This window comes from Salvelinus fontinalis, chromosome 38 (genome assembly GCF_029448725.1).
Source record: "Salvelinus fontinalis isolate EN_2023a chromosome 38, ASM2944872v1, whole genome shotgun sequence".
Classification (NCBI taxonomy): domain Eukaryota; kingdom Metazoa; phylum Chordata; class Actinopteri; order Salmoniformes; family Salmonidae; genus Salvelinus; species Salvelinus fontinalis.
The window spans coordinates 28,896,737-29,010,001 of record NC_074702.1 but is presented as its reverse complement, the minus strand read 5'-3'; the positions used below and the strand labels follow the sequence as shown (position 1 = coordinate 29,010,001).

Sequence of the window (113,265 nt, the reverse complement as noted above, 5' to 3'; positions counted from 1 at the left end):
ATGCAGAGAGACCACCGCACACCACACCACTGCTTATCACGGCGCTAGCTTTGAGCCCCCACCCCCTTCATCTCTCTCTGTCCTGAGTGCGTATTTAGTGGCCATCGACCCCACACAGCCTAATAAAATACAACGCAAATGGTCAGAGGCAACTGCAAACCCAGCAGACAACATTACACCCGAACATGGTCCATATATGGGAGATGTTGAATTTGAAATGTATAAATCAAATGTGTGCGTAATTTATGTTTAATAAATATCCCTTAAATAATAGAGGATATAATAGGCTATTGAAAACAACTCCATGTTATAACTAGGTCTACTTTTATTTCGAAATTGGGTGACGAGATTAAGTGTAACGTGATTGGGTTAATGTTAAATACTCGATGTGTTCCATCGCAATCAGTCATTTTGCTGCTGTCGCAATGTTGCTGACGGATGCAAAAAGTTGGTTTGGAGAGGTAAGTAAACCAGTTGTGGTTCATTTGAGGTGACGCGTGGGAGGGGGATGGGACTGGATGGCCACTTTGGCCACGAAGAGGTTTGGATCGGTCATCATCAAACCACTGCATTTTGATGTAGCCAGTGGATTTTGACTCAATTAATAGCCAAATCTTCAGCAGGAAGTCCGAAGAATAGCCTAAAGAAATAAAACCGCAACGACTCAAACGAAACAATTGTCTTTAGCGTACACCTCTTCTGGAATTGTGGCACGAAAAGACAGGCCTATCTGGTCAAACGAATTCCCAGATCGATGATGACTGATCACATAATGTTAAGTTGTTGTTGACTGTTATCCTTGTAGAATGATTAATGAAGCAAAAATAAAACAAATAACTTCTCCTATTTAATGCTCTCATTGACCTTTCTCTGAGGTGGTATAAGCCTAGTAGTTATATAATAATACATTTGATGGTTAAAATATAGTAAAACAAATATAATAATACAATATAATTATTTGTATTATTATTGTATTTATTATATATCTGCACAGTATTTAATTAATATACCAATGATATTAACGAACATGTCATAAGACTTTATTATAATGACTAAGTTATGCTGTTAAGATAAGCCCTGCAGTGTTAATTAGCTAACTTTTTTACAATCCTGTCAAACATAATAATGACAGGGAAACGTGTTTCAGGAAGAGATAAACCATTTAGCTTCCACATTTGGTTGTGTTAGATATCCTTATCACCACGACACTCTGTGGGTATTTGAAACAACGTGTTCGAAAAGATAACCAAGACAAGTGATTTAAACGAAGGAGAGAGGTTGAGGTTGACAGAATTCAATAAACTTTGTAATTATATTCTTGATTACTGGACCTAAGAGAGTTTTTTCTTATGTAGGCCAATGGTTTGTGTATTCCCTTACCGAAAGACTGGAATTAGGAACCAAAACCAATGCGTGGATGACACAGACAGGGGCGCCATACTAATAAAACTAACGGTTTCTTTTTCTTTTCTTGTTTTTGGCAAAAAGTAAATATCCAGAGAGCCTCTTAGAGATGGATGGGAGTCTCTCCTGTCTGAGGCAACACTGATTGCTATGCAAATGAGGGTTGCACCTCAATTTAGCAAGGAAGACAGCCGCTAGAGGAAAAGGAAGAGATTCCACGATGAGACCTCTCAAGAGGAGACAGCTCAGGACAGTGCAGCTACGGTGTTTCGAAACACCGTGTTTTTTACTGCTATGGACAACATCCTATTGCAGTGGTGTGGACACTAAGTTCCACACCACTGCAAAAATTGTAGGATCATTTTCTGCTGTTTTGAAAGTTGGGCAGATTAGTGAGGATAAAGTCCCTTCTGTGTGCCAACCACCGATCATGAACTATTCCAGAGATCTTACACCTGAGTTTCAAAATGAAGTAAGACACCTGAACACTGTATATGCTGCTACTTCCCCCCTAACTTGTCCCATCTTGGTCTCCTGAATGCAATTTGTAAGATGCAGCTGCAAAGCATTTTTGGAGAATTGTGCATTGCTTTACGTATATTTTACACACTGTCTGTGACTGTTGCTGGTGGTGAGAGAGCTTTCAGTAAGCTAAAACTTATTAAAAAATATTTGAGGTCGACTATGTCCCATGGCAGGCTTTGCAGTCTTGCCATTGAAAGTCAGTTAGCTAGAAAGCTGGACTTCAAAGACTTGATCAGTGACTTTGCTAGCAAGAAGGTTCGGCGCTGGGCTCTTGGTGAGTAAGGCTGAGCAAGGGCCAGTGATAACTGTTAAATAACATGGCTATGGATATTGGATCACTACACACATGATGCCCACAGACTGAGAACAAGATATATCTCAAAGTAATGGCTGGATTAAAATAAAATGTGTTGTGCACAATCAAGACCCCAAGTGGAAGAAACCTATTGATTTGGTGACCTCTTGACCTTTCCTCTAGCGCCACCATCAGGCCTTATCATTTCCATTTTGTTTTCCATTTTCAATTTCCACTTTTACAGCTGCTTATTTTCTAGTTGGTTTGTATACTTGATTGAAAAATCTGCTGCTGATTTTATTATTTTGTTTGTTATATAATTATATAGATGATAATGTTACTTTATTTTAATTCAAGAAGTTAATGTATATTTAAGTTATATTTATTTTAAGTTATTCATTAATGTTAAGAGAATTTTCGATTAAAATTACCTTTAGAATGTAAAAGATGGCCTTTAGCACATTTCTTATAGAGGGTATCAGTCTTGCATCAAATAGTGAATACCACTGTATGCAGAATGCTGCATGCATGTCTGCACAGTGTTATATTTTCACAGCTCACTGTCAGTTAATATCGTACAGTAAATATTGGGCTACAAGAGAGTTGCAAGCCTGCAAAGGTAGAGTTATTTAAAGCTTTGAATGGGTCGATTGGGTTCTGGAGGTGTGTGGTTACAGAAACCGCGCAGGGTTGGTGTGGCCTGTGGTGGTGGGGCCCAATGTGATATCTTTTCATGGGGCCCAAAATCTCTGGCGGCGCCCCCGGATACAGAGAACGCCATCAATCGGTTATCTTCATTGGTTAATAGCCCATGAGCCATATATGGATGCTTCTGTTCATAACTTTAATTCTAGTTGGCAGTAGGTCCTATGTCATCCATATAAACTGAGTTGTCTTGTTTATTGTACAACCTGCTGTTTCTTGTTCGAAATAATTGTATAGCTTGATTAGGTTGCGTCATACACTTACGAATTGATTAATAAAATGTAGTTGAAGAGAACAATGGCAATTGCTTCCAGTGGGAGTAAGGGGACACCGTCATTTCTGCAAAGTTTTAATTCTAAAAACAAAACACGAAAAAAATGCATTTTAAGCTATAGGCTACAAAGTGCTTATGTTAAATCTCTACTGTAAACAAACGGCTGTATAAGGTTCCACACATCAGTAAGCGTTCATAAATAGCACAGTTGCACATAAGCTCCACACATTGAACTGGTTCACAACCTGTTGCTCAACTAAAGCTGCGTTTACACAGGCAGACCAATTCTGATCTTTTGCCTAATCATTTGCAAAAAATCTGATCTGATAGGCCAAAATACTATTAGTTGAAAAAGGTCAGAATTGGGCTGCCTGTGTAATGCAGCCTAAAACTACTAGGGGAATGCAGACAACTGCCAATGGTGTTGTCAATTACAGTGGAAACCTCAACGCCATCTGCAAAAATAATGATTTACTATTTCGAACCAAGGATAAGACATTCCGTCATTTACCAATATGGTCAAACATAATATGCACCGCCCCCCAAAAAATGATGACCATCATTTATAGGCATATACGACAGTGTTTCATCAAATGCTTTTGCTATCCCTTATGGATAAAAAAAAATACACATGGACAAAAGCATGTGGACAGTCAAGTCAGGGGTCAGGGCTCTGTGCAGGCCAGTCAAGTTCTTCCACACCGATCTTGACAAACCATTTCTGTGTGGACCTCGCTTTGTGCACGGGACATTGTCATGCTGAAACAGGAAAGGCCCTTCCCCAAACTGTTGCCGCAAAGTTAGAAGCACAGAATCGTCTAGAATGTCATTGTATGTTGTAGCGTTAAGATTTCCCTTCACTGGAACTAAGGGGCCCGAACCATGAAAAACATAACATTATTCATCCTCCACCAATCTTTACAGTTGGCACGATGCAGTGGGGCAGGTAGCGTTCTCCTGGCATCTGCCAAACCCAGATTTGGCAGTTGGACTGCCAGATGGTGAAGTGTGATTCATCACTCCAGAGTCCAATGGTAGTGAACTTTACAACACTCCAGCCAATGCTTGGCATTGCACATGGTGATCTTAGGCTTGTGTGTGGCTGCTCGGCCATGGAAAACCGTTGTGAAGGTCCTGACAAACAGTTGCTTTACAGAGGCAGTTTGGAACTCGATAGCCACACCTGTCAGCAACAAGTGTGGCTGAAATATCAGAATCCACTATTTAAAAGGGTCTCCACATACTTTTGGCCATGTAGTGTATATATAAATATACATGTAGCGTATATATAAATAGGACACAAAGGCATTATTCCTACATCTACATCAAGAGTAAGAAGACATAGTTGCATTATTGTGTATTTTATATATCAACTGAAGTTGAAAAGGTACTATCCTGATTTCAGTCTTAACCATGCCCTTCCCACCAAATACACATATACAGGTTTCTAGCACATTCACATAGATTGATGAGAAAACCTGAACAAATAGGCTACAACGATATGCAGAACCATCAAGGAACACCCTGGTGTAGGCTACTGACAAAGCCAAACTTTTATTTGTTTATTTATTTATCCAGGTAGGCCAGTTGAGAACAAGTTCTCATTTACAACTGCGACCTGGCCAAGATAAAGCAAAGCAGTGCGACACAAACAACAACACAGAGTTACACATGGGATAAACAAACGTACAGTCAATAACACAATAGAACAATCTATATACAGTGTGTGCAAATGTAGTAAGATTAGGGAGGTAAGGCAATAAATAGGCCATACTGGCGAAATAATTACAATATAGCATTAACAGTGGAGTGATAGATGTGCAGATGATGATGTGCAAGTAGAGATACTGGGGTGCAAAAGAGCAAAAATAGATAACAATATAGGGATGAGGTAGTTGGGTGGACTATTTACAGATGGGCTGTGTACAGGTGCAGTGATCGGTAAACTGCTCTGACAGCTGATGCTTAAAGTTAGTGAGGGAGATAAAAGTCTCCAGCTTTAGTGATTTTTGCAATTCATACAGTCATTGGCAGCAGAGAACTCGAAGGAAAGGCGGCCAAATAAGGAGTTGGCTTTGGGGATGACCAAGGAAATATACCTGCTAGAGCGCGTGCTACGGGTGGGTGTTGCTATGGTGACCAGTGAGCTGAGATAAGGCGGGGCTTTACCTAGCAAAGACTTATAGATGACCTGGGGCCAGTGGTTTCTGCACGAAATATGAAGCGAGGGCCAGCCAACGAGAGCATATGGGTTGCAGTTCATGGTAGTAATATGGGGCTTTGGTGACAAAACGGATGGCACTGTGATAGACTACATCCAATTTGCTGAGTAGAGTGTTGGAGGTTATTTTGTAAATGACATCGCCGAAGTCAAGGATCGGTAGGATAGTCCGTTTTCCGATGTTTATCAGCATGAGTGAAGGAGACGTTGTTACGAAATAGGAAGCCAACTCTAGATTTAATTTTGGATTGGAGATGCTTAATATGAGTCTGGAAGGAGAGTTTACAGTTGAACCAGATGCCTAGGTATTTGTAGTTGTGAACGTACACATACACAGGCCTACCAAGACATAGTTAAAAAGAGGAAAAGATCCATTCACAATTCTCCCATTAAAATGCCCCGGTATAAAGGAGAGTGAAGATTTCGTCCTTGAGTTGTTTTAGAATTTTTAGAGTTGAGCATACCATGCTGGATGTTCATGCTAATGACGCACAGTGAGCCAAATAGAATCTACCACTAGAGGCCAGTGTAGTTCTTCCACAATACAGATAAGGTTTGCCATGTGGAATTGTTGAGATAATATGCTAATGACCACACAATACACGTTGGTTATACAGTAGGCCGCCCCCTACCATTAAAACGAAAACAGTGTGCAGGTTTGACTTTCCAAAATGATCAGATGCACTTTGAAGGAATACCCTACTATGATGCTTGATGAGATTCATTCGGGGAGGATGGAGACTGAAAGAATGCCATGCACTCAGTAATCAGAGTCATACCCCTTTGCATTTCAAATGTGGTTAGGGCCATTTGTGTCCTTCCTCAATATTCACCACCCAGATTACTCAAAACCATCCTGGCATCAACAGGTTGGTCTCTTTGGAACGACAAGACTCACATAATTATTTAAACTAGTTGCATCTATGTAATGTCTATCTATGGAATCTCACTACATGTGACAGAATACCTGTTTCTCAAAACCAAATCAAAACAAACGTTATTGGTTGCATACACATATTTAGCAGATGTTATTGCGGGTGTAGCGAAATGATTGTGTTCTAATCTTGGTTACCCAGAAGTAAAATTCTCCCACAAGAGATTACACTCTAGGAGAAAAAGGTGTTATATAAAACCTCAATGTTCTTCGGGCACCCCCCTTTGAAGAACCCTTTTTGAACCCCCGTAGCTTACTTAATAAACACAATAGTCTTATAAAAATGTTCTACGGCTGGCTTTATGCAGTATAATACAGTAGTCCTAAATCTGCTTTTTTACAATATCCACACACAAATAGTTCAGGAAAGTCAAGTTGTGTACGGCCCAGTACTTCACTGGGGCAAAGCTACCTGCAACCCAGGACCTCTATACCAGGCGGTGTCAGAGGAAGGCCCTAAACATTGTCAAAGACTCCTGCCACCCTAGTCATAGACTGTTCTCTCTGCTACCGCACGGCAAGCGGTACCGGAGCACCAAGTCTAGGTCCAAGAGGCTTCTAAACAGCTTCTATCCCCAAACAATAATACTGAACATCTAATCAAATGGCTACCCAGACTTTTTGCATTGCCCCCCCTGCTACTCTCTGTTGTTATCATCTATGCATACCCCCGTACATTGACTCTGTACCGGTACCCCCTGTATATTGCCTCGCTATTGTTATTTTACTGCTGCTCTTTAATTATTTTGTTACTTTTTTCTTTTTTTTTCTTAAAACTGCATTTTTGGTTAAGGGATTGTAAGCATTTCCCTGTATGGTCTACCTACACCTGTTGTATTTGGCGCATGTGACAAAAACTATTTGATTTGATTATTGATTTGATTTGATGATGCTTTTGAAGTTTTGCAAACCAATGAACAAAAGCAAACAAACACGCATCAGTCCCTATGAGTTATCAACAGCCCTTGTTTCCTATGCCTACTCTTATGTGCCCTTATTTGACACCCGATGTACTGACGCTGCGCTGCGGTTCATCCGTTGTACTCATGTAGGTAGACGTACGGCTGCTGATGAGGATGTTGAAACGATGTGACAGACACCCTGGAGCTAGTTCCCCTTTCACGAAGGTTAGAAATATGCCAATGAGCTAATGAGTTCATACTGTCTGTGTGTGAGTGTGTGAGTGAGTGAGAGTCGATGTCCGCGCCCCTGTGGAAATTGAATTAGCATAATAAAAATATCCCCATAAAAATATGTCATTTTAAGGTAGAGATGTATATATTTTTTGCATTGGATGCGCCTCAATCCACCACATCTGCTGATGTCGCAATTCTGCATCTGTGGTGAAAGGTGGCAGAGCTAGTGCTATGTTTGTCAGACCATGAGACGTCCCCAAAAAATTGGTCTTCTCACAAAATCACCTGTACAGTCCGAACGGTTTGGCCTACAAACTATGCCCACAGGCCTCACAAGACTAATCTGAAGGTTCCCGGTACCAGTTAAAAAAATGTGTGGAAGTATATATGGAGTCTGTTTAGTGGCAAAAAAATAAGTGGTTAAATACATGTAAAAAATATATACACTACACACTAAAAGTTTAGGGCCACTTAGAAATGTCCTTGTTCTTGAAAGGATTCGCCTCTTCACTGTTGACGTTGAGACTGGTGTTTTGAGGGTACTATTTAATGAATCTGCTCCAGATACTCAAGTAGTCTTAAGAAGGCCAGTTTTATTGCTTCTTTATTCAGCACAACAGTTTTCAGCTGTGCTAACATAATGGCAAAAGGGTTTTGTAATTATCAATTAACCTTTTAAAATGATAAACTAGGATTAGCTGACACAACGTGCCATTGGAACACAGGAGTGATGGTTGCTGATAATGGGCCTCTGTACACCTATATAGATATTCCATTACAAATCAGCCGTTTCCAGCTACTATAGTCATTTGCAACATTAACAATGTTTACACTGTAGTTCTGATCAATTTGATGTTATTTTTAACGGACAAAAAAAGTGCTTTTCTTTCAAAAACAAGGACATTTCTAAGTGACCCCAAACCTTTGAACAGTAGTGTGTGTATATATATATATACGTTTCCTGATCTTTCTTATATATTTCTCCGATATAGGACAGACACTTCAGAACGAACTTCCTCTAGATGTTTTTTTGGGACTCGCTGTTGTCCCGTGTAGTGAATATGTTATGCAATGCGTTTATATGGTCTAATAGAAGTTAGGCCAAAAATACTTTTGCATCAAATAATTTTTAAAATATATTTTTGTTATACTTCAAGGGGTCTTAAAATTCAAAATCAAATAGCAAAATTGTCCTTGGTATGACCTTAAAATTTTTCAAATTAGCTTAGTAGACCCCTGGCTTAGACAGGGCTTTGACTGTTATGGGTTAAGGCAATACCACTTTCACCGATGACCACCTCATTGGAAAGGAAGAAGGCATTAAGTATAAGTTATGAGTTAAAGACTGGAGTCTATATGGCTTCATTGTTCATTTGACAGCATCTTCATCCTGTAGGTTCATCCTGTAGGCTACACTGCAACTTTGCAACTCTGGCCTTATTGTGTATGTAACTTACAGTCGATTATCATCATCAATAAGGCTCCAATATCCTACTTTGTATAGGTACATGCATAGCCTATAGTTGCCATCCATCAGTCCCCTTGCGCCAAACATAACGTAAAACAAATCTCAGTATAACACCAGCCCGGCCAAAGCTCCGCCTCCATGTAGCAAAACATGGACGGTAAAAAGCAGCCATCGCTGATGGCGTATTGCTACCATGGACAGCGACCACGGAGTGTGCACGTCCAGGATCTTGTTGCATTGCATTTAGAACGTTTTCGTTGCTGTCACTACGTGGGTTTACTTCCGAGCCTAATGTAAAGCATTAGGTAGGCGATACATCGAGCCAGCAGCGAAATAGCGTAGCAGCGAAAAGCGAAATAGTGTAACAGAGTGACGACAATTCAGCCATCAGGAGCCAACGTCTGACTGTAGCCTATAGACGATAGAAAGATATCAGAGAGATTTGACCACTTGACATGGAGGCTATTCTTAACTCGAAATGTGCACATTTTCTCCAAAAGCGCATATAATCAGATGGTGGTATAGCCTTCACCATTGCAATTGGGGAAAACTAATCAAAATGTGCCATGTATCCTTATTTCACATTCTCCACTACAACAAGGTAAAGTGGGCTCCTTAAGACAACGATGTTCTGTTAACTGGTTGAATTGAACAAGTTGACGCCGCTTGAGAACCTGATAAAGGGACAAATAATTTCACATCACTGAGATCTAAATGCAATGCCAGATTCCACTGCGTCATGCAACGCGACCACTAGGCTTCGTCCGCAATCATGTAGGCTAATAGTTATTAGGCTATTCGTCATAAAGTTATACATTTTCTGCGTTCCGACAGCGACTGCATTTATGAATAGTCTATATGAAGGCCTGCATTGTATACTTTTCCAGAGTGTAGTGGGTGAACTTGTAAGATAGGCTAACTGTTATAGTATACTGCCTATTGGCTATACGACGTTTGGAGAAAAGCAAGTCTTATCCACATCGCTGACTTCAGCCGACCACGAACCCCCGGTTCACTCCAGCAGGAATCACATCTGAGAGACAATCTATCCGCAATGGCCAGGCTGCGTAAGAAAGCGTGCATAGCTCTGTTTTTATTTACACTCTTCATTTTTGGAACCATGATGGGTTTGAGAACTCTGAAGCCCAGCGATGGGTTCTCAGACCTGGCCCCGGGGTTGGGCCTCCTGCCGATGATTGGTGGAAGGATGGACCGGCGCTCGGTGTCCCAAGACGTCGTCTCTTCCCCGGGGCAGGTGCGCGCCAAAGTCGTTTTATCAAATTCGGGACCTGAAGGAACCATATTTTACGACGTCCACATATTCTACAGCGTGTGGTACGGGAACCCGTCGATGGATGGGAAATACATGCACTGGGACCATGTCCTCGTGCCACATTGGGACCCCAAAATCGCCGCCAGTTACCCGAAAGGGAGGCATATGCCGCCGGAGGACATCGGCTCCAGTTTCTACCCTGATCTCGGTCCGTACAGCTCGAGAGATCCGGATGTATTGGAGTCCCACATGGAGCAGATTGGAGCGGCTGCTGCAGGTAGAGTGCAAAGGTGCAGTGGTTATTCTATACTGAAACATACAAACAAGTTTTGACATTCGTATTAGTTGTGTTGCTGCACTGTCTGTCCAGTTAACTTTAAAGTTTTAACATTTGGTTCAACTTTGAGCACAGCTACAATAGGATATATATGGGCCAAAGATTTGAATGACTAACTTTGATGCATATAGGCTATATATTCTGCCAGATGTATACTGTTATGGCTCATTTGAATCCATTGCTTGCGTTGCATATTGCTCGTGCTGTCTGTCTCCCTTATTCCAACAGACAACCATTCTACTAAATCCTTAGACAGAATAAGTGATGCCTTATGTCTGAGTGATGAAATATGCCTTCTTACATGCAGTGACTCTTTAGACCCCTTTTTTTAATCGTAATGGTGCGTATCTTTCAGGACACGCATGAAGTGACAGTTCATAAATGTATATGTTGCAGCCAGAGAAATTATTGTCCACACCCTGATAGAGGTGAATATCAAAAACGGTTTCTGTCAAGCAGCCAGCACAGCAGGCCACTGGCACAGACATACAGTATGCATGCAGCTAATTGATCAAGCCATGTCCGTCACAAGCTGTGTGGAATATTTGATTACAATATCTAAAAAGCCATGGTCGCATGTATTAAAAAGTTATGGCCACACAATTCATTTTATTCACTTCTCTTGCGCTCTGCCAGTTTATTTCAGCACTCCTGTAGTGGACAGCTCCGCACGCTCACCTAAGCCCACCAGCAGCCTTGTAAGGGGTGCGTAACCGGTGGCAGGGAAGTCAGACGCAGGAGAGCAGAACTTGGTAATAGCTGGAGCAGTTTAATAGCAAAACCAACGGCATAAAAATAACAAGATATTGGGTACAAAAACCCATCGTGCACCAATAAACACGTGCACAAGCACTTACAATAAACAATCCCACACAAAGACATGGGGGGAACAGAGGGTTAAATACACAACAAGTGATTCAGGGAATTGAAACCAGGTGTGAGGAAAAACAAGACAAAACACATGGAAAATGAAAAGTGGATCGATGATGGCTAGAAGACCGGCGACGCCGACCGCCGAGCGCTGCCCGAACAAGGAGAGGACCCGACTTCGGCGGAAGTCGTGACAGTACCCCCCCCCCCCCCCCCCTTGACGACGCCGGCCTCGGGGACGACCCGGAGGGCGATGCGCAGGGCGATCCGGACAGAGATAGTGAAACTCCCGCAGCATTGAAGGGTCCAACACGTCCTCCACCGGAACCCAGCATCTCTCCTCCGGACCGTACCCCTCCCACTCCACGAGGTACTGAAGGCCCCTCGCCCGACGCCTCGAATCCAGGATAGAGCGAACGGAGTATGTCGGGACCCCCTCGGTGTCCAGAGGGGGCGGAGGAACCTCCCGCACCTCAGACTCCTGGAGCGGGCCATCCACCACCGGTCTGAGGAGAGACACAAGGAACGAGGGGTTAATACAGTAATCAGGGGGAAGCTGTAACCTATAACAAACCTTGTTCACTCTCCTCAGGACTTTAAATGGCCCCACAAACCGCGGACCCAGCTTCCGGCAGGGCAGGCGGAGGAGCAGGTTCCGGGTCGAGAGCCAGACCCGGCCTCACTGTGGTGACGGTCTGCGCTGCCTTTCTGGCGCAGCACGGCCCGCTGGAGGTGAACATGGGTGGCGCCCCATGTCTCCTCCGTGCGCCTGAACCAGTTGTCCACCGCAGGAGCCTCGGCCTGATTCCGATGCAAAGGCGCCAGAACCGGCTGGTATCCTAGTACGCACTGGAAGGGGGAGAGGTTAGTGGAGGAGTGGCAGAGCGAGTTCTGAGCCATCTCGGCCCAGAGCACGAACGCTGCCCACTCCCCCGGCCGATCCTGGCAATACGACCGCAGAAACCTGCTGGTTCCTCCTCCTGGTTCACTCTCTCCACCTGCCCATTACTCTCAGGATGAAACCCTGAGGTAAGGCTGATCGAGACCCCCAGACGTTCCATGAACGCCTTCCAGACCCTCGAAGTGAACTGGGGACCGCGATCAGACACTATATCCTCAGGCACCCCGTAGTGCCGGATGACGTGCGTCAACAAGGCCTCCGCAGTCTGTAGGGCCGTAGGGAGACCGGGCAGAGAGAGGAGACGGCAGGACTAAGAGAACCGATCCACAACGACCATGATCGTGGTGTTTCCCTGTGAGGGGGGGAGGTCGGTAAGAAAATCCACCGACAGGTGCGACCAAGGCCGCTGTGGAACGGATAAGGGGTGTAGCTTCCCTCTGGGCAGGTGCCTAGGAGCCTTACACTGGGCGCACACCGAGCAGGAGGAAACATAAACCCTCACGTCCTTGGCCAAGGTAGGCCACCAGTACTTCCCAACCAAACAGCGCACCGTCCGACCGATCCCAGGATGACCAGAGGAGGGTGACGTGTGGGCCCAACAGATCAACCGGTCACGGACATCAGATGGAACGTACAGACGCCCAGCGGGACACTGGAGGGGAGCGGGCTCTGCACGTAACGCCTGCTCAATGTCCGCGTCCAGCTCCCACACTACCGGCGCCACCAGGCAGGATTCCGGAAGTATGGGAGTGGGATCCATGGGCCGCTCCTCTGTGTCATACAGTCGGGACAGTGCGTCTGCTTTCACGTTTTGGGAACCTGGTCTGTAGGAAAGGGAAAAAAACGAAACAGGTGAAAAACATGGCCCACCTTGCCTGGCGAGGGTTCAGTCTCCTCGCTGCCCGGATGTACTCCAGATAGCGGTGGTCAGACCAGATGAGAAAAGGGTGTTTAGCCCCCTCAAGCCAATGTCTCCACGCCTTCAGAGCCTTGACGACAGCCAACAGCTCCTGGTCCCCCACATCATAGTTTCGCTCTGCCGGGCTGAGCTTCTTCGAGAAGAAGGCACAGGGGCGGAGCTTCGGTGGCATACCCGAGCGCTGAGAGAGCACGGCTCCTATCCCAGCCTCGGACGCGTCCACCTCCACTATGATCGCCAAAGAGGGATCCGGATGGGCCAGCACGGGAGCCGAGGTAAACAGAGCCCTCAGGTGACCAAAAGCCCTGTCCGCCTCAGCCGACCACTGCAAACGTACCGGGCCCTCCCTTCAGCAGTGAGGTAATGGGAGCCTCTACCTGACCAAAACCCCAGATAAACCTCCGGTAGTAATTGGAAAACCCTAGGAACCGCTGCACTTCCTTTACCGTGGTGGGAGTTGACCAATTACGCATGGCTGAAATGCAGTCACTCTCCATCTCCACCCCCGAGGTGGAAATGCGGTACCCTAGGAAGGAGACGGACTGCTGGAAGAACAGGCACTTCTCAGCCTTGACGTACAGGTCATGCTCCAACAGTCGACCAAGCACCCTGCGCACCAGGGACACATGCTCGGCGCATGTAGCGGAGTATATTAGAATGTCATCAATATACACCACTACACCCTGCCCGTGCAGGTCCCTGAAAATCTCGTCTACAAAGGCTTGGAAGACTGAGGGAGCATTCATCAACCCGTACGGCATGACGAGGTAGTCATAATGCCCTGAGGTCGTAATGAACGCCGTTTTCCGCTCGTCTCCCTCCCGGATACGCACCAGGTTGTAAGCACTCCTGAGATCTAGTTTGGTGAAGAAGCGAGGACCGTGCATTGACTCAATTGCCCTGGCGATAAGTGGAGCGGGTAACTGTGCCTCACCGTGATCTGATTTAGGCCTCGGTTGTCAATACACGGGCGCAGACCTCCCTCCTTCTTCTTCACAAAAAAGAAACTCGAGGAGGCGGATGAAGTGGAGGACCGAATGTACCCCTGACGCAGGGATTCGGAGACAAGTGTTTCCATAGCTGCCGTCGATGGGGATTTATCGCACAATCGCCCCATCGATGGGGTGGTAATTGAGTCACCTTCTTTTTGGAGAAGGCGAGAGCCAAATCAGCATATTCAGGGGGAATGCGCACGGTGGAGACCTGGTCTGGACTTTCCACCGTAGTAGCATCAACGGAAACCCCTAAATACCTCCCCGAGCACTCTCGCGACCAACTCGTGAGAGCCCTCTGTTGCCAAGAAACAGTGGGGTCACGACAAGCTAACCAGGGTAGGCCTAGCACCACGGGAAACGCAGGAGAGTCAATGAGGAAGAGACTAAATCTCTCCTTGTGACCACTCTGCGTCACCATACCCAGAGGAGAGGTGGCCTCCCTAATCAACCCTGACCCTAATGGTCGACTGTCTAAGGCGTGAACGGGGAAGGGCACAGCCACGGGAACAATGGGGATCCCTAAACTAAGGGCGAACGATCTGTCTATAAAATTCCCAGTCGCGCCTGAATCGACAAGCGCCTTATGCTGGGAATGCGGGGAAAACTCAGGGAAAGAAACATACAAAACCATGTGTGCAACAGAGGGCTCTGGGTGAGAAGGGTGCCGGCTCACCTGGGATGACGCCAGAGTGCCCTGCCTGCTGCCTCGACCCCCAGTGGAACCAACCCGGCACCGACCGGCAGTGTGACCTCTGCGGCCACAGACGGTGCACGAGCCGGAACCTCCTCCAGTCTCCCTGCGCACAGCGGGGAGTGGTCCAGCGCCGCATCTCCTTCTCTCCACACGGCGTTGGCCCACTCCAAGGCTTTCCCAGAGAGGCGCGAGACGAGGGCGGACACCTCACGACCTGAAGGAGCCGGGTGGACGTTGCCAGGTAAAGGTAAAGGTCGAGCTGTAACAGGAAACCCTGGCAGCGTGCAGCCGTCCCGTCATACTCCCTTGGGAAGTAGCGAGACGAATCCCACTGGAACTGGGTGAAGGGGGGACGAGTAGTGGAGACCCTGGTTGTGCTGGTGGAGGCGCTGGAGGAACTCCCTGTCTCTCCCAGCGGTCCATAGCTTGGACAACGTGGTCCATGGTGGCGCCGAGATGGTGGAGCATCGCCGAGATGGTGGAGCATTGCCACATGCTCCCGGACGCGCTCCTCCACACCTATTCCAGGGGCACCTGCTCCTGCTGACTCCATATAGGTGGTGTGGGATTCTGTAAGGGGTGCGTAACCGGTGGCAGGGAAGTCAGACGCAGGAGAGCCGAAATTGGTAATAGCCGGAGCAGTTTAATAGCAAAACCAACAGCATAAAAATAACAAGATATTGGGTACAAAAACCCGTCGCGCACCAATAAACACGTGCACAAGCACTTACAATAAACAAAGACATGGAGGGAACAGAGGGTTAAATACACAACAAGTGACTGAGGGAATTGAAACCAGGTGTGAGGAAAAACAAGACAAAACACATGGAAAATGAAAAGTGGATCGATGATGGCTAGAAGACCGGCGACTCCGAGCGCCGCCCGAACAAGGAGAGGACCCGACTTCGGCTGAAGTCGTGACAAACCTTTTCTCACAGTAGTTTTAGAAAGGTGTTAATCTTGACATCTACTTCCAAGCAATCTTGAATGTGAACAATTGAACACTTGAGTAATATGTGTTTACTGCTTATCTGTATTTCACTGAGATCGAACATACAAACAGATGAACGTCAGGCCGTGCGAATAGGAAGTCCCCTTTTTACTCTAAAAAGTTATTGAAAATCCATCAGTCAGTAAAAGGAGCCCTTAAGTCTTATCAGGAAGTGGCCATGACTGTCCACTGCAAAGGTCAGGACTGAAAACATTACCGGAAGTGGCATGTACATTGTCTGAAATAAGTAGCCTATGTTTTCAACGAAAAATGTAAGCTACTTGTATTGACCAAAATGGGAGTGATGATGCCTTGGAGTTGAGTGTGAAAACGACTGATGGGGCAGCCAATCGAGCCATGCTAATGTTGTCTGCCTTCGGCTGAACTGGTTATTGTACACCATCCGGAAAATAATCGTCCCTTCCCATTTCTTTCCCTTCCCTTCCCCTTAAACCGAACACTGTGACAGATGGAACACAGAAAGGCCAACTGAATATGCTTAGTTAAAAGGAGTCAATTTAATTAAAGCCACTGGCACAAAGACCATAAAAAATTCCAAATAATATCCTGCTTGCAGCCTTGACTGATTCCACTCCGCGAGGAGCCCATAATAAAATGAATAGTGCGGACATAACTTCTTAATACATGTGACCATGGCTTTTTAGAAATTGCAATCAAATATTCCACACAGCTTGTGACCAAAGTGGACATGCCTGCCTTGCTGGCTGCTTGACAGAAACAGTTTTTGATATTCCCCTCTATGAGTGTGTGGGAAACAATTCCTCTGGCTGCAACATAGACATTTATGAGCTGTCACTTCATGTGTGTACTGAAAGATACTCACACTTACGATTAAACCAGAGTGCAAAAAGATTAACTGCATGTAGGAAGGCATATTTCATCACTCAGATATGAGGCATCACTTATGCTGGATAAAGATACAGTAGAATGGTTGCCTGTTGGAATAAAGGAGACAGAGAGCACAAGCAATGTGCAACGCAAGCAATGTATGCCAAATGAGCCATAACAGTATACAGTTGAAGTCGGAAGTTTACATACACTTAGGTTGGAGTCATTAAAACTCATTTTTCAACCACTCCACACATTTCTTGTTATCAAATTATAGTTTTGGCAAGTCGGTTAGGACATTACTTTGTGCATGACACAAGTAATTTTTCCAACAATTGTTTACAGATTATTTCACTCATAATTCACTGTATCACAATTCCAGTGGGTCAGAAGTACATACACTAAGTTGACTGTGCCTTTAAACAGCTTGGAAAATTCCAGAAAATGATGTCATGGCTTTAGAAGCTTCTAATAGGCTAATTGACTTAATTTGAGTCAATTGGAGGTGTACCTGTGGATGTATTTCAAGGCCTACCTTCAAACTCAGTGCCTCTTCGCTTGACATTATGGGAAAATCAAAAGAAATCTGCCAAAATCAGCTAAGACCTCCACAAGTCTGGTTCATCCTTGGGAGCTATTTTTGAACGCCTGAAGGTACCACGTTCATCTGTACAAACAATAGTACGCAAGTATAAACACCATGGGACCACGCAGCCTTCCTCAGGAAGGAGACGCTTTCTGTCTCCTAGAGATGAACACACTTTGGTGTGAAAAGTGCAAATCAATCCCAGAACAACAGCAAAGGACCTTGTGAAGATGCTGGAGGAAACAGGTACAAAAGTATCTATATCCACAGTAAAACGAGTCCTATATCAACATAACCTGAAAGGTCGCTCAGCAAGGAAGAAGCCACTGCTCAAAAACCACAATAAAAAAGTCAGACTACGATTTACAACTGCACATGGGGACAAAGATCGTACTTTTTGGAGAAATGTCCTCTGTTCTGATGAAACAAAAATGGGACCTTTTGGGTATAATGACCATCGTCATGTTTGGAGGAAAAAGGGGAACGCTTGCAAGCCGAAGAACACCATCACAACCGTGAAGCACAGGGGTGGCAGCATCATGTTGTGGGGGTGCTTTGCTGCAGGAGGGACTGGTGCACTTCACAAAATAGATGGCATCATGAGGATGGAAAATTATGTGGATATATTGAAGCAACATCTCAAGACATCAGTCAGGGAAGTTAAAGCTTGGTCGCAAATAGGTCTTCCAAATGGACAATGACCCCAAGCATACTTCCAAAGTTGTGGAAAAATGGCTTAAGGACAACAAAGTCAAGGTATTGGAGTGGCCATCACAAAGCCCTGACCTCAGTCCTATAGAAAATTTGTAGGCAGAACTGAAAAAGCGTGTGCGAGCAAGGAAGCCTACAAACCTGACTCAGTTACACCAGCTCTTTCAGGAGGAATGGGCCAAAATTCACCCAACTTATTGTGGGAATCTTGGAAAAGACTACTCGAAACATTTGACCCAAGTTAAACAATTTAAAGGCAATGCTACCAAATACTAATTGAGTGTATGTAAACTTCTGACTTCAACTGTACATCTGGCAGAATATGTAGACTATATGCATCAAAGTTAGTCATTGACGTTAGTGGAACTCCTGAGGGATGTTGGCCCATAGAGATCCTATTGTAGGACTACAACTGGCAGCGATCACATCAATAAGTCCTTCAAGCCAATCCAGAACCCTTAGGGGATGTAGGCAGCTATCACATATATCAATGTCAACCTCACACTGACCAATACGACTTAAAATGGTGTAACAGGGACATCATGAGGTTCAGGATTGGGTATCAGAGATGTGTGGTCATTGAAATAGAATGACTAGAATGGACAATCCCATTGAAGTCAATGTTCTGTGATACATGGACCAGCAGCCATATTCGGTGTATTGTAAAATTGCCATGCTATGAGGGTCTTTTCCCTTTCTAGTAATTGTATTTCCCCATTCTAGTTAATTATATTTCTGTGTGGGGTATAGCCAACCTGAAAGGTCCTGTGTGGAGACTTAGAGAGACTTGTCCTGTGTGGTCTAGGGGTGCTGGTGCTGTCCTGGTATCCTCCGGGCCTGGCCGATGACAACGGGGAGCCCACAGAGGACCTGGTGCCGGCCGTCCTGGACGCTGCTCACAGACACAACCTCAAGGTAAGGAACAGATAGACAGAGAGACAGACAGAGAGACAGACAGACGCTTTGCTTTGGAATCAGTTTTTGGGATTCATGAGCTCTGGATAAGAATGTGGGAAGGAATGGTAAGGAATCTTCCAAAGAACAAAGAACAAAATTACACAACCAACTGGTAAACATATCCTAATACTGTACAATAGTATTATAATACACAATAGTGTACCATTACTTCAAAAAAGTTGAGAGCCAAGTGTGACATGACTTTGAGTAGGCAGCCGAGCAGGAGGATGAGGACATCTCTAACTAAGAGCAGAGGGGACATAATAAAGCTGCCGGCGGGAACTGTTGTTTATGGGACTGGATGAGCAGGGAAACACATCAGGGAACTACATGACCTATTGCCAATTAGGTTGGAAGATGCTATCCCAGAGATAACGACTGCATCAACGTCGAGTCCCCTCTGCCTGCTGTCACGGACGGCATTGAAGCTCATGAAACTTTTAGAGGGCCCGTTCTTCGTAATTCAATACGTGTAACATCAGATGGTAGATGCACATTAGATGCAGCAGAGACGTAGTAGCTATTCAAGATGTTGAAAGGGAAAAAGATACTCCAAGTGAGCTGTACTGGCTTGATCCGGCAGCATCTTGGATGACATAACCGATATATAAAAACAGCCACACAGCCATTTGAGTGGTGTGTATCCATTCACCCTGAGCGGTTGGAAGTGTGTGAGAATGTGTCTAAGACCCTTTAAGGCAGTTTAAGTGGTGTACATTACGCATGCTGTATTTTGGTATATAGCACTTTGGGTGGTATATCCAGGGGTGAATTTTTCAAACACCTGAAACAGCATTTTCCTGCAATCTAGAGCAATAATTATTATGCCTAATTCTATGTAAAAACAATGTATATTTTTCTCCATGGGTTATCTAAGCATACCTCTTTATGTGTGTGGCCCCTCCGCAAAATACCGCTGAGAGATCTTTTTTTATAAATAATAATGATAAAGCGTGGGCTTAAAAATGAAGTTGAGTATTTCATTTAACACCTGAAAAATAAAAAACAGGACAAATCTGAGGGGGCACTATGGGCAGAAAACTTCTGGGTATCTGTGTGTAAGTAGACAGCTGTGCGGCAGGATGACTTGCATTTGTGTGTGTTTGTTTGAAAGATCCACTGCAGCTGTTTTTATCTCAATAAAATCACCGTACTGTGACAGTTTTCAATTAAAATGGTCAAAAAGAAACAAAAATAGCTTCTTAGCAAAGAGCAATTTCCCAAGCAAGAATATTGCTAGGACTGTGGTAGGGAGGGGAAAACCATAAACTACCTGTTATTGGCAGAGGTTTGGAATTGGTTCTTATTGGTTTATTAACTAATTTACCACCTGGTGATTTATTTTTATTTTTAAATTGAATCTTTATTTAACTAGGCAAGTCAGTTAAGAACAAATTCTTATTTACAATGACAGCCTACCCCGGCCAAACCCTAACCCGGACGACACTGGGCCAATAGTGCGCCGCCCTATGGAACTTCCAATCACGGCTGGTTGTGATACAGCCTGGAATCGAACCAGGGTCTGTAGTGACACCTCTAGCACTGAGATGCAGTGCCTTAGACCGCTGCACCACTCGGGAGGCCAATACTCCATCCTACCGCAACAGACTGAAATTTCAGGCAGTCTTTTCAAATAGGTCTTACACTAAAATGGCATTATCATGATTTTCACAATTTCACAATATTATTCCAACCATATAGTATTGAAATATATATCAAAACACAGGAAAACACATTTTTGACTGCATTGGGCCTTTAAAGACTGATCAGGGACATTGCGAGCCTCGTGCCTGTGTGAATGAATGCGGACTGAGTGCAGTGTGACAAGAGAGACAGGCTAGAGCCCCTTTCTCCAGCTGCGTTGCATCGATAATACACACGCTGTGTTTGCTCAACACACGGTCGCATTTAAAGAAAATTGAGAGCGGATTTGTTTTTGTGTTTGCATGAGAATCTCTGCTACATAGAAAATCATGCAAATAATGCAGGCCGATATTCAAAATGAATATTTATAAGAGCACAAGTACAGAAAATAAATGTCTGTCGTACATGTAATGTTGTGAACGTTATTCCGCAATCCAGTCCGTGTATTTGTACAGAAAGATTCCAGTTCCATGTTTTACACGCAACCGATAGTTGTGCTAGGAAGCCTTGTGAATAACCATGTAATGCCAGCGTAAAGTAAAGCTCAACTAAACTATATATCAAACTCCCTGACCTCAGTTCTTATAAGCATAAGTATTCAAACTAAAAGTACAGAGGTTATAGTTCATTCTGAAGGATTCAGAATTTGCTATATTTTTTTTATGCAAAAATATTGCAGCTTTACTGATACAAGAGAGCAGTAAAGAAATAAAGGCAAAAAAAGATACCTTTAACAAACAACAACAAAGTTGTCCCCGCCACTTTTTTTGTAAACAGCTAAGGGATGGGGCCTATATACACTGTATATGGACACCCCTTCAAATTTGTGGATTTGGCCATTTCAGCCACACCATTTGCTGACAGATGGATAACATCGAGCACACAGCCATGCATTCTCCATAGACAAACATTGGCAGTAGAAGAGCTCAGTGACTAGGGTGCCACCTGTCCAATAAGTCAGTTCGTCAAATTTCTACCCTCCTAGAGCTGCCCAATTCAACTGTAAGTGCTGTTATTGTGAAGTGATAGGCCACACAAGCTCACAGAATGGGACCGCATAGTGCTGAAGCACGTAGCGTGTAAAAAATCATCTGTCCTCGGTTGCAACACTCACTATCGAGTTCCAAACTGACTCAGGAAGCAACATCAGCACAATAACTGTTTGTCTGGAGCTTCATGTAATGGATGCCAGGAGAACGCTACCTGCCCAACACTACCTAATCGCCCAACATCAGTGCCCGACCTCACTACTGCTCTTGTGGCTGAATGGCAGCAAGACCCCGCAGCAAAGTTCCATCATCTAGTTGAAAGCCTTCCCAGAAGAGTGGAAGCTGTTATAAATCAAATCAAATCAAATTTTATTAGTCACATACACATGGTTAGCAGATGTTAATGCGAGTGTAGCGAAATGCTTGTGCTTCTAGTTCCGACAATGCAGTAATAACAACAAGTAATCTATCCTAACAATTCCACAACTACTACCTTATACACGCAAGTGTAAAGGGATAAAGAATATGTACATAAAGATATATGAATGAGTGATGGTACAGAACGGCATAGGCAAGATGCAGTACATGGTATAGAGTACGGTATATACCTATGAGATGAGTACTGTAGGGTATGTAAACATAAAGTGGCATAGTATAAAGTGGCTAGTGGTCCATGTATTGCATAAGATGGCAAGATGCAGTAGATGATATAGAGTACAGTATATACATATACATAAGAGATGTGTAATTGTAGGGTATGTAAACATTATATTAGGTGGCATTGTTTAAAGTGGCTGGTGGTACGTTTTTACATAATTTCCATCAATTCCCATTTTTAAAGTGGCTGGAGTTGAGTCAGTATGTTGGCAGCGGCCGCTAAATGTTAGTGGTGGCTGTTTAACAGTCTGATGGCCTTGAGATAGAAGCTGTTTTTCAGTCTCTCGGTCCCTGCATTGATGCACCTGTACTGACCTCGCCTTCTGGATGATAGCGGGGTGAACAGGCAGTGGCTTGGGTGGTTGTTGTCCTTGATGATCTTTATGGCCTTCCTGTGACATCGGGTGGTGTAGGTGTCCTGGAGGGCAGGTAGTTTGCCCCGGGTGATGCGTTCTGCAGACCTCACTACCCTCTGGAGAGCCTTACGGTTGTGGGCGGAGCAGTTGCCGTACCAGGCGGTGATACAGCCCGACAGGATGCTCTCGATTGTGCATCTGTAGAAGTTTGTGAGTGCTTTTGGTGACAAGCCGAATTTCTTCAGCCTCCTGAGGTTGAAGAGGCGCTGCTGCGCCTTCTTCACAACGCTGTCTGTGTGGGTGGACCAATTCAGTTTGTCCGTGATGTGTACACCGAGGAACTTAAAACTTTCCACCTTCTCCACTACTGACCCGTCGATGTGGATAGGGGGGTGCTCCCTCTGCTGTTTCCTGAAGTCCACAATCATCTCCTTTGTTTTGTTGACGTTGAGTGTGAGGTTATTTTCCTGACACCACACTCCGAGGGCCCTCACCTCCTCCCTGTAGGCCGTCTCGTCGTTGTTGGTAATCAAGCCTACCACTGTAGTGTCGTCCGCAAACTTGATGATTGAGTTGGAGGCGTGCATGGCCACGCAGTCGTGGGTGAACAGGGAGTACAGGAGAGGGCTCAGAACGCACCCTTGTGGGGCCCCAGTGTTGAGGATCAGCGGGGTGGAGATGTTGTTACCTACCCTCACCACCTGGGGGCGGCCCGTCAGGAAGTCCAGGACCCAGTTGCACAGGGTGGGGTCGAGACCCAGGGTCTCGAGCTTGATGACGAGTTTGGAGGGAACTATGGTGTTAAATGCTCAGCTGTAGTCGATGAACAGCATTCTCACATAGGTATTCCTCTTGTCCAGATGGGTTAGGGCAGTGTGCAGTGTGGTTGCGATTGCGTCATCTGTGGACCTATTGGGTCGGTAAGCAAATTGGAGTGGGTCTAGGGTGTCCGGTAGGGTGGAGGTGATATGGTCCTTGACTAGTCTCTCAAAGCACTTCATGATGACGGAAGTGAGTGCTACGGGGCGGTAGTCGTTTAGCTCAGTTACCTTAGCTTTCTTGGGAACAGGAACAATGGTGGCCCTCTTGAAGCATGTGGGAACAGCAGACTGGGATAAGGATTGATTGAATATGTCCGTAAACACACCAGCCAGCTGGTCTGCGCATGCTCTGAGGACGCGGCTGGGAATGCCGTCTGGGCCTGCAGCCTTGCGAGGGTTAACACGTTTAAATGTTTTACTCACCTCGGCTGCAGTGAAGGAGAGCCCGCAGGTTTTGGTAGCGGGCCGTGTCAGTGGCACTGTATTGTCCTCAAAGCGGGCAAAAAAGATATTTAGCCTGTCTGGGAGCAGGACATCCTGGTCCGCAGGATAGCAGCAAAAGGGGGACCAACTCCATATTAATGCCCATGATTTTGGAATGAGATGTTCGACGAGCATACTTTTGGTCAAATACTTATTTTAAAAGTCCAAAAATGGATGTACCAATCCGAGATTGACCCTTTAATAACCTTGTTATAGAACATTTAGAGTGGTGCTCTGCAGCAGTATCCTGTTCAAGTGCCCACTTTCTCCTGACCACATTCTCCCTCTCCCACTGCACATAAGGACATCTATTGTTGGAGTGCCTTTAGTGCAAAATCTTCACAAATTGCTGATCGTAGAAAAATAAGTCTTGGGTCTCTAATAATTTTGAGCTACGATGCAAAAAAATAAATATATATATTATGTAAAAGAGGCCCTCTTGCATTACAATATTCCTGGAATTTTCTGCAAAGACAAGGCAGATTAAAAGGTATAATTGTGCCTCCTCTTTCACACCAATATGTAAGACGGGGTATTAGCAGTAGAATGCATTATCGCTCTGGGTTGAACCCTAACATAAGATCCATGGGCATAACTTGTCCCATTGTTATCGATGCATGACTTATGCAAAAACATGTAAGCATATGGATTTCAAGTTAGGATTCGGCCCATTATACTCAGTGGCAGCATCCCACCATGCATTTCACTTCATCATGGGGCTCTTTGACTTGCATATACACTCTAATGTACTCCTTCTGAGGGATCCTTAGGGGCAAAAGTGAGCAATAATTTGAGGTCCCAATGTGTGTAGCCTCTTCAAAGGAAATGTGAATGTTGTAAATGAAAGATAAATTATGTTATATTTCATGGACACAAACAATGTTGTCAAAGAAAGAGACTAGAAGAGAAAGTCTTTAGGGGGCACCAGCGTGATGTGTTTGTCACTGTTGCAGGTGAACGTCTGACATGGTACCTGCTCAGTCAGTCCATCGCTCTGTTTATCAGTCTTGTCATCCCTCTCCTGTCAGATCTGTCGTGACGGAACTTCTCTTTACAGTCTGACCTGAGGTGATCACAACGAGCGGAGGCTACAGCGCCTTCATAACTTGCTGCTTGACAGAGCAATCTAAGGGAGCTCTGTGTGTGACGTGGTCTGAATAACAGCAGACAGTCCCGAGACGGACATGCTGAATCTTCACAGTCTGAAAAAGCCTTAGAAACACAGGCCAGAACAGGTCTAGACTAGTCTACCAGGGATGTGGGGTCATCAGCGATTGGATCGTCTCAAACCAATCAGAGTATCAAACCCACGTGTGTTCTGGCTCTGGCCCAACCCATCAGTTTCTGGACCAATCAGACGGCCCGAGTGTTCACATTCGGTGAAGGGTTGAGGAGGTACTCCGATCCAGACTCATTGCGGAAAAGGAACTAACCTCTGTGGCGGGTGTGGCGTAGCATTTGGACGGAGCGAGGAGTCTGGGTAGCAAGGCAATACTACTACGGCACTGATTTAGACTCCTAAATCTTGGACCTTACACTAGATGACTCTGCAGAAAACAGACTGTTTGTTTATATAAGAATAGCATTGGAAAAAGCCCCTAAATCAAGTTTGGGCACCCACACAGCTTTTGTATTATGTATGTACGGTTGGAGTTTAAGAGCAGATCCTCTTGCGTTTGAAGGCTCCAGAGCTCCACTGAGTTGAACAATTGTGGTCACACTGCTTGCTTGGAGAGTAGCTCAGGCTGAAACTCCCATTTGGCCCTTGAGGGGCTGTGTGTGTGCTCGGGGGGGGGGGGGGGGGGGGGGGGGGGGATATGCGGGTGTGATGGTCCCATGACTCAGTTTTCCTCCCTGAACAATCCAGGTCCCAAGGGGCAGGAAAGTAGGACATGTTGCAGAGCAGCAGCAGTGCAGAGATGCCCATGTGTGGGCAGGCCATGCTGTCAGGCACACTTCCCCATCTCCAGATGCCCAGCACAGCATGCAGCTTCCATCTTCCATCTCACAAGACTTTGTTTGCATCCCAAATGGCACCCTATTCCATTCATAGTGCACCAATTATGATGGGCCCTGGTCAAAAGTAGTGCACTACATAGGGACTAGGGTGCCATTTGGGGTGCATGGTTAGTGTGCCTGCTAAACTTTGATGTTGATGAGAAGTTGACAACCATAGTGTGTAGAACCCTACTGAAATCAAACTAATATAACCGAAAATGTTCTTGGAGGTACGAAGCGGCAACATCTCATGATACGTTCAATACTGTATGGCGTTGACTGTTTTGAAATGCTGTCTGGGTAGTTTAACGGATGGTTGAAATCCCCTCCTAAGGGCCCGTTACAGTGCATTACGTTGTATTCTACTCGATTCAGCCAATTCTATGCTCTGGTGATGGTGATAGGGCTGGGTCTGTCTGTGAGAAATGCTCTTGGTTTGCTTGGGTCTCTCATTTCCATCTAAATTGTTGCTGTGTAATGACCTTATGTGTCTCGGGTGGGAAATGAGCGGGCTATTCCAGAGGCGGCAGTCATCTGCGGTGAGCGGGAGTTGAGATGGTGACAGCTCTTTTTCTTAGGGAGAAATAATTAGACAGTCAGAGAAACGGCAGGCTTTAAAAACTATAATGACTTTTTTTCGTCCGAGTCACTCAGCTTTCAATCTAAGTTATTAGCACAGAAAGAGTTGTAACTTTCCCTCTAATGATACCTTGCCTCGAGACATTAATCAGATTACGGAGAGTTGTTCCTACACTTATCGCCTTCGACACTGATTTCAGACGAGTGGCCTACACAACCATACTGAGCTACCCTGACACGGGGGCTCGAAATTAAAATATATTTTCATCCGACACTGAAGCACTTAGCTGCCACCATTAGCGACAACAACGATTTTCTCCCCATGACCACATTTAACCATACAGGACAACAGTTTAAAACCGCCTTGCCTCCCATCCCTGGCCAGCACCACTTCAATCCATTAGCACACTTCTGTCCCAATGTCATGGTGACACTTTGAGCCCTTGGTGTCACCAAGTTACATCACCACGGCAACTGGTTAGGAAGCCCCAGTAGCCACTCACTTTCATTTCAATACTGCCATACCCCCTACTCCAACCTATCCCAATCTAATGCACTATACTTGGCTACAGTCCCTCTCCATAATAAGACAAAGACAATTCCCAGTCATGAAAAATGCACAACATGCATAGCGTAACAACATGTAAAATGTTTAGAAGTTTATGCTCCATAGTGAATGGTATCCTAACCGCATCATGACAAGTCTTTTTTATAGCATAAAAGACCATTCCCAGTCATGGAAAAATGCTAAACCTACAACATGTTCAGCACTTTAATCTCCTCAGCCCATGGTAAACACTAGCTAACCCCATAATGACAACAAAGTATTTTAGAGGGGAGTTCTACCGTGTCTTGGCAGACAGAACCAGGGAGTGACAAGGCAGAGCTCAGACAGGAATTTAATCAAGCGTCAGGTGGGAATGGTGGATCTACAACAAAAGCAGCAGACTTATGTTAGCAAACTGGCGAGGTGTTGCTGCTTCCATTCTGCTTATGGCTCTATCCATCCAGTTTCCTTCATGCTGGGTCCCTGGGGAACCAGTTGTGGGAGAAGAAAAGTGGTCCACTTCGATCATATATAATTCAAAGTAGTGAAATTCTCCACGCTTACTCTTAAAAATTCAAGTTAAGCATTTTTGTATTTGTTTCGTAGCTGATCCATCGTGTGTTCAGCCACTCTGTTCCTCATTGAGGAATAGTCAGCTGGAATAGAACTATGATTCACTGGGCTTTAGTGGATGACAAATGAATTTGGGATAGATGTGTCAGGCTATTTGTCATGGCTGTCACGTTCCTGACCTTGTTTTCCTTTTGTATAGCTTTGTTTTGTTGGTCAGGACGTGAGTTGGGTGGGCATTCTCTGTGTTTGTTCCTTGTTAAGTGTCAGGGTTAATTGACCTTGTATGGCTCTCAATCAGAGGCAGGTGTTTTCGTTTTCCTCTGATTGAGAGACATGCATAGGGAGGTTGTTTCACATTGTTTGTTGTGGGTGGTTGTTTCCTGTGTCCGTATATGTTACCACACGGGACTGTATCGTTTGTTTGTAGTCGTGTACCTGTTCGTGCGTTCTTCGTTATATGTAAGTTCACATGTTTTAGGTCAGTCTACGTTCGTTTGTTGTTTTGTAATTATCAAGTGTTCTTCGTGTGTTTAGTTTCGTCTTGTAAATAAAATTCATTATGTCATCATACCTCGCTGCAAATTGGTCTTCCGATCCCTCTCTCCTCTCCTCGTCCGAGGAGGAGGAAGAACACGACAATCGTTACAGAACCACCCACCAAATTAACAGGATCAAGCAGCGGGGAAAAGGGCAGCGACAGCAACCGCAGAGATCCCAGGATTCATGGACATGGGAGGAGATCCTGAACGGCAAAGGACCCTGGGCTCAGCCAGGGGAATATCGCCGTCCCAAGGCGGAGCTGGAGGCAGCGAAGGCAGAGAGGCGCTGGTATGAGGAGGCAGCGCGGCGACGCGGTTGGGAGCCCTAGAGTCAGACCCAAAAATTTCTTGGAGGGGGGGGGGGGGGGGGGCACACGAGGAGTGTGGCAAAGCCGGGTAGGATACCTGAGCCAACTCCCCGTGCTTACCGTGGAGTGAGAGGGCGTCGTACTGGTCAGACACCGTGTTATGCGGTAAAGCGCACGGTGTCCCCAGTACGCGTGCTTAGCCCAGTGCGGGCTATTCCACCTCGCCGCACTGGTAGGGCTAAGTTGGGCATCGAGCCGGATGTCATGAAGCCGGCCCAACGCATCTGGCCTCCAGTGCGTCTCCTCGGGCCGGCATACATGGCACCAGCCTTACGAATGGTGTCCCCGGTTCGCCAGCATAGCCCAGTGCGGGCTATTCCACCTCGCCGCACGGGCAGGGCTACGGGCACCATTCAACCTGGTAAGGTTGGGCAGGCTCGGTGCTCAAGAGCACGTGTCCTCCTTCACGGTCCGGTATCCCCGGTGCCACCTCCATGTACCAGTCCTCCGGTGGCAGCCCCCCGTACCAGGCTGTCTCTCCGGGTTCTCTCTCCAGTTGCTCCCACCTGTCCAGCGCTGTCAGAGCTTTCCTCCTCTCCAGCGCAGCCAGTGCCCATACCACGCACCAGGCTGTCTCTCCGTCTCCTCCCTACAGGTGTGCCCGTCTGCCAAGAGCCGTCCAGCCAGGAACAGCCAGAGCCGTCCAGCCAGGACCTGCCAGAGCCGTCCAGCCAGGACCAGCCAGAGCCGTCCAGCCAGGACCAGCCAGAGCCGTCCAGCCAGGACCAGCCAGAGCCGTCCAGCCAGGACCAGCCAGAGCCGTCCAGCCATGACCAGCCAGAGCCGTCCAGCCATGACCAGCCAGAGCCGTCCAGCCAGGACCTGCCAGAGCCGTCCAGCCAAGACCTGCCAGAGCCGTCCAGCCAGGACCTGCCAGAGTCCCTCAGCCCGGACCTGCCAGAGTCCCTCAGCCCGGACCTGCCAGAGTCCCTCAGCTCGGACCTGCCAGAGTCCCTCAGCCCGGACCTGCCAGAGTCCCTCAGCCCGGACCTGCCAGAGTCCCTCAGTACGGTGCTGCCCCTTATCCCGGTGCTGCTGTTACACCCCTGAAAAAGGGTAGAAAGAATCACGAGAGCGTGATACGGAATGTTTACTCATGGAACGTTTAGTGCAATGAGAAAAAAGACCGCGAATTCTCCGTGAACTTGAGTGGAGACCAGAGCAATCGATCTCAGGCTCATAGATTAAGAGCATTTAGTAGATCACAGATTAACACTTTTATCCACGACAACATAAAGTAATCAACATAACGTTTACACATTCCTCTCACAATTCGTACCCTTTGTATGCTTGACGGATTTTAACAGAATTATATAAATGTTATCAATCTATCAACTAATACTGAATGCATGATCTTCTTAACCTTAGATGTTTTAAGATCCTCACATACTATGAATTTACTAATACTTTTTAATGTATAACAGGCTATTAGTATTTCCTTTAACCTGTCACACTGCCCCTTATCCCGGTGCTGCCCCTTCATTTAGGTGGGTTTAGTTGGAGGGTGGTCATTGGGAGGGGGATACGGAAGCAGGGAGTGACTATGGTGGTGTGGGGACAGCGTCCAGAGCCGGAGCCGCCACCGTGGACAGATGCCCACCCAAACCCTCCCCTTGAGGTTGAGTTTTGCGGCCGGAGTCCGCATCTTGGGGGGGGGGGGGGTAATGTCACGTTCCTGACCTTGTTTTCCTTTTGTATAGCTTTGTTTTGTTGGTCAGGACGTGAGCTGGGTGGGCATTCTCTGTGTTTGTTCCTTGTTAAGTGTCAGGGTTAATTGACCTTGTATGGCTCTCAATCAGAGGCAGGTGTTTTCGTTTTCCTCTGATTGAGAGACATGCATAGGGAGGTTGTTTCACACTGTTTGTTGTGGGTGGTTGTCTCCTGTGTCCGTATATGTTACCACACGGGACTGTATCGTTTGTTTGTAGTCGTGTACCTGTTCGTGCGTTCTTCGTTATATGTAAGTTCACATGTTTTAGGTCAGTCTACGTTCGCTTGTTGTTTTGTAATTATCAAGTGTTCTTCGTGTGTTTAGTTTCGTCTTGTAATTAAAATTCATTATGTCATCATACCTCGCTGCAAATTGGTCTTCCGATCCCTCTCTCCTCTCCTCGTCCGAGGAGGAGGAAGAACTAGAGGTTCGTTACAATGGCACAACACCAGTGCTGAAACAGTCATTGTCTGAGACAATCCTATAACACAGTCTGTAAAGGTTGTACAACATATTAACACCACCACTGTGTGCTTTTATTGTCTCTTATGAGGACATTTCTGTGCACCCACTTCGTCCACTTCTGTTGGCCGAGAAATTTGACTGTTGCCAAAGCCGCAGCTACTCTTACTGGGGTCAACACAGAACATGAAACATGACATAATACAGAACATTAATAGACAATAACAGCTCAAGGACAGAACTACATACATTTAAAAATGTCACATAGCCTACATACAGTATCAATACATACACACAAAATATCTAGCGCCAATAGGGGAGAGACGTTGTGCTGTGGGGTGATGCTTTATCTGTTTTTTGAAACCAGGTTTGCTGTTCATTTTAGCAATATGAGATGAAGGGAGTGCCATGCAATTAGGGCTCTATATAATACTGTACACTTTCATGAATTTGTTCAAAAAATCTGGTGGCATGTCTGGTGGGGTAAGTGTGTGTGTCAGAGCTGTGCGTGAGTTGACTATGCAAACAATTTGGAATTTTCAACACATTAATGTTTCTTATAAAAACAAGAAGTGATGCAGTCAGTCTCTCCTCAACTCTTAGCCAAGAGAGACTGGCATGCATAGTATTTATATTTGCTCTCTGATTACAATAAAGAGCAAGATGTGTCGCTCTGTTCTGGACCAGCTGCAGCTTAACTAGGTCTTTCTTAGCAGCACTTGACCACATGGCTGGACAATAATCAAGATAAGACTAAACTAGAGCCTGCAGGACTTGCTTTGTGGAGTGTGGTGTCAAAAAAGCAGAACATCTCTTTATCACAGACAGACCTCTCCCCATCTTTACAACCATTGAACCTATATGTTTTGACCACGACAGTTTGTAATCTTAGGTAACACCAAGTAATTTAGTCTCCTCAACGTGTCAAACAGCCACAGCATTCCTTACCAGATTCAGCTTAGGTCTAGAGCTTAGGGAATGATTTGTACTAAATACAATGCTCTTAGTTTTAGAGATGATCAGGACACATTTATTACTGGCAACCCATTCCAAAACCGACTGCAACTCCTTGTTAAGGGTTTCAGTGACTTCATTAGCTGTGGTTGCTGACATGTATATGGTTGAATCATCAGCATACATGGACACACAGGCTTTGTTTAATGTCAGTGGCATGTCATTGGTAAAAATATAAACAAGTAGGGGGCCAAGGGAACTGCCCTGCGGTACACCACACCTTACATTAGAGAAGCTAAAGAAGCTTCTATTTAAGAAAACCCTCTGAGTTTCATTAGATAGATGGCTCTGAATTCACAATATGGCAGAGGTTGAAAAGCCATAAAACATAAGTTCTCTCAACAACAGGTTATGGTCAATAATATCAAAGGCTTCACTGAAATCTAACAGTACAGCTCCCACAATTTTCTTATTATCCATTTCGTTCAACCAATCATCAGTCATTTACATCAGTGCAGTACATGTTGAGTGCCTATCTCTATAAGCATACTGAACGTCTGTTGTCAATTTGTCTACAAAGAAATGGAAATATTATTTGGTCCAACGCAATTTTTAGAACCAGTAAAGGCTGCTTTACCACCCTTGGATAGTGGAATGACTTTCTCTTCCCTCCAAGCCTGAGGACAAACACTTTCCTCTAGACTCAGATTAAAGATATGACAGATAGGAGTGGCCATAGAGTCAGCTATCATCTTCAGTAGCCTTCAAATCTAAATTGTCAATGCCAAGACGTTTGTCATTATTCAGCGCTAAAAATGTTTCCACACACGAACTATACACAATTAAAAATGCCAATGCTTTTCTTTCATTATTAGTTTTTTAATGCATGAACATGATGGCTCACTGTTCGTTGTTGACATATCCTGCTTAAGTTTGGCCACTTTGCCAATTAATCATGAAAATAATTGGCAACGTCAAATGGTTTTGTGATGAATAAGCCATCTGCTTCAATGAAAGATGGAGTTGAATTTGTCTTTCTGCCAATAATTTAATTTAAAGTACGCCAAAGTTTTTTTCCCATCATTCTTTATATCATCGATCTTGCCTTCATAATACAGTTTCTTATTCTTTTTGTAAAGTTTAGTCCCATCATTTTTCAAATTGCAGTAAGTCAGCCAGTCAGATGTGTGCTGCCAGACTTATTAGCCACTCTTTTTGCCTCATTTCTTTCAACCATACAGTTTCTCATTTCCTCATCAATCCATTGCGACTTAACAGCTCTAACAGTCAGTTTCTTAACAGGTGCATGTTTATCAATAATTGGAAGAAGCAGTTTCATAAATTCATCAAGTGCAGCATCTGGATGCTCCTTATTAATCAGTTCAGACAAACAAATATTTTTACATCATCCACATAAGAGTTACAGCAAAAACTTTTGTATGATCTCTTATACACTATTTTAGGCCCAGCTTTTGGAACCTTGGTTCTCCTAGATATAGCCACTATATTGTGATCACTGCATCCAATGGGTACGGATACAGCTTTAGTGAAGAGTTCTACAGTATTAGTAAACATTTGATCAATACATGTGAATGATCTTGTTCCTGTAGTGCTTGTAAACACCCTGGTAAATTGATTAATAACCTGAACCAGATTACAGGCACTGGTTACAGCGAGAAGCTTCCTCTCGAGTGGACAGCTTGATGAAAACCAGTCAATATTCAAGTTCCAAAGAAAGTAGACCTCTCTGTTTACATCAAATACACTATCAAGCATTTCACACATATTATTTAGAAACTGACTGTTAGCACTTGGTGGCTTATAGCAACAAATCAAAATAATAGGCTTTAGATATTGACTACTTCAATAACACTTGACATGAGATCTTCTCTAAGCATTACTGGAATATGGCTCTGAATATACAGTACCAGTCAAAAGTTTGGAAACACCTACTCACTCCAGGGTTTTATTTATTTTTTACTATTTTATACATTGTAGAATAATAGTGAAGACATCAAAACTATGAAATAACACATATGGAATCATGTAGTATGTCACGCCCTGACCTTAGAGATCCTTTTTATGTCTCTATTTTGGTTGGTCAGGGCGTGAGTTGGGGTGGGCATTCTATGTTTTGTGTTCTATGTTTTCTATTTCTGTGTGTTTGGCCGGGTGTGGTTCTCAATCAGAGGCAGCTGTCTATCGTTGTCTCTGATTGAGAACCATACTTAGGTAGCATTTTCCCACCTGTGTTTTGTGGGTAGTTGTTTTCTGTCTTTGTACCAGACAGGACTGTTTCGTTTCATTCTCTTTGTTATTTTGTTTAGTGTTCTGTTTTAATAAATCAACATGAACACTTACCACGTTGCGCTTTGTTCCGATGATTCCTCATCTTCAGACGACGAACGTTACATAGTAACCAAAAAAGTGTAAAACAAATCCAAATATATTTTATATTTCAGATTCTTCAAAGTAGCCACCGTTTGCCTTGGTGACAGCTTTGCATACTCTTGGCATTCTCTCAACCAGCTTCATGAGGTAGTCACCTGGAATGCATTTCAATTAACGGGTGTGCCTTGTTAAAAGATAATTTATGGAATTTTCCTTCTTCATGCGTTTGAGCCAATCAGTTGTGTTGTGACAAGGTAGGGGTGGTATACAGAATAAAATCAAATTTTATTAGCCACATGCGCCGAATACAACAGGTGTAGACCTTACAGTGAAATGCTTACTTACGAGCCCCTAACCAACAATGCAGTACAAATAAGAATAAGAAATAAAATTAACAAGTAATTAAAGAGCAGCAGTAAAATAACAATACTATATATAGGGGTGTACCGGTACAGGGTCAATGTGCGGGGGCACCGGTTAGTCGAGGTAATTGAGGTAATAAAGTGACTATGCATAGATGATAACAACAGAGAGTGGCAGTTGGGGGGAGGGATGCAATGCAAATAGTCTGGGTAGCCATTTGATTTGATTTTCAGGAGTCTTATGGCTTGGGGGTAGAAGCTGTTGAGAAGCCTCTTGGACCTAGACTTGGTGCTCTGGTACCGCTTGCCGTGCGGTAGCAGAGAGAACAGTCTATGACTAGTGTGGCTGGAGTCTTTGACACTTTTTAGGGCCTTCCTCTGACACCGCCTGGTATAGAGGTCCTGGATGGCAGGAAGCTTTGCCCCAGTGATGTACTGGGCCATACGCACTACCCTCTGTAGTGCCTTGCGGTCGGAGGCTGAAGCAATTGCCATACCCGGCAGTGGTGCAACCAGTCAGGATGCTCTCAATGGTGAAGCTGAGGAACCTTTTGAGGCCATGAGGACCCATGCCAAATATTTTCAGTCTCCTAAGTTTTGTCATGCCCTCTTCACGACTCTTGGTGTGCTTGGACCATGTTAGTTTGTTGGTGATGTGGACAACAAGGAACTTGAAGCTCTCAACCTTCTCCGCTACAGCCCCGTCGATGAGAATGGGGGCGTGCTCGGTCCTCCTTTTCCTGTAGTTCACAATCATCTCCTTTGTCTTGAAGATAGCCCTCTTTGGTAAAAACCCACGTCCATATTATGGCAAGAACAGCTCAAATAAGCAAAGATAAACAACAGTCTATCATTACTTTAAGACACGAAGGTCAGTCAATCTGGAAAACTTCAAGAATTTTGAATGTTTCTTCAAGTGCAGTCGCAAAAACCATCAAGCGCTATGATGAAACTGGCTCTCATGAGGACCGCCACAGGAAAGGAAGACCCAGAGTTTCCTCTGCTGCAGTGGATAAGTTCATTAGAGTTACCAGCCTCAGAAATCGGCAATTAATTGCACCTTAGATTGCAGCCAAAATAAATGTTTCACAGAGTTCAAGTAAACAGACACACCTCAATATCAACTGTTCAGAGGAGGCTGTGTGAATCAGGCCTTCATGGTCGGATTGCTGCAAAGAAACCACTACTAAAGGACACCAATAATAAGAAGAGATTGCTTGGGCCAAGAAACACGAGCAATGGACATTAGACCGGTGGAAATCTGTCCTTTGGTCTGAGGAGTCCAAATTTGAGATTTTTGGTTCCAACCGCCGTGTCTTTGTGAGACACAGAGTAGGTGAACGGATGATCTCCGCATGTGTGGTTCCCACCGTGAAGCATGGAGGAGGAGGTGCGATGGTGTGGGGGTGCTTTGCTGGTGTCACTGTCAGTGATTTATTTTGATTTCAAGGCACACTTTTTTTTTTAATTTTTTTATCCCATTTTCTCCCCAATTTCCGTGGTATCCAATCGCTAGTAATTACTACCTTGTCTCATCGCTACAACTCCCGTACGGGCTCGGGAGAGACGAAGGTCGAAAGCCATGCGTCCTCCGAAGCACAACCCAACCAGCCGTACTGCTTCTTAACACAGCGCGCCTCCAACCCGGAAGCCAGCCGCACCAATGTGTCGGAGGAAACACCGTGTACCTGGCCCCCTTGGCTGGCGCGCACTGCGCCCGGCCCGCCACAGGAGTCGCTGGAGCGCGACGAGACAAGGATATCCCTACCGGCCAAACCCTCCCTACCCCGGACGACGCTATGCCAATTGTGCGTCGCCCCACGGACCTCCCGGTCGCGGCCGGCTGCGACAGAGCCTGGGCGCGAACCCAGATTTCAAGGCACACTTAACCAGCATGGCTACCACAGCATTCTGCACCGATACGACATCCCATCTGGTTTGCACTTAGTGGAACTATCAGGCGGTGTAAGAGCTAATTGACCAAGAAGGATGGAAGGCTGCATCAGATGACCTGGCCTCCACAATCACCCGCAGAGTGAAGGAAAAGCAGCCAACAAGTGCTAAGCATATGTGGGAACTCATTCCAGACTGTTGGAAAAGCTTTCCAGGTGACTACCTCATGAAGCTGGTTGTGAGAATGCCAAGAGTGTGCAAAGCTGTCATCAAGGCAAAGAGTGGCTACTTTGAAGAATCAAAAATATATTTGATTTGTTTAACACTTTTTTGGTTACTTCATGATGCCACATGTTATTTCATAGTTTTGATGTCTTCACTATTATTCTACAATATAGAGAATAATAAAAATAAAGAAAAACCCTGTGTCCAAACTTATGATTGGTACTATATATAGCAACACCTCCCCCATAAGCATTCCTGTCTTTTCTATAGATGTTATATCCTTGTACTGCGGCTGTTGTACTGCGGCTACTGCTGTATCATCAAAGCAATTTTCTAAGTGATTCTCAGAATTGGCTAATATATGAACGTTATCTGATGTTAGCAAGTTATTGATTTCATGAACCATATTTCTGAGGCTACATATATCAATATGGGCTATTTTCAGTCCTTTCCTGGGTAGCTTCTCAGAGATAGACACAATATGGAAAAGAACAGACAAAGAGAAAAACAACAACATACACTTAGCATTAATCAGTTGGTGTGTGTAAGTGTGTTTGTGTGTAAGTGTGCTGTGGGGTTGAAGCTACAAATCTATAGCCTTGGCTCTCTCATCCCTTTCAGGCTTTTGGGAGGGAGGGTGAACAATGAACAACGACCTCAGAAAATTGACGACTATCGGCCTGTGCCTGTCACCTGGGCTGGAGGTGGGTTTTCCAGTCCCGTTGGCGTGCTCCAACTCAACCTTCCTGTGGTCCATCTTCCGTTTCTCCGAGATCATTTCACTCACTTTGTCCTCAGACTCCGTCGAGGTCATGTGGAGATTCTGCACTTCCATCTACAACAATGTTGTTCCGCCTTCGAGATAATCTGATTTCTCCGTCATTGTTATCACGGATTCACATACAGAACTAATGTCCTCTCTCAAATGCTTACAGATTGATGTCATCTTGCCCTTTTTCATGTTTAGACTCACTGAGCAGACCCTGGGAGAACTGAAAACGGGTCAGATTATGTTATTAGTTGACTCCACCAGTATTTGGACACAACAATTGAAGCTATTTCCTTGTTGTTGTAACAACTGCTTATTATAATGGCGGCATAATAATGGCTGTCATGCTCCCCCTGCATCCTTAGGCTTTGAATAGCTCTCAATTTAGACCCAAGGGGCAGCTGAACACAGCCCAGCTCCTGTCACCTTTCCAAATGTGAATATTCTCTCGAGTTTGAGTCAATACAAACTCGTCACCTTAGATGATTGGGTTGGCTGCATAGACACACTTACAAATATGTGACAACAATGTAATGAATGGAAGGCCGTGGACTAAGATGTTTTTCATTTTCTTCCCAGGTTGCATTTCACCTCCAGCCTTACAGAGGGCGGAGCGACCACAGTGTCCATGACAACATCAAGTATATCGTCGACAGGTAGGTGTTGTCTTTGTTTAGAATAACTTTAAACTGAAGTGGACACAAAGTAAAACCTTGTTGAACTTTCTTGTTGAAACAGTAGTTTTCAGACAACATAGACCTTTTTAAAGGACTGAGACACAGTTCACTTCAAATCAAATTCTATTGGTTGTATACACACGTTTAGCAGATGTTATCGCGGGTGTAGCAAAATGCTTGTGTTCCTAGCTCCAACAGTGCAGTAATATCTAACAATACACACAAATCTAAAAGTAAAGGATGGAATTAAGAAATATAGAAATATTAGGATGAGCAATGTCGGAGTGTGTGTGTAATATATATATATGCACACACACACACACACACACACACACACACACACACACACACACACACACACACACACACACACACACACACACACACACACACACACACACACACACCCTAAGTGTATGTAAACTTCCGACTTCCACTGTACGCAAACACACACACACACACACACACACACACACACACACACACACACACACACACACACACACACACACACACACACACACACACACACACACACACACACACACACACACACACTCAGCAAGAAAAGAAACGTCCTCTCACTGTCAACTGCGTTTATTTTCAGCAAACTTAACATGTGTAAATATTTGTATGAACATGCCAGTTCTTGCTGTGAGATGTTACCCTACTCTTCCACCAAGGCACCTGCAAGTTCCCGGACATTTCTGGGGGGGAATGGCCCTAGCCCTCACCCTCCGATCCAACAGGTGCCAGACGTGCTCAATGGGATTGAGATCCGGGCTCTATGCTGGCCATGGCAGAACACTGGCATTCCAGTCTTGCAGGAAATCACGTACAGAATGAGCAGTATGGCTGGTGGCATTGTCATGCTGGAGGGTCATGTCAGGATGAGCCTGCAGGAAGGGTACCACATGAGGGAGGAGGATGTCTTCCCTGTAACGCACAGCGTTGAGATTGCCAGCAATGACAACAAGCTCAGTCCGATGATGCTGTGACACACCGCCCCAGACCATGATGGACCCTCCACCTCGATCCCGCTCCAGAGTACAGGCCTCGGTGTAACGCTCATTCCTTCAACGATAACTGCGAATCCGACCATCACCCCTGGTGAGACAAAACCGCGACTCATCAGTGAAGAGCACTTTTTGCCAGTCCTGTCTGGTCCAGCGACGGTGGGTTTGTGCCCATAGGCGACGTTGTTGCAGGTGATGTCTGGTGAGGACCTGTCTTACAACAGGCCTACAAGCCCTCAGTCCTGCCTCTCTTAGCCTATTGCGGACAGTCTGAGCACTGATGGAAGGATTGTGCGTTCCTGGTGTAACTCGGGCAGTTGTTGTTGCCATCCTGTACCTGTCCCGCAGGTGTGATGTTCGGATGTACCGATCCTGTGCAAGTGTTCTTACACGTGGTGTGCCACTGCGAGGACGATCAGCTGTCCGTCCTGTCTCCCTGTAGCTCTGTCTTAGGCGTCTCACAGTACGGACATTGCAATTTATTGCCCTGGCCACATCTGCAGTCCTCAAGCCTCCTTGCAGCATGCCTAAGGGACGTTCACGCAGATGAGTAGGGACCCTGGGCATCTTTCTTTTGGTGTTTTTCAGAGTCAGTAGGAAGGCCTCTTTAGTGTCCTAAGTTTTCATAACTGTGACCTTAATTGCCTACCGTCTGTAAGCTGTTTTTATTTATTTTACCGTTATTTTACCAGGTAAGTTGACTGAGAACACGTTCTCATTTGCAGCAACGACCTGGGGAATAGTTACAGGGGAGAGGAGGGGGATGAATGAGCCAATTGTAAACTGGGGATTATTAGGTGACCATGATGATTTGAGGGCCAGATTGGGAATTTAGCCAGGACACCGGGGTTAACACCCCTACTCTTACGATAAGTGCCACGGGATCTTTAATGACCTCAGAGAGCCAGGACACCCGTTTAACGTCCCATCCGAAAGATGGCACCCTACACAGGGCAGCGTCCCCAATCACTGCCCTGGGGCATTGGGATATTTTTTAGACCAGGGGAAAGAGTGCCTCCTACTGGCCCTCCAACACCACTTCCAGCAGCATCTGGTCTCCCATCCAGGGACTGACCAGGACCAACCCTGCTTAACTTCAGAAGCAAGCCAGCAGTGGTATGCAGGGTGGTATGTGTCTTAACGACCGTTCCACAGGTGCATGTTCATGAATTGTTTATGGTTCATTGAACAAGCATGGGAAACAGTGTTTAAACCGTTTACAATGAAGATCTGTGACGTTATTTGGATTTTTACAAATTATCTTTGAAAGACAGGGTCCTGAAAAAGGGACATTTCCTTTTTTGCTGTGTTATACTGTATATACACAGAGTTGAAGTCAGAAGTTTACATACACCGTAGCCAAATAAACTGAGTTTAAACGTTTCACAATTCCTGACATTTAATCCTAGTACAAATTCCCTGTCTTAGGTCAGTTAGGATCACCGCTTTAAGAATGTGAAATGTCCGAAATGGATGATGTTGGAAGATAGATGGGAAAGGTTGAGTGGAGCTGAAGGGTGGGACTAATAACAAGATAAACAATGTAGGGCATACGGGATCTGTGAAATGTGTATAGGTGCGGAGCTATTGTGAAATAGCACAGTTACAAGTGGAAATCAAACTGGATGGACAACAGAAATAGAGGAAGGACTAAGAACAAACAAGAGAGAACTATTATAAAGTAGACTGTGTCTGTAAAATGTGTATAAGATGTATAAATTGAAGGTAAAAACAGAAATGTTTATCAGTTTACTCCAATTGGGGGATCGGTGGTAGGGTTTGCGGGGAATAATAATAAAGGTATACTCTTTAAAAAAAGTATGTATGTCTATGTAGGTATGTGTATGTATATATGTGTATATGTATGCATACGTGAATGGATATATATATTTACCCCCAAAAATATGGGGGATTGGAAATGATGCAGACAATTACATTGGAAGCAACATTCTTTCCGCAATATTAAGCTGATCCACCCCCCAAAAAATAAAAAAAATAATAAAAATAAAAAGAATGTGAAATGTCAGAATAATAGTAGAGAGAAGGATTTATTTCAGCTTTTATTTATTTTAATACATTCCCAGTGGGTCAGAAGTTTACATACACTCAATTAGTATTTGGTAGCATTGCCTTCAAATTGTTTAACCTGGGTCAAACGTTTTGGGTAGCCTTCCACAAGCTTCCCACAATAAGTTGGGTGAATTTTGGCCCATTCCTCTTGACAGAGCTGGTGTAACTGAGTCAGGTTTGTAGGCCTCCTTGCTCGCACACGCTTTTTCAGTTCTGCCCACAAAAGTTCTATAGGACTGAGGTCAGGGCTTTGTGATGGCTACTCCAATACCTTGACTTTGTGGTCCTTAAGCCATTTTGCCACAACTTTGGAAGCATGCTTGGGGTCATTGTCTAGTTGGAAAACCCATTTGCGACCAAGCTTTAACTTCCTGACTGATGTCTTGAAATGTTGCTTTAATTTTCCTTTCTCATGGTGCCATCTATTTTGTGAAGTGCACCAGTCCCTCCTACAGCAAAGCACCCCCACAACATGATGCTGCCACCCCCGAGCTTCACCCCCTTTTTCCTCCAAACATAATGATCGTCATTATGGCCAAACAGTTCTATTTTTGTTTAATCAGAACAGAGGACATTTCTCCAAAAAGTACGATCTTTGTCCCCATGTGCAGTTGTAAACTGTAGTTTTTTTTTTTTTCATGCCGGTTTTGGAGCAGTGGCTTCTTCCTTGCTGAGCGACCTTTCAGGTTATGTCGATATAGGACTCGTTTTACTGTGGGTATAGATACTTTTGTAACTGTTTCTTGCAGCATCTTCACAAGGTCCTTTGCTGTTGTTTTGGGATTGATTTGCACTTTTCGCACCAAAGTACGTTCATCTCTAGGAGACAGAACACATCACCTTCCTGAGCGGTATGACAGCTGCGTTGTCCCATGGTGTTTATACTTCGGTACTATTGTTTGTACAGATGAACATGGGACCTTCAGCTATTTGGAAATTACTCCCAAGGATGAACCAGACTTGTGGAGGTCTACAATTTATTTTCTGAGGTCTTGGCTGATTTCTTTTGATTTTCCAATGATGTCAAGCAAAGCGCTACTGAGTTTGAAGGTAGGCCTTGAAATACATCCACAGGTACACCTCCAATTTACTCAAATTATGTCAATTAGCCTATCAGAATCTTCTAAAGCCATGACATAATTTTCTGGAATTTTCCAAGACGTTTAAAAAGGCACAGTCAACTTAGTGTATGTAAACTTCTGACCCACTGGAATTGTGATACAGTGAATTATAAGTGAAATAATCTGTCTGTAAAAAATTGTTGGAAAAATTACTTGTCATGCACAAAGTAGATGTCCTAACCGACTTGCCAAAACTATAGTTTGTTAACAAGAAATTTGTGCAGTGGTTGAAAAACGAGTTTTAATGACTCCAACCTAAGTGTATGTAAACATCCGACTTCCACTGTACACACACGCCTATAAATCCCATTTTTTCATGAGCATGGCCTTATTTCTATTACAGCATATTGGATGACTCTCATTCATATTCCATTCACCCAGTTCAATGTAACAGTGATAGGTTTAGGCTACTACATGACACTCAGATATTCCCTATACGGATCATGAGGTTGCTACAACCTAGCCTTTGAATGAAAGTTTACAACGTAGGTGCACACAGGTTGAGACAAATTTGTAATCAAAGTGACCGCCTTGCACACTCTTGCCTGCATCCAGCTGATATAGTTTGTAATCATTAGTCTAACAGTTGCAAACGAGAGTTTCCATTGGACAAATTCAGGCATGTTTATCCCCATTTTTGTTCCGTTTGCTAGTGACAGTGATAAGTTCAGGGCAGGGTACTGGGCGGAGTCTAGCTAGTGATGGCTATTTAACAGTCTGATGGCCTTGAGATAGAAGTTGTTATTCAGTCTCTCGGTCCTAGCTTTGACGCACCTGTACTGACCTCGCCTTCTAGATGGTAGCAGGGTGAACAGGCCGTGGCTCGGTGGCTGAGGTCCTTGATGATCTTCTTGGCCTTCCTGTGACACCGGGTGCTGTAGATGTCCTGAAGAGCAGGCAGTGTGGTTCCGGTGATGCGTTGGGCTGCGGACGGTGCAGTTGTCATACCAGGCGGTGATACAGCCTGACAGGATGCTCTCAATTGTGCATCTGTAAAAGTTTGTGAGGGTCTTTGGGGCGAAGTCAAATGTATTCAGCCTCCTGAGGTTGAAGAGACAGCGTTGCACCTTCACCACACAGTGATGTATATGCCGAGGAACTTGAAGCTTTTAACATTCTCTAATGCGGCCCCATCGATGTGGATGGGGGCGTGCTCCATCTGCCGTCTCCTGAATGCTAGATAACATGTATATAAATCTAGTATGTGCTTCCTATCTTATTAGGTTACTTCTAGGTAATTTTTTCCATGCAAATATTCAAATCTGTACCAATAATCTCCTGTCCATTTATTTGTGTTTGAAGGTACGGGGACCACGGAGCCTTCTACAAGTTCACCTCTAGCACGGGGAATATTCTGCCTCTGTTCTACATTTATGACTCGTATCTGACGCCGCCCGAGAACTGGTCCGACCTGCTCCACCCCACGGGCTCCCACAGCCTGCGAGGCACGGCGTACGACAGTGTCTTCATCGCCCTCATCGTGGAGGAGCGCCACAAGCACGACATCCTTGCCGGTGGTTTCGATGGCATGTACACGTACTTCGCCTCCAACGGGTTTTCTTTTGGTTCGTCCCACCAGAACTGGATCGCGGTCAAGGCATTCTGCGACGGTAACAACCTGTTATTTATACCTAGCGCCGGGCCGGGCTACATCGACACCGCGGTCAGACCATGGAACAACCACAACACGCGCAACCGCGTCAACGGCCGCTACTACGAGACGGCCTTGCAGGCAGCGCTGAACGTGCGGCCCGAGATCGTCACTATAACGTCGTTCAACGAGTGGCACGAGGGCACACAGATCGAGAGGGCTGTGCCAAAAAAGACGGTGACCAGGTTGTATTTAGATTACCAGCCGCACCAACCTGAACACTACCTGGAGCTCACCAGGAGGTGGGCAGAGCAGTTCAACAAGGAGAAAGAGACATGGCTCATGTGAACTGGCACTGTGTGTGTGAAAGAGAGAGAAAAAGCATGAGTGACTGTAGAGGTTTATGAATGTGTGAAAGACAAGTGAGTGGGAATTGGACTGGTGGAAAAAAAAGAGAACAGGGAGAAATCCTCTTGATTTAACTTTTTTGTTGGCGAAAAATTGCATTATGTGGTAGATTTGGCATATTCTACAGTTGACACTTATGTGCAACAATAAGCTCCCCATCCTGCTTGCCATATCTCTGCCCTGGATTTTGTCTACTGATAACCTCCAGACAAACCCCATCCCTGCTACAAGCATGGATTGACACGTCAATAGTCCAATATACAGTACACTCTGTCCTACTTTGACAAACCACTGCCCAATGTAACCATCTGTTTGAAACAATGCACTCTGGCATGACTTTCCTGTCTGCACAATCCTGAAGTTTTAAAATGATAATTCCAATAAAATAGACCGGGTGACATTTCTAGGATTTGACTTTCATCCCCAAGCCATCTCTTCGTTGGAAAGTATGAGAGAATAAAGAACAGGAGAGAGAAAGGGCTTGTGGAGCTGGACGATTATTTTTTCCTCTTCATTAAGTATAGTCTATTCTCTTCACTCAAAGCAAGTGTGCTCGGTGCCAAGTAAAGGGGTATTTCCTGTGTGGCTTAACAAGGATGTGGAGCTCAAAGATGTCGGGTGAAGCTGTCCCCTAGAAGGTGATCTTGGGTCAGTTTTACATTTGCCCCACTAATGGCTAAGGTTTAGATTGGGGGAGCTGATCCTAGATCGGTACCGAAGGAAACTTAGTTACCGATATAAACCAAAGTGTAAGGGAAAACGGCATGGTTGACCACCAAATGGTTTAATGTCAGTGCACTAGGGAGAGTAAGTGGTTTCACAGAGATGTTGGGGTATCGGAGCATGTGATTGCAGCCAAACCAACTCAGCCAAGAGGAAACGCCATGTCCACAGCAGTTTCCGTTTATCTGAAGACAGAAAACAACCAACACCACCAGAGAGAAACTACATTCAACGAATTTCATATTTTAAGTCGAGCACAATTACCAGTTTTAATAAATGCAATCTGTTCAAAACAAGTTTTTCAGATTCATTCAACATTACAGTTGGGACATTGTCCGTTAAAATAATTTGACATTTTATAGAAATAAACTGTCACTCTCGTGTGCAGGCAATGTAAATGTATAGTCAGGCCAGGCTGGGTACTGGAATATGAATGATAAATTCAGTGTGTATGACCTATTTGTACCTAGGCTTACTGAAATCTTGCTGTCCATTACTAAAATGTAAACCGACAATTTAGGAATAAAAGGATGTGCCCTCTGACTTATCTTTAAAACAAAGACTATCCATTCTGTGAGGGGAAAAAAACAACTTACAGCTGCAGTGTTGTGAGCCATTGCGAGTTAACTCAAGTCACCTGATCCAGCTTGGCAGTCCACGCAGCCACTGTTAATCATTCTCTAACAAACTAGCAGGGGAAGGGAAAAGGGAACACCTACTAAGTTGCACAACAAAATGCATTCAACCAAATTTCATCTTCCACATTTAACCCAACCCCTCTGAATCAGAGGTGTACCGGGGAGCAGTAGATTTTGGGGATCAACTGTCTTGCTCAAGGGCAGAACAGCAGATTTTTCCACCTTGCCGGCTCAGGGTTTTCAAAACAGCGACCTCTCGGGTTACTGTCCCAACGCTCTTAACCACTTGGCTACCTCCTTAATGTATATGCATTGCTGAATACTGACCATCTACATTCCCAACATGTGAGAAGACACCAAAAAAAGCAATTGAGAGTTCTGTTGACGGGAGCTTCTGCAGTAGTTTATCCACCACACTGACATTAACCCAGTGCTACAGGCGAGGAGAGAAAACCAACACAAGCGATCATGATCAGCATAATGCATGCCATTTATTCTCAACAACATACTCTCATTGGTCCATTATACAAACCAGTAATCAGGTATTCATAACCATCAAGCAATAATACACTAGATCACAGCTAACAGGCTGCGTTTACACAGGCAGCCCAATTCTAATATTTTCCCCCCACCCATTGGTCTGACCAATCACATGAGATCTTTTCACAGCTGATCAGATAGGTCAAAAGACCAATTTGTTAAAAAAATATATAAAAATTGGGCTGCCTGTGTAAATGCAGCCTTAGTCTGAAATTGGTTCCAAACCATGTTAAATAAATTCTCCATGAAAATAAAATGCATTTAAACAAATGTTCACATCCCTGAAACTCCAGAATCAGTTCATAAAACACACAGGCTTGATTTAGAAATGCATGAAAAAAAAAACACTTGAAATAACTCAATTAAATAGTAGCTTTGCTTAACCTAGCCATAGCTCAAAATGACAGTAACAGGGGTAGAACTCCAACCGTTACTCTGTACCAAGTCTGCCATTTTAACCCACTAGAGAGGAGGCAAGAGTGGGGTCTTCTGTTGGGTGTAAGCATGCTTGAATAAAACAACCTAGTTTCCACACTATAAAGTCAATTTGTAAAGCAAAGACTGAGTTAAGTGCCCTGGGTTTTCCCATAGAAACAAGAATGCCTGGACAACTAATAACCCAGAAAGACAAAACAAATCCCTTAAGTGAAACCCAGAGCTTTCCACAATAGCCTGCAATCTGCAAAAGGACCGTCCTTCCTTCAGAAAGATGAGCGATTTCGATTTCGTCACTCGCCTCAGCGTTGCAGGCATTGCCATCATTCAGAGTTGCATTTGGCCACGGTAAGCACATGTTCTTGCTGGTTGTACGTTTCAGCGTGTGGTATGAATTTGGAGGGGGCAAACCTCACTGATCCCCTGTGTCTTCTGACAGTCCATATTTGTGCTCCAGCACATCAACTGTGGAAGAGAAGGCACTGAAAGAAAAGAGCAGGGGGTTATCACTTCCACTATACTGTATGTTTAAACTACTACTCACAAAATGTGCTCATGTACTTTTAACTTGGATAAATTAACTCAACGGAATTACCTGAACATAACTCGATTGAAATGTATTAGTCAGTGGCCTGTGATCTGCTGAGCAGGCCAGTATCACTACTCACCAGCCAGGTCTGATGATGCGGTATTTGCCGAGCACCGATAGGTCGACCACTGTTGACCCCAACCGACTCTTGTCTCCTATTGGTCCGCCATCCACCACCACTGCTAACCGGGGCCACAGATCCTGGAACTCCTGTGGAGAAAATCCCTGTATAACTATTTTGCCAAAGCCCTTCTAAGCATCAGTGAAAAATGATGCCCTGACAAACCTTGGTTGGTTGTAGATGATGCAGTCCCACCTCCCCTCCAGTTCATGTTATAAAAACAGTTCTCACACACACACACGGTGGGTTCTCACACACACACACGGTGGGTTCTCACACACACGGTGGGTTCTCACACACACACGGTGGGTTCTCACACACACACACACACGGTGGGTTCTCACACACACACACACACGGTGGGTTCTCACACACACACACACACGGTGGGTTCTCACACACACACACACACGGTGGGTTCTCACACACACACACACACGGTGGGTTCTCACACACACACACACACACGGTGGGTTCTCACACACACACACACACGGTGGGTTCTCACACACACACGGTGGGTTCTCACACACACACACACACACGGTGGGTTCTCACACACGGTGGGTTCTCACACACGGTGGGTTCTCACACACGGTGGGTTCTCACACACACACACGGTGGGTTCTCACACACACACACGGTGGGTTCTCACACACACACACGGTGGGTTCTCACACACACACACACGGTGGGTTCTCACACACACACACGGTGGGTTCTTACACACACACATGGTGGGTTCTCACACACACACACACGGTGGGTTCTCACACACACACACACACGGTGGGTTCTCACACACACACACACAGGGTGGGTTCTCACACACACACACACGGTGGGTTCTCACACACACACACACGGTGGGTTCTCACACACACACACACGGTGGGTTGTCTCTACATACATGTATAGCCACAGTGCTGGAGTGAGAGCTGATGTTGGCGCTGGTGAGGGCAAGAGGTTCCCCACACATCTGGCAGAGGCGTCTCATGAAGGCATGGTCCGGGATGCGCACTCCTACTAACTGGAAGGAACAGGTAAACGCATCATCAACAGCCCAATACATGCAATAAATAACTTACGAAGTGCCAGACCAAAATCGAGCATGCAGAAAAGCAACACACATTTTTAAATTGAGTGGTTTATGAATTATGGTATAATTTGTCATCTTTTAGGGGCAGTGAATTGTCCGTGTCTGTGTAATGGTCCGTGTCTATGGAAGTCTTACCGGAGTGAAGGGATTGAGGTCAGTGTTGAGTACTTCAGCTCGTTCCAGAACTAGAGTGACAGGGCCAGGCAACAGTTCCCCTATGAGCTCTTCCTTGACTGACACCTTACAGTACCTGCCACCATAAGTAAAAGGTCAAAATAGAACATTTAGGCTAGGTTGCAATATTGCCTTTTTCACATTATAGGGCCGACCCAAACCTTACTGTGCTGGCACCGATATTTTCATTTTCACTTGGTCCTTTCCAGCAAGGTAGATTTGATCAACTACGGTGGATGCGTAACAAGGCCAGTCCAGCTCAGCTTGGCTCTATAGTGTGAGTCAGGCATGTTGCAAGACATTGAGACATAAGAACAATTATATGAACACCATGAATGCATGCTTACTTGTAAATGTCTTTGATTTCTCCAACACAAATGGCCAGTGGTTTCTGACCCTTACGTCCTTTGATGTCATACACCTTTTTGATGGCATTGGAATTCTGAGCCAAGCAAGCCAGCCCATATATTGTGTCCGTCGGCACAGCCACAACTTGCCCATCCTTCAGTGCCTTCACTGTTGAATTCAGGATTTCAGCACCATCTACACTTCAAAAGCAAACCATTAGGAATGAAAGGTCTTATGCAAACAGCTTACATTGATTGGTGTATGATCTCATGTCATCACGAGTAGACATTCAACAACCTCCCCCACAACAGAACGTGGCTAATGCAAAGCATTTGACAAAAAGTCTAAGATTGATTTATTGCAGAATACATTAAAAAAAATGTTTAAATGTAACCTTTATTTAACCAGGCAAGTCAGTTAAGAACAAATTCTTATTTACAATGACGGCCTACCCCAGCCAACGCTGGGCCAATTGTGCGCCACCCTATGGGACTCTCAATCAAGGCCGGATGTGATTCAGCCTGGATTCGAACCAAGGACTGTAGTGATGACTCTTGCACTGAGATGCAGTGACTTAGTCCGCTGCGCCACTCGGGAGCCCTAACATGCTCATCAACACCGCTCGCGTGTTGCAAAATAAATTTAAACATACATGTTATTCAATTACTCAAAATTAGAAGAGAGCCTTGCCTTGCCCCCTTCTAATTTCCTTAATTTTGATGACGAACTTTGGCAAAGAGATGCATTTAGACTAATACACTTGAAACAAATATCCAAACCTAAAACTGAAAACATTACTAGTGCCTCCCGAGATAAAAAATAAAATGAAACGCAGCCTAACGTGATCAGAAATCTCAACAAGCAAGCAAGTCGCAGCAATGAAGAATGGAGTGCGTGCGCGTTCAAGCAAGTCGCAGCAAAGAATTGAGTGCGTGCGCGTTCACGCGGGGGGACACAACACCGGTTTGGGTACGGTGTAACACGTGCACTTAGATGAAACCATGAGAATAAGATAGTTAGCTTCTCATATGTACAATCATGACCTCTATTCAACTTACAATATTTTCATTGTAGAACTTTGGCGTTTGAATGGTGACATATTGAACCTACCTTGCAGTCTTTCCTCACACTGGGCAGATGGTCCATTCACGACGGACTGCGGTGACAAGCGAAGCATTTTAGTCATCAGTTCTTTGCACCTAGCTCTTTCGTCTCGGGTCGCTAAGGCTGACTTATAAACCCGTCTTAATATCATGAAGTAAGAACTAAACTTAAAGGTATTCATAGAAAGTGTTGGTGCTACATGCTGTGTCGGCTGATGACATAACATTGACCGTTTTCCGGGTAACGCCCTCAAAACAATGACACGCATTTCCTTAAAGTGAAAGCACACAGCGTTGCTAAACGTTTATAAAATTAGTTAAATTAGTATAAACAAGGTCAAAATGTGCTTTGTAATTTGTATAACAAGTGGCTGATATTCATCCAAACTAATAACAAAATAGTACGGTACATGCCCATTACATCAAATGAACAAGGATGACTTCAGTTATTCAACTTGTACAATGCCTCCAATCAATTACTAATTAGTACAACTATATCACGTGTAACCGACAAGTGTACAGGCCAGGGGTTTTCAAGAGAAACAAAAAATACGTCTGTTCCAGGTAACAGTTTACTACACAAATACCCATATATCTGTTTAGTTGTTTAATTGTAATGTAATTTACATTGTAGATAATATGGTGAGGGCTCAAACTCCCCAAAATGATGAATACAGACTCTTTAAACACACAGGTTGGCAATGGGACTTTAATTTATTCTTCAAAAAGTACCTCTAATTGGAGGTAGTAAACTGAAGGTATCCAGACACTTCATCTAAATAAAATTCATAACCTTATTTATGGTCAACTACATTTATGTGCTTTACTGAATTATGAGGTTTTACATTCTATTGGTCTCTGGTTAGTAGGGTGACTTAACTTCATTTTATTACCAAAAAGTCAACTCCTTGTTTTGGTCAGCACAGTTACTTGAAGACCTCCAAGACCAGTTGGTCTCCCTGAAGGAACAGATGGATCTCTGCAACACTGTTCTGAAGGACTTGGTGGACCTGCGGGGTATTTTAAGGGTATGTTTCTCCATGCTTCAAACTCTGAAAAATGTGTCAACCACAGAACCGAAGTATCTCTCTGAACCCCACAGGAGAAGAACCTTAGTGATGGATCATTCCCTGCTCCGAAGTGACTTTTACTCATGGTGGAAATGTGTATCATTTTGTATGTCAATAAAAACTATCATGGATCATCTAACTTATTTACTTGGGCAAAAATGGGAGACACGTCCGATAAGATTTCATTAGTATTATATTGCTCTCAATTCAAAAAGTAATTGCTTTATTATAAAATACTACTTCATACAAAACAAGCGTAAGCAAACCAATTTCACATGATACGTTCTTTTAAAAATAGAAATCCGTCACTTCTCACTCTTTGGGTGTTGAAGACATTCCTCTGGAAGCTTTAAGTTTCCCCCTCATTTTACACATGCTCAAATAATCATGTGTACTTAACTATGAACAGAATTCCAAAATACAAACTGTGCTTTTTCCAAACTGCCGCCAGTGTTTTGCACCTATGAACTCACCATTCTAAGCATCTGACCATTGGCTACAAACAAATCCCCATTTCAGCTGTTATTTGCCTGACAATTTAACCTAAAGGTTAAGTAAAATGTATTCCATAAAGGCTGAACATGAGACTCAACCCTTGTTTAAACAGCTCTACTGGGGTCAGAACCATGGTTACGTTTACATTTTAGTAATGTAGTAAATGCTCTTATCCAGAGCATTTAGGGTTAAGTGCCTTGCTCATTGGCACAGACAGATTTTTCACCTGGTTGGCTTGGGGATTCGATTCAGCGACCTTCCGGTTATTGGCCCAACACTCTTAACCGCTAGGCTACCTGCTGCTCTGGCCACTGTGGAGCTGGTGCGAGATAAGTGTCTGAAAACGTACCTCTGGGATATTCTACTGTACTCAATTTTACCTTTACACAGATCCATAGAGAAGATTGAAATACTGCTAGTTTTCCCTGAAAACTATAATTTTTGTGCTCCTGCTAGCTAGCAGTATTCACCGTAGCCATTTTGGAATGGCAGTGTCAGCCAATCAGCTAGCTTCTTTGTTCAATGTGACTTGCTCTTGGTCATCACTAGCTGCTACAGACATAGACCCTGCCATTTCTCTTCTCAAAATGTGGTTTTAAACCTAATCACACTGTCAACCTTAAATAAATTAACATTTTTGTTTTCATGAATTCAGTCATAAACCCCACCTATTTATTCCATTTCTCTCCCCAAAATGTAATTTTAAACCTAACCTTAACCGCACTGCTAATCTTATGCCTAACCCTTTCCTTAAATTAAGAAAGCTTGTTTTCATGACGTTTTACAATATAGCCAATTTTGACTTTGTGGTTGTGGTAACTAGTGGATATCTGTGCTATTCCATAATGGCTGCTGTGGCTACTGCTAGCTAGCATGAGGATGAAAAGGGCAATTTTTTTTGGAGTACAGTGGCATATCCCATCCCTGCATTGAGGTACGTTTTCCCACCCATATCTCGTGCTGGCTCCAGTGTCTTAATGTAACCAAGATTGCATTTTGAGCCTAGTGCAGCTCGGTGTAAACAAGCATAACAGTAGGGTCAGTATCTTCTAGCAAAGGTAGAACCAGCACTTTCAATTCTAACAATTGGTCTAAACTGTTAAATTGGGTTAACAAATCGGGTCCAAATTTGTATCACCCTTACAGATTAACGTAAAGTTAATTGAGATGACTTGAGCAAAAATAGCACATACAGTATGAGAACACAAGAAAAGATGCTTGTTTTTCACCCAAAACTTTTAAAAAGATGCAGCGTACAACATGACACAAATAATTCTTACAACAGAATCATATTGTAGTAATTTTTCCAGAAGCAAATCCAGTTAGTGTTTAACCAGGTAACTCACATGGGAGGCAAAACAAGTACATGTAAAAATGACACGATTCAATATTCAATGGAAAGCAATGGGGGTAAAATAAAAATAAAAATTTCAATGCCCAGGCTCACAGCCCCACCTCAAACATGATACATCACACATAATAAATTGGACCTTCACATAAAATGGATGATCATGGTGATCAAAATAGGATGCCAAGTTGGTCATACCGCTAAGTTGAATACTGAAAGATTGGTGAGCAAAATTGGTTACGTACATGGAGCTTCGCAAATGAGAAAGTTGAGCCTTCAAAGTTGACATTAGCAAACCTGAATATTGATTTAACAGAATTACTTGGACCAAGACATTGACGTAAAAGGTTGGTCATGACTTTTGTTGCATTTTGTACTTTAAGGAATACTGCAGTCAAATCATTGCATAGATATTTTCTTTAAAAAAGGTATGCATCGAATTGGATGTGAACATCTTGAGGGCAGTAAGAGAGTGGGTCAGGGTTCATATTTACAATACATCAAGTTATTGACCAGCATTGTGAGGGGGAATACCTATACCGAACAAAAATATTAATGCAACATGTAAAGTGTTGGTCCCTTGTTTCATGAAAATAAATAAAAGATCCAAAAAATGTTCCATACACCCAAAATGATTCTCTCTAATTTCATGCATAATTTTTTTTTACATCCCTGTTAGTGAGCATTTCTCCTTTGCCAAGAGAATCCATACACCTGACAGGTGTGGCATATCAAGAAGCCAACTAAAAAGCATGATCATTATGCTGGGCACATGATGTCAAGTTGAGGGAGCGTGCAATTGGCATGCTGACTGCAGAAATGTCCACCAGAGCTGTTGCCAGAGAATTGAATGTTAATTTCTCTACCATAAGCCACATCCATCGTTTTAGAGAATTTGGCAATACGCCCAACTGCAGGCCACGTGTTACCACACCAGCCCAGGACCTCCACATCCAACTCCTTCACCTGTGGGATTGTCGGAGACCAGCCACCGAGACAGCTGATGAAACTGATGATTATTTAGGTCTGTAATAAAGCCCTTTTGTTGGGAAAAACTCATTCTGATTGGCTGGGCCTGGCTCCCCAGTGGGTGGGCCTATGCCCTCCCAGGCCCACCCATGTGAAATCCATAGATTAGGGCCTAATGAATTTATTTAAAATGTACTGATTTCCTTTTCTGAACTAACTCCGTAAAATCTTTCAAAAATGGTTGCGTTAATATTTTTTATTTAGTATAATAAAATAAAATAATTATTTAACATTTGATAATTCACATTCTAGTGGACCCAATTTTAAGTGCTAACTACATGAATCAATATTCCAGGTCATCAAGTTTTGGTATCGGTTAAATCTCAAAACAGGAAAAGGGCAAAGCCCATGTTAGTTTACACATTTCTCCTACTCAGGTATGCCAGACAAAGATTTCCTGCGTACTCGGTTATCCTATGATACATGATGACGCCTAGGTTGGGTCTCAGTCACTCTTTACATGCTAAATAATAGAACATGATAGCTGCTGTCAATCAATGCCTGTGAAGTAGCAATTAAAATGTTGATGTAATTACAATTTCCAACTACAACATTGATGTAGTGATCTGTAAAATAAAGTATTAAGTTGTCTACAATACAGTACTACAAAAAAAATTCAGTCTACAGTATATTTCTGCAGTAACATCTTCACATAAAAAATGACAACAGAAAAATAATAATTGGGGGATCATTTGATTTGTTGGCACATTTATCTGTTAAATCTTCCAACAAAAAATGAAGCATTTCTTTTCAATGTAATTTTGTCCACTTGTAGACAGCTGCTAAAAGGCATTGAACAAGACTAGATGAACAGGAGGAAAGTCAGGCAGCGTGTCCAAATCAAGCCATAGGCAAAGATTGACAAGACAAGGAGCCAGCTCAGTAAGCCACAGCAAGTGAGATATCCTGTAGTAAGGCAAGTTTGCTCTACACATGATATTTGGGCATAATGCCTTCTCTCCAATTATTTTTGTTGTTGTTTTATAAATCATTGCATTATGTCCCATGTGAAACAATATCGTCATATACTCTAAGAAAGTTACTTACAGTTGCATTTGAAAATAAATACTATGTTGACTGCACAGAAGCCAATGGCCCTAAAACTAACCATTATAAGGCTTCATTTTATACTCTTCTGCATAAGATGTGTGAGCATCTGCATGGGGGCAGAATGCAAAGACAAAGGGCAGCGCAGGGGGTATTGTCTTTAGTTTCCAAGGTTCAAGTCTACATATTCAAAATGTATATACAAAACAAATACATTCTAAAACAAGCTGAAGGAATGTGTTCATATATTTAAATGTAATGTATTTACACCATCAACACCCTTCAGAAACCCCTTCTGACAGCAGTGGTATTTAAATATTGTCATAGTAATAACGCAGATAACTAGTCATTTAAGACAGTGCACAAAGAGGGGAGAGTGCAGCCGAAAAAGGGGGCTACTACAATCGATGGGCATCCGGGCAGTTGACTGCTAAAATGTCTAAATGGACAATCTCTTATTAAATAAAGGAAAATCTCAAGCTGTATAAATTAGATATGCCACGATGCATCCCTGAGTGGGTCCAAATTCATAGAGAAACAGTGTTGTGAGCAATTATTTTCATAATTGTTTCATGATTTCATTGTGAAGACATTTTGCTGACCAAAACTCAATTTAGGACCTTTGACAACCTTAATATACAATTAATTGCGTTGTGTTGAAACAGCTTTCTGAAACAGATTGAGAGAAGCTTCATAAAACAAAAATCAGTAACAGGGGGGACTAAAAAAGAAACCTTGGGCGAAAAGTGGAATAAATTAACAATGATTACAATGATGATGAATAAGCTGTGACTTGATGACAGTCTAAGGTCAGAGATTTTGATATTTTTTCTCCAATAAATAAAAATTATTGACAAATTAAATATTAAGTTATAGGCTTATTACTATTGTATTTACTTCTAAATTATATTTAAAAAGGCAAGCAAATTGTGTCACAGGCAATTTCTTTTTCAATTAGTAAATATACCTGTAAAGAAAGACAAAAACGAACAAAGCAAGACAAAAGACAAAACAATGATCTAGACTACACTAGCTAATTTAGGTAAAACACTGGAAATGACTCTTCACATTATGGCATTAGCAAGACATTGCTTTTAAGGGAATGGCAACACTGCCACACTAATTCCTTGTAGGAAATATAGTTGATGAAATTCCAATTCACTTCACATGCAGTGCATTCTGGTCAATCACTTACCAACTAATCATAATAGTTACAGTTAAGAACTATTGTACAGTACATGGATATAGACAATGTTTTGTTGCTCTCAGGAATCAGCTTAACGCCATAATAGAAGCACACAATAGTTCCTCGGGCCTTTCAAATGATCAGTGCTTAGGACCTTGTTTGATGGAGAGCCAGCCAATTAAGAACACTTTTCTAGACTGGCATGCATTTTGCGGCCTTTTCAAAATAAGCCCCCTCATTAAGTTCCACTTACAATACTTGAAAAGCAGATGCGTAGTGGGTGAATCGGCAAGTACGGCTGCATATGTGCATATGCACACTCCCTTTAATTTAACAATGGTAGAAACTCCCTCTGCCCAACGCTTACACAAAAATGCTTTTAAATCCATGACTGGGAGTATGCAAGAGAAGAGTGGAGAATAGGGACCACTAGGGGCTGGTGGTGGTGCTAGTGCCAGCGGTGGCCATAGTGAAGTTATCATTGCTGGTCACCAGTAGCAAAGCTTCGATGTTGGCCGTGCTCTCGGGGCTCTGCAGAGACAGGAAGTCCGACACGGATGGTTTGGCCACCATGGACGTGATGGTGGGGGGGTTGGTGGTCGCCGTGGCCACCCCTGGGGGGAACGTCTGTACAGAGGTTGAGGGGGAGGGGCTACCCGGTCCTAGTACCGCTCCTGTTTGGGGAAGAGGAGGGGACTCGTTCACTTCCGAGGTGAGCGGTGGGAGGCAGCACAAGGGGGAAGAGGGTGCCGGGGGGGGTACGGGGGGAAAGGGCAGTGTCACGGGAGCGGGGGGCGGTAGAGGAGCGGGGAGCACTGCGGGCTGTTGTTGTCGTGCTGTCGAGGCGTTGCTGCTCTTGTTGGAGAGCTTGTCTTTAGCAGAGTCCCTGCAGGCACACTGGCACTGGCAGGACTCCTCCTGTTTGATGATGATGATGGGCAGGCTGAGGCCGATCTGCTGGACAGAGTTGCCTGTAACACATTACAAAACAAGGGTTGTATATTTCATTAGGCACGAAACGGAAGGAAACGGTTCAAAACCCAGTGAACACTCCAATAAGAAACGCCTGTTTTTGTTTTCTTTTGCACAACACTTTGAAATACAATGTACCCTAATCAACACAAACAGGAGCTATAGCATAACTACAGACCAAGCCTGCTCTCCAATAACATCCAATCCTATGTAATTCAAATTTCATTAAAATGCTACTAGGGGACATCAAATTAATTTGTGCCATGTAAATACATTCAACATGGATGACTTTTCTAAATGACGGACTAGTTTGCTTTTTAAATATCCTGATTCATTAAACATTGGTAGGCTACCCCACATGAAAAAAATACTACAGTACTTACTATATAATTCTGTAGTATACTTAAGCAATAAAGCCAGAGGAGGTGTGGTATATGGCCAATATACCACGGCTAAGGGCTGTTATTCGCATGATGCAACGTGGAGTGCCTGGACACAGCCCTTAGCCGTGGTATATTGGCCATATACCACAAACCTCCGAGGTGCCTTATTGCTATTATAAACTGGTTACCAACATAATTGTGGCAGGGTCTACAGTCTATCACGGATTACAAAAAGAAAACCAGCCCCGTCGCGGACCAGGATGTCTTGCTCCCAGACAGGCTAAATATCTTTTTTGCCCGCTTTGAGGACAATACAGTGCCACTGACACGGCCCGCTACCAAAACCTGCGGGCTCTCCTTCACTGCAGCCGAGGTGAGTAAAACATTTAAACGTGTTAACCCTCGCAAGGCTGCAGGCCCAGACGGCATTCCCAGCCGCGTCCTCAGAGCATGCGCAGACCAGCTGGCTGGTGTGTTTACGGACATATTCAATCAATCCTTATCCCAGTCTGCTGTTCCCACATGCTTCAAGAGGGCCACCATTGTTCCTGTTCCCAAGAAAGCTAAGGTAACTGAGCTAAACGACTACCGCCCCGTAGCACTCACTTCCGCCATCATGAAGTGCTTTGAGAGACTAGTCAAGGACCATATCACCTCCACCCTACCGGACACCCTAGACCCACTCCAATTTGCTTACCGACCCAATAGGTCCACAGACGACGCAATCGCAACCACACTGCACACTGCCCTAACCCATCTGGACAAGAGGAATACCTATGTGAGAATGCTGTTCATCGACTACAGCTCAGCATTTAACACCATAGTACCCTCCAAACTCGTCATCAAGCTCGAGACCCTGGGTCTCGACCCCGCCCTGTGCAACTGGGTCCTGGACTTCCTGACGGGCCGCCCCCAGGTGGTGAGGGTAGGTAACAACATCTCCACCCCGCTGATCCTCAACACTGGGGCCCCACAAGGGTGCGTTCTGAGCCCTCTCCTGTACTCCCTGTTCACCCACGACTGCGTGGCCATGCACGCCTCCAACTCAATCATCAAGTTTGCGGACGACACTACAGTGGTAGGCTTGATTACCAACAACGACGAGACGGCCTACAGGGAGGAGGTGAGGGCCCTCGGAGTGTGGTGTCAGGAAAATAACCTCACACTCAACGTCAACAAAACAAAGGAGATGATTGTGGACTTCAGGAAACAGCAGAGGGAGCACCCCCCTATCCACATCGACGGGTCAGTAGTGGAGAAGGTGGAAAGTTTTAAGTTCCTCGGTGTACACATCACGGACAAACTGAATTGGTCCACCCACACAGACAGCGTTGTGAAGAAGGCGCAGCAGCGCCTCTTCAACCTCAGGAGGCTGAAGAAATTCGGCTTGTCACCAAAAGCACTCACAAACTTCTACAGATGCACAATCGAGAGCATCCTGTCGGGCTGTATCACCGCCTGGTACGGCAACTGCTCCGCCCACAACCGTAAGGCTCTCCAGAGGGTAGTGAGGTCTGCAGAACGCATCACCCGGGGCAAACTACCTGCCCTCCAGGACACCTACTCCACCCGATGTCACAGGAAGGCCATAAAGATCATCAAGGACAACAACCACCCAAGCCACTGCCTGTTCACCCCGCTATCATCCAGAAGGCGAGGTCAGTACAGGTGCATCAATGCAGGGACCGAGAGACTGAAAAACAGCTTCTATCTCAAGGCCATCAGACTGTTAAACAGCCACCACTAACATTTAGCGGCCGCTGCCAACATACTGACTCAACTCCAGCCACTTTAAAAATGGGAATTGATGGAAATTATGTAAAAACGTACCACCAGCCACTTTAAACAATGCCACCTAATATAATGTTTACATACCCTACATTACACATCTCTTATGTATATGTATATACTGTACTCTATATCATCTACTGCATCTTGCCATCTTATGTAATACATGGACCACTAGCCACTTTATACTATGCCACTTTATGTTTACATACCCTACATTACTCATCTCATATGTATATACCGTACTCTATACCATGTACTGCATCTTGCCTATGCCGTTCTGTACCATCACTCATTCATATATCCTTATGTACATATTCTTTATCCCTTTACACTTGCGTGTATAAGGTAGTAGTTGTGGAATTGTTAGGTTAGATTACTTGTTGTTATTACTGCATTGTCGGAACTAGAAGCACAAGCATTTCGCTACACTCGCATAAACATCTGCTAACCATGTGTATGTGACTAATAAAATTTGATTTGATTTGATTTGAATTAGAGCAGTAAAAATAAATGTTTTGTCATACCCATGGTATACGGTCTGAAATACCACGTCTTTCAGCCAATCAGCATTCAGGGCTCGGACCACCCAGTTTAAAATTAAGCAATAAGCCCCGAGGGGGTGTGGTATATGGCCACTATACCACGTCTAAGTGCTGTTCTTAAGCAGGACACAACGTGGAGTGCCTGTACACAGCCCTTAGCCGTGGTATATTGGCCATATATCAGAAAACCCAGAGGTGCCTTATTGCTATTATAAACTGGTTACCAACATAATTAGAACAGTAAAAATAAATGTGTTGTCATACCCATGGTATACGGTCTGAAATACCACAGCTTTCAGACAATCAGCATTCAGGGCTCGAACCACCCAGTTTATAATATGGTATACATACTATAGTACTTACTGTAATGTTTTCGCTGAATTTATTGTAGTGTAGTGTTTTTTTTGTGTGGACATGATTAGTATACCGTAGTATTTACATAAAGTGGGGGCTTTCTCCTTGAGGAAACCTACTGGACAAATACTAAAACAGCACATTTTCCATAACCTGTAGGTAGGTAGGACCGTGGTCTGAACAAATAGTTCAGAGCTTCAGCTCTTTTCTAAAACCTGAAGGGAACACAATCTTTGTAGGTTTCTCCCTTATGGGTGGCACAAATTGGGATATGGGGAAGGGGAATGGGCAGACTATATGCAAATTAAATACATTAGTATTGCTATAGTTAAAAACTAGTGTTTTTGCAAACTGTACCGTTTTTGCAGACATTACTGTAGTATTTACTATAGTGTTTTACCATATACTACAAAATGATATAGTGAGTACTGTACATGATCAAGGGATACTACAGTGTGTAGTATATTATTCTACAGTATACTATAGTATTTTTTTATGTGGGTCAGGGCAGCATTATTGCTGTTAATAATCACACTGGTAAAAGTAGGGGACAAATCTCACCTGAATTTCCTCCCACTGGTATGGCTGTGGTAAAGAAGACCTTCTCCACTTTTGGACCTCCATGTGGCTGGAAACAAACAACATTGATGTCCACACAAATGCATCAGCACCCAACCAAACTATCAATTCAATGTTAACCGGCATGTCAAACCGGCACTCTTACCGCTTGCTCTGGGTTCTGTTGGCTGTTGGCAGCGGTGTTAAGGATCCACTGCAGGTTCTGGTCGGACATGACGATGCTGGGCTGCAGCAGGCTCTGGGTGTGGCTGTGGCTTGGGGCGATGGTGGGGGCAGAGGCTGGGGGCGCCAGGGCAGGGTTGGTGTTGCTGGCCAAAGGCACGGTGTGTGTGTGAGCCAGGGCGGGCAGCGGCACAGTCTCTGTGGGGGTGGCAGCGACTACAGGGCCCAGAGCCGCGTTGGCGAGGGTTGGGCCTGGCACCACTACTGGCGCAGCAGAGGGCACTATTGGAGCGGTTTGGGCAGGCAGCGCCACGTAGGGGGCAGGCACATCTGGTGTCTGCAGGGCAGTGGGTAAGGGTACGAAGGTGGCAAGGGGCTGGGTGGAGCTGATTGTGGTAACATTACTAATGGTTGCAGGAGATGCTGGCGGTTGGGAAGAGGGGGTTTGGCTAACAGGGAGCTGGGAGGAAGCCTCCAGGACAGTGGTGGAGGTGGTGTCGGAGTGAGGGTGAGAGCGTGGGTGGGAACAGGAGGATGAGGAGGAAGGGACGAGGGAGAATGAGAAGGAGATGGGGGTGGATCCATCGCCCATGGTGGACTGACCAGTCTCCTGGCCAAAGGCTTCGACAAGTCTCTCTGAAAAATATCAACAAATTCAAAAAGAGCAAAAGTTAGCCTGAAAATGCACTGAAATCAACCCGAGTTAGTTTATAGATTGTGATGGGTACTTGCCGTGAGGATGTGCATCGTCTTGACTGACACTGTTCTCCGGACTCTGGAACATGAGCTCGAAGATCCTCACAGGGGTAACACTGCTCAAGTCCAAGTTCTGAGAATGTAACACAGATGTATCAAAGCATTACGCGATAATACATGTCTGTCTTACAATACATCTTTATTGGTCCTTTATACAGAAACAAAATAAATATGTTTGTTTTTGCTGTCATAGTAACCCACCACAAAATAAAGTGTTCATACATGGACAAAAGCAGAAGGACCTATAAAGTCAAATAAGGGCTGATGAAATAATGCACGCACACTCACATTGTGGATGTTTTCTCTGAGCTCCGAGTCAGTCGAGATGAGGCTCAAGTCACTGAGGCACAGTGAATGATTTGCATCCTGTAATTAGAGAGGAATAGGCCCAAATTAAATGTTCCACTGCCTAGAAACATTAACAGAACGAGACATTGGAGAAGCCAAGAAGCCTTCCTTTATTGAGCAAAAGCCGTCTAAAGTCATAAAGATGCATAAGGATAGAAGGTAGATCATAAAAACATAGAATGTAGATCATAAAAACAATCAAAACAGACTGTACTGACAGCAGGCACAATGTTGTAGGTACAAATAAATGAGTTTACCCATAAAAACCCCCCGGATATCTTAAAATGACTTCGCAGGCTAATCCATGTTAAAAAATACTAACAACACACTCTATTCAGTCACTTTTATCAAAGAGTGAGTGCATACTTTAAAAAAAATAATTGGTGGCCGTAGAGGGAATCGAACCCACGGCTATGACGTTGCTAGCGCCATGCTCTTACCAAAAATGAGCCACACATGATCTGTCTGAAATAGATGCTTTGATTTATGTATGGCTCACCTCGGACAGGGGGTGTGTGAGGGTGACACTGAAGGGCTGGCCCTTGTCCCCATGGCCCCTGACGTGACTCTTCAAACTGTACTGGCTGCTGAATGCTTTCTCACAGCCGTTGCTGGGACAATTGAAAGGCTTCTCCCCTGAGAAGGAAGGATGGTGGGGGAAGGGCGTAGGGAGCGAGACGAGAGAGAAGGGAGGAAGGAAGAGGGTCACCTTCACTGTATGCCAAGGGAAATGACTTTCAAAAAGTAATGTTAAAAAAGTAATGTTACATCAAACGCTATCATTTCCTAATATAAAATATTGGAAAATGTTACGAGATATTAAGCGCTACTCTCTGTCTCGGAGGTGTGGAATGTGGATTAATGATTGGTTGATTGTCATTCTGAGATTTGACTGAGAATTTATTTTCTAAACAGAAGTAGTAGTAAAGCGTACCTGTGTGTGTCCGCACGTGCGTCTTTAGGTGATGGCTGGCAGCAAACGCCTTGCCGCAACCATCATGGTCACACCTAGAGGGAAGATCACACAAATAATCGGTCAATGTAAGCCAAACAGCAATAGAGAAAAACCTGTGGAGATTAAGCTGACGAAGAATAACTTAAAAATGCGGAAATTAGAAAAGCTGGTGCATAATATATATATACACTGTTCAAAAAAATAAAGGGAACACTTAAACAACACAATGTAACTCCAAGTCAATCACACTTCTGTGAAATCAAACTGTCCACTTAGGAAGCAACACTGATTGACAATAAATTTCACATGCTGCTGTGCAAATGGAATAGACAACAGGTGGAAATTATAGGCAATTAGCAAGACACCCCCAATAAAGGAGTGGTTCTGCAGATGGTGCCCACAGAGCACTTCTCGTTCCTATGCTTCCTGGCTGATGTTTTGGTCACTTTTGAATGCTGGCGGTGCTTTCACTCTAGTGGTAGCATGAGACGGAGTCTACAACCCACACAAGTGGCTCAGGTAGTGCAGCTCATCCAGGATGGCACATCAATGCGAGCTGTGGCAAGAAGGTTTGCTGTGTCTGTCAGCGTAGTGTCCAGAGCATGGAGGCGCTACCAGGAGACAGGCCAGTACATCAGGAGACGTGGAGGAGGCCATAGGAGGGCAACAACCCAGCAGCAGGACCGCTACCTCCGCCTTTGTGCAAGGAGGATCAGGAGGAGCACTGCCAGAGCCCTGCAAAATGACCTCCAGCAGGCCACAAATGTGCATGTGTCTGCTCAAACGGTCAGAAACAGACTCCATGAGGGTGGTATGAGGGCCCGACGTCCACAGGTGGGGGTTGTGCTTACAGCCCAACACCGTGCAGGACGTTTGGCATTTGCCAGAGAACACCAAGATTGGCAAATTCGCCACTGGCGCCCTGTGCTCTTCACAGATGAAAGCAGGTTCACACTGAGCACATGTGACAGACGTGACAGATTCTGGAGACGCCGTCGAGAACGCTCTGCTGCCTGCAACATCCTCCAGCATGACCGGTTTGGCGGTGGGTAAGTCATGGTGTGGGGTGGCATTTCTTTGGGGGGCCGCACAGCCCTCCATGTGCTCGCCAGAGGTAGCCTGACTGCCATTAGGTACTGAGATGAGATCCTCAGACCCCTTGTGAGACCATATGCTGGTGCGGTTGGCCCTGGGTTCCTCCTAATGCACGACAATGCTAGACCTCATGTGGCTGGAGTGTGTCAGCAGTTCCTGCAAGAGGAAGGCATTGATGCTATGGACTGGCCCGCCCGTTCCCCAGACCTGAATTCAGATGAGCACATCTGGGACATCATGTCTCGCTCCATCCACCAACGCCACGTTGCACCACAGACTGTCCAGGAGTTGGCGGATGCTTTAGTCCAGGTCTGGGAGGAGATCCCTCAGGAGACCATCTGCCACCTCATCAGGAGCATGCCCAGGCGTTGTAGGGAGGTCATACAGGCACATGGAGGCCACACACACTACTGAGCCTCATTTTGACTTGTTTTAAGGACATTACATCAAAGTTGGATCAGCCTGTAGTGTGGTGTTTCACTTTAATTTTGAATGTGACTCCAAATCCAGACCTCCATGGGTTGATAAATTTGATTTCCATTGATCATTTTTGTGTGATTGTGTTGTCAGCATATTCAGCTATGTAAAGAAAAAAGTATTTAATAAGAATATTTCATTCATTCAGATCTAGGATGTGTTATTTTAGTGTTCCCTTTATTTTTTTGAGCAGTGTATATATTTTGGTGCGCCACAAAGCAGTGTCATGCCCCTCTTCCAATACAAAACCATATATCTAACTATTCAGAACAGATGAAAGATATAATCCCCTCAAGGTGCATTTTTCCCACTCCATTAGGCTACATTTGTTTATATGCATAGAAGACCTCATATCAAGAAAAAGGCATCCTCATTCAAACATGACCAGATAATGTCCTTGCTTTATATTCAAGGCAGCGGTCTTCCTCCCCTTGTAAAACATAAACAACAGTGCGTGCGTGGAGTCGGAGAACTCACCGGAATGGTTTCTCCCCTGTATGAGTGCGAATGTGCTTCCTCAGGTCACTGAGTGTGGTAAAGTACTTTGTGCATCCCTCCGATTCACAGTTGAACGTCTTCCCCGTGTGCAGTCTCTGGTGCGCTTTCAGTCTGCCGAGAGGAGATAATTACAATCAACCACGGGGAAGATTTAAAAAGGAGCTACGTGTAACGTTTGGGGGATAAATTCAATTTCCTTGTCGTTTTTGAAGAACACGTCTTAGAGATAGCTTATTACTGCTTTCTAACCGTGTCATAATTGTATTCCTTTACTACAAATATAATAACTGACATTTAAATGGTAGGCCTACTTCCAAGTGGAAATGTAGCTCTGTTAATAAGAGCAAAAATATTGAGCTCCTGAAAATGCTCTCACCGTCTTGAATTAAATAAACATTCCAAAAACATTAGAACACAGCAGACTGTTAATGTGCAAACACTTGGGCCTGGAAGATTAGGTAGCACTCCAGAGAAAGAGACCAAATTGGAAAATAACAACCTAATCTTGCTTTAAAAACTTTAAGGACACAATCCAGGGTCATGTTGATTAGGGGAAGCAATGGAAAACCAAAATTAGCAATTCTTATTGGACAAGTCTAGGTAGTCCTTCCCTGTTTCAGTCGGTTTTCATCTGTTTAGTGCCTAATGAAAAAGGACCCGTAGCCTAGTAGAAATGTAGTGCCACCGTTTCTCTTATAGGAGAGGACAGGGCAACATGGTTCTGACAAGAGAAAAGTCATGTGATTAGGGGGAAACAACACATTGGCTTGGCTGTGCTGATAAATGGACCCTGACAGGGGAGTCGATGGTGGCACGCTTCCACCACCGCCTGTCTCAGTGGCCTTCGGTTCAATGTCACAACACTGGAGCCACTGGCTGACTAGCCTACTACTGGCCTAGCTGAGGGCCTCCATTTATTACGCCTTCATTGAGTGCTAAACCGAAGAAGCTAAATGTAGCAGACACTACAAAACCAAGAACTCAGTCAAATTAGAAAACTAAATTGGGAGATAAAACAAAGTCCAAATCACTGTAAGGTCTACTGCTGTGGGGTCTACCTGTTGTATTCGGCGCATGTGACTAATAACATTTTATTTTGATATTAGGCTAGAACACCCAACAATGCACAAAAGCACTGTTCAGTACTTAGACTGACAAAATGCTTGGGCCGACAGACAAACTGTGCTGTAGATAAGAAAAGCAAGCACATCCTCTTCTTTTGATACATCCTTCTTTATGCTATGTCAGACTGAATGAAGAAACTAGGCCTAGGGCTGGCACGATTACCATATAACTGCGTAACTGACGGTTATGGATGAAGGCCGTCATAAAAATAGCCAGGTTTTTTTGTGGAACTAACGGCTGACTGAAGATGGGAAAAGTTTTGCTATTAGAACAGTTATTACCGTGACATCGATAAATTAGTTGACCAATAACAGTCAACCAAAACACCATGAGTGTCACAGCCCTAAACCTACACATTGTTTGCTAATCTACTATGGAAGAATACCTCTGAATGGGTGTAGGCAGGGCAGAAAATGTACACCTGCCACATGCAGGTAGATTTAGGTATTGGCGGGTAAGAATGTCTATTTTACCAACAACTTGCACGGCTCTACAGTGAGAGCGTTACATTCGTAAATAAAAATAGTCAAAAGTTAAGTATGAGCATCTGCGGGTTAGAAAGATGCTGCAATAGCATTTCCAAATGATTTGTGCTGTTTTGTTTCAAAACTACTAAATCGCACAAATAATTACAAATCCTATATCCCACCTCGCGTAGCAACACTGCCTGGCAGGGGAGCTGTGCGCACTGAGTGAAGCGCTGATAGATTCATTTTTAGTGGCGCTGCAAACACACCGCCAGCCCACTCATTAGGCAGGATTAGGCGTCCGTTTACGGCGGCAGATTGACGAGGGCGGCATTTTCCGAGCCAAACTGGCCAAGATGCACCTCCAACAACAACAAATAAAAACTAACTTAATTCTGCCCAAAAAGAATGACAATTTCTCTCAACCAGTGGCATATTGGCTTTTTAGGTGAGTGCTGATGCCGCCTTTTGATAAGCAGTGGCCACTTTTTGAAGGCAGGGCGCAAAATATTTTGACTGTCCATTCCCAACACTATGGTTCAGAATTTGTACGGTCTAAACCAGCCTTGATTTGGGCCCAAACATAGACATCTATAAATTACTTATTTTCAACTTTCAATCAAAACGAAAAAAAATTGCCTGATTTCAACATCCGGAAAATACATTTTCAACATCAGGAAAATAAGTATATTTTCACCTTTCATTCAGAACCTAAATTTGAACGTCTCTTCAATGTCTGAAAAATAGTTGTTTTTTTAAACGCCATTTCACTTACTGGGACGGGGTAAAAATGAAAAATGTGTCTAAATTAGTCTTTGTCCTTGTGTTTATTGGCTATTTACATTGTTTTGTTCACAAGCTCGGTTGTTTTTCAACATTAGTTGAGTCTGCTGCTTCAACTGATACCGACGAGACACCCTAGTCTGATCCCAAATCACAGACACACGTGTGACACGACTCAAGTGGCCCCATTACCATGGTAAACCTTCCAACCTTAAAGAGGCTGCTGAACATTTTGGATGAAATAATGAAATTGAGTAATATACCACATTACTTCTAATACATTTCTTGTTTAAGAAAATTAACAAGCATGGTCATCTGTTGTTTTGTGTTTTTTTTTTAATGGTAAAGAATCTGAGTGGCTGTGGATGGTGGACCAAAAAATACATTTTAGGCCACAAGTGTAGACTAGATATGTCACTTTACATATTTATATATTGTATCTATTATCTTAGCTATTATCTATTTTACATGTAATTTATTACCTGTTACCTTTGATCTATTATCTATCCATCTTTAGTATAGGACTACATATACAGGTAACTGCCAAAATAAAGGAAACACTTGAGTAAATGAGGGATACAAAGTATACTGAAAGCAAGTGCTTCCACACAGGTGTGGTTCCTGAGTTAATTAAGAAATTAACATCCCATCATGCTTAAGGTCATGTATAAAAATAAAAATGCCCAGTTGCCTATTATTTTGGCTACCATGACTACAATAAGAGATCTCAGTAACTTTGAAAGAGGGGTCTCAAAAGAGCTTAAAGAGTGTGTGTGTGTCTCAGTCGCCAGCTCTCAACCCAATTGAACACATATGGTAGATTCTGGAGCGGCGCCTGAGACAGTTTTCAACCACCATCAACAAAACCCCAAATGGTGGAATTTCTGGTGGAAGAATGGTGTCGCATCCCTCCAATAGAGTTCCAGACACTTGTAGAATCTATGCCAAGGTGCACTGACGCTGTTATGGCGGCTCGTGGTTGCCCAACACCCTATTAAGACACTTTATGTTGACGTTTCCTTTATTTTGGCAGTTACCTGTAGATAGATAGTCATCCGATTAGTCAGCATGTCTGGGAATATTTCGACATGCAGCTGGTAAACATTGTGTTAGTCGAGCCTCACCTATACAGAGTGTTGAAGGCCTTCTCGCAGCCCTGCACGTCACACTCAAAGGGCTTCTCCTTGGTGTGAACGCGCACGTGGATCTTCAGGCTGTAGGAGGTGAGGAAGGCCTTGCCGCAACCCAACTGGTTGCACACAAACGTGTACTCGCCCCGGTGGGTCTTCTGGTGCGTGCGCAGGTTGCCCGCCGTGCTGTAGGTCCGTGTGCAGCCCTCAAACATGCACTGGTACCGCTTCACCTGAGTGACAAACAAGAAGACATTTACTTTTTCTTAATTAATCTTTCCTCGATTCTTTGCGACATCTCTCCTCGCCTCTCAAAAGACTTTGGATAATAAGGTCCGAGGGGAGGGACCTTGGACCTTCTCCTACTCCAATATGGTTGAGAAGGAGGCGATAGGATGAGAGCCAGAATGAGAAACAAACGGGGTATGTTTACACAGGCCACAATGACACGGCGCATGAGCGGGTAAGCGCACATGACATCAGTGACTTGACCCCCCCCCATCCATTTCCACCGGACTGATTTTGTTGTGCACCGTGTTTCAACTCAGCAGTCTCTGCATTCAGCGGCCGTGGCAGTCAGTCTGTCTTATGGCTCTGTTCTGCTCTCACACAAAAGGCCCCGGGGAGAGAATAAAGCCGGCTCCTTTCCCCTCCTTCGTATACCCATAGAACACACTAGCCTACATTGTCATAACACAAAGCCTTCCCATCCAGCTTTACCCCCCCCCCCCCCCCACACAAAAAAATCTATTTTCAGAGCTTGCATTATACCCCATAACTTAATTCCTTGATCCTGTTGTAGAAAAAAAAAATACACTTTGTTACGCAAATTTCTAAAGAAAGTCAACCAGCCCTGACCTCGTAAAAACAACACTCTTTTCCCTTAATAAATAGTCAACAACGGCTTACATCCCCTTATGTAACTCCTGGATAGCCACATTGCACACAGAGAGGCCCTACTAGACACAATAGTGAGGCAGCCTGTCCAATTCCAGTTCTTTTTTTAGAGCTAGCGGTCCTCTATTATTTCTCCAAAAGCGTGGATTCCAGCCATGACAACTGGTCCACTAGCAGTCTCCGCATGACACTACAAATCACTGGAGCCTAACAGAAACGCAGCGGGAGTAGCCTAAGACAACTGTTGGCCTATGTTTAAGGAGGAGATGGAAGGAGAAACCCACAGCCGGAGGCCATATTCATCAGGGACCAAACGGAATAAAACTGACTGAAATACGGAAGGATTACCTGAACTTGTCCGTTGCAAAACGTTTTGCTACATTGTGCACTAATGAATACGACCCAGCATTACCTGTCCCTTGGTGATACTAGGCCTAATGACTGACTGGTTGTGCTATTCATTCAAGTTTCAATGTCATGTGCAAAAGTACAGTGAAATGCTTTCTTGCTAGCTCTAAACCCAACAATGCAGTAATCAATATCAATGTTGTAAAAATAACATAAGGTAGAGCGAAAACACACAAGAAATAGAAATAAAAACATGAGAAAGTAAGAAGCTATATACAGGATCAGTCCAATACCATATTTACAATATGCAGGGAGTGTACTGGAGTGATATGTATAGGGGTAAGGTGACTAGGCATCAGGACATATGATAAACAGAGTAGTAGCAGAGTATATACTGAATGTGTGCGTGCGTGTAATCAGAATAAATGTGTGCATGTTATGTGTGTGTGAGCAAATGAAGTGAGTATGTGCGTGTGTGTGTTGGAGTGTCAGTGTGCGTGAGTGTGTAAGGTCCTGTGAATGTGCATAAAGAGTGCAATTATATATATATATTTTTTTTTTCTTTTCTAACACAAGTGCGAAGGAAGGGAAGTAAGAAGTATGAACATGCACCCCACACAGTGAGGAGCCTGGCTGCTGTGCTGCTACAGCGTATCAGCTGTACTGTATTGTTATTCAACCCCCACAGCTTCACGACTGACTCCCCCACTTCTGCAGCATCACTTCAAATTACACAGGTTCACTAGATTGGCATGCCATCGCCTCCCACATGCACAGCGGGGAAAGAGCTCTCTAGTAGTAGGCTACACAGAGAGTGTCTAATGCAACTAGATGCCGCAAGGCCTACTGAAATGGTATGTAAGAATGCTGCAAAGCCTACTGAAATGGTTTGTAAGAATGCTGCAAGGCCTACTGAAATGGTATGTAAGAATTCTGCAAGGCCTACTGAAATGGTATGCAAGAATTCTGCAAGGCCTACTGAAATGGTATGCAAGAATTCTGCAAGGCCTACTGAAATGGTATGTAAGAATGCTGCAAGGCCTACTGAAATGGAATGTAAGAATGCTGCAAGGCCTACTGAAATGGTATGTAAGAATGCTGCAAGGCCTACTGAAATGGTATGTAAGAATGCTGCAAAGCCTACTGAAATGGTTTGTAAGAATGCTGCAAGGCCTACTGAAATGGTATGTAAGAATTCTGCAAGGCCTACTGAAATGGTATGTAAGAATGCTGCAAAGCCTACTGAAATGGTTTGTAAGAATGCTGCAAGGCCTACTGAAATGGTATGTAAGAATTCTGCAAGGCCTACTGAAATGGTATGTAAGAATGCTGCAAAGCCTACTGAAATGGTTTGTAAGAATGCTGCAAGGTCTACTGAAATGGTATGTAAGAATTCTGCAAGGCCTACTGAAATGGTATGCAAGAATTCTGCAAGGCCTACTGAAATGGAATGTAAGAATTCTGCAAGGCCTACTGAAATGGTATGTAAGAATTCTGCAAGGCCTACTGAAATGGTATGTAAGAATTCTGCAAGATCTACTGAAATGGTATGTAAGAATTCTGCAAGGCCTACTGAAATGGTATGTAAGAATTCTGCAAGGCATACTGAAATGGTATGCTAAGGACTGCTTTGGGTTGCATTGAGACATTTAGAACACCTATGCTCGAGAAACATTGAAAATAACATCTGCAATGTTTGGCATCCACATCTGCAATTATGACAAAAGTCAAAAGGAAATGAGGAGGACACACATTTTGGAGAAGCAACACGAACGGATGACAAATCATGAGTTGGGAGAGGAACAATCGTTTGGGGTGATTGCATATTTGGCTCAGAGTCTGTAGATGAGATTTCATAAATCCAATTGTAAGTAAGCAAAATGCATTCTCTCTCCCTCAATGACATCATGCAAGTAGCTAGGATAGGAGGGGGAGGAGTGGTCTGGCTCCAGCAGAGCACTTCAACACAAAGACAGCACAAGGACCCTAATGGCACTGGCCAACATGGTGACAAAGGGGGACCCTGGTAACAAACAGGAACTTTGTTGCATTGAGGGTGCAATATTTGGCCGGGCCTCATGATAGGTTAGGAGTAATGTTGAACTGATCACTGCTGTAACCCTGAGCTAGCCTGTTGTTACGGTGCTGCTTTGCATTCTAGGAAGAAATAACCTGGAGGTGCAACCCTCCAACAAGCTCCATTGTACTCTTTTGCATACCAGCGTGCCTTACACAATGATTAAGAGCTAGCCGTAAAGTCTGAAGCCACTAGACCTGCCATCATAAAGTACAACACAAATAATGACACTGCACAAGCTTCAGATGAGTCATTTACTATGTGTGCTGTACACAGCAGAGGGGTTAAACATTTATCATATAAAAGATACAGTGGTGGAAAAAGTACCAATTGTCATAACCAAGTAAAAGTCACCCAGTAAAATCCTACTTGAGTAAAAGTAAAAAAGTATTTGGTTTTAAATATACTTAAGTATCAAAAGTAAATGTAATTGTTAAAATATACTTAAGTATCAAAAGTAAAAATTACTTCAAATTCCTTATATTAAATCATGATTTTCTTGTTTCATAAATTTACGGATAGCCAGAGGCACACTCCAACACTCAGACATAATTTACAAACAAAGCATTTGTGTTTAGTGAGTCTGCCAGATCAGATACAGTAGAGATGACCAGGGATTTTCTCTTTAAGTGTGTGATTTAGACCGTTTTCCTGTCCTCCTAAGCATTCAAAAATGTAACGAGTACTTTTGGGTTTCAGGGAAAATGTATGGAGTAAAAAGTACATTATTTCCTTCAGGTATGTAGTGAAGTAAAAGTTGTCAAAAATATAAATAGTAAAGTAATGTACAGATACCCCAAAAAACGACGTAAGTAGTACTTCAAATATTTTTTACTTAAGGACTTTACACCACTGAAACCATGTGGAAGCAGAAAGGTCTTGAGAAGAACGTAGCTCACTAAGTAAATCAAAGCATTTCGTTCACCCAGTGGATTTACTCTCCCTGCTCACGCCTCACGTTGCTCCCTTTCAACATGGGGTCTCTATTATTTTTACTTAACACAACACACTAGGCTAATTGTGTGTTGAGATCAAGTACATTTAAAATCAGGCAGTGCAAAATCCCTGATCTATAAACCACCTAGCATTCCGAATGACTACTCATTATGTGATCAAGATTAGTGATTCTGGGCCTCCCGGGTGGTGCAGTGGTCTAGGGCACTGCATCGCAGCGCTAGCTGCGCCACCAGAGACTCTGGGTTCGCGCCCAGGCTCTGTCGCAGCCGGCCGCGACCGGGAGATCCGTGTGGCGACGCACAATTGGCCTTTGTCTCTCCCGAGCGCGTACGGGAGTTGTAGCGATGAGACAAGATAGTAATTACTAGCAATTGGATACCACGAAAAGGGGGTAAAATGTATTTAAAAAAAATAAAAAGGTTAGTGATTCTGTGCCTTGCCGAAACTGATCCCCTCAAACACGCTGTATGACCTCCACACAGCGTCACATAACGCATTTCAGCAGCGAGGGGGCACGTAAGCCAACATACCTCTCTTTGCTTGGTCTCCGGACACTCTGAGTGCAGGGTGAGGGTGGCCCCCTCGATGTTGCGCGGCATGGCCATGGACCCCGGGTTGATGATGAACTGGATCTGGTCGGGCGAGATGGTGTGATGCACGTATCCCTGCGACATGCCGTCCTGGTCGCCCATGAAGGTCATAGAGCCTTCCTCCTCTTCCTCCTCCTCCTCCTCATCGACCAGGAAAGTGCCCCCGTCGTGGTGGTCCCCCCCGACGCAGTGTCCATGGTCCTCCTCTCCCTCCTCGTCCAGCCGGATGGGGTCCTGCTCAATGAGCACCGTAGTGCGGTCGTAGACGCGGGAGCCCGAGGGTGCCGACATCAGGTCGTCGTCATCTTTGTCGTCGTCGTAGTGTGCCATCTTGTCTTCATCGTTGTCCTCTTTGTCATCGTGCTCGAGGCGGTCCACCCCCACCTGCAAAAATATGGAGGCCTCCGTGCGAGGGCCACGCTCGCTCATGGTCCCGGCTGGGCTGGCCGCCTCTGGTGGGTGAGTGTGCACAGAGGAAGGCGTGCTCACTTGTTCCTGCACAGAGGAGGATAGACAGGAACGTGTGAGGGTGGTGGCTATTAGGAGTTGTGCTGTGCCCCTTCAAAATCAAAGTGTTCATTTTAAATGCAGGGCTGTGAGTGCTGACCTACCTCTTTCTGAATTTCAAAACAATTCTGTTAACAAAAACAATCTCTCTGCTTGCTAGAGCCATTGAAGTAAAGAATATAACAAATTATGATTCCTTGCAATGAAAGTAGCTAGAGCCTAGCTTCAGTCAGTGACCTGGGCTAACGCAGTAGCTATTTGGCCAAAAGGGGAAGGACCACATGACTCCAAATAAAATACAGTCAACAGGAAATTTGAGAGGAAAAACAAAAAACAAAAAGGCTTCAACACTTGAGGCTAATTCTTCCACCTTCCAAGAGCAGAATATAGATACTTGGAAAGTTATTTGGTTGAGTATTACAAAAGGTAGGTAAAGTGGGACAACGCAGAGCAGCTATTTTTTTATGCCAAAGACAAGCATGGGTACACTTGCTCTAGAAGCAAACACCTAACTGTTGAGAATGCAGCTATAGAAGATACATGAACAGTTCTCTGGCAGTACCAGTTTAAAAACCACCAAATCTATAGCCTAAAGTTTGGTTACTAAAGTAGTATAGTGTAGGCTACTCGTCATCTTCAAACATGTCATGCATAGCGCCATAAACACTTGTCTAAAAGGTGGACAGTTATACATATTCCCTAATGCTGGAGTGAAATGATAAAACTCATCTATTCACTACGATGCATTGGAATAAGGTCTAGATGTAGCTATAAATGAAATTTGTTGTATGAATTAGCCTGAGTATGACTGTTATATGGGTAGATTTGAACCCTTTCCAATAAGGAGCCAGCTCAACTGCAGAAGGCTACTAATTCGATGTAGAAAATGTGTCAGAGTGGCTAACAAATAGTAAATAAATCCAATAACACCCAAATGGACCTCTATACCAGGCGATGTCAGAGGAAGGCCCTAAAAATTGTCAAAGACTCAAGCCATCCAAGTCAGAGACTGCTCTCTCTGCTACCGCACAAGAAGCTGGACCGATGAACAAAGTCTGGAACCAACAAGACCCTGAACAGCTTCTACCCCCAATCTATAAGACCACTAAATACTGTAGTTAAATATTTAATCAAATAGCTACCCAGAGTATTTGTATTGACCGTTTTTACACTATTTTGACTAATCCCATACACTGCTGATAGTTCATGATCTATCCTGTTGCCTAGTCACTTTATTCCTACCTAGACACACACACTTTTTCTTTTATTTCTACCTATATTTTCAGTTAAGAACAAATTCTTATTTACAATGATGGCCCATCCCAGCCAAAGCCGGGGCAATTGTGCACCGCTCTATGGGACTCCCAATCACAGCCAGAAGTGATGCAGCCTGGATTCGAACCAGGGACTACAGTGATGCTTCTTACACTGAGATACAGTGCCTTAGACTGCTCTGGAGCCCATATATACATAGGGAGCCTAAATGTACATAGACCTATTACCTCGCACACAGACTCAGTACTGGTACTCTTGTGTATATAGCCAAGTTACTCATTGTGTATTTACTCCTAGTGTTATTTTTCATTTTTGTCTTCTCTGCATTGTTGGGAAGGGTCGTAAGTAAGCATTTCACAGTTAGTCTGCCTGTTGTTTACGAAACATGTGACAAATAAATGATTTGGTTTCATACAGACCATCACAATGGTCTGTATGTTCCTAGGCACTAACCATCTCGCCACCCATGGAGGTCTAGAACTTCCTGATTTCGTTTGACAGCACAGTGGTGTCAGCCAAAGTTGATTTATCATGGACAGTGAGCATTACACCAAATATATTTACAAACACTTTCAGGAGACAAGTTAAAGATGGCATGTCACACTCATCTGTGATTTCGCCTTTTGACTAAAGGCTCCATACAGCGCGACGGCATCACTAGTAGCTAGCTAGTGCGTTTGTTAATAGTTGTAATTATTTGGCTAGGTAGCTAACGTTCGTTGGGCAGCTAACTTTAACGTTGCAAGGACAACCAACTTCCATCCTGATAACGTTCGTAATAACTAGATAACCTTAGGTAAATAAATATATCAATAGTTAGTTGACTTCGATCGACATGACAGTTCAATTAACTTAACTAGTTTGCTAACGTTAATATGTAAATGTCTCGCTAGTTAAACACTTTTACATAGCATGTTAACTCAAATGAAAACATGACAGATATTTTTTACAACGCTATTTTGCTAACGTTTGGCTAACGTAACGTTGGCTTGAACGATAGTGTTTGTTGAAAATGTCAATCTAGCTAACGTTAATCAACAACGTTTCAGACTAGCTATAATACCAATGAACAAGAGCATGTTAAGCAGCTACCAAGCATGCAGCGTAAAACAACAAGCACGGTGTGTTATGCTTAGATATCAAACATTACTAGCTAACTAGTTAGGCAACGTTATCGTTAGCTAAAAATCTGTGAACTAACGTAGTGCTAGCTAGCCAGCTAACGTTAGTTTGACTGGCTGTCTGTCGATAAATCTCCCGTCGAAGCAGATAACTTTTACTTTGCCAATTTTCAGGGCTCCACTAGAAACATATATACAACACAGAACACATTTACCGGTGCAGCGCAAATGCCGACTTGGTTTATGTTTCGGGTAGCTTAGCACTTTCTTCCCATCTCCTCCCTAGTGGTACCATGATTAAATATAAACGTCATATTTCAGCCTCCCCTCGTGTTGTATTCTGGGAAATATACCCCTCCCATGTACACTAGTCCCCCTATAATGAAATCGAAACTACTGAAATTAAATATTAGATTTAAAATAATGCAAAGCTAATAAAGCAATCCCCAATCAGTACTAACAGCCAAAGGACCACATTGGATAGGCCAAGGGCAAATGTGACAGTGGGTTTATTAAATTCCAAACGAACTTTTTTCAATTTGCTTGATAAATGGGGAGAAAAAAAAGTCAAACCACAACTGTTTGAAGTACTTTCATATATAAAATAACGATCCGCTGTTTTCCCTTCACAAAAACAGCACAACATAGTTTTTTCTTTAAATAAACTGGTAAATATACATACATTAAAAATGGTCAGTTCACTACAGCTGCTCAGTGATAGAATAAAAGCTGTACATCAACAGCTTACAGGTTAAACATAGTTTGTCAAAACATAGTTGATTTCAAATCAAAGGAGCGTAAGCCTAATCAATTTGACTGACTGTGTACCTATACAAAGAGCCATCTATATGAATAGGAACTTATTACATGTATTACAAATACTGAGCTGTACATTAAACTACAATAGTATCTAAAAGAGTTTGTAGCATGTAAGACATGGCAGGAAAACACTTCCATTCAAGAGAGGTCCTGGACTAGGAAATGCTGAAAAAACTCTTGGGTCTTCTTCTTCTCTGCAAGGTCCTGCTTCGTAGGTGACCTCAGTAGCAAGGAAGCAAAAATGGTGGCTGTGAGGGATGACACAGGGCACAATGTCAATAACGTAATAATTACTAACTGGCACTTGAAGTAAGATTAAATAGTTGCTTTTTTATTTTGTATCATAAATTATTAAATAAAAGGAGAACAATGAAAAAGAAACCAGATCCAGAATCTGACCCAACATTATTACAGCTAATATCATAGCTACAGTTGAAGTCGTAAGTTTACATACACCTTAGCCAAATACATTTAAACTCAGCTTTTCAAAATTCCTGACATTTAATCCAAGTAAAAATTCCCTGTATTAGGTCAGTTAGGATCACCACTTTATTTTAAGAATGTGAAATGTCAGAATAAGAGAGAGAATGATTTATTTCAGCTTTTATTTCTTTCATCACATTCTCAGTGGGTCAGATGTTTACATACACTCAATTAGTATTTGGTAGCATTGCCTTTAAATTGGGTCATCGTTTTGGGTAGCCCACAATAAGTTGGGTGAATTTTGGCCAATTCCTCTTGACAGAGCTGGTGTAACTGAGTCAGGTTTGTAGGCCTTGCTCGCACATGCTTTTTCAGTTCTGCCCACAAATGTTCTATGGGATTGAGGTCAGGGCTTTGTGATAACCACTCCAATACCTTGACTTCGTTGTCCTTAAACCTTTTTGACACAACATTGGAAGTATGCTTGGGGTCATTTGTCCATTTGGAAAACCCATTTGCGACCAGGCTTTAACTTCCGGATTGATGTCTTGAGATGTTGCTTCAATATATCCACATAAATTTTCCATCCTCATGATGCCATCTATTTTGTAAAGTGCAACAAACCCTCCTGCAGCAAAGCACCTCCACAACATGATGCTGCCACCCCCGTGCTTCACGGTTGGGATGGTGTTCTTCGGCTTGCAAGCCTCCCCGCTTTTCCTCCAAATATAACGATGGTCATTATGGCTAAACAGTTCTATTTTTGTTTCATCTGACCAGAGGACATTTCTCCAAAAAGTACAATCTTTGTCCCCATGTGGAGTTGCAAGCCGTAGTCTGGCTTTTTTATGGCGGTTTTGGAGCAGTGGCTTCTTCCTTGCAGAGTGGCCTTTCAGGTTATGTCGATATAGGACTCGTTATACTGTGTATATAGATACTTTTGTACCTGTTTCCTCCAGCATCTTCACAAGGTCCTTTGCTGTTGATCTGGGATTGATTTGCACTTTTCGCACCAAAGTACGTTCATCTCTAGGAGACAGAACATGTCTCCTTCCTGAGCGGTATGACAGCTGCGTGGTCCCATGATGTTTATACTTGCACACTATTGTTTGTACAGATGAACATGGTACCTTCAAGGCGTTTGGAAATTGCTCCCAAGGATGAACCAGACTTGTGGAGGTCTACAATTATTTTTATGAGGTCTTGGCTGATTTCTTATGATTTTCCCATGATGTCAAGCAAAGAGGCACTGAGTTTGAAGGTAGGCCTTGAAATACATCCACAGGTACACCTCCAATTGACTCAAATTATGTCAAGTAGCCTATCAGAAGCTTCTAAAGACATTACATAATTTTCTGGAATTTTCCAAGCTGTTTAAAAAGGCACAGTCAACTTAGTGTATGTAAACTTCTGACCCACTGGAATTGTGATACAGTGAATTATAAGTGAAATAATCTGTATGTAAACAATTGTTGGAAAAATTACTTGTGTCATGCACAAAGTAGATGTCCTAACCGACTTGCGAAAACTTTAGTTTGTTAACAGGAAATTTGTGGAGTGGTTGAAAAACGAGTCTTAATGACTCCAACCTAAGTGTGTGTAAACTTCCGAATTCAACTGTATAGCTAGTATTGCATTACTAGGCTATATTTTTAACTAAGTAAATAAATTATAACGGATTGCCCTAAGGTGAAAAAGGAAAAAAAGCATATGCACAGTATCACAGTACAGAAACACTACTATGGCCTTTCTGGTTATTTGGAATATAAAACCCAAACAAGCTTGCATAACCATTTGCATGCAGTGGAATAAATTAGGCATTTTATCACAACAGTCCCTGGTGCTATTGTTTTATTGCGACACATGGAAATTGTTACGGCTTCTGATCTTAAAACTTGCACTGCTCAACTTTGTAAACATTGAACCTCTTTGGTACTGGTCAAGAAGACCATGAAGTTTCATTTAACCCTTTCAAAACACATGTCAGGCAATTGTGTGTTTGAAAAGAATGCAAAATGTGTTACACAATTTTCCATTCCAGCTTACCTAAAATGTTGACATCCAGGCTATTGTGTGTAGAATGCTTCAACAACTCACGGAGAAAAGCCGCTATGTAGTTAAACACGTTTTTATGGCACTGAGGTAACAAGGATACAACCTGAGGATGAAGAAAAACATCACTCAATAGCAATCAACACCATAGACAAGCTAAAACACCACAACATGAGAGCAAATCACAGACTAATTCCCCACAACTGGGTTGGGTTCATTAGGGCACGCAACAGAAAACGTAAAAAAGAAAAAACATGTTAGACTCTCCCTATTTCAGAACGTTTGAAGCCTAATGAACAAGACCTAGTACAGCAGACAATCATTACATACAGAGTATCCTACTATAGGGGCACTGAGAAAAGTAACGTCTACTTTTAAGAGTGAGTTGAATTGGTACTGACCTTTTTACACTGACTGGTGTTGGAGCAGCACTCCAGGCACTGCTGGTACAGGGAGAAGGGGACCACAGGCTCAGGGAGGGCATCGAGGAAGATGAGCAGTGCTTCTGCCACAGAGTGGTTACTGCCAGCTAGGGGTCAACACGGGTCAAGGGGCATCAACCACTTAAAAAAATACATTGTAGACACTAAGACTTAATGGACACAACCCTGGATAAATTAAGGCACAAAATGGAAAACTTTTGCAAAATAAAAATAAATGAGCATTTCTTATTGGACATGTCCAGGTAGTCCTTCCCTGTTTCAGGCCATTTTCTTCCATTTAATGCCTAATGAACACAACCCAGGTGTATATCAGTTGTTAAGGATACGGAGCGAGTCTGGCATGCCAGTGTCAAGGCAATCCCTTATCTCCACAAATTCACTGCGGAGCCCAGGTTGTTGAAATAGTTCCCCCTTGAAATAGAGGCAAAAAGTTAGTTGTACTGTAAACACATAACTTCAAAGCACACAAAAGGTAGCCGGCAAAAGGAGCAGCATTTCAACTGATCGGGGAGTAATAGAACTGTGTTCATGTCAATATTGTAGAGTATTATGCATTTGACTTTAATTAATCAACTAATAAATCTTTTTTTTTTTTACCCTTAACATTCAAAGCCAGGTTTTACAAAAAAGCAAACTGGGCATCACAGAGACAAAACCGTTCTGTTGAGTCATTCCAGCCTGTTGGTGGATGCCAGAGACAAATAGAATGTTTCCAAACGTTCCTATTTTCACTCCGCTGGTTTGCTGTGGTGAAAAAGTCTGTCCTTGTAAAAATACAAATAAAAGCACACAGCTGGGAGGACGCCAAAAGTTGCCCAACTCACTTTAAATTCTTTGAGGCTGTGCAACTAACTGGGAAAGGGGAGTTAAGTAGGCAAAAGGTACTAGCCAATGTCCGTGAAAACTAGTGTATTGTCAAGAACCGAATGCCTGATTCTGACCCGAGCTGTACTGGTTCTGATTTTTTCTTTTCACATCGTCCCTTCCAGGCAACAACAACAACTATTGTGGAGGCATAGTACAGCTCAGGGCCCGTTTTACCAATATTTTTTATTTACTTATTTAACTATGCAAGCCAGTTAAGAACAAATTCTTATTTACAATGACGGCCTACATGTAAAGCCTACCAGAGTGTAGCCTACAAATAGAACACAATTGACTGTACATGAAATTGATTTCAATATGTTTGAAATATAAAAGGCCTATAGGTCTACTGTAGGCCTATTTATTATTTAATGCAATCTCAGTTTCCATTTGAAGCATCTTTTGCTTGTTCAATTGTAAAGACATTGGCAACTTTGTATTTGTAGTCAACTTCGTTCCGTTAGAGGTCACAGAGAGACAGATAAACAGCTTGATTCTATGTTTAGAGGAGATTTTCTGTGTATAAAGTGAGGGGCAAAAAAAGCATCCGATGACGCACCTAGCTGTTCTAGGTTTGGTTCAGTAGTGCGTAAATGGTAAAAGATTTCTGTGAGTCCTGACCTGTTTAGGAGCATTACGGTATAGGTGGTCCACCATCTGCCATATCTCTTTAGGGATATCCAGGGGCTTATCGATGATTACGGTTCTGGTCTCATCGCCTGATGACGTCTTTAGAAAGAAGACAAGAAAAATGGACAGTTGAGTGAAATGGGTTTAAATTCTGGACCTAACCTTTCTTTAACAACATATCCTGAGAGGACAATGTGTTGTAGCTATTTATGCTGCCTGTATTAATTACTAGCGAGCCATAGATAATAAAATTAAAATATCAAAAAGGGTGAGACATCTTTGGGCTTCTTTATTCTCAGAATCTATCATCTTTTCATCTGGTCAGTTTTAGCATAACACTGACTGATGATCAAACACAAAAGCTTCTGGAGAGGGTTGCTCTAGTGTACATGACAGCCATGCTGTTTTGCAACACTAATGACCCTGTGGATACGCAAACACTAATGACCCTGTGGATATTCTCCCCTGGCAACAGTGTGTTCTGGACCAATGGGTGATTTGATTCCCTGTTTGGAAACCCACTTCAGACACAACATCTCCTATTTGGTTCACACAGTGCAAAAAAACATTACAAACAGTTTCTGTTTTTACACAAGAAGTAGGCTTAGTAAGACAAAAGGGAAATGGGGGGCTATAACGAAAAGCTTACAAACAGAATTTCCTTTTAGCTTCTGTCTTTAGTGCAAATGTGTCTACCGGTAGTCTCTTGTTTCAATGAATTTGGGGAATATAGACTGCAGCTAGTTCAACATTCACAATTCCTGGTCATTTTTAGATGACTGTGCATTTACATAGAAAACAAAGTCATACAAAAATTATCAGCAGGACAGAATCCCCCCAGAGCACTTTCACTTTTAATTGTTTTTACTCTGGGCAAGGCCTTTCATATAAAATGGCCCTGAAGAGGGGGACATTTCCAGGCCACAGTCAGGTGTTGTGATTCCTGATTCTCCACCCTTTTCCCAACATGTGCACTTGCATACTCCATATTTCACAATGGTGGAAACTCCCTTCAGCCAATGCTTAGGTTACACCAATCTAATACTTTTAAATCCACGATGGGGAATATACCAGACCACTGCACACTTTTGGAGAAGTGTGAAGAATGGGAAAGCAGCCTTCTGAGTCAGACTGCACCTGGGTCGTATTCACTCAGAACCATGAATGTGTCCAATAAGAAATGCACATTTTTGCTTTCCATTGCAAAATATATACAATAATGAACACACTCCTTGCTGGCTATAATGACCACTCACCAGCTCCCGGATGGTCTCCAGGGGCATTTCCTGGATGGGGTCCCTCAGCTGACACAGGGTCTGGATGGATGAGCCAAAGCAGCTGGGCAAGTAGTTGCCTGACACAGAGAGGAAGTAGTCCTTGCCCCGCTCCAGGTGGAGCACCAGGATGTCCTCGATTTGCTGGCGGCCTGCGTTGAGCTCCGTGGCGGTGGAGCGGTTCACAAACACTTCCAGGTCAATGTCCATGTTGCCGCCTTGGTGAACAGCACGTTGACGGGATCAGGTATATTTCAATGATTTATCAAACGGAGGAACATTTCAGAAAGGCACCAATTCCTGATTATCAATTCCCTGAGACACAGATGAACAGCGCTGTGTTCTTTAGCGATCAAATGAATGAAAACTCTACTGACAAACTGAAGGAGGGACTACTTGGACATGTCCAATAACCCAAAAGATTCCGTTTCAAAATGTTTGAAAATGTTTTTTGTTGCATGACCTAATGAACATGACCCTGCTCTATGTAAATGTGCTTTGTGGAAACCTGTTGACGAGTGGTGTTGACCTACCATAAGCTAAGGTTGTACTGTACACAAAGCATTACTAACTGCACGTGAATGTGTGAAGGAAACCCTATTAATTTAGAGCTGCATCACTACATTGACAACTCCAGAACTAAATGAGACAAACTGTTAAAACACAGACTATCAGCAAGACCCAGAGAGGCAACGAGCACTGAGGCACATCCACCACTCCTTCCACCCTAAGCCTTGAGATCTCCATTATTTACAAGTCTCTCGTGTTAGACAGATCTGAAATTGCTTCCCAACCATCAAACACTGAGTTGAGAAAATGCCTCTATCAATTGCAGTCACCGGGAAAACTCAAATCTAATCATTCACTCAGAACACAGAGCTATGATGTGGTCTCTCGCTTCATATGTCATAGAGCTCATGACATTACGTCAAACATAGCGGGGAGGCCAGGTGCTTATATAGATTGATATCCATTCCTGAATGTAAGTCTTAGGCCCTGTTCCAATACTTCAGAAATGCCTTCCGACCTTCCTTGAAGTACTCACTGATCTGAATGAGTTAGGTTGAAGAAAGTAAATGGAGTGGCAACCTTGCTGTCATCAGGCCAAACTCTAGATCTGGGGCTGTATGTATCAGATGTTTTAGAGTAGGAGTGATAATGTAGGATCAGTTTTACATTTGAGATCACAATGAATTGGATTACATGAACGGAGGGGGGCCTGATCCTAGATGAGCACTCCTACTCTGACACACTTGATAAATGTGCTTACCTCAAGAAAACACGGAAGAAAGAATAGGGCCACGGTCCTGCTGTACTCACCCTGAGCGATGAAGCCCTTGGCCGGGTTGGCGGTGAGCCAGGGCTTGCAGTAGGTGGGCTCATCCAGCTTCTGGATGAACTCAAACTGGCACGGGACCTGTCCGTCGTTGTGGAGGGTCAGAGTCTCTGCCTGGTGCTGCCTGAACTTCACGTCTTTGAAGTGGAACTGGGGAGGGAGAGTGATTTGGATTAGGTTTCACAGGTAGGGAGTAGGGGGTGTGAAAATCACAGCGCTGATTACAGAAATCATTGCAGTTGATATGCAGCCATTGTCAATGGTAGAGGATGTCACCTTCAATACCCTAATGGTATATCTAGAACCAGACTACAAGATGACATGTCGAAAAACCGTGACGGCCCTGATGGAGAAATTGCGCAATAATTGCAAGTACAAAGCACGAGCTCTCAAACACCATACGTGGCATTAACAACAGATTGTTGGATGTCTATGAAAACACGGTAATACATCACTGCAACGAGCAGTGGGACATGATCTACGTACTGACAACATGGTGGAGAGGCACACAACAGAGAACCTAAAATGACATTAATATCATTGTGAGCGGGGGCGAGCGCCGCCGGGTAGGGTTTCCTCTAGTTACCACAGTCAAAATTGTCAATATCGAAGAAATTCATGAAAACTTAATGTAAGGTTAGGCTTAGACTAAGGTTAGCAGTGTGGTTAGGTTTAAAAATCACATTTTAAGAAGATAAATTGTAAAAATAGACAGGCTTTATGACTTTGTGGCTGTGGTAACTAGTGACAACAAGTATGTAGGAATTCCAGGACCGCGGTAGATTGAACTGCATTGACCCCTAGCGGTCATACACAGAACCACATCTGAATTGTGAATTCAAGTCATTTGAATTATTTTTCATTGAACGTTTAAACAATAAAAAAAGTGCAGTTTAAATGTGAAGAGAAAATGTACATTTGTACATGTAGCACAGACGTTTTCCCTCAATTTTACTCCTGTTCGTAAAGAGCAGAGCTCATATGATAAGCGTTGTTCACAAGGTTCTGCTGCTGTCAATGTCCACTGATAATGTTGTATTGTGTATTATGAAAGACCAGAGCAATATTAACATATTCTTCATCTATAACAATTCAAGTAGAATCACTGAACTCTTGACCACTCACCTCTCGCGTGGACAGAGTTACGGACGGAATGCACTCGTTCTCCATCTTGTCCAGCGAGCGCACAATTTCCTCAAATGTCTTTTTGTAAGACTCTTCGTTCACCAGCTTGATCTGAAGAAACAGCAGAGAAGGGAGGTTAAAACACAGATGAATGGGGGAAACTAGAAGCATAACATTATTTTAACATTAAAAAAAAAAATGCCATGCAACAGAATATCTAGAATTACAATCCAAATACTTGTCATGAATGGATAAATGAAATGCTAAAATGCACAATGCTAAAAGTTGTCTGATCCCTAAATATATGGCTCTGGGGGAAACTCAGACTGGTCACAAAAATTAAAAATAAAACTCACTTCTAATAGGGAATTCCCATACTTGGTAAAGACAGGACGTCTAGCAGCAGGGCATTGGGAGAGGATGGAGCAAGATGAAACTCTGCCCACCTCCTTGCTTGCTCTGCCCACCTCCTTGCTTGCTCTGCCCACCTCCTTGCTTGCTCTGCCCTATAGTGTGACTAAGATTATAAAAGGCCTACCTGAACAATCTTGGATTAGCTATAAGATTCTTTGGTTATGACCCCCAGTGTAAACCAACCAAAACCTCATGGTCTCTAAGAGGTCAAAGGACAAATGGCAGAAACTAATTCTCACCCCTATCTCCAGCAGGGAGCTGACTGGCTTGTGGTCACTGGTCTTCAGGTCCATGTGACTCTGGTAGTGCAGCTGCCGCACATTCTTGCCTCGCCACAAGATCCGGTCGCACCACGCCGGCACACGACACTTTTCACTGAGGGTGTGAAACATGAAACTAAGACATTTCAGAGACGAATTCCACGCAATAAGATATTTAAGAGTTTTGTAACATTTTATTCTGCAGCTATAATGCTTTAAAACGTATTATAAGAATGTATGCGCCTTTGTAATGCATTATAATAAGGCTTATAATATATAATGTCTCCCTATGTATCAATATTCCAACTCAAAACGCCCTAGGCTCATAATGCGACAACCATAAGACATAAGGGGTTCATACATGTTCTTACGATGCATTATAAAACGTCATTATAATGCAATATATCTGCAGGCTTTTAGTAAAGTGTTATTGTTTTCTCCATTGCCTTTATAGATAATACTAGACATTTAGAGAGGAGAAGTTACCTTGTGTCCCATTGGTCGGAGCCAGTGTCGTATTTGTAAGTGGGCAGGAAGCCGATTTCTCCCTCCACAAAGCCCACGAAAACAGCCTTCTCATCAATCTGTCTCTTCAGCTGAGGACCACAACAAGACAGCGTGACAATTATCACACTCATCAGGGTGTAATGTGACTGGCACTGAACACAGAGATTAGCAGTCTTATTCATTAGGGCATAATGTAGCAAAACGTTTTGCAACGAAAAATTTGTGTTTCTGATTGGACAATTTCAGGTAGTACCTCCCTGTTTCAGATCAGTTTTCTTCCGTTTGGTGCCTTATGAATATGACCCTGGGAATAATGTTGTGGAACTTTCAGATATTACGTAGAACAAACCTCCCTGTCTGACAAGTAGAGTAAGGAATCATGTCAGCTCTATTCATGACATTATCTGCAACATTCTTCAACATTTGCCTACTGAACACACCCCAGAAGTAGACATTTAAATGGCTTGAAGTTAAGCGGCTTGAGATTACCTACCTGGTCATAACTGTGCAGCGTTTCAAAATCCTTCTTGGCGATTAAGTCCTTCACATTGTCGACATCAAGGTCACTTAGCCTGTAGTTGAGATCACCCAGCCATAGGACCACACTGTAAGCAATGAAAATATGATGCATTGAGAATATGGAAAATCATAGAAATATAACTACTCTTCTATATTATATACTTTAATATTGAAAACGGTAGCGGTGGCTTTGCATGTGGTTCTAGAACTCATCCCATTCTACGACTGCATCAAAACACTGCATTCATTTCATTCATCTGTGAAATTGGCAAGGTGCACTGGTCTTGTGATCAAAAGGTTTCCATAATACATTCGCTATTTTGTTCCCTTGAGAAAATGGCACCATGCTGGAATAAATACAAAGCATGGTGTACCAGCACAACTACCAAATCCAGGGTCCTGTTCATTAGGCACAAAATAACAAACAAAAGACTGAAAAAAGGCAGGGATTATCTGGACTCGTCCAATAAGAAACACTCTTGTTTTCCTTTGCTAAATATTATCGATGTGTGCACTAATGAACACAACCCAAAACATATCCACTAAGAAACGCTCATTTAAATGTTTTGGTTCCAAAACATGTTTAAAAATGCCCTAATGAACACAACCCGGAAAAGTGGAAATACTGCTTTGTACTAAAGACTTGTTCATACTCATGCTTCATGATGGCGAGTGGGGCCAGGGCGGGGTCGTGCTGGCGGAAAAGCAGCCTGCTGCAGATGTCCTTGTAGTCCTGGTTGCGCCTCTCGTACTCCTCGATGTGGGCGGCCAGGTGGGAGTTGACCACACAGATGTCCGAGTTGTGGAAGCGGAAGCGGATGGCCACAGCACCTTTGTTTCCCTGAGAGAGGTGTTTGTAAAACATTTTACATTATGTGCCTTTATAGAACAAACCATATCCCTGCTGCGTCATGAAAAGTAGCACACGCAGTTTCAGAAAAAGCTTTGTTTATCCAGCAGTGGATACGATCACATGCAAATTCAAATTCCGCAAGTGCAAGTTATTAACAAACACGGAATCAGATGGTCATTGTCAACAACATTGCAGATGTCAGAGAATTGGATAGCTAGCAAGCCTGTGAGGCAAGGTAAACTATCACAAATAGAGCTAGATAAAGCCAGTAGAATAATCAACTTGTTGAACATGGCTATAGCCATCAGTCTTGTGTGTTTTCATGGTCATCACTCACTGTTGAGTTTGTCAAGGTCCGACTTTAGCGTTAGCTACCCTGCTACAGAGCTTGTTGGTACCAGGATGTGAGCGCGTCACTCGAACGCGACGTCTGTATACAAATAAATAGCTCAATGAACAATAGGGAATCTAATGTGCTTTCCTAACATACCTTGGTTCCAAGTCTGGTGTATTTGGGGCTACAAATGTGAGAAAAACTGGTTTTCTAAACCCTGGTTAAAACTGAGTTTGTAGGTAGAAGGGGTTGTAGTGCAATATAACTCCTTATCCAACTGTAAAATGGAAGCTAAATGAAACTAGTGGACGCCATCCAACCTCCTGCTCTAAACTTCCAAGACTGCTAAGCAATTGATTACAGCCCGCTTAGCGGCCAAGGATAAGTACTCCTACTACACCCTCACTGGACACACACACAACCTACCATTCTACCCATGATGCCGGTGCCCACGGTCTCTGCCTCCATCTCAGAGATGTGCTTGGCGTGCTCATTCCTCACATAGAACAGCAGCATGATGCCCACCAGACGAACCAGTTTCACCTGTAGGGATACACAGGGGTCATAGGTCACAAACAGGACAATACACTGGTCAAGCATTAGCGATTAGCCTGATCCTAGATGTGTTTGTGCTGTTTATGAAACACCTATGGTTGTTGACGTAGCGTTAGCGGAAGGGGTAAACAATAAAGATCTGGTCAGGAGGACCGCAGTGAAGTGGCATACAGGACGATGCAATATTGTTCATGTCAACACTGCAGGAGAAAAAGTGAGAAATTGCTAACAGTATGATTGTTGCACATTCAATCCTGTCAAGGATATACACCTAGGATATAACACAACATTATCATATTAATGTGAAACCAGCCATTTCACAGACTCTTGCCCTATGCTATGTCAATTACGAAGCGACCAAGTGTGCTAAATTCACACCAGTGACAGAGGACTGACAAATTACATGTCATCATACTGGGTGGTTGAGTGAGAAAATCTTTACGAGCCTTCAAAGAGGAAGAAGCAGTTTGGCTTGAGTCTGCAATTTATAAAAAGGGGAAATAGGCCTAGATAAAAAGAAGATTGGAAGAGAGAAAGGCTCATGTACAAGCTCTCACCAGGTTAACAAAACCACACTTTACAGTATAAAGGGAAGCAAATAAGTCATTACAACATCACAACACTTTGCTTTGGAAACATCTGTAGTACAGCGACACTCAATTGTACCAACTGTGACCACATGCATCCTTCCTCACTGACTTGAGATAATCACTGACATGCATGTGCTCAGACAAGTAAAAGGAATATTAGCACCCCACTTCTTTTACCAATCCAACCCTCTCACGTCGTGATTATTTTATTTTAAGGAAGGAAGGATGTGTTTTTGGCGTATTCAAACAGTGCCTCAGTTATAAAGAACAAACATGCATGTAACCTTCCCCACAGTCCCATTAGGGTGATTTCTCCCCTTCTCTGCTGTCTGTTTCAGCCAATCAGTGTGCTCGAATGGACATTTGGACTCTGGCCCCTCCTACTCTAGCTCAGAGTGGTTATCATCTTCAGCTGATGAGGACGCAAAGTTTGGCCGGGGACCAAGTTTTCAGTGTGTTTTCGAGATGTGTTTGTGCGTGCATCCACAATGTAAACTGGGGCCTTCTACTGTTGTGGATGTTTAATGCATGCTACTGAAACCTTGCTAGTGTTGGTTATCTTGATACATATGTACATTTGTTCTGTCGCAGGCTGGTAGCATTGTTTACCTCATGCATGTCGTCTAATTACAGAACTGCCAGCCACTGTAACTATTGCACGTCTGCAGCTATTATCACAAGAATTAAGTGCATGTTTCAACTACTGCAAGAGAGTGTGTTATATTTAAGCTAAAGTAAGTTGTGGAAGATTCTAGAAAGCCTGGTGCACTCGAGCATGTGCACTTGATTTACAGCCTTGGCCCAGTAATTATTATTTTTTATTTTACTAGGCAAGTCAGTTAAGAACAAATTATATTTACAATGACGGCCTATACCAGACTATGCTGGGCCAATTGTGCACCACCCTATGGGACTCCCAATCATGGCCGGATGTGATACAGCCTGGATTTGAACCAGGGTGTCTGTAGTGATGCCTCAAGCACTGAGATGCAGTGCCTTAGACCGCTGCACCACTCTGGAGCCCCAAATTAAGCAAAGGTGCCTCCTAAAAATCAGATAAGATCTCTAGCTGGTTGGAGAGACTTCGCCATAAATCCTGACTGTCAGCTAGCCTCATCAGTGATTAGCTCCTCTCTCCGCTGATATGCATCTGTAGTAAGGCCTACTGTGTTAGCATAGCATTACACACACATTAGCTATACTATGTACAGACCTGACTATATAGCCGCATTACCAGTTGTTCATTTTCTTTCTTTCATAGAACCACAAGATAATTTATGTGTGAAGAATACAACTTTGGATATGGACACGTGCCTGGTTCTTCCTGGAACGCCTGTAGTGGGTCAGACTAAAGTGGAGTCAGCAATAAGTCACTAGCGGATGAGGGCATCTACAGCTAGACATTTTTACATTGGTATTAGGATACACAACCTTGTGGCAGTAGCAAGACTGGGCATGACAAGTGGCCAGTGGTTAACTGAAGGAGAGGGAGGTTCTTACTAAGGCGTACTTGGCGTCTGGATGCAGCCCCTCAGACACAGCCCTCATCCACTCGGTCTCCTTGGGAGTGTCGTTGAAGAAAAAGGCCTCCTTGCTCAGGTCCAGCTCCTGGAACCTGCAACACAAGGTCATGTTCAGTAGGAACGGAACAAAACGGGGGTAATATCAAAAGGTAACCAATTAATCATTATTTTGTTTTTCCGTTGCTAGGCGTTTTGCGACAGCGTGCCCTGATAAACATGATCAAGGAAAACGTGAGTCCACTCTTCTCAACTGACTGGCTCTTCTACGGTTGAAAACCTTGTGTTAAAATTCCTAATTCGCAGATTAAGTAAATGTTTTTTTTATCATCTGCAACACCACAAGACTAGTCGTGCACACTGGGATGGAGACACGATTCATAGAGGTTTGGCTGAATTGGCTCTGTTGCTGCTGTAGCAGCTACGACTGTCTTCCCACTCAACACAATCTGACTTAACTCACCCTCTTGTAGTGGGGTCTCAGACAGTACAGTCAGTGTCTATGTGGGCTATGGATTTAGAGTGGAATTGATTTATAATGCCTGGGTGGATGAGACTTACCCCACGCAGTACATGTCAGGGGGAGTGGATGTGGAGCCCAGCCAGGGACGGAGGCCTTCTTTGGGGGTTTGGCCGTTCACATTGTACGTGCCTAGGAAGAAACTGAGAGATAGAGAGGAGTGGTAAGTACAAAGTCAGAGAGTGGGAGCAAAGCCTAACATTGCCTAATATAGGCGTAACTGGTGAACTGTGAGGGTGTCTGGCAGACATGACCTTAGCAAGCCCCTTCAGATGGTGCAATGGGCAGCAAGAACCTTAACACTTCAGAGAGCTATGTGTGTGTCCACCACCAGAGGGCATTGTAGTATAAATCACTTGTCATCATGACACTGTCCATGATCTGTACTTGTTATCGTGGCATCTGTACAAACCTCCTGCATCCTAATAATCTTTTCTTCCTCCTGAAGTGTGTACTTTCCCACTACTGCCCACAAATGTAAAAGCATTGGATTGGTGTAGACATGGGCTAGACGAAGTTTCCATAAACCAGTCACTTACTTTCTAGTTCGTAAAGGGAATTGTACAAGTGGGTGGAGAGATTGGGACAGAACCAAACGCTTGTTATCACCAAGACATTTGTAAAACCCTTTTGCTTAAAACCTGCATTAGAAATGAATTACTATGAGTTTGGATACTAGTAATTCGAGAGCAACCATTTCCGTCAACATTACATGGAAATGGACAATTCTTTAATTCGTCAGTTATAGCTATGAGATGTTCTCCCACAACTCTACACTGACATCCTGTTCACCGCAAAATGTGTCAACCCTGTAGCTTGCGTTTTGAATGTCGTTCCTGATAATTGTGATGAGTCATCGATGTTGGTTTGCATAGAAGTTGGATAACGACAAATACAAAAACTGGGTGGTTCGAGCCTTGAATGCTGATTGGCTGACAGTCGTGATATCAGACCATATACCACAGGTATGACAAAATATTTATTTTTACTGATCTAATTACATGGGCAATCAGTTTTTAATAGCAATAAGGCACCTCAGTGGATTGTGATATATGGCCAATATACCACAGCGTTGCGGGTTGCATCGTGACTAAGAACAGCCATTAGCCGTGGTATATTGGACATATACCACACCCCCTCCAGCCGTATTGCTTAAACATACCTTTTTTACACTATTGTGCCAACCCGGAGCAAATTGTGGTAGGTGGGATATTTAATTTAACAAGGTCCTTTCCAGCAACTGGATGTGTTACCAGGCCAGCGCAGTACCAGTCGGCTTGGCTTGTGAATAAAGTAATAGAGTAGCGGGCTAGTCAATGGTCCAGCAATGGCGGACACCTAACCGGCCCAGCAACATGAAAAAGATATAAGAATACATGTTACAGTGACTTTGATAGGGACAGAGGCAGGGGGGTTACCTGAAATTCTCCAGGTAGGTGTAGATGTCCTCGTTCTTGAGCAGCTCACAGCGGACGAGGTTGTCGCGCAGGCCAAACTGCGGCATGGCTAGCATTGTAGCTTTGTTGGATGCTGTGTGGCTGGACTGGCGTACCAGGTCATCCCTGCCCTTGCGCTTCAGCTCATCCCAGCCCTCACGCTTCACTTTCCCTTGGCTGCGGGGCCACAAGATGGGACGATTTTACTTGCAAAGATTGTGCTACGTGGAGGTTTCAGCTACCTTAGTAGAATGCACTGATGGTAGGTTGCTCTAGATAAGAACGTCTGCTAAATGACAAAATGTGAATATAAAGATGGTCTGGGTGGGGGGACAGGAGTGTCAGAAATGTAGTTGTACTCCTTTACTACTGTATAACATCTACTACACATCTCCTTTCAGACTAAACCAACTAAAGGTATCACAAGAGTGTGTTTGCACTTGGCACCAAGTTCTTTCCTATGCAGAGCTACAATTAGGCTATCATTATTACATGTCTAGGATGGTTTGCGTTGTGGGTGTTTTTTTTCTCTTAAGTCATGATGTTCATTAGCCTGGACGGAAGCTAATGTTGTGAGAGATATTATATAGTGACTTTGTAATAGGGTCAAGGGGGGCCTAATGTAGGCTACACATGCAGTATACCTTCCAGCCGGGGTAATGAACAACATGGCTAATGAATAACCGCAACACAAACATTTCAATGTCCTCAATACAGGACAGGGGTTAGAGGACGAGAGGAGAAATGCAATATGGCACACTAGTCCTTATATCCTTCTTCAAGCGCCAACCATTTGCATACCACTGTCAGAGAGGAGAGTGGCGTTCAGTACTTACCTCACTGGGCCGGACTCCACTCTGGGGTGCTCCACTCCACTGTTCACCCTCTTGTTTCCTTCTACTGGGGATCTGCTTACTGCGTTCAATGAGTTCCCTGTTGAGTGAGTGAGAGAAAGACAAAGCAAGAAAGAGAGCGTGGGAGGGAGTTGAAAGAGCAGGAAATAAAAAAAGAGAAAAGACAACAAAAGAGAGTGAGCGAGCGAGCGAGCAAGAGAAAGGAAGAGAGACACAGGAGTTGTAAACCAAGTCATTCTAATCAGGAAAATACATTGCCATGTGCCAACACTAATCCTATAAAGGCCCCTGGAGCTAGCAATGCAAATGCTTCGCCGGTGAAGAATCAATCAGCTCATGCCTGAAATAGACCCCACACAGGTCAATAGTGGAGTTGATTTGGTCCTTGCCTACTCGGATGTATGGAAAATGGACTGAGGCTGTCTTCAAAAGCATTGCATTACATATAGCATTTTATTATATTCTATAGTGAAAAATATACAAAATATAAAAACGCAACATGTAAAGTGTTTATCCCATGTTTCATGAGCTGAAATAAAAGATCCCAGAAATGTTCCATACGCACAAAAAGCTTATTTTCTCGCAAATGTTGTGTACAAACTTGTTTACATCCCTGTTAGTGAGGATTTCTCCTTTGCCAAGATAATCCATCCACCTGACAGGTTTGACACATCAAAAAGCTGATTAAACAGCATGATCATTACACAGGTGCACCTAATGCTGGGGACATTAAAAGACCACTTTAAAATGTACAGTTGTCACAACACCATGCCACAGATGTCTCAAGTTGAAGGAACGTGCAATTGGCATGCTCACTGCAGGAATGTCCACCAGAGCATTGAATGTTAATTTCTCTACCATAAGCCGCCTCCAAATGTTGTTTACGAGTATTTAGAAGTACATCCAACCGGCCTTACAACCACGTGTAACCACACCAGCTCAGGACCTCCACATCCGGCTTCTTCACCTGCGGGATCTTCTGAGACCAGCCACCCAGACAGCTGATGAAACTGTAGGTTTGCACAACAAAATGATTTCTGCACAAACTGTCAGAAACCGTCTCAGTGGAGCTCATCTGCATGCTCGTCATCCTCACCGGGCTCTTGACCTGACTGCAGTTTGAGGTCGTAGCCGACTTCAGTGGGCAAATGCTCAGCTTCGATGGCCACTGGTACGCTGGAGAAGTGTGCACTATAAGGATGAATCGCGGTTTCAACTGTACAGGGCAGATGGTATGGTGTTGTGTGGGTGAGCGGTTTGCTGATGTCAACGTTGTGAACAGAGTGAGTTGGTATGGTGTTGTGTGGGTGAGCGGTTTGCTGATGTCAACGTTGTGAACAGAGTGCCCCATGGTGGCGGTGGGGTTATGGTATGGGCAGGCATAAGCTACGAAAAACAAACTGCGTTTTGTCAGTGGCAATTTAAATGCACAGCAATACCATGACGAGATTCTGAGGCCCATTGTCGAGCCATTCATCCGCCACCATCACCTCATGTTTCAGCATGATAATGCACGGGCCCCATGTCGCAAGGATCTGTACACAATTCCTGGAAGCTGAAAATGTCCCAACTCTTCCATGGCCTGTATACTCAGACATGTCACCCATTGAGCATGTGGAACACTCTGTACCGACAGTGTGTTCCAGTTCCCGCCAACTTCGCACAGCCATTGAAGAGGAGTGGGAGAACATTCCACAGGCCACATTCAACTCTATGCAAAGGAGATGATGCACTGCATGAGGCAAATGTTTGTCACACCAGACACTGACTGTTTTTTAAAAGATATATGTGGCCAACAAATGCATATCTGTATTCCAAGGCATGTGAAATCCATAGATTAGGGCCTAATTCATTTATTCCAATTGACTGATTTCCTTACATGAACTATAACTCTGTAAAATCTTCAAAACTGTTGCATTTGCGCTTATATTTTTGTTCAGGCATAACCTTTATTTATCCAGGTTAATCTCACTGACATCAAATCTCTATTGCAAGATACCCTAGACAAGACATTGCATTTTAAGTTGTTTAAATCAATGGAAGAGTCAAAGCCTGAGTCTAACACAATTTGGCCACTGTCTGCTACTGCTTGGCAGAAGAAACTCTACAAACATGGCAAGTGTATTAGAGAGGAAATTGCTTTAGAGGGAGTATCGTTTTTTTTTGTTTAACCACCAACCGTCTTATATAGCTGTATCTGATTGCGAGTTCATTGTTTATTCTGTTTTCGGGAATCAACTCAATACAAGCTGCTGTGCAAGAAAATAGCCAACATGTTTTCATGCACCAGTACTTGGCCTACAAGCTTTTGAGATTTCTTATCCAGTATGAGGACAAGATAGCAAAAACAGATCTGGTACCAGGGGTGTATTCACTAGGAACCAAACAGGAATGAAAATGGGGAGACCTAACTGAATTTATCCAATAGAAACTCTTGTTTATTGCTAAATGTTTTCCATTTGCTACGGTTTGGACTAATGATTACACCCAAGGCGAAGCACAAGATGTATTGAGTTCAGGAACCAATAGCTTCCTGCAATAGGATAGGACTTGGGCCAACCTCTCTTTAGAAAAACAGTTGGAAGTTAACATAGGCTAATACAACGTAAACATAGGCTCATCCTTTAGCAAAGCCTAATTCGAATCACATCACACACGTTCTTACCATCTCGGGGTAATTCCTTGTATACTATACACTCTCACAAGACCGTCAAGGTAAATGCTATCTTTATCTATTGTTTATGGAAAGTGATTGCAAAACAATACCAGAGGAAGAACTCAAAGTTCTGTAGTGCAATGAAAATTGCTTATAAATCAGAGGCTACAGCTACCTGAAAAAAAGTCTAATAGCTCACCACAGATACAATTCCTGATAAAGACTGCAGAAATATTGGAATATATTGTTTTAACGGCTAGCCAAGAGTGAGAGGGTGAAGTATAGGCTATTGAATGCTGTCTTTAGGCATACTGGTGTCCAAAACAGGGGTATTAGAGAACCAGTATGCTATTTTGAGTAAACAAAATGGCAGTATCAATTACAGTGTGGTGGGGCTGCGGCACAAATTTCCATTTGTAGTGTGTGCGAGCATGCTATTGGAACACAGGAAATGGAAACAAACTACGCCCTGTGAGATCAGATGGAAACTCCCAGAGAGCTGTGAGAGACCAATGTGGAGGAGTAAGCCCCAACACACAAGATCCCTAGTTCCCAACTCCCTAGACAGCTTCCCAGTCCCCAAGCCAGGCTCATGTTGAAAGTCAACATCTAGACCTAGGACTACATTGGGTCTCAGCTATTTCCAAAGGATGACTTACTGCATTTCACCTGAGTCCTAAATAATACACCACAAGATCCCAACTCCCAAGGGAGCTTCCCAGTCCCTGACCTAACCTAATATTGAAAGTAAACATCTAGGCCTACATTGGCTTTCATTTGGCCTATTTAAGAAGAACTATTCACTTCATTTTACCCTCCTCCTGTCCACAGAGAAGGGAAGATGAGCAAGCCTATAACGTGTCATATTAGCAGGATTTATGGTAATCCACTGCATGTTTTATATTCCTCTGTGGTCATTGTAAGGCTCTTTAAACCTGTTAAATGCTACACCAACAAACAATCCACTGTAATGGCAAAATTACAGTGCATGATCAAACCCTATGAGAATTGAATGGATAGCTTTCAGACTTCTGCATACATATACCACACATGAATTATGATACAAAAAATGTCAGTGGAGAGACCAATCCAACGGTCGGGAACTAATGATAGCACGCCTCCACTATTCATTCTATACAGCAAGCTCCACTTTCACCCTTCAGTCTTGCGATCATCACTAATTGCAGTCTAAAAATAGAAAAGTGTGAGTCAACCACTCAGCTGTAGCATACTACAGTGTGGGTGCACAAAAGTCGATCCTCATCACAAAGTTCAGCATTGCATATAATAACCCTTTGTACCTAGGAATAATAAAATGGGCAGAGACATATAATGTTCTTATCTGCAGTCTACTAGTATGGACACTTTCCAAGATACAAAAATAAAGAGAACCCAAGACAATCACAAACTACAGTGTCCATCCATTTCCAATGGAAAATGCCAAGTGGCTACTAATTGCCCGTCTAGCTTTACACGTTCAGTTGACAGATACTGAGATAGTCAAGACAGTGAAAATCCCAACGCTGCTGGACGTCAGGTTTGCATGGTGCATTACCAAACCCAAATCAGGACACAATGACAGATGAACTGTCGCAAACCTACAGCATATGGCCTAGTTTATCTAGCTTGCAAATATAGATGGCGAACCTTTACAAACCATAATATTGACATGCTAATTACCTAGCTAGCGCGCTCGTTCCAAACCACAACTCTGCTCAAAACATGCACATAAAGAAAGCCACTTAGCTAGCTAGAGTATATAGTTACTTCAACTAATACGCTGGCTAGCTACATATCATTTTGTCAACGTTTTAACTTGAACCAAGGAAGGACAAGTAACGTTAATCTGTGCATATTTAGCTGGAAGCAGAAAGTAGAGCTAACGTTAGCAACAAAAGCTAACAGAAATTAGCTTCTTAGCTAAGCTAGCTAACATGAAAAATGCACTGCTGCATAAAAAAAGTTACTTACGTTTCAGACTGCGGTAGCAAATATACCATCTAAATACAACAGTAAATAATAAACATGTCCCCATACCAGTGTCTTTAATCACGCTAGACATCTCCAAGTAGGGCTTCCACGCATTATGTGCAGTGCAATGTCCAAGGACCTGTTCGTGCAAGGAATGTTGAGAATACATTTTTTTGACGCGCACTCGCGCAAGCGAAGACGTGCCACAGACCAAACTAATCAACCATGCAAACATTGGACCGTCTCTGGTAAGAGGCAAATGAAAAAAAGCTTTAATACAAAAGTTTACACAACTATAACGCGTTTATTTCGGCCAAATACAGTCTTACAATTATTTCCATGTCAACCAATTTTTAAACTAATGTGAAATGATATGCATTCAACATGCATAAAAAAATAGCATATGTGTAGACCTTGCATGAAATAATGAAAATTATGTTTCAGTGGCAGGAGAAAATCTAACGATACAACAAGAACAACAACAACAACAACAAAATCAACATTGCAAATAGCATGTAGATGTACAGGTTTGGGCACTTGGCTTATCAATGGGAGTGCCAGAGCAAATAGCTTCCTTTGACATTGGCTGACACTGACAGGCACAGTGCGATAGCTTCCTCACAGTGTGAAGATAGATTCATTGTGAAATAATTTTTCTAGACTTAAAGCCAACATGGAAGATAATGTTGTCACTCTCCCCAAAGTTTCACAAACCAACTAACATCAACAAGAGACATGTCACACAACCATAAGAAATGACATAGCTTTGTGATGTCACTTTGGAGGGCGCCTCCTAGGCTTTGGATCAGATACAGTTATCATGATCCAAGAATCATGGTTAATTATCAATCGTGTGCTTTCTTAGTGTAGGCCTGTAATTTCATTCAGCTGTCAGCAACACGAATTTGCTAGATATTACCACACAAAGGGCTCTGTGTGATAAGGTTAGAAGTTCAGGGACGGTACTGACTGAGAGGGACACAAAGAGGGCTGTTGGCTTACCTGTTTTCTTATGCTGGCTGATCTTGGTGTGTGTCGTTCCCAAGGGTGCAAGGGTCTGTTTGACGCCACCTTGGCCTTTGGAGGCTTTGCGGTACTTGTGGAGCCACTCAAACTTCGGGGCTTCCTTGGGAGACTTGCAAACATCTGAAGGAGGAAAAAGGGAAGCATGAAAAAGGCCCTTACACTAATCCCAAAATATGCCATTTCAATTGTAGGCTATAAACATACTTTGCTATTCAAATGGTTTATATTTGTTGCTTCAATGCTCCATAGAAGTGGAGAAACTGGAGGCGCATTAATTATAAGGAAACAATTCCAAGAGATCCTCAGCAGCGATTCACAGAACACACAATGAGGATAATTATCAATAATACAGTAAACTGAAAATGACCCACAGCATTTGTTTCATTCAAATAGGTACTCAAAAGTAGAAAGTGATTCAGGGGCAGGTTACTTCACATTCTCACGAGCTGTTTGCCTTACAATTGTTTGTTGACTAAAAACTTTTGTTACTGTGTGGTTGAAAAAGGTATTCAGTTATGTTCCCGCTTTCATGTGGTTCACACACACAAACACACAGACACTTCCTCTTACACGTACATTTGAGCTACCTTGAGAATATTACCGCAGCAAAATCACTCACTCTGCTATTTTACTTTCAATAAGACAACACACTTGTACAAAGATGTCACTTTTCTGCTTACCTTGCGAGTTTCTCACGTTCTTCCTGTTCACAATAATAGCTGCCAGGTTACCAAAACTTTCCATCACTATTTCCTCTCACAGAATAAAAGTGAGTGTGGCCCTTTTTAAAAAAGAACTTTAGTCCTCCATCTTAAATTTAAGAGCTCCATTTGGTAAAGTAGTGAGCTAATGCCAAAAATGACACATACATAGCAAAGTAGACTGTCTCTCAACAAATCCAGTGGCTCATCCCATTGAGATGAACAGGAAAAAAACATGTAAAAGCAAGAAAGCAAATATATAAGTCAAATGGAAGGAAATATTATATAGCAACAGACATATACTACCCAGGAAGAGCACACAGCACTAAAACTCTGAGCCTCCCCAGTCTCTTTTCCTTCTTTCACTTGCTCTCTTTCTCTAAAGCCATCTCTCTCTCTCAACTATGCATCACATTTGGCTGTTGTCTTATAGGTGAAGTGACAACTGGTTCCCTTCTTTTTAGAGTTTTGTGTAACTTGTGGTGTGTCTTTCCCCATCTATTACATCACTTGTGCTTTTATCAACTTGAATTAAGGCTATTGTTGTCAAGTGAAATTTTCTGAACCATCTGCCATTTTTCTGAGTAGCAACAAGTACATACAGAACACAATATACTTAAGGTAAAAAAATATGTGATTGTCAGGGTTGGGTATGTTCCTTTCTAAATGTAATCGGTTACAGTAACTAGTTACCTGTCCAAAATTATAATCAGTAACATAACTTTTGGATTACCCAAACTCAGTAACGTAATCTGATTACATTACATTACTTTTAGATTACTTTCCCCTTAAGAGGCATTAGAAGAAGACAAAAATGTTTGTTACCAATTGAACGACATCTATTGCAGGATAAATCAATGTTAAAGTTTACATAGCTGGCCATCTATGGATTTTACTTTATGGGTTGGTTAATTAGGCTTCTTCTAACCCATTGTTTCTACTACATATAATAATGCGATTAAATTATATCTTTACATTAAAGACCAAAGTTTTTTAGAATTCCAGTGATTCCAATAAATGTTATACCCCTTGATCTTCAAGAATATGACTTGGAAATATGGAAGTATAGATTAGCCAAATTATTTTTCTGTTGTTTATGATTTTGTTGTCACGGAGGACTGATTGGGCTCACTGAGTCAAATGCCATATGCTACATTTGCTATAGGCCTATTGTTTACCTGGATATTATTTTTTATATTTAACCAGGCAAGTCAGTTAAGAACAATTCTTATTTACAATGATGGCCTACCCCGGCCAAACCCAGACGACACTGGGCCAGTTGTGCACCGCCCTATGGGACTCCCAATCACGGCCGGATGTGATGCAGCCTGGATTCGAACCAGGGACTGCAATGACACCTCTTGCACTGAGACGCCGTGCAACGCGGGAACCCTACTAGTAGTTCATGACATGAAATGAACTTACTGGCAAAAAAAATAAGTGTTTTATGTGATACGGTATCTACCGAATGACTAAAATTGAGATTAAAATTCTAATCCATTATTTTAGGGCAGTTCACTTGCAACTGCACTGAAATTATCATATATTAAATGGCATATATTAAATTATATGTCACACAGAAATGAGCACACATCTCAAATTACTGGCCAGATTTGATTATTGCAACATCAACAAGTAAACCAGGGTCGTGTTCACTAGGCCCCTACCGGAAGAAAACAGACTTAAACAGGGAGGAACTACCTGTGCTTGTTCAATAAGCAGATTCAAGTTTTTTTCAATTCACAACATTTTGTAATGGTGTGCATGACCCTTTACTTGGTTATGTCCCAATTATTTATCCTTCCTTCTAAAGTGTGCACTTGTTCACTTCCCCTCACTGATTTGAAAGGAAATGACTGGTTTAAGAAATATGTTGGAAACCCCTTCTTGCCCATGCCTCCACTGATCCAATGCTTATAGATTTGTGGTAAGTAGTGACCAGGTGTATACTTCAGGAGAAATCATTTGGATGCAACACTCGTGATACATTTATGGAGAAGTAAGTCATGTCTTACCCCTCCAGGCTCTGTTGACCTCACTGAGGAAAAGGCGAGAGTGGGAGCCAAAGGGAAGCCTCACCTCCAGCTCCCCATCTTGGAAGTTCAGCCTCACTCTAGTGTCTGCACCTATATAAATATCATGTAATATACATTTAATAACTTGGCCCTATGAACATACCAGGGGCAAATTGACCCAGGGAAAAAAAGAAAACTCACCCACAAAAGAAAGTTCATCTGCCGAGGACACTGAGGAAAGAATAACATGTGATTACAATGCATTATGAGGCCCATGCCTTCACCTCCATTGTGCATATTATAATAATCAAGTTAAAACCAATGCATTAACTTTTGCATACTTTCCACAACCGCAAAGTCATTAGAGATGGGGAAAATGTCCTCCAATGTGACATCTTCACCAGTTATCGCCATTCTTCTATGGGTAAAAACAAACAGCCTATAGGAAACAAAGGTGGAACATTACTATGGGCAGGTGTAAGGCATTTTTCAGAGCATTTATATTTCATAAGTCTGGTGGAATAGCATAAATTTCAACTTACGCATGTTCCTTGGTGCGCTCCACCAAACCCAATAGTCGGCTTTCAGTGACATTGTCCACAAAGACAAGACATTGAACAGCATGTTTACAACAATCTGGTTAAGGGAATTGCATAGATTTTTGCACAATGTCACATTTGAAAATAGGCCTACAGAAGTGTTGATATCAAAATGAAAAGTGTTTTTTTTTATATTGGGAAAAATATTATGCAGCAATTACCTTCAAAGAGCAGAGGCCTAGTCATTGCTATAAAACAAATCTAATGTCTGGAAAGTATGAAGGTCTAGAGTGGGCTACAGTTAAGGATTAGGCCCATGTGACAAAATACAATTGAATTTGATTAGCTTGTATAAGATTGCCACCCAGTGGAGGACCTATCATATTGTACACAAAAAGCTCAAACTTTTCTGTTTCCATCTACTTAGCCCGGGACCTGTGTCTCATTGGCCATGGCTCCAGCGGTCCTGCTCTCACTTGGGGCCAAAGCCAGGCCACTGGTACTTTTCAGTTGTCATTTACATAACAATGGCTAACTGTGAACTTTAACACCTTCTTATGCAGAGGTTGTTGATTCTGCTCTCCACAAATCCCCAGTCAGCCCTACATAAGGGCGTATACTAGTGTAACACAATCGAAAAGCAGCACCAATGTCCTAATTAAGCAATTTGCAATTCTTCTTCTTTACACTCAAAGCCTATTAAATCCAAACAATTGTACTATTGAATGAAATATACAAAATTTCACCCCATTCAAATACACACACGTATAGCCTATTAGGCCTTGACAAACAAACTCCACGGCCTCGCCTTGGGTGAACTGCCGGTTGGCTACGTCGGAATGAAACGTTGTCTTCTTCTTCCAAAGGAAGTCAAACATCAGCCTTTAGATAACGCACTCATAACATCGGAGTGATACAAAAAACATTTAGTGCGCACTATAAAGGATACTATGACGCAATTTTCGCCTTGTGGCAAAATCTCTTGAATTGCGAAAGATTGATCCATTACTTAAATCCGTTACTTTCGTGCAAACTCTCTCCCACAAAATACAGATTGAAGCGAGAATAGACACAGACCAATCGTTTCTCTTGCAAAGTTGGGCTAGACCACCTTCTTATCGAGAACACAAAACAACAAATCCGAACACATTTTTGCTTTCACAGTGCGTAAAAGTGTATTGCCGTGTTCCGACATGATTCCATATTCTTCTAGATCTCCTTATTCCTTTTTCCAAGATGTTTGTGGACCTGCCACGCAGAGATTTCAGCAGCTAAAACTGACGTCATGTTTTGGCTGTCGTTTGAGGAAATATTAATCGGATTACTCACTGTTTAATCTGACAGATGCAGGTGTAATACTAAATTGTAGATGTGCTATCTACTTCACACACACCGGGGTTGGATAGGTTACTTTCTAAATGTAGTCTATTAAGTTACCTACTAGATACTTGTCCAAAATTGCAATCAGTAATATCATTTTTGTATTACCCAAATTCACTAATGTAATTTTATTACTTTCAGTTACTGTTGGATTACTTTCATTTAAGAGGCATTAGAAGAAGACAAAAAGGGTGGTCATTTGGTGTGTTATAATAGTAGTGGTCTCTGACTTGTGGTCAGATTGGCTAAAGTGGAACAAACTCAAACTTGCACCTTTCTTCAATCCTAAATGTAATGTCATTGAGAAAACATAAAGGTGTTATAATGTATTTGTATGCAAACATCGTTTCTGAATTTAAAAGTACTAATCATCTAGTTTTTCAAAAGTATCTCTAATTCAATTACAATATTTGTTGGTGTTAATGTAATTGATTACAGGTTAAAAAACAACAACATCAGATTACATGTAACTGGATTACATGAAATTAGTTACTCCCATATCCTGATACACACACACATATCAAACCCTTGTTCATCAGACAAAATAAAGATACATTATTATATCATTTGGACAGTATTGTGTAGCCATGCCTAGCCGAACATCGTTTTTGTAGTTTAATAGGAAAAAACATGGACTTTTTTATTAAGCTAATCCTGCATTGGATTGAAGTGTTGTAGATGGCATTTCTCAGAAAGAAAATTAAGGGAAAAAATGTCACAATAATGTATTGTGCTAGTGGTACAGGGCTGGGGACATGCATCTCAGGATGAGTGCAAAAAGTAGGAACAGGACACACCGGGTTGTGAAGGTGTACTGGAGACCTGGTGTGTATAGCCGGCATCAAATCTTCCGGAACTTTAACACAAGTTTCAGGCTGAGTACGAGGAACTGACACAGGTGGCATCGGACAGCTAATACGCTCCTCAGGGAGAATGCATTGCATACTCTGCCAAACCAACAGCTCTCTCTCTTCACTCTCCTCCAATTTCGTCAACAACTCTTCGAATGTCTCATAATCTCCCCTTCGTTCACTCTCCTCCAATCTGTCCAATAACTCCTCGACACACTCAGACTCACCCCTCAACTTCGCCGACTGCTCCAAGTGCCCCCCTCCAAAAAATTTTTTGTGCTGTCTCTTGGGCTTCCTCCCGTGTCGCCGTGCTGCCTCCATCTCTGCCTTGGGGCAGTGATATTCCCCTGGCTGTGACCAGGGTCCTCTCCCGTCTAGAATTTCCTCCCACGTCCAGGAGTCTTGACATTGCTGCTGTTGCTTTGTTTTCCGCTGCTTGGTCCGATGGTGGGTAATTCTGTCACGATCGTGTGGAGGATTGATGGACCAAAACGCAGTTTTTGGAAAGTAAGCCATCTTCTTTTATTTTTAAAGATGACGAAAAATAAACACGACACGAAACACTTTAACAAAACGAACAAAACAACAAACGACCGTGAAGCTAAATAACGTTGTGCACTTACACACACTGGCTACAAACGTTCTGACATAGACAATTACCCACAACCAATGAGAGCCTATGGCTACCCTAAATAAGGCTCCCAATCAGAGACAACCGAAATCAGCTGTCTCTAATTGGGAACTCATTCAGGTAACCATAGACTCTCCTAGACAACTAAACATACATAGACAACACTAGACACATGTACTCCACACAAACCCATATACTATACCCAACAACCCCTTTACCATAAACAACACCCAAAACCAACAACACACAAACATTCCCCATGTCACACCCTGACCTAACTAAAATAATAAAGAACACAAAGAATACTAAGGCCAGGGCGTGACATAACCCCCCCCTTAAGGTGCGAACTCCGGGCGCACCATTACACAGTCTAGGGGAGGGTCTGGGTGGGCTTCCATCCACGGTGGCGGCTCCGGCTCTGGTTGTGGTCCCCACGTCATCACAGTCCCTAACCACCTCCTGGGCTTCCTCCAAATGACCCCCCTCCACATTAACCCCATTGCATTAAGGGGCAGTTCCGGACTAAGGGGCAGTACCAGGGTAAGGAGCAGTACCAGGGTCAGGGGCAGTACCAGGGTCAGGGGCAGTACCAGGGTAAGGGGCAGTACCAGGATAAGGGGCAGCACCAGGGTAAGGGGCAGCACCAGGGTAAGGGGCAGCACCAGGGTAAGGGGCAGCTCCGGACTGAGGAATGGCAGCTCCGGACTGAGGAATGGCAGCTCCGGACTGAGGGACTGCAGCTCCGGACTGAGGGACGGCCCATGGCTGGCTGACGTATCTGGCTGCTCATGGCTGGCTGACGGATCTGGCTGCTCATGGCTAGCTGACGGATCTGGCTGCTCATGGCTAGCTGACGGATCTGGCTGCTCATGGCTAGCTGACGGATCTGGCTGCTCATGGCTAGCTGACGGATCTGGCTGCTCATGGCTAGCTGACGGATCTGGCTGCTCATGGCTAGCTGACGGATCTGGCTGCTCATGGCTAGCTGACGGATCTGGCTGCTCATGGCTAGCTGACGGATCTGGCTGCTCATGGCTAGCTGACGGATCTGGCTGCTCATGGCTAGCTGACGGATCTGGCTGCTCATGGCTAGCTGACGGATCTGGCTGCTCATGGCTGGCTGACGGATCTGGCTGCTCATGGCTAGCTGACGGATCTGGATGCTCATGGCTAGCTGACGGATCTGGCTGCTCATGGCTAGCTGACGGATCTGGCTGCTCATGGCTAACTGACGGATCTGGCTGCTCATGGCTAGCTGACGGATCTGGCTGCTCATGGCTAGCTGACGGATCTGGCTGCTCATGGCTAGCTGACGGATCTGGCTGCTCATGGCTAGCTGACGGATCTGGCTGCTCATGGCTGGCGGTCTGATCTGGCTGCTCATGGCTGGCTGACTGATCTGGCTGCTCCTGTCTGATTGGCGGCTCTGGCAGATCCTGTCTGGTTGGCGGCTCTGGCAGATCCTGTCTGGTTGACGGCTCTGGCAGATCCTGTCTGACGGACGGCTCTAGCGGCTCCTGTCTGGCTGGCGGCTCTAGCGGCTCCTGTCTGGCGGACGGCTCAGTGGGCTCATGGCAGACGGGCGGCTTTGCAGGCTCATGGCAGACGGGCGGCTTTGCAGGCTCATTGCAGACGGATGGCTCAGATGGCGCTGGGGAGACGGATGGCTCAGATGGCGCTGGGGAGACGGATGGCTCAGATGGCGCTGGGGAGACGGGCAGTTCAGTCATCGCTGTGCAGACGGCAGACTCCTGCCGGCTGAGGCGCACTGTAGGCCTGGTGCGTGGTGCCGGGACTGGTAGCACCGGGCTGGGGACACGCATCTCAGGGCTAGTGCGGGGAGAAGGAACAGGGCATACTGGACCCTGGAGACGCACATTAGGCCTAGTGCGTGGTGCCGGCACTGGTGGTATCGGGCTGGGAACACGCATCTCAGGGCTAGTGCGGGGAGAAGGAACAGGGCATACTGGACCCTGGAGACGCACATTAGGCCTAGTGCGTGGTGCCGGAACTGGTGGTACCGGGCTAGGGACACGCATCTCAAGGCTAGTGCGGGGAGCAACAACAGGGCACACTGGACTCTCAAGGCGTACTATAGGCCTTGTGCGTGGTACCGGTACTGGTGGTACCGGGCTGAGGACCCGCACATCAGGGTGAGTACGGGGAGAAGGAACAGTGCGTACAGGACTCTGGAGACACACAGAGGGCTTGGTGCGTGGTGTAGGCACTGGTGGTAATGTGCTGGAGACACGCACCACAGGGCTAGTACGTGGAGGAAGAACAGGGCTCTGGAGACACCCAGGAAGCTTGATGCGTGGTGAAGGCACTGGTGGTAATGGGCTGGAAACACGCACCTCAAAGCTAGTGCGAGGAGCAGGAACAGTGCGTAAAGGGCTCTGGAGACGCACCTTAGACCTAGTGCTTGGTGCCGGAACTAGTGGTACAGGGCTGGGGACATGCATCTCAGGATGAGTGCAAAAAGTAGGAACAGGACACACCGGGTTGTGAAGGTGTACTGGAGACCTGGTGTGTATAGCCGGCATCAAATCTTCCGGAACTTTAACACAAGTTTCAGGCTGAGTACGAGGAACTGACACAGGTGGCATCGGACAGCTAATACGCTCCTCAGGGAGAATGCATTGCATACTCTGCCAAACCAACAGCTCTCTCTCTTCACTCTCCTCCAATTTCGTCAACAACTCTTCGAATGTCTCATAATCTCCCCTTCGTTCACTCTCCTCCAATCTGTCCAATAACTCCTCGACACACTCAGACTCACCCCTCAACTTCGCCGACTGCTCCAAGTGCCCCCCTCCAAAAAATTTTTTGTGCTGTCTCTTGGGCTTCCTCCCGTGTCGCCGTGCTGCCTCCATCTCTGCCTTGGGGCAGTGATATTCCCCTGGCTGTGACCAGGGTCCTCTCCCGTCTAGAATTTCCTCCCACGTCCAGGAGTCTTGACATTGCTGCTGTTGCTTTGTTTTCCGCTGCTTGGTCCGATGGTGGGTAATTCTGTCACGATCGTGTGGAGGATTGATGGACCAAAACGCAGTTTTTGGAAAGTAAGCCATCTTCTTTTATTTTTAAAGATGACGAAAAATAAACACGACACGAAACACTTTAACAAAACGAACAAAACAACAAACGACCGTGAAGCTAAATAACGTTGTGCACTTACACACACTGGCTACAAACGTTCTGACATAGACAATTACCCACAACCAATGAGAGCCTATGGCTACCCTAAATAAGGCTCCCAATCAGAGACAACCGAAATCAGCTGTCTCTAATTGGGAACTCATTCAGGTAACCATAGACTCTCCTAGACAACTAAACATACATAGACAACACTAGACACATGTACTCCACACAAACCCATATACTATACCCAACAACCCCTTTACCATAAACAACACCCAAAACCAACAACACACAAACATTCCCCATGTCACACCCTGACCTAACTAAAATAATAAAGAACACAAAGAATACTAAGGCCAGGGCGTGACAATTGTGTGCATATATGATTTTATTTTTCATTTGCAGAGTCTTATAAGCATATGTGGGCTGGGCAACCTGAAGATGCAAGACACTATAATAATAAATGAAATCATACTACACTACTAAGAGCCCTTATTGTGTTCCAGAGGTGCCATAGGTCCTCCTTAGTGAATGCAGAGCATATGTACAGCTGAGATCCACATATTTCATAGTTCCTCCGAAGTAACATTTTAATTTAATTCAACTAGGCAAGTCAGTTAAGAACAAATTCTTATTTACAATGACAGCCTAGGAACAGTGAGTTAACTGCCTTGTTCAGGGGCAGAACGACAGATTTTTACCTTGTCAGCTCAGGGATTTGATCTAACAACCTTTTGGTTACTGGCCCAACGCTCTAACCACTAGGCTACCTGTAATAGTAGAGCATACATTTGAGGTGGCTGTCTCAGGATGCTTGCTTTGGATGGAGCCAGAGTATCGGGAAATGTCCTGGGAGTCTAGGACGGAGCTGGTGGTTGTTGTAATGTACATAACCTCTTCATCGTCAACATGAGTTGCAGAGTGGCGGGGAATGTCCTGGGACTCCAGGAAGAACCTGGTGGTTGTTCACATGTTACATTCTATTTAACTAGTACAACACATCATCCTCAGGAGTTAAAAAGCAACAGGGACTGTCCTGGGGAGTCCAAGCCCTCTGGTTAAGAGTCTCCCTGGGGCTGTTGGGCTGCTCAGGGCTCCCTGCTCTGCTGGAGTCAGGAGTCCAGACACGGGGTGGCTCTGTGGATCAACAGGGACAACGTGACAGATGGCAAAGAGAGTGGAACAATACTCAAACAAACCAATCCAATGCAAAATCAAGCAAATTAGACAAATTAGGCAAACTAGCACACGAGACAGAGGTAGAACTCATAACTGACAGGTAGACAGGGTTGTCATAGTGATCATAACCAGACTGGAACGATTGTCTCCAGGCGTTCAAATGAGGCAAAAAATTGTTCGTAAAGAGAGTGGATCAAGCAATTTACCAGAAAAATGAATTTACCAGAAAAATGAATTTACCAGAAAAATGAATTTACCAGAAAAATGAATTTACCAGAAAAATGAATTTACCAATAATCAAAGTTTAGCAGACTAAGCAGCATGGTAGAGTAAGATCTTACCCGAGAGCTGGTTTCAGCTACTTTGGAGCTCCTCGTTCCTGTTAAGGTTAAGGGAGGAGACATCAGTGGTCTCAGACCAACAGGACTGGGTCAACCCAGAGTGGTGAGGACGTTCCTGGGGAGTCAAAGCCCTCTGGTCAGGAGACTCCCCGGGTCTCCAGAAGCAGGGTAGGTATGTGGATCAACAGGGACAAAGTGTCAGATGGTAAAGAGAGTGGAACAACACACTGAAACAAACCAATTGTTACGTTCCCCAGTTTCTGTGTTGTGGTTTTGTTTGGATGTGTGTGTTTAAGGATGGCTTCCGGAAATTCTAAGCAGCTGATTGGTCGGCCCCATCGATGATTGTAGATCTGACCCCACCCTCTCATCAGGAGATACAGCTGTCTTCAATTATCGACTCCTTCTGAAGATATATAAGCCAGTGTTCCTTTTTTAGGATAGAGAGCTGATGGTGATGTCCTGTGTTGGTTGTTTCTCAGAGGCAGGTTTTTGTTAAGTATTTTGGTGCCGCTGCTTCTTAGGTCTGTGTGTCCCCATAGGATGCAGTGTTTTTGATTATTGAAATTGTTTACTTATGTTTGTATTCGGTTTCATTTGTTCCCAGGGGGGAAGGGGAAGGCACCTTGGGACTGCTTAGGCAAGAGACCTGCGGGCATAAATATACCCGAGTATGTACTTTGTCTATGCACACTAGGTAAGACCTGGCCGGACAATCCCCTGTATTTTGGTTTGTGTGCCAGGTGGTGCTAGTTAGGTAAGTTGTGGGTAGGTAAAGTAGGAAAGGGGGCTCTTTAACTTGTACTTTCTTTGCTTTGGTTCCGTCCAGGCCCTTTTCCCAAAATTACCGTGTGACGGAATAAATTCCCTGTAAACGGTAAATTCTCTGCCTTTGTCATCCTTACCCGCACCTACAATTCCATTCATCTTTCACTCCACGGGGAGTTGAGTTGTAGCAGGGTGTTGCGTTCCCTCTTCCTAGAGGTGTGCGTAACACCAATGCAATACCAAATTCAGCAAATTAGATCAACTACCACACTAGACATAGATGGAACTCATAGCTGTTAGGTAGTCAATGTCTTTGGACTGAGAGAACTGGTCTCCATTGGATAAGCTGTCCTGAGACATGTCCAGGAAGGAGGTTGGCCCATCACTCTCCCAAGCAGATGACCACATAATTGACATCCTCATCAACAATTGATTATGCAACAAACTGAACCAAACCTTCAGGGGTACTCATAATATAATGTCACGAATCAAAATAAAATGGAGCAACCTACCGGGAAAAAATAATTTACCAATATTCAAAGTTTAGCTAAGATCTCTATGGTAGAGGTGTTTTTATTTTTATTAGCTCTTACCTGAGAAGTGGTTCACAAAGTTGGTTGAATGGATCACATCATTGTCATCCTCATCAACACCAGGGTTGGAGGGAATGGAGTCATCTATGAACTTAACAAGATCTCCAGGGGTCCTATTGGGACCCGAGCCTGGTGTTTAAAAGGATGGGTGATTGTTTGCATTCATAGTTGCATCCATAGTCACGCATCTGCACTGTATGAGCAAGATATCTGTTCTGAATTCACAGTGTTAAATTGTGTCTTTTGGTGATAATGTTTGAATTTGACATGACATTTATGCTGGTAAGATGATGCAACCTTTACAATTGTAACGATATTTCAACAATATTGCTTTAGCCATAGACTATACCAATCTATGGTTTTAGCCACAGCTACAAAAAAAATGTTTCTATGTGGTCTTAACAGCCATCTCCATGGTAATCAAATTCTAATGCATGGTGCATAGAGGCACGGAATACAATGTTTTGTCATTGAAATGTTTTACTTTAATCTATGTATGAATTCTGAATGGCCGATACTTTATAAGGTACAATTACTAAATAAGAGCAAGTCTACAAGGACCTTGCCTGTTCTCTTGTAGAATATCGGTTGTTTCTTTTGATATACAAGTCTAGTTGATTCAAATACAGTTACATCAATCTTTTAACAGGGGAGCTCTGCCGACAATTTCAAAGAAAATATGAATCTTTTGTTTTGGTCAAACATTTATTTAATTCATTTGACTTTAAAAGCAGTTGTTACAGTTTTTACACTATACACAATGTAGAAAGTATCCAACATGACACATTTCTTTTAGTAACTTTTCTCCAAATATTAGATATGACATAGGTGTTGAATGCCAACTTTCCATGAAACTACTGCAAAAATATACGCTTAGACATTTTGATAACCCAATTTTATAACCCATTTTTATGAATCAATTAACACATTGTTATGATGGTAAATTCTGAATACAGCTAAATAAAAGGCGTAAAACACATATTACAGTTGTACAGTGTATGACTACATTCACAGATATGAATTACACCTCTGTGTGTCAGCACAAATATTTCAAAAACCTTCTATAGCCCAATATATATGTTTTAAAAAGTGCATAAATTGTCAATCTGTCCTTCACAATATGCTAGCGAGGACTAGGTAATAACTGAGTTACTATGCAATATCTGTAAAGAACAGATGTTTGCTTTTGTATTGGAGAAAGTCTTTAGCCTGAGTGCCAGTCTGTTTGTGCTATAATGCCAACTCCTTGTCCTGGGCATGTTTGGTTTGTCAATGAGCAATTGAGTTAGCAAGAGCACAACCAGATCTGAGACCAGGCTATAAGGTCTTTGCAAGTGAAAAATCAAAGAAAACATGCAAGTCGTCATGCAAACTACTGGTGAAAGAAAATATGCCTAAAAAAAATAAGATATTTATGAAAATGTCATAATTGTAAATGTCATCTTACAGAAATCTCAATAAGTAAGAAAAAGCAGATAATTAATTACCGTACCATACATTAGGTCAGTCATCTATGATCGTAAATAGCTATCATCTTCTGTGTATTATGTTTAACGCAGTATTGATTTATAAATGGGTATGATGGTATGGTTGAATAGCTTTCTGTAGCCATATTAATTGTCATATTCTTCAATAAATCCCTTTAAACCCATTTTGTTTGGACTCACATAGGGGAATCATTGTCACTTATTAAATCATCTAAATCTCTCAAAAGCACATATGAGCCCTCACATAAAGTATCTCAATACATCTTATATACAAGCAA

At 43.6% G+C, this 113,265-nt stretch overlaps 5 protein-coding genes and 1 non-coding gene across 9 annotated transcripts in view; 1 reads left to right on the top strand and 5 right to left on the bottom strand.

Moving 5' to 3' along the window:
- Positions 1 to 9,083: 9,083 nt before the first annotated feature.
- On the top strand, positions 9,084 to 45,268 carry LOC129838108 (glycoprotein endo-alpha-1,2-mannosidase-like protein). The gene is made up of 4 exons (XM_055904836.1): positions 9,084 to 10,512; positions 18,894 to 19,003; positions 37,946 to 38,022; positions 43,553 to 45,268. Exons 1-4 carry the CDS (start codon positions 10,017 to 10,019, stop codon positions 44,187 to 44,189), a joined length of 1,320 nt encoding a protein of 439 aa, XP_055760811.1. The 5' UTR covers positions 9,084 to 10,016; the 3' UTR covers positions 44,190 to 45,268.
- Positions 45,269 to 46,076: 808 nt separating this feature from the next.
- Positions 46,077 to 50,303, bottom strand: LOC129838109 (threonylcarbamoyl-AMP synthase-like). Its single transcript, XM_055904837.1, has 6 exons — positions 50,027 to 50,303; positions 48,916 to 49,111; positions 48,530 to 48,644; positions 48,206 to 48,325; positions 47,254 to 47,384; positions 46,077 to 47,067 (listed from the first exon to the last, which is right to left on the bottom strand). The coding sequence occupies exons 1-6, from the start codon at positions 50,286 to 50,288 to the stop codon at positions 46,998 to 47,000; spliced, it is 894 nt and encodes a 297-aa protein (XP_055760812.1). The 5' UTR covers positions 50,289 to 50,303; the 3' UTR covers positions 46,077 to 46,997.
- Positions 50,304 to 51,264: 961 nt separating this feature from the next.
- Positions 51,265 to 76,786, bottom strand: LOC129838110 (metal regulatory transcription factor 1-like). Its single transcript, XM_055904838.1, has 11 exons — positions 76,599 to 76,786; positions 73,421 to 73,975; positions 68,606 to 68,844; positions 65,086 to 65,217; positions 63,016 to 63,089; positions 62,581 to 62,717; positions 62,022 to 62,099; positions 61,710 to 61,806; positions 60,961 to 61,613; positions 60,798 to 60,864; positions 51,265 to 57,165 (listed from the first exon to the last, which is right to left on the bottom strand). The coding sequence occupies exons 2-11, from the start codon at positions 73,907 to 73,909 to the stop codon at positions 56,624 to 56,626; spliced, it is 2,508 nt and encodes an 835-aa protein (XP_055760813.1). The 5' UTR covers positions 73,910 to 73,975; positions 76,599 to 76,786; the 3' UTR covers positions 51,265 to 56,623.
- On the bottom strand, positions 60,329 to 60,381 carry LOC129838190 (U7 small nuclear RNA). The gene has a single exon (XR_008756834.1). It is a non-coding gene; the product is annotated as a U7 small nuclear RNA (small nuclear RNA).
- A 90-nt stretch (positions 76,787 to 76,876) lies between the features above and the next one.
- LOC129838106 (type II inositol 1,4,5-trisphosphate 5-phosphatase-like) lies at positions 76,877 to 103,883 on the bottom strand. 4 transcript variants are annotated; one of them, XM_055904832.1, is made up of 23 exons: positions 103,569 to 103,883; positions 102,623 to 102,702; positions 102,422 to 102,519; positions 102,282 to 102,311; positions 102,081 to 102,191; positions 99,341 to 99,484; positions 93,694 to 93,790; positions 92,840 to 93,034; positions 91,463 to 91,564; positions 90,882 to 90,996; positions 88,663 to 88,779; positions 87,703 to 87,890; positions 87,024 to 87,135; positions 86,510 to 86,619; positions 86,003 to 86,138; positions 85,350 to 85,460; positions 84,209 to 84,374; positions 82,871 to 83,106; positions 81,606 to 81,713; positions 80,447 to 80,531; positions 80,079 to 80,206; positions 79,672 to 79,783; positions 76,877 to 77,450 (listed from the first exon to the last, which is right to left on the bottom strand). In XM_055904832.1, exons 1-23 carry the CDS (start codon positions 103,623 to 103,625, stop codon positions 77,341 to 77,343), a joined length of 2,748 nt encoding a protein of 915 aa, XP_055760807.1. In that variant the 5' UTR covers positions 103,626 to 103,883; the 3' UTR covers positions 76,877 to 77,340. The 4 variants fall into 4 exon arrangements, with proteins under 4 accessions (XP_055760807.1, XP_055760809.1, XP_055760808.1 ...); XM_055904834.1 differs by lacking the exons at positions 102,081 to 102,191; positions 102,282 to 102,311; positions 102,422 to 102,519; positions 102,623 to 102,702; positions 103,569 to 103,883 and adding an exon at positions 100,045 to 100,123; XM_055904833.1 differs by lacking the exons at positions 99,341 to 99,484; positions 102,081 to 102,191; positions 102,282 to 102,311; ... (1 more) ...; positions 102,623 to 102,702; positions 103,569 to 103,883 and adding an exon at positions 98,339 to 98,520.
- An 8,321-nt stretch (positions 103,884 to 112,204) lies between these two features.
- The window catches only part of LOC129837817 (uncharacterized), a 16,808-nt gene continuing 15,747 nt past the window's right edge, over positions 112,205 to 113,265 (bottom strand). The window contains exon 9 of the mRNA XM_055904271.1: positions 112,205 to 113,265. This exon is cut by the window's right edge and continues 515 nt beyond it. The gene's annotated coding sequence lies outside the window, so the exon portion shown is untranslated.

What these genes read in the sequence shown, in the direction of transcription:
- LOC129838110 (XM_055904838.1), bottom strand. Translation starts at nt 73,909, where the DNA reads ATGAGCGAGCGTGGCCCTCGCACGGAGGCCTCCATATTTTTGCAGGTG. An exon ending in AGACGATGCACATCCTCACG is followed by an intron (nt 61,614 to 61,709) that starts GCAAGTACCCAT and finishes GATATTTTTCAG; the next exon opens with AGAGACTTGTCGAAGCCTTT. An exon ending in ACCAGTGGGAGGAAATTCAG is followed by an intron (nt 57,166 to 60,797) that starts GTGAGATTTGTC and finishes AATGTGTTACAG; the next exon opens with GCAACTCTGTCCAGCAGATC.
- LOC129838106 (XM_055904832.1), bottom strand. Translation starts at nt 103,625, where the DNA reads ATGGATCAATCTTTCGCAATTCAAGAGATTTTGCCACAAGGCGAAAAT. An exon ending in CCGGCATCATGGGTAGAATG is followed by an intron (nt 87,891 to 88,662) that starts GTAGGTTGTGTG and finishes CACCTCTCTCAG; the next exon opens with GGAAACAAAGGTGCTGTGGC. An exon ending in TCCGACCAATGGGACACAAG is followed by an intron (nt 86,139 to 86,509) that starts GTAACTTCTCCT and finishes TCACACCCTCAG; the next exon opens with TGAAAAGTGTCGTGTGCCGG.
- LOC129838109 (XM_055904837.1), bottom strand. Translation starts at nt 50,288, where the DNA reads ATGCGTGTCATTGTTTTGAGGGCGTTACCCGGAAAACGGTCAATGTTA. An exon ending in GAAATCAAAGACATTTACAA is followed by an intron (nt 48,645 to 48,915) that starts GTAAGCATGCAT and finishes TTATGGTGGCAG; the next exon opens with GTACTGTAAGGTGTCAGTCA. An exon ending in CGCATCATCAGACCTGGCTG is followed by an intron (nt 47,068 to 47,253) that starts GTGAGTAGTGAT and finishes CTTTTCTTTCAG; the next exon opens with TGCCTTCTCTTCCACAGTTG.
- LOC129838108 (XM_055904836.1), top strand. Translation starts at nt 10,017, where the DNA reads ATGGCCAGGCTGCGTAAGAAAGCGTGCATAGCTCTGTTTTTATTTACA. An exon ending in CTCACAGACACAACCTCAAG is followed by an intron (nt 19,004 to 37,945) that starts GTAAGGAACAGA and finishes TTTTCTTCCCAG; the next exon opens with GTTGCATTTCACCTCCAGCC. An exon ending in ATCAAGTATATCGTCGACAG is followed by an intron (nt 38,023 to 43,552) that starts GTAGGTGTTGTC and finishes TTGTGTTTGAAG; the next exon opens with GTACGGGGACCACGGAGCCT.